The sequence below is a fragment of the Polypterus senegalus genome, chromosome 9, assembly GCF_016835505.1.
Source record: "Polypterus senegalus isolate Bchr_013 chromosome 9, ASM1683550v1, whole genome shotgun sequence".
Classification (NCBI taxonomy): Eukaryota; Metazoa; Chordata; class Cladistia; order Polypteriformes; family Polypteridae; genus Polypterus; species Polypterus senegalus.
Genome location: NC_053162.1, coordinates 71,683,991 through 71,828,169, shown reverse-complemented (window position 1 = coordinate 71,828,169; position 144,179 = coordinate 71,683,991). Strand labels below are relative to the sequence as shown.

The following is a 144,179-nucleotide window of genomic DNA, read 5'->3' as shown; positions in this document are numbered from 1 at the left end:
TACCAGTACATGCTCCCCAACTTGACTTGACTTGACAATCAAGGTATTTCAGTAATGCCCCTTCATTCTTTTTTAATACTTCTTCCCTCGCCTTTTTCTTTATTCTAAAAGCAGCACCACTGTCTTTTGTTCACTTCATCTTGAGACTGAGAGAATAATAAAATGTTAATAACTAAAGGGTTTGTTCCTTTCAGTCAGAATAGGTCTTCAATCTGGACAGGATTCACATTTGTAAAGTATAACTTTGAAACATATGTATTTGTGTCAATTTTTAAATAGTAAATATGGTGTAATTTTGACACAGCGCACATTATCTTACCAACGGCGTATCAAACAAAATTGTTAAAAAAGTCTAGAAAGTAAAGCATATTAAAAAGTGCTGCCCAGGAAGGACCCCTCTAGCCCCAACCCCAACCCCAACCCCAACCCCATTCGCCAGTGCTAGAAAGTAAAGCCACATAGGAGCTGTTAATTTTAAAGCATACAATCGACGACCCATTGGAAATCAAGGCACATACGGACGCCAGATTAAAATGAAAGGATGAGTGCACTCCCAGCAGTTTGTTGTAGTTCCCATGGGGCATCATTTACTTTTGGTTAACAAAGCTTGTTAGGATTTGAATCATGTTAAGAGAGTGTATCGAATCAGCAGCCATAACACACTGCAGAATAGTGTGGACAACACTATGCAGCAATTCCAGGATGTTTTTAGAAATTTTGGTGTTCTTCCTTTTACTTACCAGATTAAGGTACAGCCAGTGGATCACGCTGTAAGGAGAGTTTCGAAACAACTTACAATTCGCTTAAAGCAGCATATAAAATGACTGCGCTAGGAGTTATAAGTAAAGTAGAAGAGCCTATAGAGTGTGAGTTAAAAAAGCAAATGGATATTTACATGTATGTATGAATTTCAAAGACTTAAATGCAAACATAAAAAGAGAACATTACCAGATACCCAGAAGGGAAGAAATAATAAGTGAAAGGGCAGGTGCAAAATGTTTTTTTTACGACACTTGATGCATCTCATGGGTTTTGGCACTTGTAATTGCACGAGGACAGTTCAAAGCTATGTATATTGTAGCGACCTGGGGTCGAGTCTTGAAGTTTTTAAAGCCGATCGCTGCCGTGCACCTTTCCCAAGCTGTCGGCTAGTGGATTACCAGCGTTAAACACGCAGCTGTACCCAGCTCTTTAAGTAACGAGCACTCGTGTCCCATACACCGCACGACTACGAGTGTCTCGACAGCACGCAGCTGTACCCAGCTTCTCAAGTAACGAGCACTCGTGTCCCATTCACCGCACGACTCCGAGTGTCTCGGCATTAATTGCTTAGGTAAAATCTTAGCAATGAATAACAGCTCTGTCCTGTTGTATCTCTTTATTCACATATAGCCAGTAAACAAAACTCGACAGTATTGCACTGCCATGGTCAAGGTCATGCACGAAGACACATTTCACATAACCGGTACTTTTTACAAAATAAATAACCCCGGACGGCGATGACCCAAACCCACCCAACTAATTGAACACAAACACAACAATTATTTACAAGTTAAGACATTAATAAATACAACAGGAAACATTATAAAAAAGCAGTGATCGTGCAACCTTCCCACAATGCATCACTCCGGCAGCGTTGACTGCCGGGTCGCTACAATATCTATACATCTTTTAGTCGGTACTTGTTCTTAAGGTTGCCATTTCGTATTTCATCATCTCCCAAGATATTTTATTGTGCCATGGAGTGCATTATTGAGGTCACTGATGGTGTAAGTTTACGGAGACAGAATTGTATTAATGGGATCAAAACTGGAGCAGCATAATGAAAAGCTTACCAGAGTACCACACAGCATACAAAGGTATGGACTGAAACTGAGTAAGGTGAAATGGTAGTTACTTTGAATATGCCCAGACCCACAAATAAAAAAATAGTACTATGAATACTGAGAATGATTAATTTTGTTGAAAAATTCATATCAAACTTGCTTCTAAAACTGTGTATGTGAGATAACTGTTATGTAATGCAAAAGAGTTTAAATGGACTGATAAGCACGAAAATGAATGGCATAACTATGATTTTGAACTAATGTATACTGCAGGCACATGTATTGTGTTAGCTTATTCACTGTCATGTGCATCATTGCAGCAAAATGAGAGTTCTACAGAAACTGATGCTGAACTTCATGCTAACTTAATACTGGTTAATCTCCTAGTGTCAGACATGAAATCAAAACAGATTATAGCAGAAACAAAAAAAGAAAGTTAAAAAGGCAATTGAACATCTGAATAATGCTGACCTAAATGTTCTTGGCAACAATATTTTGGCATCAAAAATGAACTGAGTATTGTTAATAGATTGTTGTTAAAGCAAAGTAGAATTGTTATTCCTCAGTCTTTAAGGCAAGGTATGCTTAAGAGAAAACATGAAGGTTGTTTAGGGACAGAAAAATGTAAAATAAGGGCCTAAGCTGCAGTTTATTGGCCTGGAATGGATGCTGATATTGCTAAAATGGTTTCTAGCTGTAAGAAAAGCTCCAGGTATCAGAGTGGACAAACAAAAGAACCAATGATCATTGCTGATTTACCTGAGGAGCCTTGGCAGAAAGCTGCAACTGATTTGTTTCATCTACATGGTAAGACATAATTGTTAGCAATAGACTGTCAGATTATCCAGAGATGACATTACTGTCTAATTTATCTGCTACTTGTGTGATCACACACATGAAGTCTGTCTTTGCAAGGCATGGGATACCACAAATAGTATTTAGCAACAATGGACCTTAACTATGAAGAGTTACATCAGACTATGTCTTTCAGCATAGAACTTCAAGTCCTCTGTATGCTCCACAAACAGCAAAGCAGAGAAAGGAGTTCATATTGTTAAGCAGTTAATATATTTTGTAAGGGAAGGTGGATGTGGTGATAAGGTAAATAAGCATGGTGATCCTGCAGAGCGCAGTAAAGTACACATTATGAATAAGCTATATATAAAGGGGAAGCCTTAGCAGTAGCTGTCAATACAGTACTTGCATAGAATAGCAAACTTGAAACTTAAGCCTGTTATGAGATAACAATGTGCTGATTAGTTTTTGAGAAAATTGTGTAAGAGAAAGAGGCACTCTGGAGGAACCCTCAAATACCGTAATTCTGCAATTAATTTTGAATTCTTGTCATCAATTGCTATCATAATGACCTGTTTTATGATTAGAAAGATCAGCATCAGAGTGGTAAATTATTACTGAAATGTTATAGACTAGTTCAGGTAACTTGGTTCCTAGGGTGCAAAGCCTACTGATGTTCACATCCAATGACACTCACTTCAGAATGTTTTATTTTTGTTAACCCCCAAATCAGAAATAGCTTCACTGCTATTCTCCCTGGCATCATTACACATACTAACAAGCAGCTGTCTTTCTGAAGGTAAGCCTGTGTGAGAACAGTGCATAACAGAACTGGACGGCAGATATTATTCAGCAAAGTGTAATTTGTCTTTTGTAACTTTTTTGTAGTTTTTAGTTATGAACTTCCCCAAAATCAATTGTTCTTGTATATAGTCAGTAGCATACCGATCATATGTTATATTATGGGCGCTAATTAATGTTAAACACCCCAGATAGGCTTCTCTGTTAAGCTGCCAGAAGCGTGGTGGATGCTGCAGGGACAAAGGAGAGGAGCTGTTTGCATGATGCCTTGTCCTTTTTTTAACTTCTGGAAAGGGAAAGAAAATAAACTGCTGTTTCGCTTCTAAGTGCCTCTGAGTTAACTACTTTCCAACTTCTTTCCTTTTAATGTGTAATTGTTAGCTGCCTAACTGCAATGTTAGTGCGTCTTTGTTTATATGGCTCATTTTCACTATGAAAACGTATTATATGGCATGATTTTCAATGGTTTTAACATATTAACTAATTTTTGATGCAAACTGTTCACTACATGATATGTACTACATTTGTCATGCTATATGGAAAATGTATGAATAGGGATTTTCAAAGTAATACTTCTGACATAGTGGGCATGGTGAGAAAATGAGAAGTTAGGGATGACTTCTGGATCTGATATTTAGATTTACATAACTTGAAAAGGGCTGAAGGGGAGACTTCATGCTTGCAGTAGAAATTTAACATGTTTTTGATCCTGAGAATAAAGCTCCAAATGATGGCAAAGGCTGAGAACTCTTTCTCTTTTGTAGTTGCTCTCAGAATATTGTGTAACAATCAGTTGCCAAAGGGAACTATACTTTACCAGCTTTAATGCTGTTACTATTAGACAGAGCTGAAAAATAATACCAAAGTGAATAAACATGTCTAAATCTGCATGAATGAAACGGTCAAATTATGTTTATGGAAATTAATAATCAACTGAAGAGTGCTTGGGAAGGACATGGGGTGATTTCAGAAGTAGAAAAATTGTCATTTTTGTAGAATTTTACTCTTTAGAATTGTTAATCTTTATAGTTCCAAATAATTAAACTTTCTTTCTCTCTTGTTTTTAAACCGTTCCAATTTTGAATCAGTATAAACAGAACAAAGAAATGAAAAGTGTTGAGCATTCTGTTCTTTCACTCTTTTATCTATTTTGCGTGTTTCCTATGGCACACTAAAGAACAATGGTGAATGGTGCTTTCATACCCTATCACTCATAAATGCCCTCTCCACCATTTATAGCCTTCAAATAAAGATAAGACATACAAGATAATTTATTTTCTGCATTCTTCTTCATTACAGTAAATAAAACTATTCTGCCCCCCCTCACTGCAGCTGCACATAATAAACTCAATAGTTACTGGATTTTGGTTTTACACAAAGGCATATCAGCAGTGTTTTTATTTGAAGTATCACAGTGTTGGGAAACTAACTCTTTTTTTGTCTCCAATTATATATATATATATATATATATATATATATATATATATATATATATATATATATATATATATATATATATATATATATATAGTCATACGAAAAAGTTTGGGAACCCCTCTCAGCCTGCATAATAATTTACTCTACTTTCAACAAAAAAGATAACAGTGGTATGTCTTTCGTTTCCTAGGAACATCTGAGTACTGGGGTGTTTTCCAAACAATGATTTTTTGTGAAGCAGTATTTAGTTGTATGAAATTAAATGAAAAACTGGCTGTGCAAAAATTTGGATCCCCTTGTAATTTTGCTGATTTGAATGCATGTAACTGCTCAATACTGATTACTTGCAACACCAAATTGGTTGGATTAGCTCATTAAGCCTGGAACAGTATGGAAACTGGCCTGGACACAGACAGGCAGACATCGTTTTGAATCACCCAGCACACGCTTATTTACAATCTCTATTATTTACAGTGCACACACAACCCCAAAACTCACCGAAATTCCAGGCCTCTTCTCCAATGCTCTCTCTCTTCTGACCGCCTCCAGTCCTCTCTGAGCTCTGTCCTCTTCCACCCAACTCCAACCATCGAATGGAGGGAGGCCACTATTTATGTACACCGGATGTGCTCCAGGTGCCTCCCGATTAGCTTCCACCCGCACTCCCAAGTGTGGCAGAATTACCGGCTGCATGCCCAAAAGCACTCCGGGTGTCCCTGGTCTTCTTACAATCTTTCAAGTATCAGTAGGGAACTTTTGCACAAATTTTAGAATGTTAATCTTCATGCAAAAAAATCAGACAAAAGGAAAAAATTTCCAGGTGGTGTGGCACAAAATAGGACTTTATGGATCTTCATACCTCAGCTTGACGTTATTTTGGAGAATCTATAGTCATGTCCAGGAGTATTTGGACAGTGGCACAATTTTCATAATTTTGACTCTGTATACCTCCACAATGAATTTGAAACAAAAACAATCAGGATGTGATTGAAGTGGAGACTTTCAGCCTTAATTGAAGTGGTTTAGCAAATATATTGTATGAGATGTCTAGAAAAGATGGATATTTTTATACATGGTCCCCCTATTTTCAGGGACTCAAAAGAATTTGAACAAACTAGTACAATCATAAATATAACAATCATTTTCAATATTTGGTTGAAAATCCTTTACAGTCAATGACTGCCTGAAGTCTGGAACACATGGCCATCTCCAAGTGTTGGGTTTACACTCTAGTGATACTTTGCCAGGCCTTTACTGCAGTCGACTGCTGTGGTAAACCCTGTATATTTACTTTCATTAAATTTTCTCTTGATTGTGGTCTTTGGTAATGATCATACTACCTCTCAGAGAGTGATCTTGGTTTAGCTAAATGTTGTGCATGGGTTCTTCTTCATCAAGAAAAGAACTCTGCAATCATCCAGCACAGTTGTCTTCCATTATTGTCCAGGCCGTCTGGAGTTTGCTGAGGTCATCAGTGCAGTCCTTCTTTTTAAGAATGTACCAAATGGTTGATTTGACCACTCTTTGGATCTCATATTGAGAATTCACAGCAACAACCTCAGAATGCAAATTCCACACTTGGAATCAATTCCAGACCTTTTACCTGCTAAATAAAGAGGGAACAGCTCATACCTGGCAATGGAACAGCTTCTGAATCAATTGTCCATAAACTTTTGAGCCCCTGAGAATGGGGGGAACTATGCAGAAAAATGGCTGTTGCTCCTAAACTGCTCATATAATTGTTTTGTTAAACCCCTTGAATTAAAGCTGAAAGTCTACACTTCAATCACATAATGATTGATTAAGTTCAAATCCATTGCGGTGGTGTAAAGAGCTTTTGAAAAGTGTACAGAACTTATGAAAATTGTGTCACTTAACAAATACCTTTAGAGACTTTGTGTTTTGACTGTAGTTGAATAGCATGAATGACCTTGTTGGGATGAATATCTTCTTTTCATCACAGTTGTTCTATTGTTCTACTGTTTAAAACCATTTCGGGACAAAAATCTTTGTATATCTCTTGTATAGCCTTGGATTTAAATTCACTCAACTTTTAGCAGCAATCTTTGAAGCAATACCAGATGGGATAAAAAGTGTGACATGGAAAATGTGTTGCAATATCCTATGCTGCACTATTTGCACAAAGGTCGGTTTTGCTCAACTGGAAGAATCCTAGTCCACCTTATCAGTGGGAACGTGATGTTCTATGTTATCTCAAATTGCATTGGATCTATTCATAACTCCAGAATTTGTGAAGAACCCATTAATGTAATCCTAAAGAAGACTTGCTGAGTTTGTGCTCAGCCTTTTTTACTTACTCTTTCATTCTATACAAAGAACCATTTTAGACGGAACTTCCTAGTCATAAATTTCTCTTTTCTGGAGTGGGTTGAATGTTGAGCTTTATTAATTGTTTTTAGAGCTTATGATTGTACTTGCAATGTTTTGTTTATTTATGTTCAGAAATTTCTTTTGTTTGGGAGTGGGTTGAATGTTGAGCTTCATTATTTGCTTTAAGAGCTTATGATTGTATTTGCCATGTTATGTTCATTTATTTTTTCTGAGTTGTGTACTGCTAAAATATTTTGTTTCCAAATAAAAGGAATTTTACAAAATAAAAAGAGAAGCACCTGCCTTACTTGATTCAGTCCAGTGACAGTCATATCCCATCAACAACTGTTTAAGTATTAGGAAGAGCATTGCAGCCCATATCCCATTCTGCAGTAATGATAGAATTCCCTTGATTGAAACATACCCAATGTACACTCCACTTATTTAAATGAATTCCTGAGAATTGGGAATCTCCTGGCAGGAGGTGTGCCAAGGTAACTTTAGAATATGGTGGCCACATAGTTTCAAATTATTACTCCTGACGTCTAGTTATGTGACATTTCTAATGAAAGCTGTGTGAGCTTAGAGATACAAGGAGTCAAAACAATGTTCACAGGTTGGGAGGAACAGATTTCATGCTTAGAAAGTGAACAACCTTATTGCAGTCCATTATTGTTGGCACAGAGATATTCCTCATTCATTAATTCACTTCAGTAATGCATAAAACAATTAATGGAGTCATGAAAGACCAGAACTTGGGTGAAAGTTAGGAACAAACTCCTAACTAGGCACCTAATAATTTAATGTTCTTCATCACTCACATATCTACTCTTACTTTCATTTGGACTAATTTATAGACATTAGTTTGCCAATTCTGCTCACCTATATGATGTGAGATGAAAACTAGTATACCCAAAGAAAAGCAGTGTAGACACGGGGAGAACACAGAAACTCCATTACAGGTAATGCCTGGGCTGGGACTTGAACCCAAATAGCAAACAACTGTGCTATTATGCCACCCATGAAGACAACTAACCTCATCTAATGGGACATTACCTGCATAGCTAGAACCAATCATGGCAGTTACATAACTTTTTATCTAACTTTGTAGTGACTCTGTTCTACTTTTGTGTAGGATATCAAGATTTAAGATTCTTTTTCATCACACACGCAGTTATACTGCTACAAAATGCAGTGAAATAAAAAAGCTAGCCTACTCCAAGATTGTGAAAAATAAAATAAAACACAATAGAATAAATAATAAAATTAAGAAAAAGATAATAAAACTAACAAAAGTAACTAAATTAATTTAAATTAAAGTTAAACTAGTGTCACATACATGTACTTAGGAGGCAGTCGAAGGGTTTGAATCAGGGTTTTGGCATGCCAGACTAGGGGTTGGCTCTGGGAACTAATGCCTCTCCTTCTCTTCCCACAGACCTGCAGAAGAAAATCCCAACTAAACACTTCATTTTCATTTGTTATGAATGATGATAATAGTAAAAAATTTACACAGCAGGTAATGAGGGCAGCAGATGAGCGTCAGATATTCCAGATCAGCAGAGAACTGGTACTGCCCATGTTTGGTTCCTGCAAGTTTCAGAGTGATTTCCAGTTTGAAAATTGAGTAGGGGTAGTACTTAGCTACATTGTTTTTTAGATCTGGTAGCTTTCACAAACAGATTTATGAAAGACCTTTTGTATGTTCCTAGTTTTTGTGTAATTACTCTTTGTAGCTGTCTGTATAAGTCAACTGTTTTCAGTTTATCTAAAACCTTTAAAAATAAGGTTCAACAACAATGAACAAAGCAAACTGTGATCCATACCATTCTTACATCTGCTCAACCTATTTCAGACCTGTGTGTTGCCAGAGACTGGCACTATCAAGAACAAAGAAGGAATAAAGTCTGCATGGGATGACAGTCCTTCCCAGGCCCCACTCATCACACTTACACCTCCAATTTAGAATTACTAATTAACTTTACACATACACACAATTTTGGGATGTGGGAAGGAAACCAGAGTAACTCCACCCAAACACAGGGAGAACAAACAAATTCCATAAAGATGGTGATTACACATTTAATTTAAACCCAGAATACTGGATCCATGAGTCAACAAGCAAACCAGGCAGAGGAAGACAGTGTGGTGTAATGTCCACATTGCACCTTTTCTCATCATGTGACCATGCAGCAAGTCACTTATCTTGCTTGTACTCAGAACTGTAAAAAAATTGTAGAGTTTTAGTGTATTTTTTTTGTGATTAAGTTTTTTCTTAAGTAAAGACAAATTGCCATATAAATTGCCTTGGATAAAGGTATCAGCCAAATATCTAACAAACTTGTTTTACTTAAACAAAAGGTAAGCATGAGAATATTGTTTTGAGTAAACCATTTCAAAGGAATTAACTTCAACCAAATTTTATAATGAATTAATGATATGCAGTCTTTTGTGCATATGCAACAGCAGTTTGGAGTATCCACCCTTTTGGAGTCTCTGAGGGGTTGCTAGAGGGCATACCTTCTGGGGATTCCCTCGTTTTGCTGGGAGACTTCAATGCTCACGTGGGCAATGACAGTGAGACCTGGAAGGGCGTGATTGGGAGGAATGGCCCCGATCTGAACCCGAGCGGTGTTTTGTTATTGGACTTCTGTGCTCGCCATGGATTGTCCATAACGAACACCATGTTCAAGCATAAGGGTGTTCATATGTGCACTTGGCACCAGGACACCCTAGGCCTCAGGTCGATGATCGACTTTGTGGTCGTGTCGTCGGACTTGCGGCCATATGTCTTGGACACTCGGGTGAAGAGAGGGCGGAGCTGTCAACTGATCACCACCTGGTGGTGAGTTGGCTTCGATGGTGGGGAAGATGCCGGTCAGACCTGGTAGGCCCAAAGCGTGTTGTGAGGGTCTGCTGGGAACGGCTGGCAGAGTCCCCTGTCAGAAGTAGCTTCAACTCCCACCTCCGCAGAACTTCAACCACGCCCCGAGGGAGGTGGGGACATTGAGTCCGAATGGGCCATGTTCCGTGCCTCTATTGTTGAGGCGGCTGACCGGAGCTGTGGCCGCAAGGTGGTCGGTGCCTGTCGTGGCGGCAATCCCCAACCCGCTGGTGGACACCGCGTGAGGGATGCCGCCAAGCTGAAGAAGGAGTCCTATAGGACTTTTTGTCCTGTGGGTCTCTGGAGGCAGCTGATAGGTACCGCAGGCCAAGCGAACGCGCTTTGTTGCTGAGGCAAAACTCGGGCATGGGAGGAGTTTGAGAGGCCATGGAGAACCACTTTCGGACGGCTTCGAGGAGATTCTGGTCCACCGTCCGGCGCCTCAGGAGGGGGAAGCAGTGCAGTGTCAACACCGTATATGGTGGGGATGGTGCGCTGCTGACCTCACTCGACGCTAGGGTCGGTGGGAGGAGTACTTCAAGACCTCCTCAATCCCACTAACATGCCTTCCACGAGGAAGCAGAGCCTGGGGACTCTGAGGTGGGCTCTCCCATCTCTGGGACTGAAGTCACCGAGGTGGTCAAAAAACTCCTTGGTGGCAGGGCCCCGGGGTGGATGAGATATGCCCGGAGTTCCTTAAGGCTCTGGATGTTGTAGGACTGTCTTGGTTGACACGTCTCTGCAACATCGCATGGACATCGGGACAGTGCCTCTGGATTGGCAGACCGGGGTGGTGGTCCCCCTCTTTAAAAAGGGGGACCGGAGGGTGTGTTCCAACTATAGAGGGATCACACTCCTCAGCCTCCCTGGAAAAGTCTATTCGGGGGTTCTGGAGAGGAGGGTCCGTCGGATAGTCGAACCTCGGATTCAGGAGGAACAGTGTGGTTTTCCGCCCTGGTCGCGAACAGTGGACCAGCTCTTCACCCTTAGCAGAGTCCTGGAGGGTGCATGGGAGTTTGCCCGACCGATCTACATGTGTTTTGTGGACTTGGAAAAGGCATTCGACCGTGTCCCTCGGGAATCCTGTGGGGGTGCTCGGGAGTATGGGGTACCGGACCCCTGATAAGAGCTGTTCGGTCTCTGTACAACCGTGTCAGAGCTTGGTCCGCATTGCCGCAGTAAGTCGAGCCCGCTTCCAGTGAGAGTTGGACTCCGCCAGGGCTGCCCTTTGTCACGATTCTGTTTATAACTTTTATGGACAGAATTTCTAGGCGCAGCCAGGGTGTTGAAGGGGTCCGGTTTGGTGGACTCAGGATTGGGTCACTGCTTTTTGCAGATGATGTTGTCCTGTTTGCTTCATCAGGCCGTGATCTTCAGCTCTCTGGATCGGTTCGCAGCTGAGTGTGAAGCGGCTGGGATGAGAATCAGCACCTCCAAATCCGAGAGCATGGTCCTCAGCCGGAAAAGGGTGGAGTGCCCTCTCAGGGTTGGGGGAGAGATCCTGCCCCAAGTGGAGGAGTTCAAGTATCTCGGGTCTTGTTCACGAGTGAGGGAAGAATGGAGCGTGAGATCGACAGGTGGATCGGTGCGCGTCCGCAGTGATGCGGGCTCTGCATCGGTCTGTCGTGGTGAAAAAGGAGCTGAGCCGTAAGGCAAAGCTCTCAATTTACCAGTCGATCTACGCTCCTACCCTCACCTATGGTCATGAGCTATGGGTAGTGACCGAAAGAACGAGATCGCGAATACAAGCGGCTGAAATGAGTTTCCTCCGCAGGGTGTCTGGGCTTTCCCTTAAAGATAGGGTGAGAAGCTCAGTCATCCGGGAGGGCTCAGAGTAGAGCCACTGCTCCTCCGCATCGAGAGGAGTCAGATGAGGTGGCTCGGGCATCTGATCAGGATGCCTCCTGGATGCCTCCCTGGTGAGGTGTTCCGGGCACGCCCAACCGGGAGGAGGCCCCGGGGAAGACCCAGGACACGCTGGAGGGACTATGTCTCCCGGCTGGCCTGGGAACGCCTTGGGATTCTCCCGGAAGAGCTAGAAGAAGTGGCCGGGGAGAGGGAAGTCTGGGCCTCTCTGCTTAAGCTGCTGCCCCCGCGACCCGACCTCGGATAAGCGGAAGAGGATGGATGGATGGGTGGATATGCAGTCTTAAAATTTTACCATATAAAACAAAATACAACTGCAGCATTTCAGCAATTTATGTATGAAATTGATTGTTAAAGAAAGAGAAATTCACTTTAAAGTTGCATCAGGCACTTGCTCTTAATGACTATTTGTTTTCTCTGTGCCTTCTCTCATGACTCATCTTTCATATATGTATCTGCACAGATGTATTCAAGCCAATGTATATATTTAAACCAATATATCTGAACTGATATATATACCTGAATCAATTTATATATTTATGAACCAATCTTTTTTCCTGAACGGTCCATTATACTTAGCTGTAGTGTAACTACCAGTGCTTGCACCCAACAGCATATAGTTGCAATGTTTAGCAATGATTTTGAATTGTAATAAAGTTCACTTAAAGAACCCACAGTCTGTTGTAACGAACAGAACATGATACCAGAAGTAGACCTGGAAGATATTTCTAGAATAATGTTTCTAAAATTCGTAGGAGTCAATGAAAGCTGAGGTGAACATGCCAATGCAGAAGTACGAGCAATAGTTAAAGTTCATATCCGTAAGTTGACATTGAGAGTATGAAGCCACCTGAACCTACGAATTGGAGTGGAATTGTGGATAGAGAATGGCGTGTTTTCATACTGTATATGCAAGCAGATGGCTTAGACAGCAAACAAGACCCACAGAAAATGCACCGCTGTTAACAGTCACCGGACCCCAAGCACTTGAGGTATTTAATACATTCATGTTCGGATAAGCAGATGATAAAGAAAAACTTGACAAAGTTATCGAGAAATTCCACGAACACTGTTGGTCAAGAAAGAATTAAACCTATGAGAGGTATGTCTTTCGCACTCATAGCCAGGGTGAGACTTTTGATAATTTCTTAAATTAAAACCTAGTTCATATAATTTTAGGGAATTACAGGACCCCATTTTAAGGGACCACATAGTATATGGTATTTAAAATGAAAAAGTAAAAGAAAGGCTGCTGAGATAGACTGACCTAACAATGGAGGGTGTGATTAATATACAGTATGCCAGGTAAGAGGGGACTGGGCAGTCTAATGGTCTGGAATCCCTACAGATTTTATTTTTTCTCCAGCCGTCTGGAGTTTTTTTTTGTTTTTTCTGTCCACCCTGGCCATTGGACTTTACTGTTATTCTATGTTAATTAATGTTGACTTATTTTATTTTCTTACTGTGTCTTTTATTTTTCTAATCTTCATTATGTAAAGCACTTTGAGCTACTTTTTGTATGAAAATGTGCTATATAAATAAATGTTGTTGTTGATGTAAATGAGATCGCACAGCAGCACGCGAGAACAATCTACGAAAACTCGGAAAGCGGGTGAAGTGCAGGAGTTAGGAGTAGTGGTAGGCACAGTATCTTTGAAAGGAAATGTGAGGAAAAGCGATTCTAATGAAGTAAAGCAATGTGCAAAATGTAATAGACTGACTCATTTTGCTAAGTAATGTTTTACTAAGCACAAGCAAGGAAAAGAGGAATGTATTCAGTCTGTGCAAGATGCTGATCTGAACGATGATTTCTTTGTGGACATGTTAACTCTTGAAATGTCGAGAAGCAGCACGATAGAGTGTAATGTAAGTACAATTAAATAGATACATTTATGGTGCTGGTGGAAATAAATTAACCTTAAGTGGGACATTGGTGCAAAACTTAATTTTATTAGTGAAAAGTATATTGAAGCCTTAAAAGCAGTGGCGTTGCTAGAGTTTTTGTCTCCCAGGGTGGTCTTTGAGTTTGCCGCGCCCCGCCCTTTCAACATGAATATATAAAAATAAAAATGGTAGGTGAGCAAGTGATCACGGATCCTATTGAGTACGACCCTAGCAAGGACCTTACCCGGCACCTGCAGTGTGGTTTTATGCCTAAGAAGTCTACCATCGACCGCATCCTGTCACTGAGGGTTCACAGCCTTTGTCAATTTTTGAAAAGCAATCGACTAAGTTGATTGAGCTGCCCTGTGGGACATCCTGAGGGTTCACGGGATCCCCTCGAGGTTGCTGGATATCATGGCCGGCTTATACACTGGTACTGTGAGTGCTGTGCAGAGTGGAGGCAGAACCTCTGTGTTTTTCCCAGTTGATTCTGGGGTTTGTCAGGGTTGTGTTCTTGCTCCTATTCTGCTCAAAGCTTGTATGGACTGGGTATTGGGCAAGGTCGTGGGGTCCAGCGGCAGTGGGGCATCTGTTGGTGAAGAAAAATTTAATGGATCTTGACTTTGCTGATGATGCTGTGATCTTCGCAGAGTCAATGGAGGCTCTGATCGGGTGCTTGAGAGACTGAGCAAGGAGTCTGAGTGTCTGGGCCTGCGAGTGTTCTGGATAAAACCAAGATCCAGGCCATTAATGACATCTTGGGCACAGCCATCAGCAGTGTGTCTGTCAGTGGAGAGAGTGTCGACCTTGTTGAGAAGTTTACTTACCTTGGCAATGACATTCATGTCTCTGGTGACTCTTCCTGAGAAGTCAGTAGATGGATTGGGAGAGCATGGGGGTCATGAGGTTGCAGGAAAGGGGTTTGTGGTGCTCTCGATATCTATGCAAAAGGACGAAGGTCCAAGTCTTTAGAGTCCTGGTGCTTCCTGTCTTGCTATATGGTTGTGAGACATGGACGTTATCCAGTGATCTGAGACGAAGACTGGACTCCTTTGGTACTGTGTCTCTCCGGAAAATCCTTGGATACCGTTGGTTTGACTTTGTGTCGAATGAGCGGTTGCTCATGGTGTCCCGAATGAGGCACATTACCTGCATGGTGAGGGAGCGTCAGTTATGGCACTATGGCCATGTGGTGCATTTCCCCTAGGGTGATCCGGCTCGTAAGATCCTCATTGTTGGGGACCCGAGTGCCTGGACCAGGCCAAAGGGTCACCCACGTAACACCAGGCTGCGGCAGATAGAGGGTCATTTCCGGAGGGTGGGACTGGACCGCGTGTCTGCCTCGGGGGTTGCCAACCAGGATCCTGAGATGTTTCATCATGTAGTGGGTGCGGCAACGCACTGTACCAGTACATGCTCCCCAACTTGACTTGACTTGACAATCAAGGTATTTCAGTAATGCCCCTTCATTCTTTTTTAATACTTCTTCCCTCGCCTTTTTCTTTATTCTAAAAGCAGCACCACTGTCTTTTGTTCACTTCATCTTGAGACTGAGAGAATAATAAAATGTTAATAACTAAAGGGTTTGTTCCTTTCAGTCAGAATAGGTCTTCAATCTGGACAGGATTCACATTTGTAAAGTATAACTTTGAAACATATGTATTTGTGTCAATTTTTAAATAGTAAATATGGTGTAATTTTGACACAGCGCACATTATCTTACCAACGGCGTATCAAACAAAATTGTTAAAAAAGTCTAGAAAGTAAAGCATATTAAAAAGTGCTGCCCAGGAAGGACCCCTCTAGCCCCAACCCCAACCCCAACCCCAACCCCATTCGCCAGTGCTAGAAAGTAAAGCCACATAGGAGCTGTTAATTTTAAAGCATACAATCGACGACCCATTGGAAATCAAGGCACATACGGACGCCAGATTAAAATGAAAGGATGAGTGCACTCCCAGCAGTTTGTTGTAGTTCCCATGGGGCATCATTTACTTTTGGTTAACAAAGCTTGTTAGGATTTGAATCATGTTAAGAGAGTGTATCGAATCAGCAGCCATAACACACTGCAGAATAGTGTGGACAACACTATGCAGCAATTCCAGGATGTTTTTAGAAATTTTGGTGTTCTTCCTTTTACTTACCAGATTAAGGTACAGCCAGTGGATCACGCTGTAAGGAGAGTTTCGAAACAACTTACAATTCGCTTAAAGCAGCATATAAAATGACTGCGCTAGGAGTTATAAGTAAAGTAGAAGAGCCTATAGAGTGTGAGTTAAAAAAGCAAATGGATATTTACATGTATGTATGAATTTCAAAGACTTAAATGCAAACATAAAAAGAGAACATTACCAGATACCCAGAAGGGAAGAAATAATAAGTGAAAGGGCAGGTGCAAAATGTTTTTTTTACGACACTTGATGCATCTCATGGGTTTTGGCACTTGTAATTGCACGAGGACAGTTCAAAGCTATGTATATTGTAGCGACCTGGGGTCGAGTCTTGAAGTTTTTAAAGCCGATCGCTGCCGTGCACCTTTCCCAAGCTGTCGGCTAGTGGATTACCAGCGTTAAACACGCAGCTGTACCCAGCTCTTTAAGTAACGAGCACTCGTGTCCCATACACCGCACGACTACGAGTGTCTCGACAGCACGCAGCTGTACCCAGCTTCTCAAGTAACGAGCACTCGTGTCCCATTCACGCACGACGAGTGTCTCGGCATTAATTGCTTAGGTAAAATCTTAGCAATGAATAACAGCTCTGTCCTGTTGTATCTCTTTATTCACATATAGCCAGTAAACAAAACTCGACAGTATTGCACTGCCATGGTCAAGGTCATGCACGAAGACACATTTCACATAACCGGTACTTTTTACAAAATAAATAACCCCGGACGGCGATGACCCAAACCCACCCAACTAATTGAACACAAACACAACAATTATTTACAAGTTAAGACATTAATAAATACAACAGGAAACATTATAAAAAAGCAGTGATCGTGCAACCTTCCCACAATGCATCACTCCGGCAGCGTTGACTGCCGGGTCGCTACAATATCTATACATCTTTTAGTCGGTACTTGTTCTTAAGGTTGCCATTTCGTATTTCATCATCTCCCAAGATATTTTATTGTGCCATGGAGTGCATTATTGAGGTCACTGATGGTGTAAGTTTACGGAGACAGAATTGTATTAATGGGATCAAAACTGGAGCAGCATAATGAAAAGCTTACCAGAGTACCACACAGCATACAAAGGTATGGACTGAAACTGAGTAAGGTGAAATGGTAGTTACTTTGAATATGCCCAGACCCACAAATAAAAAAATAGTACTATGAATACTGAGAATGATTAATTTTGTTGAAAAATTCATATCAAACTTGCTTCTAAAACTGTGTATGTGAGATAACTGTTATGTAATGCAAAAGAGTTTAAATGGACTGATAAGCACGAAAATGAATGGCATAACTATGATTTTGAACTAATGTATACTGCAGGCACATGTATTGTGTTAGCTTATTCACTGTCATGTGCATCATTGCAGCAAAATGAGAGTTCTACAGAAACTGATGCTGAACTTCATGCTAACTTAATACTGGTTAATCTCTAGTGTCAGACATGAAATCAAAACAGATTATAGCAGAAACAAAAAAAGAAAGTTAAAAAGGCAATTGAACATCTGAATAATGCTGACCTAAATGTTCTTGGCAACAATATTTTGGCATCAAAAATGAACTGAGTATTGTTAATAGATTGTTGTTAAAGCAAAGTAGAATTGTTATTCCTCAGTCTTTAAGGCAAGGTATGCTTAAGAGAAAACATGAAGGTTGTTTAGGGACAGAAAAATGTAAAATAAGGGCCTAAGCTGCAGTTTATTGGCCTGGAATGGATGCTGATATTGCTAAAATGGTTTCTAGCTGTAAGAAAAGCTCCAGGTATCAGAGTGGACAAACAAAAGAACCAATGATCATTGCTGATTTACCTGAGGAGCCTTGGCAGAAAGCTGCAACTGATTTGTTTCATCTACATGGTAAGACATAATTGTTAGCAATAGACTGTCAGATTATCCAGAGATGACATTACTGTCTAATTTATCTGCTACTTGTGTGATCACACACATGAAGTCTGTCTTTGCAAGGCATGGGATACCACAAATAGTATTTAGCAACAATGGACCTTAACTATGAAGAGTTACATCAGACTATGTCTTTCAGCATAGAACTTCAAGTCCTCTGTATGCTCCGTCAAACAGCAAAGCAGAGAAAGGAGTTCATATTGTTAAGCAGTTAATATATTTTGTAAGGGAAGGTGGATGTGGTGATAAGGTAAATAAGCATGGTGATCCTGTAGAGCGCAGTAAAGTACACATTATGAATAAGCTATATATAAAGGGGAAGCCTTAGCAGTAGCTGTCAATACAGTACTTGCATAGAATAGCAAACTTGAAACTTAAGCCTGTTATGAGATAACAATGTGCTGATTAGTTTTTGAGAAAATTGTGTAAGAGAAAGAGGCACTCTGGAGGAACCCTCAAATACCGTAATTCTGCAATTAATTTTGAATTCTTGTCATCAATTGCTATCATAATGACCTGTTTTATGATTAGAAAGATCAGCATCAGAGTGGTAAATTATTACTGAAATGTTATAGACTAGTTCAGGTAACTTGGTTCCTAGGGTGCAAAGCCTACTGATGTTCACATCCAATGACACTCACTTCAGAATGTTTTATTTTTGTTAACCCCCAAATCAGAAATAGCTTAACTGCTATTCTCCCTGGCATCATTACACATACTAACAAGCAGCTGTCTTTCTGAAGGTAAGCCTGTGTGAGAACAGTGCATAACAGAACTGGACGGCAGATATTATTCAGCAAAGTGTAATTTGTCTTTTGTAACTTTTTTGTAGTTTTTAGTTATGAACTTCCCCAAAATCAATTGTTCTTGTATATAGTCAGTAGCATACCGATCATATGTTATATTATGGGCGCTAATTAATGTTAAACACCCCAGATAGGCTTCTCTGTTAAGCTGCCAGAAGCGTGGTGGATGCTGCAGGGACAAAGGAGAGGAGCTGTTTGCATGATGCCTTGTCCTTTTTTTAACTTCTGGAAAGGGAAAGAAAATAAACTGCTGTTTCGCTTCTAAGTGCCTCTGAGTTAACTACTTTCCAACTTCTTTCCTTTTAATGTGTAATTGTTAGCTGCCTAACTGCAATGTTAGTGCGTCTTTGTTTATATGGCTCATTTTCACTATGAAAACGTATTATATGGCATGATTTTCAATGGTTTTAACATATTAACTAATTTTTGATGCAAACTGTTCACTACATGATATGTACTACATTTGTCATGCTATATGGAAAATGTATGAATAGGGATTTTCAAAGTAATACTTCTGACATAGTGGGCATGGTGAGAAAATGAGAAGTTAGGGATGACTTCTGGATCTGATATTTAGATTTACATAACTTGAAAAGGGCTGAAGGGGAGACTTCATGCTTGCAGTAGAAATTTAACATGTTTTTGATCCTGAGAATAAAGCTCCAAATGATGGCAAAGGCTGAGAACTCTTTCTCTTTTGTAGTTGCTCTCAGAATATTGTGTAACAATCAGTTGCCAAAGGAACTATACTTTACCAGCTTTAATGCTGTTACTATTAGACAGAGCTGAAAAATAATACCAAAGTGAATAAACATGTCTAAATCTGCATGAATGAAACGGTCAAATTATGTTTATGGAAATTAATAATCAACTGAAGAGTGCTTGGGAAGGACATGGGGTGATTTCAGAAGTAGAAAAATTGTCATTTTTGTAGAATTTTACTCTTTAGAATTGTTAATCTTTATAGTTCCAAATAATTAAACTTTCTTTCTCTCTTGTTTTTAAACCGTTCCAATTTTGAATCAGTATAAACAGAACAAAGAAATGAAAAGTGTTGAGCATTCTGTTCTTTCACTCTTTTATCTATTTTGCGTGTTTCCTATGGCACACTAAAGAACAATGGTGAATGGTGCTTTCATACCCTATCACTCATAAATGCCCTCTCCACCATTTATAGCCTTCAAATAAAGATAAGACATACAAGATAATTTATTTTCTGCGCATTCTTCTTCATTACAGTAAATAAAACTATTCTGCCCCCCCTCACTGCAGCTGCACATAATAAACTCAATAGTTACTGGATTTTGGTTTTACACAAAGGCATATCAGCAGTGTTTTTATTTGAAGTATCACAGTGTTGGGAAACTAACTCTTTTTGTCTCCATATATATATATATATATATATATATATATATATATATATATATATATATATATATATATATATATATATATAATATATAAAAAGAAAAGTTTGGGAACCCCTCTCAGCCTGCATAATAATTTACTCTACTTTCAACAAAAAAGATAACAGTGGTATGTCTTTCGTTTCCTAGGAACATCTGAGTACTGGGGTGTTTTCCAAACAATGATTTTTTGTGAAGCAGTATTTAGTTGTATGAAATTAAATGAAAAACTGGCTGTGCAAAAATTTGGATCCCCTTGTAATTTTGCTGATTTGAATGCATGTAACTGCTCAATACTGATTACTTGCAACACCAAATTGGTTGGATTAGCTCATTAAGCCTGGAACAGTATGGAAACTGGCCTGGACACAGACAGGCAGACATCGTTTTGAATCACCCAGCACACGTTTATTTACAATCTCTATTATTTACAGTGCACACACAACCCCAAAACTCACCGAAATTCCAGGCCTCTTCTCCAATGCCTCTCTCTCTTCTGACCGCCTCCAGTCCTCTCTGAGCTCTGTCCTCTTCCACCCAACTCCAACCATCGAATGGAGGGAGGCCGCCTATTTTATGCACACCCGGACGTGCTCCAGGTGCCTCCCGATTAGCTTCCACCCGCACTCCCAAGTGTGGCAGAATTACCGGCTGCATGCCCAAAAGCACTCCGGGTGTCCCTGGTCTTCTTACCCCCAGCACTTCCGGGTGTGGCAGAAGTGCTGAGGGCCAGGGCTCCTCAGGCATTGGGGTGCCCCCTGGCGGTGACCACTGGCCCCTATAGTGTTGAGCTTCTAAGCTCTGTTCCCGTGGTCCCCAAAACCACCAGGGCGGTCGCCCCCTCATGGTCTGGAGGGGGCATAATCCTTCCTCCAGTCCTTCCGGGCATCCTGGCTGGGTGCCACCCCCAGCTGCTTGCCGCAACAGGTGTATCCTCTGAAGAGTGACAGCATTGGATCCTCAAAGCAACTTTCAAAAGATCTGAAAACAAAGATTGTTCAGTGTCATTGTTTAGGCGAAGGCTACAAAAAGCTATCTCAGAGGTTTAAACTGTCAATTTCAACTGTAAGGAATGTAATCAGGAAATGGAAGGCCACAGGCACAGTTTCTATTAAACCCAGGTCTGGCAGGCTAAGAAAAAATCCAGGAGTGGCATATACGCAGGATTGTGAGAATGATTACAGAAAACCCACAGATCATCTCCAAAGACCTGCAAGAACATCTTGCTGCAAATGGTGTATCTGTACATCGTTCTACAATTCAGCGCAATTTGTACATCTATATGGCAAAGTGATGAGAAAGAAGCCCTTTCTGCACTCACGCCACAAACAGAGTCGCTTGTTTTATGCAAATGCTGATTTAGACGAGGCAGATTCATTTTGAAACAAAGTCATTTGGACTGATGAGACAGAAATCGGAAAAAAACAGCTATCTACTGTCAAATTTGGTGGAGGTTCCTTCATGCTGTGGGGCTGTTTGGCTAGTTCATGGACTGGGGCCCTTGTTAAAGTTGAGGGTCGGATGAATTCAACTCAATATCAACAAATTCTTCAGGATAATTTTCAAGCATCAGTCACAAAGTTGAAGTTACGCAGGGGTTGGATATTCCAAAAAGACAATGACCCAAAACACAGTTCAAAATCTACAAAGGCATTCATGCAGAGGGAGAAGTACAATGTTATGGAATGGCCGTCACAGTACCCTAACTTGAATATCATTGAAAATCAATGGGATTATTAACTGAACTAGAGAGATTTTGTATGGAAGAATGGTCAAAAATACCTCCATATATTAAAAGGAAGTTTCTACTTTGAAAGCTCAGCCAATGATAAACAAAAATCCAAAGAATTAAGAGGGGTTCCCAAACTTTTTCATATGACTATATATATACAGTATACTTTAATGCAGTTGGTTATAATGGCAAGGCAGAAAAGCAAATGATCTATTCAGGAATGTCAAATTTAACATCGTGATAGAAAAAGAGCAGCAAGGGCTGATAAAGAACATTGAAAAAAAAAGAACAAAAAAGAGCTACATATAATAAAAATCAAGAATCGCCCAATAAATGGAAAAAGAGAAAAATATCAATATGCGAACAGAAATGTAAAAAGCAACGTTTATAGAATGTAAGTTATAGGATACAGTAATTCATAGTATTGTTTTTGATGAGGTGTTAATTATTTTTTTATGTACTATTTACTACATTTTATTACTCATTGGTATTTAAAATAAGACAGTTGTAGTGAAACACTCAAGTAACTGATTTTCTCTCTATAATAACTAAGGACCAAAACCATTTTCCTCCCACACCCACATACTTTTCTATATACAGTGCTATCTCTTCAAATACAATCACTTTTTCTAACAGAGGAGAGCCCCAACATCCTTCTGGAGGCTCAGCCTCTGGGGGTTGGCGAGTGAAACGAGCAGGGGCAGAGCCCCCTAGTTTTTATATAATAATACAATGATATGACTGTATTATATCTTTATTTACATGATAAGTAAGAAATGCCATTAACAATTCTTGAGTTGATCTGTGGGATTTAATTATGGTAATAATTAATGTTTTTTCCTCCTTCTTTGTTTTTCTCTTTTCCTTTAAGTAGGTAAGTTGATTGACACAGCATGCTGACAAAAGCTGCAGGTGAAAGCTCCTGTCGCACTGTCACACTTTATGCAACTGTTGTTACGATTCTACCTTTGTCCAGAAACGGTTTCATAAGCTTTATGACCTTCGTCCTGGAAAGTCTTTCTCCCATGGGACGACTTAGGACGAATAAGGAGTGACATTGCACATGTACTTTGTCAGCATGCCCGTGTTGATCAAACACATGTAACTCTGCAGTTTGCTTTTGACTTAATGTTGAAGGAAGATAAGTAAATAAATATAGGTAAATAGCATTCGATGTGGCTTTTATGTAAGTAACATATAAATGTTTTTCATATAAAGACCATCACAAAACATAGCAGGCTACTTTCTGCTTGTGCTGATCAAAACATTCACAAAACAAAAGTTGCTGATGAAGAGGTGTGAAGGAATTGAAGGTGGCCCAGGATTACGAGTTTTTTGTAGGCTTCAGGGATTTTAGTGTTAATCTCTTTCACTACCACATACACCTTTAGTGAGTTTTTTTGTGTTTGTCCTTATCAGACATGTTTGACTTTAAATTATATTGTTAGAAAACATTTTCTTCAGCATGGTTAGTTTAATTTGAAGGTGTCATCAGATATTAATTACATTTGTTTCTGTCTGATGGTGTAAGAGTTTCACTTCTGTCGAGTTCAAACACAGCTGGCAGGGTCTGGCTAGCATTTAACTCATTAGCTGGTTTGTGTTTTGGAAGTTTAAGGCCTTTATTTTATTGTTTCTTTTAATTATTTTTCACATTAAAAAAGTCATTTTTTATCTATTTTTGTCTCTTAATTTCTTGTCAGTTAACCAATGGAAGGGCTGAGAGGGCACCATCTTTGGAATGTGGTTAGGGCCTCAGTTAGTCTGGCCCTGCTTGAACATAATTGGGTGCAATGAAGGAACCAACTGTGAATGGGGCACATTTACTTATATTTACTTGCTTTACAAAGTCTTTTATCCAAAGTGACTTACAAAAGAGGTCAACGTAATTGAGTAAACATCAGTCTGGGGGACAATTTGGGAGTGAAAAATGTTACAAAATTGTACAAAGGAAGATCTCAGAACAAAATACATGATCATTACACACCTTTAGTCACAAGAACCTATCAAAATCATTATCAATTAGACAAAAATTCCCCAAGCGAGAGCCTTCAAATGCTTCTTGAACACATTGAGGGAGTCAGAATTTCAAATGTAAGAGGTCAGTTCATCCCACAAGCTAGGAGATGTACTTAAAAAGAGTCAAGATTGAGGTTTGATATTGTGCTTAAGTGACATCATCAAATGCCGCTCATCAGCAGACCTGAGTGGTCTTGTCAGATCTGGGCTACTGCAACTCTATGTTGGCAGGAGTACCAGCTTATGTTACCAAGCTGCTGCAAATGATCCAAAATGCAGCAGCACGTCTGTTGTTCACATCACTACATTGGCTCCCTGGAGCAGAACATATTAAGTTCAGAACCTTGATGCCTGCCTAGTCAATGGGTCAGCACTTACATGCACAGGGGGACTGTGCTTCTTCTCAACCACTCTTGTCTGCTGATGAATTGAGTATGGTGATGCCACATCTGCATGGTATCAAATCTCAGTCTGCACTCTTTTCATGTATAGTTTGTAGCTGGGCCTGTATGGAAGTCTGAGAGTTCTGGAAGCAGTTTTACTTTGGGCTTTAAAAACCCTTATCGCTGTTTGGCCATTGAGCTTGATGTTGGAAGGGTAGTGTTGGGCAAGGACTCAGTTAGCAAGAAGAAGTGAAGGCCCAAGTAGAATAAGAAGTGACTTGTGGAATGAGGAGATGTACTATAGATCTTTACTTTGGATTTATGGACCAGTCATCCTTCATGGTAATCAGGTGTTACTACTTGTGCAGATAGGCCTTAAAGGTTTAGGTCTTCATTGTTATTTTTTGTTACCCCCCATTGCACTTCCATCCCTTGTAACTGCTAGAGGGTCTTGGATTGTTACTTGGGTTTGGGGACAGCTTGAGAGTGCCCCTTATAGTTTACATGCCGTACTACCACACAAAAGAAAACTAGATAATCAAGTCTAACAAGTTGGTACTAAAAGAGAATAGCTTGATCAAATTCACAAAAAATATCCTGAATTGGTTTGATGTCCACTAGAACTCAGGAGCTTTTCATCAGTTTCCAGAGCCTTTTTGCTCAACTGTCACCCAAAAATGCAATGCTGGAGGAAGCAGCTGAGCTTTGACAGGCACACATTCACAAGCACACACTAAGGTAGTTTAGCAATGCCAATTACCACAACAACATGGCCTTAAACTAGCAGGATACTGGAGACCCTGGAAGAAACCCCCAGCTCATCAACATACTGGTTCTGATCCAGATTATATTTAGGGGTATATGGAGATGATAGAGGGCCTAGAGATACAATCTAAAATTCAGTTTACTGTTTTATTCTCTGTCTTATAACACAGACTGTACAACATACTCTGTCTTTAAGTATTTCTTTAAAAGCCATTTTGGGTTAACTGATGACTATTAGTTGTCTTGGTTCACGTAAGTGTGACTCTGTGTGTGTTAATGTGTCATGTGATGGTGTGATGCCCTGAGTGTCCGTGGCCTTGGGACACTTCTGTTTTCTGGGACATGGTTAGTCAGAATTGAGGATGAACTAGGGTGAGTGAGGGCATAACAGTTAATGGTCCAACATGCCTTTAGTAAAACAATCAGTGGCCAAAATCAAAGTGCAGGAAGAAAGAGACTTCAGTTAATAATCCTTAAAAACTGTGTAATAGTGAGGAAGTTAATATCTAATAAACAGATGCAATAAATAGTTAAGACCAAGAATAAAATCAGTCTTGTCCTAACTACCTCTTTCGATACCCGCTGAGACACACCGTCTGGCTCCCTCTTCTTGCCGTTTCTGTCAGTCACTGCAGGACACTCGGAACCAGCTAACGCTTTTGCTCCCTGGAGCACCGTTCCCCACACTCCACTGAAGGGCATCTCAACTGCTTTACCTCCTCTTCATTGCATTAGCTCTCTGCCTCAGTCTCTCTTTCTCTCTACTCTATTAATATAGTTGTTTTTTTTCCATACAAGGTTTCATGTAATAGGAGTATAGAAATGAGTGTAAGTTCATTAATCACAATGAAGCTCTGTCTCTTAATGCATTTTTGTTTATTAGGGAGCTGGAGAGTGGTAATAGGTTTCATGTTGTAAGTACGAATATTGCTGTATCTGTACATGTGATAATATCACTAGTTCTTTCACTACTATAATACTCAGATGAGCTGTGAATCTGTAATGGAAAAAAGTTTAAGAAAAGTAACTAAAAGCAGTCATTGTCCAACCCGCTATATCCTAACACAGGGCCATGGGGGTCTGCTGGAGCCAATCCCAGCCAGCACAGGGTGCAAGGCAGGAACAAATCCCAGGCAGGGCGCCAGCTCATCACAGGACACACACATACTAGGGACAATTTTAGGATCACCATTGCACCTAACCTGCCTGTCTTTGGACTGTGGGAGGAAACCCACGCAGATACGGGGAGAACATGCAAACTCCACACAGGGAAGACCCAGGAAGTGAACCCGGGTCTCCTAACTGCAAGGCAGCAGCGCTACCACTGCGCCACCCTAACTAAAAGCAAGATGAAACAAAAGTTTAGTGTAATTTAAGCAGAAAAAAACTATTACATATAAAATACATTTATTGTACTTACACTTAAAAATGAAACCTAAGAAAAACAAAATCTAAGCAAGTGAAATGTTTTATATCAAGCAATTTAATCTTGTTTTACTTACTATAAGATGTATTGAGTTAATCAAGCAATTTGTATTTTAAGATTATTTAACTTCTTTTAAGAAATCCTGTCAAGTAAATTTGGTTTACCCCATTGGCAGATTCTTTTGGTAACCCTTTAACAAAATGATTTTTCTACCACAAATACAGAAGGGGGCACCAAGCTATTTTTATTTGTGTGAATAAATTAATTTTATTCAAAAGATATAGTTTGCATGAAGTGTGGAGTACAGAGAAGGTCAAAAAATGTTTCCATAATTTTTAAACATTTCAAAGAAACATCTTTCCTGTAAGGGTTAGCCCTGCTGTCTAAGCATCCTGGGTTCAATCCTACACTTGGTCTCTGTCTGTATGAAGTTTGTATGTTCTCCCCATGTTTGTGTGAGTTTTCCTCCCACATACCCAAAGGTGTGCGTGTTAAGAAAGTAGACCTTTCCATGCTGACCTGGAGTGAGTGTGCATGAATGGGTCTTCTGATGAACTTACATTCTGTCCAGCATTGGTTTCTATCTTTAGCTCATTTCTACAGGACCTCCTGCGACCTTGAATTGGATTAAGCTGGCGGTTTGTTTTTCAAAGCCAATGACTGATTGTGCCCTCTGGTGCCCCCAATACCAACCAGGTTTTTCAAAGAAATATCAGACGTGCTAATTGACAATATTCTTGACATAGTTAATTCGTCATTAGATACAGGGGTCTTTCCAGACTGTCTTAAGACTGCTGTAGTTAAACCCCTGCTCAAGAAAAATAATCTTGACCCCTCTGCCTTTGAAAATTTTAGACCCATCTCTAACCTGCCCTTCTTAAGTAAAATTCTAGAGAAGGCAGTCATTTTGCAATTAAATGACCACCTCAATAAACATGCTATTCTTTATAAATTTCAGTCAGGCTTCAGAACAACTCACAGCACAGAAACTGCACTCGTTAAAGTAGTAAATGACTTGCGGGTAAATGCAGACAGAGGCCATTTATCTGTTCTCATCCTCTTAGATCTGAGTGCCGCATTTGACACCATTGATCACAATATTCTTAGGAATCGCCTTAGTCAATGGGTGGGCCTCTCTGGCAGTGTCTTAAATTGGTTTGAATCCTACCTGGCAGGGAGAAAATTCTTTGTGAGTTGTGGTAATCAAATCTCAAAGACACATGATATCCGATATGGTGTTCCACAAGGCTCTATCCTGGGTCCGCTGCTCTTCTCAATCTATGTGCTTCCGTTAGGTCAGATTATCTCAGGTTACAACGTGAGCTACCACAGCTATGCTGATGACACACAGCTGTACTTACCTATAGCACCTGATGACTCCGACTCTCTCGATTCACTAACACAATGTCTTACTGGTAATTCTGAATGGATGAATAGTAATTTTCTCAAACTAAATAAAGAGAAAACTGAAATTTTAGTAATTGGCAATAATAGATTCAATGAGGTTATCAGAAATAAAATTGATGCATTAGAATTAAAAGTTAAGACGGAAGTAAAAAACTTAGGGGTAACCGTTGACTGTAATCTGAATATTCATCAGACCACTAGGACAGCATTTTTTCACTTAAGAAACATAGCAAAAGTTAGACCTCTTATATAATTAAAAGATGCTGAGAAATTAATTCACGCTTTTGTTTTCGGTAGACTAGATTACTGTAACGCACTCCTCTCAGGACTACCCAAAAAAGATATAAATCACTTGCAACGAGTGCAGAATGCAGCTGCTAGAATTCTAACTAGGAAAAGAAAATCCAAACACATTTCTCCAGTTTTGATGTCACTACACTGGTTACCTGTGTCATTCAGAATTGACTTTAAAATTCTGTTTATAGTTTGCAAAGCCTGAAATAATCTCACTCCATCTTATATATCGGAATGCCTGACACCTTATATTCCAAATCGTAACCTTAGATCCTCAAATGAGTGTCTCCTTATAATTCCAAAAGCTAAACTTAAAAGAAGTGGTGAGGCGGCCTTCTGCTGCTATGCACCTAAAATCTGGAATAGCCTGCCAATAGGAATTCGCCAGACAAATACAGTGGAGCACTTTAAAACACTGCTGAAAACACATTACTTTAACATGGCTTTCTCCTAACTACACTTTAAGTTAATCCTGATACTCTGTATGTTCAATTCATCATAATAACTATTCATAGTGGCTCCAAAATCCGTACTGACCCCAACTCTCTCTTCTGTTTCTTTTTCCGGCTTCTTTGTGGTGGCGGCCTGCGCCACCACCACCTACTCAAAGCATCATGATGCTCCAACATTGATGGACTGAAAGCCAGAAGTCTACGTGACCATCATCATCAGGTCCTTCCATGAAAACCCTAAATACAAAGAGGACTGTTTGACTTATGTTAGGTAGATTGCCCAGAGGGGACTGGGCGGTCTCTTGGTCTGGAACCCTACAGATTTTATTTTTTTTCTCCAGCTTTTGGAGTTTTTTTTTATTTTTTCTGTCAACCCTGGCCATTGGACCTTACTTATTCTATGTTAATTAATGTTGATTTATGTTTATTTTTTATTGTGTCTTCTATTTTTCTATTCATTTTGTAAAGCACTTTGAGCTACATTTTTTTGTATGAATATGTGCTATATAAATAAATGTTGATTGATTGATTGATTGGTGACACTTGGACACACTGCACCTGTTTGTCCTGCTGCAAACCAAGTCTTCTCCTGAGTCGTGTTCACTTTTGTTCTTCTTACTGAGTTAGGGTTTTACCATGAATGAGGTACCATTGCGTAATGTCCTATGAAAAAAATAATGATTTTTAATTATGTATTTATGAACAGAAAAAATAAAATATCCCTATCAAAAAGACCAAAGAAATAGATAACAGAAAATTAATATGATTAACAAATTTTCCAAAGGCAAATATATGTATACTGAAAAGGACAAAAGGAAGCTCTAAATACCTGAATTAGAACTTTAGGGCCGAAACAGTATTCTTTATTCTTAATCTAAAGACTAAAACCCCTCAGTTAATACAGTTTAGAGTCAAACTCTATATATTTAACACAAGCATTAAAATAATAACCATAAAACAAGATCAACATTAAATCTATAAAATCTCAAATAATGCATAAAAGGCTAGAGAGGATTGCTGCTGGCAAGGATGAAATAATGCATAATGCCCCCCCCAAAAACTTACTAAGGTTGTTCACTAGCTCTAAGCCTCAGAATGATTTCATAAGCAGTGGCTGAGTGTTTGGTGGTAAAATAAGGCCCTATCCCCTTAGGCTCAATTCTTAAAATGAAAAGGAGAAACAATTAAAATTATATGGAAAGGAAAGAAAACCAAAACTGAAAAAGTAATGTTGCAATGAAGAATCCGGGGAAACATAACAAAAAACTTCTGAAGGAGCTGTTGCCTTTTCTAGTATACTGTAGAGTGCCATATATATATTGGTGGGTCGGGATAATTAAGGATACTCATATTCTTCTTTGAGTTTCTGCACACAAATACACACAACACTACACTCTAAACAAAAGGCATTTTGTGAACATTCTTTCTGCTTCTGGCCAGAACTCTAACTTTATGGCAATAGTTAAATATAAAGAGAGGCACCTGGTGACACCTGGAAAGTGTCTGGTAATCCTGAAAGCATGAAAATTGATTTTTTATTTATCTTAAAAGACAAAAAGGATTTAATTTGGAAAATGTGGACCAAAAGCAATTAAAGATATAGCAAATCAAGAAATTTGCTGCCCCACTCAGCTTTCCTTAAATACGTTTGCCCTTATCTGGAGTAATATTCATTCAGACACAGTCAGCACCCTAGTCAGATTTCAACTAAAGACTTTTGAAGTAGGAAGGCTAACTGCTGTGCACCTCTAATGTGAAACTATAACAATGATAACAATTGAACATTGTGTTGTTTAGCTACAGAATAGCACCTTTTCATTTGGTGGCAAAGATTTATACAGCAGGAGGAAAATGATTTTAACTTATCTCTCTTTATAATGAAATTTCTGGAGTACAACATAAAATAAAAAAAAGATAAAAAAATTGTAATTGGTTAAACTGCCGGCAAGGAAGATGGTGTAAGAAAGGTATTGACACAATGCTATAACACCCAGAGATGGAATTAAGGCTTAAGGTTTTTATGTAGTCAAGATTTCATTAGAAAACTTGGTTTTCTCAGTTGCATCCAAATAAACAAGAACAAAAACACATAGAGACAGCAGTTTAATAATTTAACAAATATTTATCTAATTCAAAAAGGAAGGCACTGTATACTAGTCATAGATAGATAGGTAGATGGATACATAGATATATAGATAATAAGATACTACTTTTCACAAATAGAACATAAAATTGCAGGGCAAAATAGTAAAAAAAAAAAAAAAGGGTGAACGCTTCTGATTTAAAAAATAAAAAGAAATACAGCACTCATTGTTGCACTGAAATTTCAGTCTTGGAATATAATTATTTTTAACCAATTAAAATAACTGGAAAACAAAACAATTACAAAAATTAAGCACAAAAAACAGTAAAGCAATATTGTCTTGTGACTAGTAACACGTTGTCTTATAATCCTTCAGTATCTTGTGTGAAATCTACTTGCAGCCATTTGTAGTTGATGGATGTTGTGACATTTCTACAAATGGGCCTATAAAGTTGGTGACCATTTTCAGACAGTCACATCTTCAGATATTGCACTCCAAGCCATCCCAAAGATACTCTGTGGGGTTAAAGTTCAAAGAGAATCCAAGCTACAGTTGAACCTGTTCACCAGCTTTCATTCTTTAGGCCAAAGTAACTTTGTGTGGCTTTTCTTTGTTTAGCTGTGGGCTCAGGTCATGTAGAAAGTGTAAGCAGGCAACCTCTGACAGGTCACCTTCTTCTAAGGCTAGCAGCATAAGTCTGACCCTCACTGTCCTGACGCTGTGTTAACTGGCAGTTTTAGTGGCAGTAAAAGTGGCAGATTTGAAACAACCCTTTAGGTGGACAAGGCTGATGTATTGGTCCTGCTGTGATGTAGCCACTCAAAGGCAATGAGATCTTGTATCTGTTCTTTCAGCCTACTGAAACCTTGCCTGCAGTTGGGACACAGCTGAGTGGCTTAATCCATAATGTTTGACAACAGTGCCACATGATATGCTTGCTTTCAGCATGTCAGCCCCCTCTTTCTGTTTGTCTCTGGTGAGATAGAAGGAACACCAAAGAACTGACTGAGTTTGGTCTTTGACTGACTGTGACCTAAGCTTTGAATTATTGCCTTTTTAAAGGTGGTCTGATCAGACATTTTCTCACATAGATCTTTTTGATTAAAAGTGCATTTTTTGAACTTTGTGTGTTTTATAACATTTTGTGACTTTTATAACATCCTCATTGTTTAGGATGTTTATTAAATAAGACTTGCAATATATAACTTATGCTTTTTAGTTTTAGGATAATTTAGATAACACATACCTTTTAAGTGAATAAACGGTGTGACCAAGACTATAACTATATTTTGGAGCTCATAAGGAAAAACTAGCATTATTAGTGTAATTGTGATTTTAAATAGCAGTTTAGAAAAATGGTTTGGAGGAAAGCCAATGCAGGCACATGAAAGCTGAACCTAACAGAGCACATACTTTTAAAGAGCACTTTAGTTGCATTAAGAGGAAAGGAATATTTCATTTACAAGGCTATCTATTTCTTGGTTACACTGTAGCAAATCTTCCTGAATGGACATTGATTTAAATTGTTCAGGTTGCATCTTTACTTCTACTTTTGACTTCTAGTGTTTGATTACTGGTTTATTTGCAAATAAAAATAAGTAATGATTAAATTAAAGATTAGTCTCTCACTCAAGCTTGCCTTGTTTATTGGTATCATCTGTCACTAATGAAAAATGTAATTTGTTGTTTGTTGAGTTCTTTCAGAGGTAGTGATTCCAGGAGCTGAATAATATAAGAGGCATGGCAGGAAGTTCTCCAGGCTTTTGTTAGATTATTTGTGCAGTACTTTCAGGGGTAATGATGCTGGAGCCAAAAAATACTTACATCACTCCGGCCCATGCAAGGGTATCGAAGCTGAGGTAACCAGCTTCAGTTCTTACTAATGTGAATGAAGTGTAGTCCTTTTGGGGTAATGATGCAGGTGCTTAAGGATATAGGCATCTCAACAGGAGGCCCCCACTAAGGTTTTGAAGCGGAGGTAGCCAGCCTTCACTTTTGTTGAGATATTGAAGCTAAGACAGCAAGTCTTTGCCATTATTGCTGTCTATTATGAGAATGAGTGATGAGTGTATGATAAAGAGATATGTGTTGTGGGGAGTACATGTAAATCAAGGCAAATAATTTAGCTGTTTCCAGCATTAACTTGTCTTCTAATATAAAAAGACCTTTAGAGGTTAAGTAACCTTTCGGGAACACTTCTACTTGATAAAACATATGGCATTATTATTATTATTATTTGTGTTTTTAGAATGCAAATTACCATTGTCTGATTTATCTTCAGCTTTAGGGACTATGTATTACAGCATATATAAATAATTATTACTTAAATATATGTATACTAGACATTAAGCCCGTTAAAATAATGGGCGCTAGAACAGTAGTACATAAACATTTGTATGAACAGTCTATATTAAATGGCAAGGGACCTTGTATGTGGCTGTAATATATGTCACTGTATTGTGTGCCTTTAATTTTCTCTCTCAGTAATACTGGTTTGTATTTCCGTGAAATGCCTGTAATTTTGTCTGACAGTAATACAGTGGAACCTCGGTTCAAGACCATAATTCGTTCCAAAACTCTGGTTGTAACCCGAGTTGGTCATGAACCGAAGTAATTTTCCCCATAGGATTGTATGTAAATACAATTAATCTGTTCCAGACCGTATGAACTGTATGTAAATATATATTTTTTTCAGTTTTTAAGCACAAATATAGTTAACTATACCATAGAAAGCACAGCGTAATAGTAAACTAAATGTAAAAACAGTGAATAACACTAAGAAAACCTTGAACAACAGAGAAAACTAACACTGCAAGAATTTGCACTATAGCCTTATGACCCACTCGCTAAAAACTCTTTTTTTAATGAGTTTTAACTACAGGGGAAAAAATTTACATTTGAAAAATCTGTAATTTTATAAACAACCAAGAAGAGTAACATAGCAACAATGCACACGTGGCCCTGAGTGTGTGTGTCTCGCCCTGAGTGTGTGTGTCTCTCTTGCGGGCCTGCGTGTGTGTGTCTCTCGCGTGTGTGTCTCTTAAGCGTGCGCCTCTGTGTCTGTGTGTGTGTCTGTCTCTCGCCTGTGTGTGTGTGTGTCTGTCGCGTGTGTGTGTGTGTGTGTGTGTGTGTGCCTCGTGTGTGTGTGTGTCTGACTGACTCAGCAGAGTGTGTGTGTGTCTGTCTCTCTCTCTGCACAGGGAATGCACAGGAAGAGACTGAACACGTGCTGTGTGGCCCCGCGCATGCACTTCACCAGAAGACACACACGGACACTGGACGCACACAAGGGTTTTATTAAAGATGATGACACTAAAGCTTTGATAGGTGTATAAGATAGGAACAACAAAGAGAATATATTAACTAATAATCGTGGAAATAGAAAAACAAGAAGTGTGGACTATCTGTCAGGAAGTGAGTAAATGTAGGACAGCTGGCATGAGCTGACTTTTATGGTACTTAACATAACATCATTCCATCATTCCAGTACTTTATGGAGTGAACCATGGTATGATTTAGGCAGGAAGCTTTTAACCCATAAAGGATTTTATTTTCAGCAGTGAAAGGGGCAGTTTTCTCATAGCTATGCACTTTGGTTAAAAATTACAGTCAATGTTACATCTTCCTTATGTGGTTCAAGTCAAGAAATATAGAAGAATGAATAAAGTGAAGGACATGAATTCTTGGCTGAGGTGTGTCCTGGTCCAAATAGCCCTACTCGCCAATAATCTTAAGGATCTTGTATGCTACTTTCCAGTTTCAACCCCAAATTAAAGCTCCTGTTATGATGAATGTAGGCAGCCATAAAGGCCAACTGATATTAAACACATCGCTGTGGTTTTTGTTTTGAAGCCTTGGAATCATATAACTGGCTTATGAAATATTATTCTTTCATGTACCATTTCTACTTAATATAGTTACAGTATAGTACATTGCTTGTGTCTCCTTTTTATTATACACACTTGCTTTTGTTTTCATTATTACACAGCATCAGAAAATATTTCTTGGGCTTCTCCAGATGATAACATCCTTTGCTTCTAGAGATGTTCTAGCATTAGGGAACAAGGATCCTAGTAAACACTGAATGGTTTAATGTTATCCTAAAGTCATAAAAAAGTGTTACCATACACTGGCATTTATTATGGCATTCAAAATCATTAGACCCTGGACATGCTTGAGCTCCTTGTACTTCTGAATTGCTGCCTTTTGTAAACAACAGACAACAGCCTGACCATGAAGGACGCATCAGTTAACGGAGCTATACATTGCACACAAGTGCAAGTAGGAGGCAGCTAAAGGGTCTGAGTAAGTGTAATATAACATCTGACCAGGGGGCGGCGGAGTGCGCTGACTGTTTTTCTCAGTTCCCTACAGACCTGTCCCAGAAAATCCTGCAAGGTTCTGGCACCTCAGAAGACATCACTTCTGGAGCTGGCCCCTTTGCTGACATCTCTCCCGAAGCCGGCCCCTTTGCTGATGTCACTTTAAAGCCTTGGGCTACTATAGTCAGTTCTGTTTTGGACTCTGTTATATGCACATTGTGCTACTTATTTCAACCCTTTTGCAGCTGGGAAAAACAATATATGGGTGGCTGCCCCGAACCTTTATCATGTCTTGGACTCTTAATTGTCACAACTTATATGAACATTCAACTTGTTGTAATCAAAGCATAAATGAATAGAAGCATAAAATTATTGAATTATTTTTTTCATCATTGTGACTTTGAGGTAGAACTGATATGCAAAACAACACTTTCAAAGTGTGCTTCCCAGAACTGATCCTTATCCATTAACACTCTCTTCTGGATACATAGGGTTAAAGTTGAAATTTACTGAAATACGCAAAAGTCAGAAAATCAGTTTCTCACTAACTCTCCTAACCAATGTTTAGTTTCAATCTACTCCTGTGATCAATGTTGACTTTCAATCTACTTAACTATATTCAGTCCATTGCATTGCTGTTTATTGTAAAGTAGGACTTTTTGTAACAATTTGATATGTAATCAGTAAGGTGGAATATTTTATTTTAAGGTGAGACCTGCAGCCAACATAGTGGACCATGAAAAAACTGGATGAGAATGAAATTAGCAGCCCCCTGTGAAACATCAAAGATTTATATAGCTGAATTTAACAAAGTAATCCATCTTGAGAGGCAGTACTATTCTAAAATTATAAATGATAATGTTGGAAATCCAAGATTTTTACTCTCAACAGTTGATTGTCTTCCAAACTCAGTTCATTCAACAGAATATCTCATGAAAACTTTCTAGCAGAACCTGTAAGGCTTTTGTCATATTTTCTAAACACAAAATAAGGTATATTATTGAAACATAATGGATTTATCCAAAATGTATCCTGTTAAACCTCAGCAAGCAATTTAAATCTTTGCACTCCACAGAATAATTTTTCAACTTAAACCCTATTATGGTCTGGTTAAACCTATTTCTAACCTGCCTTTTACAATTAGAATTCTAAAAAAAAGCAGTTTTACAGCAGTTAAGTGACTGCTTAAATAAACATTTTATTATTTCTTCTCCTGCGATGGGCTGGTGCCCTGCCTGGGGTTTGTTTCCTGCCTTGCGCCCTGTGTTGGCTGGGATTGGCTCCAGCAGACCCCCATGACCCTGTAGTTAGGATATAGCGGGTTGGATAATGGATGGATAATGGATGGATATTTCTTCTCATTTAAATGTCTTGCGTAAATAGCTGGTCCTTGGTTTAATGGCCTTTACAGAATCCTTCAAACAGTGACACTGGTTTCTTATATATTAGCTTTGCCAGCTAAGTTTATGTAACTATACTTACTTTTCATGTCTCCCACTTGAAACCTGTCAAGTTTCTTGATTTTTGGATATTGTTGCTTCCCCCTCCCTTGTTATAGTTAAGGGTAGGAAGAGGTTTATTATATGTAAAATACTGCAATCCTGAAGAATGAGCACTAGTCCTTCTATATAAAAGCGGTCGGAATTGTCCTTCCGTCCCGTGAGTGCTACGCAGGCGCGGAGTTTCACACACCCCCCGTATCATTTTGCAATGCACGATGGGATTTGTAGTTTCGTTTTTTACAGGTAAAAGATGATTTTCTACTCCAGACTGTGCGATATCTTCTTCTTCTTTCTTACTATATAAAAGCAGTCGGGATTGTCCTTCCGTCCCGTGAGTGGAAAGCGTAGCGGTATTCCGCATATCACAGACTTACTACTTGCAGCTTGCGGTACGAAGCGACATGATGTAAGCAGAGTTCTGGTGCTCCCATCGTTCCTTGCTTTTGTGCGATGCGCTGGAAAAATAGACAAAATTATGTCTCTGGAAATAATTAATGTTGATGGAGTACAAATGCCTCACCGCGTAGTAAATATCAGGGGGTTCAAAAGGCGACCTCAATATAGAAAAAAAGTTTACATTTCATCACAAAAATAACAGAAACTACGAGTATTAAAGTAATACTGCTCAAATGCAATATAACCAAATTAATGAGTTTGTATAAAATATCAAATTGATCTAAATATTAAATTGCCTTAAGAAGTGGTCAACTTAAAAGTCAGTCGCCTTAAAAGGCGGGTCAGCCTAGTATTCAATATTTGGTGGACTGGAAGGAGTTTGGTCTAACTAAGCTAACTAATAATTAACCTTAATGCTTGTAAAAAATCTAAACAGTGAGGCATAAATACGAATAACTTAATTATGATTACACCTCTAGATGAACAATGTATTTAAATGATAAAAACAGATTATAGAGTAAATAAAAAATACACACAGAGCAGCGCTAATACGAATAAGTTAATTTCTATCTTGAATACCCGTAATGGTCCTACAATTCAGTTCTGCTCTTCTGAGACATTAAATATGGCTTTATTAAATGTTAAGGCATTTACCAACAAGATGTTTTCCATCAACGATCTTATTAGTGAAAATCGATTTTATTGCATTAAGTGAAACGTGGCTTAGCTCTGATGGTGCAGCTGTTTTAATCGAATCTGCACCTCCGAATTACAGCTTTGCTCATGCGGATTGCCAAGGTAAGAAAGGCGGTGGTTTAGCAAACATTTACTTGAGACAGTTAAAGTGTAAAGATGTTGGCTTTGGCAAATTCAAGTCCTTTGAGTATCTTGCCGTTGTTATTCATGGAGTTTCTAAGGCTCAAGTATTGCCCATTTGTAGACCTCCTAAATACAATGCGTCTTTCTTTGAGGAATTCTCAGACTTGGTGTCAGTTATAATTATGAACGATGGCACGTTCCTAATAGTTGGTGATTTTAACAATCATATTGCTAATCAGTTTGACCTGAAAGTAAAAGAATTCATGAACCTCTTGGACTCTTTTGATTTGAGACAGCACGTTCATCAGCCTACACACAAAGCAGGGCATACGTTGGATTTAGTAATTATTAAAGGACTAAATGTTGATGTGAAGCAGATCTTTGATATTGGTTTATCAGACCACTTTCTCTTACTATTTAATATAGAAATAATTCACGAGAAGAATATCGTTAAAAAATGCTTCTTTGATTCATTAGCATCTTCAAAGTTTACAAGCATTCTTAGCAACCAGACCATTTGCAATGCTTACTACAATAGCGAGGATAATGTAAATAGTAAGGTGGAAAATTTTAATACTAAAGTGAGAGCTGCTGCTGACATAGTCGCACCTGAAAAGACAGTTAAAAAAGCTCCCAGCACTATTATACCAAGGAAGATTTAAAGAGTGTCTTGATCTAAAGAGAACATGCCAGAGAGCTGAGCGTAAATGGAGAAAAACTGAACTGATTATCCACTATGAGATATTGAAGGCTAAAATAACAGAATACAACAACATTGTCTTGAGAGGCAGTGTTATTTTACTAAAATTATAAATAACAATGCTAGTAATCCCAGAGTCTGATTCTCTACAATTGATTGTCTGCTAAACCCAGGTCACTTAATAGAATGCCTCCAAAACTCTTCCAGTGAAACCTGTGAGGCTTTTGCTGTATTTTGTAATCACAAAATTAAAGATATTAGAAATAATATAGTACATCTCCCCAATACTGATCCTCTTAAACTCCGGTACTCGATTTTAAACAAATTAAATTCTTTCACTGGGATAGATTTATATAAAATAATTTCTCAGCTGAGACCCTCCACCTGCATCCTTGCCCCAATACCAACAAGTTTTTTCAAAGAAGTATTTGTGTGCTAATTGATAGTATTCTTGACATAGTAAACTCATCATTAGATACGGGGGTCTTCCCAGACTGTCTTAAGACTGCTGTAGTTAAACCCCAGCTCAAGAAAAATAATCTTGATTCCTCTGCTTTTGAACATTTTAGAACTATTTCTAATCTGCCTTTCTTAAGCAAAATCCTAGAGAAGGCAGTTATTATGCACCTAAATGACCACCTCAATAAACATGTTATTCTTGATAAGTATCAGTCGGGTTTTAGAACAAATCACTGTGCTCGTTAAAGTAGTAAATAATTTGTGGATAAATGCAGACAGATGCCATTTATCTGTTCTCATACTCTTAGATCTGAGTGCTGTATTTGATACCATTGACCACAATATTCTTATAAAATCACCTTAGTTAATGGGTGGGTCTCTCTGGCTGTGTCTTAAATTGGTTTGAGTCCTACCTGGCAAGTAGAAAATTCTTTGTTAGTTGTGGTGATTATACGTCAAAGATACATGTTATTCCACAAGGCTCTATCCTGGGTCTGCTACTCTTTTCGATTTACACGCTTCCGTTAGGTCAGATTATCTCGGGGCATAACGTGGGCTACCATAGCTATGCTGATGACACACAGCTGCATTTATCAATAGTGCCTGATGACCCTGACTCTGTTTATTCACTGACGAAATGTCTTACTTGTGTTTCTGAATGGATGAGTAGTAAATAAGGAGAAAATGTTGTGGTGAAAAATTGCCACCAAGAGGCTTTTTACCTGAAAATGAAGTCTATTAGGACACAGGATAGGCAAACAGAGTTTTAAAGCTTTATTGCAATAAAACAACACAAATAATAACACAGACTCAACCCAATACGGCCAAATTGAGCTGAGCCCAGTACAGTTCAGCAATCGAAGTTTATATAACAAATTCTTATCATTCCAACCTTGCTCAATTAGCTAATTTGATGTTTTCCTCTGACTCGCGTCTACACCTGTCTGGCCAATTTCTTGGGTTCACATGAGAAACATTATTATCTCTTGACTTCCCCTGCAGTTGGGCCTCTGCTATTTCACTGTCTATTGTTCATTTTTAGTTTCTGTTTTTGCCTATTTCTTTCACTGCCCAAGGCCAGTACAGACGTTCATCTTACTTATATGAGCTTTCCTCTCATGACTTCCTCTTTCTCGGACTTGAGCCGGTTTGTCTGATGCCGAAAGCTAAGCTTTAATTAAAAAGAAATATGGCATATGCCTTTATTTAATCATTTGCTCTGCATGCTTGACTTGCCTTAATTTCTGCGCTAAAGTTACATTCTAATATATTCTTTTATATTTATTTATGCTAGTACCTGAATATACTAATTTTACTTTCATGCATTACATCATTTTGACCTTGTTTATAGAAAAAGCCTTTTTCTGACTTTTTGCCGATTCTCCAGTCCAGCTGGTTTCTCACATGTCTACCAAGTCCACCTTGTTCTTAGCTTCCTATCTTGTCCGCACAGGTGTACGGACAGTTTCTATGCATCATTCCTGTCCTTCTTTCCCACACTAGCAATTCTGCCCCGAGCTTTAAAAAAATAATGCAATATGACTGATTTTTTATTTAACTATTTGCTTGACATTCTATTTTATGCTAAATCTAATGTTTCAGAAGCTTTTAATTACTTTTATGGCTATTTATGCTAATATATCATTTTTTTCTCTTCCATAAAAACAGAAATGTTAGTGATTGGCAAAAATGGATATAATAAGAGTATTAGAAATAAACTTGAGCCATTAGGATTAAAAGTCAAGACTGAGGTAAAGAATTTAAGGGAAACTATTGACTATGACCTGAATTTTAAATCACATATTTTTGTATGAAAATGTGCTATATAAATAAATGTTGTTGTTGTGGTCCAGAGGAACAGTCTTGGGTTTCAGCTCTTGGTTGGTGAATCAGGTTCACGCTTGGTTTATTGATTCGGTCGCTCGGTATTTGTCTGTGTTTCTGCCTTCTTGCTTATTCATTTGACTGTTGTCTGGCAAATGTTTTCAGTCTCCCAGCAATCTTTAAACTCACAATAATCCTGTGAGACATTGTCCTTTATCAGTCCTGAGATGACCAGATTTCTCAAAGTGGTTCCTTTCTTGCATGTGATGTCACTGAGATCATTTTAATGAAAAAAGAAAGTTCAGAAAATACACAGATTGACAGGCAGCGTTGATGGGTGTCAGTCAGATTGACTTACTTTTATTTGTACCACAGGCTTACTAAGAATAGTACTGAAGTTAAAGATGGAAGTAACTGATTCCATCCATCAATCCATTATCCAACCCACTATATCCTAACTACAGGGTCACGGGGGTCTGCTGGAGCCAATCCCAGCAAACACAGGGCACAAGGCAGGAAACAAACCCCAGGCTGGGTGCCAGCCCAACTTAGGGCAGGAGTAACTGATTCTCCTTTTTAAAATTCATCCTGATGTTGATGAACTTTTTACACTGTTATCATATATTAAAAAAAAGGGTCACATTTTTATCATTCTGCAAATCAGTTAAAAAGATGAACATTTCAAAATTTAGGAATAAGTATGAACTGCATTACTGTAAATGCAATGTGTACAGTATATGGGTAATTTTGAAGCCTACTTTTCAACTACAGAGAAGGAAAACTATTTAGATCTTATAACTTCTATTCCAAAACATACTTTTTCGTTAGGGCGGCATGGTGGCGCTGCTGCCTCACAGTAAGGACACCTGGGTTCGCTTCCTGGGTCCTCCCTGCATGGAGTTTACATGTTCTCCCCGTGTCTGCGTGGGTTTTCTCTGGGTGCTTTGGTTTCCTCCCACAGTCCAAAGATATGCAGGTTAGGTGCACTGGTGATCCTAAATTGTCCCTAGTGTGTGATTGGTGTGGGTGTGTGTGCCCTGTGGTGGGCTGGCTCTATGCATGGGGTTTGTTCCTGCCTTGCACCCTGTGCTGGCTGGGATTGGCTCCAGCGGACCCCTGTGTTAGGATATAGCAGGTTGGTCAATGACTGACTGACTTTTTAGTTATTAAGCAGTTAGAAATAATTTGTTTTTAAAGTTAAAATTAGCATTTGCCGTTTCCAGAAAATGAATAATAGCACTTCATATAAGAATATGTGTATAACAATGATATTGCATAACTGTATACAGTACAGGGGATTATTACACTTTAACACATATTTTGAAAATATTGAAGAGGGTAGCTGAACAACTTATTATCTGATGCAAAACTGACTTTGTTCAGAGAAACTGATTATTAGTTGAATGGTGCCAGTACTAGTCATAGGAGGTTGACCTAAAGAAAGTAAAAGAAAGAGAGACTGAGTTAGCTGAAGAAAGTATTTCATTACATTTTTAAAAAAATACAGCCTGATTAATGGATAATAGCAGTATTTAATAAATATTCCACAGTGTATAAAGTATTGAAAGGCTCTGACTAATTACGGTGGGATACAATTGTATGTAATGTTTTATTTCTCCACATTAGAAGCATTTTACGTATTAGTAGGATATAGTAAATATTTAGTATAAGTTTACAGCCTTTGGTTTAAAAGTCATCTCATTAAAAAAAGCAAAACAAATTAACTTACTAAAAATGTGCAATTTAAGGGTGAAAACATTGCTTAAATTAACTTGAAACTATTTGATAAAGTATTAGTAGATTAAAAAAAGTTAATTAATGCTTAACCCATGCTACTGTTTTTGAAGATAATTAATTTTTTAATGATTTACCATTATCAGCAGCTGTAATCAGGGCAGTATATTTTTCTCCTTTGATAAAAGGTGAAAATATTCGTATTTTTCTATTAAGAAAAATTGATCCATCTGTTGCATTAACTCTCATCAAGTTTTCAGGATCACATTTCATTTGGTATCTGAAAAGAATAAACGTTGAACCACTATTGAATGCATCCATAATAGTTACCAAGATAGATAGATAGATAGATAGATAGATAGAAAGATAGAAACACATTGATCTGAACACCCAGAATGACTATAAAACATCCATCTATTATCCAACCCACTATATCCTAACTACAGGGTCACAGGAGCCAATCCCAGCGAAACACAGGGCTCAAGGCAGGAAACAAACCCCGGGCAGGGCACCAGCCCATCGCAGGGCACACGCACACACCAGGGACAATTTAGGATCGCCAATGCACCTAACCTGCATGTCTTTGGACTGTGGGAGGAAACCGGAGTACCCGGAGGAAACCCACGCAGACATGGGGAGAACATGCAAACTCCGCGCAGGGAGGACCCAGGAAGCAAACGCAGGTCTCCTAACTGCGAGGCAGCAGCACTACCCACTGCACCACCGTGCTGCCCGACAATAAAACAAAAGCATTAAAAAGAAAGAAAACTTCTGACTTGACTGTCACAGTCACAATGAGGCATTATGCAGGTGTATTGCTGTTGGTGTAAAGGTTGGTTTTAGTCCATGACTAAATTTGTCAATTCCAAATCATCTGAGAAATTGGGCTTGGAATTTAAAAAAAAAAACGCATAGGAATCAGAATTGAAAGTGAAATAAAATTAAATGAGACTGAATTTAAATTAATAATAATATGAGTAATTCCATGTTTTTTTTTTCTCATCGCATATCTGACATTACATGTACTGATATTTTTAATACTGACTATCATGAAATGTTAAGGGCACCTTTCATGTGCTATCTGATGTGTCAATATGTATGTAGGAATAGTTGGTGTAAAGTAAGCTAAACAAAAGATGATTTGAAGTTGACAGTTGGGGGATAAGGACTGCACAGTTTAAATTTAGAAATGAGACACCAGTAGAACTCTATGCCAAAGACATGGATTTGACTAAACTCACACTGTAATGGTAATGGAATTCTTTAATTTAAAAAAAAAAGTTTGGCATGTGTAAATATAAGCTAAGGTATCATACAAACAAGAGGAAATGTAAACTACTTTTCTGTTATACTTTAATACATGATACCTCACACTTAAAAAAAGACAAAATAAGTATTTTTTATTGATTAACCCATGTTTTTATATTCATTCATTTCTCGCAAACTGTATTGCATCAGATATTTATTACACTTTAAAAATTTTCATTAATAATAGCAATGACAATGAAGGTGCATTTCACAAGTGCATTTGAGCCAAAGATTGCTAAGTTTTGAAATTCAAATTGTGCCAATTGCTCCTACTCCGTGCTTAATCATTAGAAGTGACCCTGCCCTTCGAACATCAGCCACACACTCCTCTTGAGATCAAGTTTCTCTTTCCTTCCTGTTCTACCTCTTGTTTTCTGCCCAGGCTCCTTTCTTCCTTTGTGCACATGTGAATGCTTACCTGCCCAGTTACTCATTAGCACTGCTCTGTCATGCTACCACTCACACCCATGCCACTCTGCTTGAATGCTCCATTTATTTTTTTTTAAAATTGCTCATTGCCACAGATCTAAATGCATCTTGTTGTCACAGGACTGTCAACAGCACAACACTTTTCACAGAGCTGCTAGTCAGAAACAAACCAATCTGAGGGAAATTTACAAAGGCATCCTTTATCACCAATAAGAATTTGGTGAACGTATGGTGCTACATATGACTTGAGAAATCAGGTATTGAGAATAGGGCATGGTATACCTTGGGCAAGTTATTTAGGACAGATGCCAGATTATATTGTAAAAATCATTGGTCTCATTGATGCAAAAATATGGCTAAATAAAAACCTGTTTGGAAGTCAGAAAATAGGTCCAATTAAAAATGTGATTGGGCACCTTTGGTACCCTTATCAGTAATTGAGGAGCCATTCTCAAGTACTGGTTTGGATGTTGTAAGCTTATTACAAAAGTGTAATTTAGGGACAAATACATTTTAGTAGTGTGTGATTTCACCACAAAATACCCAGCAGCATATCCCCTTAAGAAAGTGCATACTACTTATAAAACATGAGCACTAATTCAGCTATTTTCAGTGATATGGTTGACCAATGAAATAATCACTGTCGCACATGAAAGTTGTTACAAGTGTATAAGGCATTAGATATACATATCTATACAAACGTATAGGCTGTTACAACAATATGTTGGGCATTGGGGATTAAGAACCACCCCATACCACCTGCAAACTGACAGGCTGCTGGAATGGTTCATTGCCTTTTTGAAGAAAATGTTAAAAAAATGTTTAAGAAAATGGAACTGGACGAGTTACTGACATTTCTTTTGTTTGCATATAAAGAATTGACTCTCATATTAACTGGATTTTCACCTTCTTTAACTCTTACAATATATGGACATGAATTTTCAAGGTCAGTTAAGGTTGACAAAGGAGCTGATGGAAGGACATAAGGAGTCTGATCAAATTAATGCTGTCATTTATGAGGATTAAAGAGGATCCTTTGAGTAAAACAAAAAGGTACAATTGTTGTTACCCACATTAGAGAACAGTTTATTATTTAAATGGTAGGGACCCAATGAAGTAGTGGGATACAGAGGTCATTTCTCTTATTAAATTGTAATGTCAGGTTGTTCTATATAGCAAGGACAGATATTTCATACCAGTATGTTAAGAAAAAGTCATAATAGACCTGACACAGTCCTGTGGTTATTATTTTGTAGAGTCCTGGATAAGGAGGAGGAATGGAAGCAAAACCTATTAGCTGGCATGGAAGAGGAGTTGTTGTTGGAAAAAGTCTTTTAAGAACCCTTTAGCATAATGGACTCTTAGGCTCACAAAGGATGTTCTGTTTTAAATAATCAAGCATTGCTTTGAGAGATATTACGCGTAAAGTTATCCTTGAATGGGAGGCATAAGTTTACCAATATAAGTAAGATGCTTTATATAGGCATTTGTCTATCTGCTGTAGAGTATGCAGGCACTTCTGTGGGAAGCAGCCTTCAACCCTGAGTCTTAACAACAGTAGCATATTCCATTGTTCTAATTAAGTTCATCCAATAAAAATGATATGTCTATAGTCCACTGCTGTACTGATGCAGATTTAGACAGAAATTTTTTGTCCCCAAGGGAAATATGGCTTTTATAGAAGCTCTTTTATTAAATAAAAACATGAACAGGCAAATTAAATGAATAAATATACACACACACTTTGGTCTGAACACACACCAGAATGACTATAAAGTAAGAAAATTCAAAAGAAAGACAAGTTCTGATTCAGCTGTCACAGTCACAGTGAGGCATTTTGCAGGTGTAATGCTTTTGGTTTAAAGGAGCCCCCATTGCATTTCTTGGCACATTTCCAGTGAATAAGTTGTTTGCTGAAAGTACTAAGCGTTAGTGTGTCAGAGGGAGGATGTGCAGAAGTCAGAAAATAGGTCCAATTAAAAATGTGATTGGGCACCTTTGGTACCCTTATCAGTAATTGAGGAGCCATTCTCAAGTACTGGTTTGGATGTTGTAAGCTTATTACAAAAGTGTAATTTAGGGACAAATACATTTTAGTAGTGTGTGATTTCACCACAAAATACCCAGCAGCATATCCCCTTAAGAAAGTGCATACTACTTATAAAACATGAGCACTAATTCAGCTATTTTCAGTGATATGGTTGACCAATGAAATAATCACTGTCGCACATGAAAGTTGTTACAAGTGTATAAGGCATTAGATATACATATCTATACAAACGTATAGGCTGTTACAACAATATGTTGGGCATTGGGGATTAAGAACCACCCCATACCACCTGCAAACTGACAGGCTGCTGGAATGGTTCATTGCCTTTTTGAAGAAAATGTTAAAAAAATGTTTAAGAAAATGGAACTGGACGAGTTACTGACATTTCTTTTGTTTGCATATAAAGAATTGACTCTCATTTTAACTGGATTTTCACCTTCTTTAACTCTTACAATATATGGACATGGATTTTCAAGGTCAGTTAAGGTTGACAAAGGAGCTGATGGAAGGACATAAGGAGTCTGATCAAATTAATGCTGTCATTTATGAGGATTAAAGAGGATCCTTTGATTAAAACAAAAAGGTACAATTGTTGTTACCCACATTAGAGAACAGTTTATTATTTAAATGGTAGGGACCCAATGAAGTAGTGGGATACAGAGGTCATTTCTCTTATTAAATTGTAATGTCAGGTTGTTCTATATAGCAAGGACAGATATTTCATACCAGTATGTTAAGAAAAAGTCATAATAGACCTGACACAGTCCTGTGGTTATTATTTTGTAGAGTCCTGGATAAGGAGGAGGAATGGAAGCAAAACCTATCAGCTGGCATGGAAGAGGAGTTGTTGTTGGAAAAAGTCTTTTAAGAACCCTTTAGCATAATGGACTCTTAGGCTCACAAAGGATGTTCTGTTTTAAATAATCAAGCATTGCTTTGAGAGATATTACGCGCTTAAAGTTATCCTTGAATGGGAGGCATAAGTTTACCAATATAAGTAAGATGCTTTATATAGGCATTTGTCTATCTGCTGTAGAGTATGCAGGCACTTCTGTGGGAAGCAGCCTTCAACCCTGAGTCTTAACAACAGTAGCATATTCCATTGTTCTAATTAAGTTCATCCAATAAAAATGATATGTCTATAGTCCACTGCTGTACTGATGCAGATTTAGACAGAAATTTTTTTGTCCCCCAAGGGGAAATATGGCTTTTTATAGAAGCTCTTTTATTAAATAAAAACATGAACAGGCAAATTAAATGAATAAATATACACACACACTTTGGTCTGAACACACACCAGAATGACTATAAAGTAAGAAAATTCAAAAGAAAGACAAGTTCTGATTCAGCTGTCACAGTCACAGTGAGGCATTTTGCAGGTGTAATGCTTTTGGTTTAAAGGAGCCCCCATTGCATTTCTTGGCACATTTCCAGTGAATAAGTTGTTTGCTGAAAGTACTAAGCGTTAGTGTGTCAGAGGGAGGATGTGCAGCATTGTTCATAATGACACTCACTTTTGTTTTAATTCTCTCCCTTGCTACAACCTCCAGGGTGTCCAGTGTGTCTCCTAAAACTGGGCTTTCCTTTTTAATTAGCTTGTTGATTTAGTGGGCCTCTATTCAGGTGACCAGCCCAGCACACGATAGCATAAAAGATCACACTGGCCATCACAGAGTTATAGAAGATGTGAAGGGTGTCAGTTCTCACATTAAAGGAAGTTAGTCTTCTAAGGAAAAAGTGCATGTGCTGCCCTTTCTTAATGTGTTCTGAGAGTAGTCCAACCAGTCATTCTTGCCCCATTACAGCCCCAAGTACTTGTAGGAGTGGACCACCTCTACGTCCACTCCTTGATTATTGATCAGAAATAGAGGCTCTTTGGTGCCTCAAAAGTCAATAACCAGTGCCTTGGTCGGAGGCGTGACCACTTGAGGGCTGGGGTGGGCACTAACCCCCCACCCCAGAGACAAGCCGTGCCCACCCTGCGAAATGTTCTGTCTGTTCAATGAAACGTCTGAAGAAGAATAACATTTGATTTTCAAAACTGAGTGGCTTTCCAATTAGGCAGGCACCGTGCTGCTCACAGTTTACTTCGCTGCACATTTTGCAGCACGTTTCTTTAATTAAAATAGCGTATACGTTCCATTCTTTTATTTTCTGGTTGGTAACACCAAAGGCTATGCATAGGTGGCTTATTAAAAAGCAGAAATCTTCTACCTCTTTCCCTCTGCAAGCTGCTGGCTCCACGGTTGAGCCCAGCACCGCTGCTTACCAACACGGAGCACAGCGCACCCAAGTCGGGAACTGAAACTCCAAAAGATGTAGATAAGCCTACACAGTCCTCCAGCTCTGCGCCCATGTCGGGTACTCCAAACCTCTGCCTTCAACAAAATATACAGTCTGGCCTGCCTGACTTAAATATGGATAGCCCATCCCAGCCTATTTTAATTAATTATCCCAAGGTGGCATTCGGAAAGACACTCAGATGTTTTAGTGCAAGCTGGTATCAGTCTCGACCATGGCTTTAATATCCTGTTGTCCGTGATGCCAGCTTTTGCTTTGCCTGCCGCAAATTTAGTGTTTCCAATTCAGACTGCGAGGACATATTCACCAAACACGGCTACACTAATTGGAAAAAAGCTCAAGAAAAAAACGGTGGCGGCTTCCACAAACACGCGTCTAGTATCCCGCACGTCAGAGCCATGTCTGCATAGCCAGAGTATCGGAGCCGGAAAGAGACGGGTGAAAGCATAGTTCAACTACTGGGTTCAGCCCAGATAGAAAAGAATGGATATTATGTGAAAAGCATTGGGGAGGCCGTTCAGTTCCTTGCAGTCAATGAACTGGCTGTGCGTGGTCACAATCACGAAGGTGGGGAGGTGGGACTTTCCCTTAAGTTCTTTGATTACACAATCAAAAAAGATGCCAAACTTGCAGAAATTGTAAAATACATCCCAGACAACGCAAAATACACATCCAATGTAATTCAAAATGAAATAATTGAGACTCTTGCCAAAATGGTGGTAAAAGATATCAGGACCAAATATGAAAAAGCTGACTCTCCTGGACTTTGCATTAAAAGTGATGGTACCAGGGATCGCTGTGACTTTGAGAATTTGTCTGTAGTGATTAGATTTGTCCAGAACTCCATCCCTGAAGAACACCTGATGGCTTAATTGAACTGAATCAGCTTGATGCTGAATATATTTGTAACCAAATTCTGTCACATCTCTCTGAGCTAGGTTACAGCCTAGACAATTTAGTGTGTCAGTGTTATGATGGTGCTTCTGTCATGTCTGGGGCAAGGCGTGGTGTCCAGGCTTTGTTACAAAACAAAGTTGGTAAGTACATTCCATATGTACACTGCTACCACCACCAGCTCCATTTAGCAGTGATAGATGCAATGGCATCAGAACCTCTGGCTAAGAAGTTCTTTGACTGGTCAAATTCATTGAACACATTTTGTCACAGACATTATGTTTCACACACATACAATACACCCACACTGAAAAGACTTCTAGAAATACGATGGATCAGTCATTATGATGTCACAAAGTCCATTGTCAACATTGAGGAAGCTATAAGGGGGATTCTCTCTGAGGTAGCAGAGGCTGACACTGCCCCTTTAGACATTTGCATAGAGGCATGTGGTCTTTTGACCCATTTAAAAAAGCAGAATTTCTTCAATACAGGAAAATTCCTCCTTTATGTGCTTGGTGTGCTGAAACCAGCCAATGCAATTCTACAGGCACATGCAGTTGATTTGTGCACGGCTGGGGAGGTGGTGACAGCTTCACTTGGCACACTGAAGGAGAGGAGATGCAACTCATTCTGGGAGGAGCATTTCTCTCAGTGTGAAAGTAGGCCTACCAATTCGCTCAAAAGGAAACAGAAAAATAATTCACAGCTTGATGATAGTATTGTCATGTCTACGCTTGGGCATGATGACTCAGATGAACAAATTGCTCCTAATTAGATTTTTATAAGGGCTATGTTCAGCATTCTTGATAGAGCTATTGTGGAAATGGAGACAGGAATCTGTCAGAGAAGTGTTGAATTATTGAGGGCCACATCGTTTCTCCTGCCAAAATCAGAATTATTTCTTGATCATTCTCTCCTGAAACCATTTCAGGCACTTGCAGGCACAGAGCAAAACAGCATGAGCTTGCAAAATGAAACTGCTGTGACAAAAGCAATGTTGATCAACAAACTGCCAGCTGATGCTAATCTCTCTGAAGCGTGCAAATGCATTCAGCAGTACAAAGAGGCCTTCCCTATGTTGCATTCGCTACATGTTACAACACTCATCATTGGTGAGTCTTCAGCTGCATGCAAAAGTTCTTTCACTACTTTGAACCGCATTCTCACTCCACTCCGCCGAACAATGCTGCATTCAAGGAAGAGAAATTTAGTCATTCTGGCACATGAGAAGAACATCACAGAAAATCTAGACATGAATGAATTAATTTCAGAATTTGCCAAGAGTAACCGCAGACTGGTCCTGTATATAATATCCAGGTTAAACACTGGAAACTGATATCCTATAGCCTCCCTAATGACTACAATGAGCCACGTTTCTGTTCTTGCTCTCATATGTTGTATGCATTTGACTTTATTGATATTTACCTTGTAGATGTAATTCTATATTTGTTCACAAAGAATATTAATACAAGTTCCATTGCCTCTGTTAATTTTATTGAACAATAGGTTATGATTTATGCCACAATTTTTGTTTTTATATGTTATATAAAACTATGTTGTTATTATTATTTGCCCCCCTACAAAAATGGGGATGGATGGATATTTTTTGCCCCCCAAAACAAGCCAAATGCCCACCCACACATGATGTTCTGGTCACACCTCTGGAGGTGTCCAGAAGGCCAGCAGGGAATTATGGACGTTGGAGTTTTCCTTTACAGCCCTGCTGGATACCATGGTGGCTGATAGAAGGTGCTACAGGGAGAAGCAATGACTATTTTCCTTATGCTCCGGAAGTACGTCCGAGTCACAAGGACAAGGGGAATGACGTGCTTCCGGGGTGAAGAAAAGGACTTGTACCTGACCCGGAAGTGATAAAGAATCACATGGACTGGGGATTGGGAACACTTCCAGATCAGGGAATATAAAAGGACTCTGGGAACTCCAGATGACGAGCTGTGCTGGGTGGAAGGGTGGCAACGCATCTGGGAGTCGGAGGATTGTTTAGTATTATCGTTTTGTGAATATTTATGAGTATAGAGGAGGAGAGGGTGCTTTGTGCACTGTGGCAAATTAATAAAGTCATCATTTGGACTTTTATCTGGTGTCTGGAGTCGTGGACAGGGGTTCAAGGGAGCGATACTGTCCCCTATCTGTCGCAATATACACTAATTATTCAGTCATAAATGGAAATGCATTTAATATTTACTGTTGACAGAAGTCCACTGGCAGGCAATGGTCAAAATTGACAAATAGCTACTCATACTAACTAAATACATTCCATAACTTTGGTTCAGGGGCAGCATGGTGGCACAGTGGTAGCGCTGCTGCCTTGCAGTAAGGAGACCTGGGTTTGCTTCCCTGGTCCTCCCTGTGTGGAGTTTGTATGTTCTTCCCATGTGTCCGTGGTTTTCCTCCGGGTGCTCTGATTTCCTCCCACAGTCCAAAGACATGCAGGTTAGGTGCATTGGCGATCCTAAATTGTCCCTAGTGTGTGCATGGTGTATGGGTATGCGTGTGTGTGCCCTGCCCAGGGATTTCTTCCTGCCTTGCACCATGTGTTGGCTGTGACTGGCTCCAGCAGACCCCCGTGACCCTGTGATAGGATATAGAGGGTTGGATAATGGATGGATGGAACTTTGGTTCAACGGAAAAAAAAGATCATTGTGTCATTCAGTCAGTTTGTATCATGTGCTGATAGTACAAGAATCCTTTGAAAAGTATGTATTAAAGTTTTTATACTTGTTTTGATATAAAGTTTGAAGGAAGAATAACTATTGCAGGCAACTATTTCTATATTAAAATCAATATATTCTGATTAAATTGCAATACAGCTTAAATGAAAGGTAAATGTAACAGGGCAACATGATAGCACATCAGTTATTATTGTTGGCTTATAGATCAGCATCATTGGTTTGAATGCAGCACTTGGTTGCTATTTTTGTGGTGTTGCATGTTCTCCGTGTCTGTATTGATTTTCTACATGCATGCAATACCTAAACGTGTGGGTTAGATTCATGTTAGGTTTGTTTATGAAAAAATGGCACTGTATTCATGTGAATAGTCCCTGTCCAGGAGTGGTTTCTGTTTTGTGTCCAGTGATGCTGAGATAGGGTAAGTTCCCCTCTCTCACAAACATAATCAGGATTAAACATTTGAGAATGTTATAGTTGTGTTCTAGTTTGATAGGCTACAAAATCATCTTGATAAAATGCTGTTGTGTGTACAGCATTTTTCTTATTTAACATTTAATTGTACAGACTCACTAAGTTTGAGATAAATAAGAAAATTAACTTTTGTTTCTTTTATTGTTTTGTTCATAAGGCCATGGCACGTACTGTATGTTATCAAAAAGTAGTTCTGAAAGTAAGAGAATTTTGAGATTACATCTACAAAATATTTATATTTTACATTATGAATATAAAATACAATTAACAGTTCACTTAAAATAGCAGAGTCTTGTCCTAGGTCATACTAGATCAGTCTCAATTCCCAACATTCAAACACCTGTGAAGCAGAATAAACTAGCATTGCTATGGCTATGGGAAGGTTTGCAATTGGTTGTAAGTTTATTAGCTGACAACTTTACATGTTCTGCATTGGCGTGCTACAGTACAGTAGGTGTCTTCCTGTGTGTTGTATCTCCAAATGGCACTTCACAACAGTGAAGAAGATTTAATCAAAATGTAATAAGCTGATTAGCAACTCAATAAAAAGGAGGAAGAAAATCACTTAAGTAACCACATTAACTTTCACACATCTGTAAATGAAGTATTCAATCAACACACAGACATAGTAAAATAACACCATTACTTACGTTACAGTCTGCTGCTTCTCTATATCTGGGTCTGTTGCCAAATAATTGGCTACTAAACTGTTTACAGGAAGATGTTCATTAACAGGAACTGTCAGCATTGGTGGATTAAAGATTGGAGCCTCATTAACATCCTCTACTGTGACTGTAAGAGTAGCTGTGGAAGTTGGTAAGGGAGTGGAAAATGGCATCTTGTTTTCAACTGTGATGAGAAGTATATATTGACGGTTGGCTTCAAAATCAAGACCCTTTAGAAAGATGGGGGTGAAATAAAAATTAAAAACTGCTCTAAATCTGGTTGGTTTGCAGTAGAGCACAGAGTCTCAGAAAGCAAAATAAATTGTCAATATTTGCATGTAATAGGTAATGGTAAATGCCTAATAAAAGCAGAAAGATATATAGCTTCTAGAGCAGGTGGAAATGAAGAGAGACTCATTTGAGAAAATTTGCCTCCAGAAATTCATAAGCTTCTTAAAAGGAAAAGATTTGATAGATTTGTGAGCAGCTCACTCCACAGTTACTCCATTTACTAAATAAAACATAACTGTAGGACATTTGGGGGGAAAACTATGGCAAAAAACTTTACTATTAAATATGAAAGGACATCATTTAGCCCATCAGACCTCTGTGGTTAGCTAATAGCAAAGTTGTTCCTTGTCTTAAATACTCTTCCTTCATTTCCACTGGTGATTTGCCATTTAGTTGAAAAAATGATGAAGATTTGAATTTAGTCCCCACATAGGCTACACTCTACTAGGCTAAACTGATTTGTTCTTTTGGAGTCTGGTTAACACTGGATCATGAATTACAATAAAGAAAGAATAATAATAAAAACTGACACTGAATGCAGCACTATTACAAGTTAGGACTTTGTTCTACTAAATAATTCAGGGTATCTGTACTTAAAATGAAATTAATACCACAACCTGATGTGAAATTTATTTTCTTTGAGTAAAAGTAAAATTTATGCTCCTTGTGTTATGTATTTGACGTTTTGTTGTAGTAGTAGTAGCCACTAATATATACATGAGACCTCCTCTGGCATAAAAAAAATTGCATTATCAAAAATGGGCCTTTAGGGTTCTAAAAACTGATATGTTAATTTAGAACAGAACTGAATAAAATGGTAGGCAAATAAACTAATAGTGAAATCATTTGACTGTTATTTAAAAACACATAAAGGATGTTTATTAAAAATATTAACAAAGTGCCAATTTATTAATGAACCCATTAAGCCCCAGTTATGTTGAAGGATTTTTAAAATGTATTGTCAGAAATGCATTCACTAACTTCCTCTGTAAAGAATGCACCTATGTAGTAAGACGCAGGTAGTCTTTTAAACTGCCAGGATATAAAAAAAACGGAATCTCCAGTACAGTACATTATTTTTAATAATTTTCAGCCTTTGAGTAGTGTGGTCCCTGGCCGGGGCTGGAGCCCGGCCGGGACGCCCAGGAGGACCAGAGGAGGGCTTGTGCTTCCTCCAGACCGCAAGGGGGCGATCACCCTGGTTGTATTGGGGGCCACGGGTAGAGGGCTTGGAAGCCCAACCCTGTAGGGGCCCGTGCCTGAGGGATCCTGGAGCCCAGCACTTCCGCCACACCAGGAAGTGCTGGGGGGAAGAGAACAGGGGACACCCGGACGGCTTCTGGGTGCGCAGCCGGCACTTCCGCCACACTGGGGTGTGGCTACGACTGATTGCCGGGAAGCAGCTGGAGCCCATCCGGGTTCCCATTTAAGGGGCCGCCTCCCTCCAGTCGTGTGGATGTCGGGTGGAAGAGGACAGAGCTGGAGAGAGGACAGGAGGCGACCAAGAGAGAGAGGAACAGTGACTTAGAGGCCTGGACTTTGGGGAATCGGTGCTGGAGGCACTGGGGTGTGAGTGCACAAAAAACTTGTAAATACTGTAAATAAACGGTGTGTGGTGGAACTATGTTGTCCGTCTGCCTGTGTCCGGGTCCCAGTTCACAGTAGTTACATTTACATAGTGGTAATACTGCTGCCTCAACTGGTGTTTAAATGCAATCCTGTCTCAGTCTCAGTGGCATTTACACAGGTTTATGTTAGTTTTCTGGCAAATCCAAAAAATGTAGAGTTTAGGTGTTTAGTGTCTAAATTAGCCTGGTATGTTTGAGGCTCTGACTTCACTGTAGTTGTGTAGTGAAATAAGGTTAATTAAAAAAATTAATGATTGTGTCCATTATACACTTTGGCATAAAATAGGCCTGTATGGCATTACGCATTTTTTATAATCATTTTCAAGTTAATAGCTAATTTCAGCCTTGATGAGAGTAATTGTTTTGCAGATGATTCAAAACAAGTACATTTATAATTCTCTTTAGTCCTCATCAAAAAAAATCTGGTTTTCATTTTAAGATTACTTAAGTGCTAAATCATTGTTCATGTGTATCAGAAGATGCAAGATGGTATTTTACAGTTTCTAAATGAGTATATTTAAACAGTATAATTTTTTTTCACATTTTGTATTGTTAACATATTGTAGATGAGCACTAAACAAAGCATGTAACCATTAAAAATACTAATTAATTAAGTAATTGACAAGATAGTATGAATTCATTATTCTACGTACCTTAATAGTTTTAACAATTCCATCATTACTATCTGGATCTGTAATAATGCCAAAGTTGCCTCCATCATTCCCTTTAACAATCCGGTATTTGGCATTCCAAGCTGGTGTGTGAGGCTCATCTTTATCAGTCACTATCAGCCTCACAACCTCAAAGTCCACAGCATTTTCTGGAACATTTTGACTATACTGCCAAAGTCAACAGAAGCATTACTAAAATTCCACCCTCAACATATACCATTACAGGTAATGTATGACATTATAATACAGTGCTTGAAAGAATTCCAAACATGGATATTAAGGCTGTAAAGTAGAATGTCTTCCATTTATGCTGAAGTCTAACATTAAAGAATATGGATTACATTGAAATGGCAAATGATTAAAATGATCTATGATATGATCAGCTAAATGATAGATGTAATTAAGCAAATCCAAAGAATAATTCATAAAAAATATACAAAATGAGGAAGTATGCATATTGTTAGTTTCTAAACTCCCATTCCCATTTTGACAAAGTAAACACACTTACAGTTGTTGGATTAAACTGTGGAGCATTGTGATTTTGGTCCACAAGAATGATGGAAGCAGTAGCAGTATTTGTGAGTCCAAATCCATTCAGATCTGCAACTTGGAGTATTAGTGTATATTCACTAACTTTCTGAAATTGGCAAACAAAAAAAATTCAAGCAATGTTAATCACCATTTTAATAATATGGATCAATGTACACGACTCAGTCCAGTACTACTTGGAACACCACAAAAATTCACATAATATAAAAGGAATTAATCCATTCACAAAAAACAGGAAAAGGTGCTGTATCAATATATTAATAAATTCACAGTTAAAATATCAAAAGGCACAAAGGGCAAATTACCACAATTAAGTCATACAGAATCTGAATTAAACTATCATAAAACACATCCTGTTTTTATCTTTATTGACATACATGCATTTTTAAAATACATGAATCTTCAGTTGGGTTTAACTTTGTTTGGTTTCAATAATTCTGTGGCTTAACAGCTAGCTGCCTATTTAAATGGGCCAGGAATGATTAATGTGAGAACCAGCACTTTCAGAGCCTAAAAGAGGATATTGCCAATTATTTGTTATTGTGCTGCAAAAAGTACTGATGATGACAACCAGATGAGGACATTCTTTTCTTTACCAATGACACTCACTGAAGCATAAGTGGTGAACTGAACACTTGTAGAAGTGATTCCATTAATTTGTTAAACTTGAGAATGAACTATGCAATATAAGGACATTAGCAATATTATTTTGATCCAGAAATCTAAAAACAAGCAAAGCAATCCATTATAAGCGATGGTTCAACTTCAAGCAGGGAAATGAGCAGCACGTGTTACTTTTCATTCTTCCACACATTACATTGCTGTTTTGTCTCCTGACTTACTTGAATGAAACAAAGGTAGCAGAGATTGCCACGAGGGGGCAACCACCCTGGACTAGGAGAGGACCACGGGAGAGGAACAAGGACATTCCAACCCATTGTGACCCGTGGCCAACACCAGGGGGCGCCTTAAACCTCAGGGAACCCGGGGAACAATTACTTCCGCCACACCTGGCAAGATGGCGGAGGAACCTGCCAGGGAAGCCTGGAGTGCTTCCGGTGCAAAGGGCAGCACTTCCGCCACACCAGGAAGTACTGCTGGAAGGATGACATCAGCCACCTGGAGCACATCTGGGCAGGAATAAAAGGGGCTGCCTTCCTACAATCAAGGAGCTTGAGTCGGGAGTGGGAGCAGGACAAAGTTCCCAGGAGGAGAGGAAAGATGGCCAAGGACTGAGAGAGAGAGAAGCCCTTATAGTGGTGATTACTGCTGAATGCATTGTGTGTGGTGTTCGGGACTGTGAACCTGTGTTTATTAATGACTAGCAAAATGCCCACTCTTCGCAGCGGAGGAGTAGTGTGTTAAAGAAGTAATGAAAAAGAAAAGGAAACATTTTGAAAATAATGTAACATGATTGTCAATGTAATTGTTTTGTCACTGTTATGAGTGTTGCTGTCATATTTAAATATATATATATATATACATACACACACACACATATAAACATATATATACATATACATATATACATATACATACATATATATATATACACATACATCCACATATATACATATATATATATACATATCTACATATATACACACATACATATACACGCACACACACACATATATATATATATATATATATACTAGCAGAATACCAGCTTACTTGGAGAAGTAGTGTGTTAAAGAAGTTATGAAAAAGAAAAGCAAACATTTTAAAAATAACGTAAGATGATTGTTAATGTAATTGTTTTGTCATTGATATGAGTGTTGTTGTCATATCTATCTATTTATATATATATATATATATATATATATATATATATATATAGCAAAATAGCTGCGATTGGCAGCGAGAAGTAAAAAGAAAAGGAAACATTTTAATAATAACGTAACATGATTGACAATGTAATTGTTTTGTAATTGTCATGAGTGTTGCTGGCATATATATATATATATATATATATATATATATATATACAGTATATATATACACACACACACAGACACATATATAAACATATATATACATATAAACATATATATATATATATACTGCTCAAAAGAATTAAAGGAACACTTTTTAATCAGAGTATAGCATAAAGTCAGTGAAACTTATGGGATATTAATCTGGTCAGTTAAGTAGCAGAGGGGGTTGTTAATCAGTTTCAGCTGCTGTGGTGTTAATGAAATTAACAACAGATGCACTAGAGGGGCAACAATGAGATGACCTCCAAAATAAGAATGGTTTAACAGGTGGAGGCCACTGACATTTTTCCCTCCTCATCTTTTCTGACTGTTTCTTCACTAGTTTTGCATTTGGCTACAGTCAGTGTCACTACTGGTAGCACGAGGCGATACCTGGACCCTACAGAGGTTGCACAGGTAGTCCAACTTCTCCAGGATGGCACGTATTGCCAGAAGGTTTGCTGTGTCTCCCTGCACAGTCTCAAGGGCATGGAGGAGATTCTAGGAGACAAGCAGTTACTCTAGGAGAGCTGGAGAGGGCCATAGAAGGTCCATAACCCATCAGCAGGACCAGTATCTGCTCCTTTGGGCAAGGAGGAACAGGATGAGCACTGCCAGAGCCCTACAAAATGACCTCCAGCAGGCCACTGGTGTGAATGTCTCTGACCAAACAACCAGAAAGACTTCATGAGGGTGACCCAAGGGCCCCATGTCCTCTAATGGGCCCTGAGCTCACTGCCCAGCAGCATGCAGCTCAATTGGCATTCGCCATAGAATACCAGAATTGGCAGGTCCAGCACTGGCGTCCTGTGCTTTTCACAGATGAGAGCAGGTTCACCCTGAGTATATGTGAAAGACACGAAAGGGTCAGGAGAAGCCGTGGAGAATATTATGCTGCCTGTAACATCGTTTAGCATGACTGGTTTGGTGGTGGGTCAGTGATGATCTTGGAGGCATATCCATGGAGCGACTCACAGACCTCTACAGGCTAGACAACGGCATCTTGACTGCCATTAGGTATCAGGATGAAATCCTTGGACCCATTGTCAGACCCTACGCTGGTGCAGTAGGTCCTGGTTTCCTCCTAATGCACGACAATGCCCGGCCTCATGTGGCAAGAGTATGCAGGCAGTACCTGGAGGATGAAGGAATTGAAACAATTGAATGGCCTTCACGATCCCCTGACTTAAACCCAATAGAACATCTGTGGGACATTATGTTTCGGTCCATTAGGCGCCAGGTTGCTCCTCAGACTGTACAACAGCTCAGGGATGCCCTGATACAGATCTGGGAGGAAATGCCACAAGACACCATCCGTCGTCTCATTAGGAGCATGCCCCGACGTTGTCAAGCATGCATACAAGCTCGTGGGGGCCACACAAGATACTGAAAAGCATTTTGAGTAGCAGAAATTAATTTTTTGAAAAAATGGACTAGCCTGCCACATCTTCATTTCACTCTGATTTTAGGGTGTCTACACAATTGAGCCCTCTGTAGGCAGAAAACTTTTATTTCCATTAAAAGACTTGGCATCCTTTTGTTCCTAAGACATTGCCCTGTCGTTATTTGTATAGATATCCAACTTCATATCGAGATCTGATGTATCTAATGTGTTTCTTTAAATTGTTCCTTTAATTTTTGTGAGCAGTGTATATATATATATATATATATATACACACACATCTATACACATATATATACAAATCTACATATATATATCTACATATATATATTAGGGGTGGGACTCGATTAAAAAAATTAATCCAATTAATTAGAGGCTGTGTAAGAATTAATCTTGATTAATCGTATGTAATCGCTACGTAAATTTGCCCCAAATCGCAAATGTTTTTTTTTAATTTAAAACGGTTTTAGTGGGCGACAGAATCAAATAATAGACATGGACATGAATATTGTAAACTGAAGCTGTTTTAATTTCTGAAAAAAAAGCTTTTAAACTGCATTTGAATTCAAAACAGAAACAAAAATATCATCCCTGGTTAAAATTGGGCAGACTTAAAAATAAAGTGGTAGTTTAAGTACTTTAAGTACATTTTCAGAATAGTATTGTCTTTAAATAATAATAACCAAAATTTCACCATAAAGTGCAGTTTTCTTCTTAAAAAAATAAGTCAGAAACATAAAAGGTAATTTGACCAGCTTACTCTTTAAACTCTGAGTAACATTAGCCAAAATTATTTTGTACATTAGGCTAAAACAGTGTGATCATTGAACATTTTGTAATTAGATGTATTTAGAATTACTAACGGTCACAGAAGTCCAATGATCCCCAGTAAGAGCCACAAAGTCCGCTTTCTGTAATGCATCTAATTTTGCTTGCTTTTCAGTGTGCACAAAACCATGCTTTTATCAAGGCTTACTCGGGTAGTCGAAATGATCAGTCGTAGGAGCGCTTTATTCCGACTCTAACATTTTTGTAGCTGTGATGTGTGCATCAGTGTAATGGATGTACCAGGAAATCATGCATTGACAAAAGTTCCGTTTGCTTGGAATTGAAAGTGTGATTAAATGCGTTATTTTTTAACGCATTATGGAGTACATGCATCGAAGCTTCTCAACTGTGCTTGTGCTAAGAAAGGGAAAATTTTAAAAATAACGTAACATGATTCTGCGTTAACCTAATATTTTTTCATACGTCCCAAACCAAGGAGATGGGAAGGTAAAATGAATCGGGTAGCGCGCGTACATAGTCAGTACATCCCCTCTCGGGAATCGAACCTCGAATGTCGGCGTTAGAAGCGAAGACTCTACAATTGCGCCACCGCTTGTCTATGCTAAAGTATGTATTGTAGATCGGGCTATAGATATACATTTATATATATATACCCGTGTATCGCAGTGGAGAAGTAGAAGTTATGAAAAAGAAAAGGGAACATTTTAAAAATAACGTAACATGATTGTCAATATACAGTAATTGTTTTGTGAGTGTTATTGAATGTTGCTGTCATCAAGGATTTGATTATCATTATTTCTTTCAATCAGGCTCGTATTTGTACGATGTGTTCAAGTTACATTCCGTGTTTGTCAATCGTTGTAAAGATAAGAGGTTTCATTCATCGATTAGTTCCTTACTGCATCAATAAACAGCTCGTCTTCCTTTTTATCTGTGATGTGACAAACTGCATGCACGGGTTTTTTTTTTTTTTTACGCTGTCTTCCTTTAGCGGGACATTGACTTTTTCCACCGTGTGCTTTGTTTCCACAGTAGCTGCATTTATGAATATGCTTATCAGGCGCTTCATATTTTTGCTGCCTTTTCAATTGTGTAATTCGGTTTTGTTCAGCTCTTTGGAACTGTTGCTTTTATCTGTGCACTGCATCAGTTCACGTGAGCCACTCGGTGTACTTGCATCGAAGGTTCCCAGCTGTGCTGGTGCCATCTCGTGCTATGTCCATAGCTTTATTTAATGTTACCTTAGTCCTGGCACTTAAAACTTTCTCTGGCAGTTTCGCTGAGTTTGTGTCAAACACCACCCTGACCATCTCATCTTCCTCTCCATAAGCACAGTCCTTCACCCGTGAATATTTACCCGTGGCAGTTTGCTATTGGATTGCCGCTGACGGATGGCCTTATATGGGCAGGCACTAAATTACAAGCGCCAGCGCAGCCTGTCTATGAACTTAATTTAAAGTGTAGGTTTACATCGCTTTGTTTCAAGTAGCAGAACTCGCTTCTTATTGTTTAGCTGCCTTCTCAATTATATAATGCATGTTTTCTTGAGCGCTTTTTGAGGTCTTCCTGGTTTTCTATGTACTGCGTGATTACGTGGGAGGCGTGATGATGTCACACGAAACTCCGCCCCACGGCGTTGAAGCTCATCTCCATTACAGTAAATGGAGAAAACTGCTTCCAGTTATGACCATTACGCGTAGAATTTCGATATAAAACCTGTCCAACTTTTGTAAGGAAGCTGTAAGGAATGAACCTGCCAAATTTCAGCCTTCCACCCACACGGGAAGTTGGAGAATTAGTGATGAGTCAGTGAGTGAGTGAGTGAGTGAGTGAGTGAGTGAGTGAGTGAGTGAGTGAGGGCTTTGCCTTTTATTAGTATATATATATATATATATATATATATATATATATATATATATATATATATATATATATATATATATACCCTAAGGTGCCACAATCCATCGAGAAAGAAAAATGAAATACATTATTTGTACAAAATCTTAATTTATCTATCCATTCCTAAATAATTAAATGGGCAGGCTATTTCGTATCAGTGCAATACGCTGCTTGTTAAAATGGATGACTTCCGCTCTTACATGCACTTAGTGCTGTGTGGGTATTATGAACTATCGTATCTGTTCAAGTTCTATTTAAATTTTAAATATAAGTAATTTTTATTTAGTCGATAGAAATATCTTTGGTAGGAATGTATGATAAATTTAGTCATCATTGCATAAATTTTTCTTCACCATAGAAATTTAAAGACTAAATTCAACTTACATTCCTACCAAAGAAATTTCTGTCGACTAAATAGAACCTACTTATATCCAAATAGAACTTGAAAAGATATTTTTTCGAATCTGATCGCACATTTTAGATCGACTTGACGTGCACTACATCGAGCCTGCGTGCTATTGTGCTCTCGCCTGCCTGCCTCAATAAGTCACCGTCGCTTCGCTCTTACTTTTTTACCGTTCATTTAATCATGGCTAGTTGTGAAAAAATTAGGAAATGGAAGGAGGATTACACTGAGTATGGCTTTACCAAAATAATTATTGATGGCGAATAAAGTATCCATTATTCATAAAGCTTCAATTGGTGATCTGTTTTTCTGCGTTAACCTTATATTTTTTCATACTTCTCAAACCAAGGGGGTGAGAAATCAGCCTCGTCTGTCACAGGGGCTACAAGGGTAACATGAATTGGGAAGCGCTGATATATAGTACAGACCAAAAGTTTGGACACACCTCCTCATTCAATGTGTTTTCTTTATTTTCATGACCATTTACATTGGTAGATTCTCACTGAAGGCATCAAAACTATGAATGAACACATGTGGAGTTATGTACTTAACAAAAAAAGGTGAAATAACTGAAAACATGTTTTATATTCTAGTTTCTTCAAAATAGCCACCCTTTGCCTTTGATTACTGCTTTGCACACTCTTGGCATTCTCTCGATGAGCTTCAACAGGTAGTCACCTGAAATGGTTTTCACTTCACAAGTGTGCCTTATCATGGTCATTTAGTGGAATTTCTTGCTTTATCAATGGGGTTGGGACCAGCAGTTGTGTTGTGCAGAAGTCAGGTTAGTTGGACGATCATTTATTTTTCAACAGGACAATGACACCAAACACACCTCCAGGCTGTGTAAGGGCTATTTGACCAAGAAGGAAAGTGATGGAGTGCTGTAAATGGTCATGAAAAGAAAGAAAACACATTGAATGAGGAGGTGTGTGCAAACCTTTGGCCTGTACTGTATATGTGTGTGTGTGTGTGTATATATATATATATATATATATATATATATATATATATATATATATATATATATATATATATATATATATATATATATATATATGTGTATGTGTGTGTGTGTGTGTGTATATATATATATATATTAAAATTGTTTTACTTGTCAAATAATGCAAAGAGTACGTGACACGTGTTTCGCCCTAATTCTGGGCTCATCAGGCATACACACTCACTGCACCCCCTCTCGGGAACTGAGCCTCAGACGTCAGCGCTAGACAGACAGACAGTATATATATAGCAAAATACCTGCGCTTCGCAGTGGAGAAGTAGTGTGTTAAAGACGTTATGAAAAAGAAAAGGGAATATTTTAAAAATAACGTAACATGATTGTCAATGTAATTGTTTTGTGACTGTTATGAGTGTTGCTGTCATCAAGGATTTGATTATCATTATTTCTTTCAATCAGGTTCGTATTTGGAGGATGTGTTGTGTTCAAGTTACATACCGTGTTTGTCAATCGTTGTAAAGATAACAGGTTTCATTCATCGATTCCTTTTTTACTGCATCAATAAACAGCTTGTCTTCCTCTTTATGTGAGACATCGCACACTGCATGCACAGGTTTTTTTTACACTGTCTTCCTTTAGCTGGACATTGACTTTTTCCACCGTGTGCTTTGTTTCCGCAGTAGCTGCACTTATGAATATGCATGTATGCGTCACGCGCTTCATATTCTTTTGCTGCCTTCTCAATTGTGCAATGCATTTTTGTTCAGCGCTCTTTGGAGCTGTTTCTTTTTGTCTGCATACTTCGTTCACAGTCAGTTCACGTGAGCCGCTCGGAGTACATGCATCGAAGGTTCTCAGCTGTGCTTATGCTATCTCGTGTGATGTCCACGGCTTTGTTTAATGTTAGCTAAGACCCGGTACTTAAAAGTTTCTCTTGCAGTTTCGCTGAGTTTGTGCCAAACACCACCCTGACCATCTTATCTTCGTCTGCATAAGCACAGTCCTTCATCTGCGAATATTTAGCGGCAGAGTGTTTCTATTGGATTGCCACTGACGGACGGCCTTATATGGGCAGGCACTCGATTACGTGGGAGGCATGACAATGAGGGACGCAACTCCGCCTCACACGGCGACCGAGCTGCAGGCTATGGCCGGTATATATGTACATAAGTAGGTTCCGGTTATGACTGTTATGGGTAGAATTTCGAAATGAAACCTGCCTAACCTTTGTAAGTAAGCTGTAAGGAATTAGCCTGCCAAATTTCAGCCTTCTACCTACACGGGAAGTTGGAGAATTAGTGATGAGTCAGTGAGTGAGTGAGTGAGTCAGTCAGTCAGTCATTCAGTCAGTCAGAAAGTCAGTCAGTCAGTCAGTCAGTCAGTCAGTGAGGGCTTTGCTTTTTATTAGTATAGGCTAGCAGAATACCCGCGCTTCGCAGCGGAGAAGTAGTGTGTTAAAGAAGTTATGAAACAGAAAAGGAAAAATTTTAAAAATAACGTAACATGATTGTTAATGTAATTGTTTTGTCATTGATCTGAGTGTTGTTCTCATATCTATATCTATATCTATCTATCTATATATATATATATATATATATATATATATATATATATATATATATATAGCAAAATACCCAGCTTAGCAGAGAAGTAAAAGAAAAGGAAACATTTTAATAATAATGTAACATGATTGACAATGTAATTGTTTTGTCATTGTCATGAGTGTTGCTGCATATATATATATATATATATATATATATATATATATATATATACATACATGTGTACATATATACACACACACACATATACTATGGGGTGCCAAACAGGCAAATACATTGATTTTATGAATATACTAGCAAAATACCAGCAACATGGAGAAGTAGTGTGTTAAAGAAGCAATGAAAAGAAAAGGAAACATTTTGAAAAAACTTAACATGATTGTCAATGTAATTGCTTTGTCACTGTTGTGAGTGATGAGTGTTGATGTCATATATATATATATATATATATATATATATTTACACACACACATAAACATATATATATATACACATATATATACATACACACACACATATATAAACATATATATACATATACATACATATCTACATATATACACACACAGCTATTTCGTATCAGTGCAATACGCTGCTTGTTAAAACGGATAACTTCCGCTCTTACGTGCAAGTCTGCGTGGATATTATGAACTATCGTATCTGTTCAAGTTCTATTTAAATTTTAAATAGAAGGAATTTTTATTTAGTCGACAGAAATATCTTTGGTAGGAATGGTAAAAACAGACAGGAATATTATTCCTGAATAAATCAACTCAAACCTTAAACAACTTATAATATTTTGCTCTCCATAAAAATATATCCTGTCTAAATTATACAAGTTAGAAATAAAGTAAACGTTAAAAGAACAAACATTCACATTTCTTTACTCTTATGTAATTTTATATAAAAAATAAACTTAGATTTTAAATATCCCAAAAGATTTTGCTCTCCATAAAAATATATCCTGTCAAAATTATACAAATTCAAATATGAACATGCTGCATAACAAAACCTAGAAATATAAATAAAATGTGTTCCTTTCAGCAATAACAAATCAAATCATTCAGTTGTCTTTGCTCATATGTCATTTTAGAGCTGGACGCCTGGCATCTTTTTGGCAACAAGTTCGTTTTGTTTGGTGTGAGGTTCTGTGTTGTGGAGATTCTCAGGATGGATTGCAGGTGCTCATCAGTGAGGCGACTCCTGTGTGCTGTTTTGTTAGTCTTTATCACTGAGAAGAGCTTCTCACACAGATATGTGCTACCAAACATGCACAAGGTTCGAGCCGCATGTAGGCGGACTTTTTGTTCTTCAAAGTCACCAAAGCGCCGTGCAAACTCAGTGCGCTCAGTTTATCAGCAAAGTGCGTATTTGGGAACACCGTAGTGACGACTTGGTTCAACATTACTTGGCAACAGGGAAAGTGGGGCAAATTGCACTGGTGCATTTGTGTCTCCCATAAAAGCAGCTTCACTTGAAATCACTTTGTGATTGTGCACGGGTAAAACGTCCGCTGAAGTGTCAGATTCTTATTTAATTCTTCTGCTTTCTGTATCTTCTGCATTGCATTCAGGTTACCCTAATGTTTTGTCTCATAGTGCCGTCTTAGATTAAATTCTGTAATTACAGCCACATTAGCTCCACAAATGAGACACACGGGTTCAGTAAACATATACTCAGCCTCCCATCGGTTTTAAAGGCTCTATTTTCAGAATCAACTTTTCTCTTCAGCATCGTGTGAGCTAGCCGCAATAACTTGCAGCATCATAAGCTAGACTTGATTAGCGGTAAGTGTTCGGCAAGGCAGCTGAAGCGCTGCATTATGGGATCTGTAGTTTATTGTGTTACCAGCGCTTCATATACCGGGCCATTAATAACAATAATACAGTATATAAAATGATCTCGCGGGCGGATATAATTACGCCGGGCGGATGTGGCCCATGCCCTTGAGTTTGACACATATGGACTAAATAGAACTTGAAAAGATATATTTTTTAAATGTGATCGCGCAATTCAGATAGAGTTGGCGCACTACAGCCTGCATGCCTCAATAAGTCATCCTTCCCTCGCTCTTACTTTTTTACCGTTCATCTAATGAATACACTGAGTATGGCTTTACCAAAACAATCATTGATGGCGAATAAAGTATCCATTATTCGAGTATGTAGATCGGGATATATATATACATATATATATACCCGTGTATCAGCGGAGAAGTAGTGTGTTAAAAAGCTAGAAAAGAAAAGGGAACATTTTAAAAATAACGTAACATGACTGTCAATATACAGTATTTGTTTTGTGAGTGTTACTGAGTGTTGCTGTCATCAAGGATTTGATTATCATTATTTCTTTCAATCAGGTTCGTATTTGTAGGATGTGTTGTGTTCAAGTTACATTCCGTGTTTGTCAATCGTTGTAAAGATGACAGGTTTCATTCATCGATTCGTTTCTTACTGCATCAATAAACAGCTCGTCTTCTTCTTTATCTGAGACCTGACACACTGCATGCACGGGTTTTTACACTGTCTTCCTTTAGCGGGACATTGACTTTTTCCACGTGTGCTTTGTTTCGCAGTAGCTGGATTTATGAATATGCTTGTATGTATCAGGCGCTTCATATTTTTGCTGCCTTTTCAATTGTGTAATTGGTTTTGTTCAGCTCTTTGGAACTGTTGCTTTTATCTGTGCACTCGTCAGTTCCGTGAGCGCTCGGTGTACATGCATCGAAGGTTCCCAGCTGTGCTGGTGCCATCTCGTGCTATGTCCATGGCTGTATTTAATGTTACCTTAGTTCTGGCACTTAAAACTTTCTCTCGCAGTTTCGCTGAGTTTGTACCAAACACCACCCTGACCATCTCATCTTCCTCTGCATAAGCACAGTCCTTAACCCGTGAATATTTAGTGGGAGTTTGCTATTGGATTGCGCTGACGGACGGCCTTATATGGGCAGGCACTAAATTACAAGCGCCAGCGCAGCCTGTCTATGAACTTAATTTAAAGTGTAGGTTTACATCGTGCTTTGTTTCAGTAGCAGAACTCATGAATATGGTTGTATATGTCACTTTCGCTTCGCTTCTTATTGTTTAGCTGCCTTCTCAATTATATAATGCATGTTTTCTTCAGCCCTTTTTGGAGGTCTTCCTGGTTTTCTATGTACTGCGTGATTACGTGAAGGCGTGATGATGTCACACGAAACTCCGCCCCCACGGTGTTCAAGCTCATCTCCATTACAGTAAATGTTGAAAAACAGCTTCCAGTTATGACCATTACGCGTAGAATTTCGATATAAAACCTGCCCAACTTTTGTAAGGAAGCTGTAAGGAATGAACCTGCCAAATTTCAGCCTTCCACCCACACGGGAAGTTGGAGAATTAGTGATGAGTCAGTGAGTGAGTGAGTGAGTCAGTGAGTGAGTGAGTGAGTGAGTGAGGGCTTTGCCTTTTATTAGTATAGATAAAGTCGCCGTCAGAATATATAAAGTCAAAACTTGAATATATAAAGTCATTCCCGGATGTATAAAGTCAAAACTTGAATATATAAAGTCAGCGTTGGTATACATAAAGTCAGAACTTTTTTCTGAATATATAAAGTCAAAACTTGAATATATAAAGTAATTCCCAAATATATAAAGTCAAAACTTGAATATATAAAGTAAGCATCGGTATATATAAAGTCAAACTTATTTATGAATATATAAAGTCAAAAGTTGAATATATAAAGTCAGCGTCTGAATTTATAAAGTCATTCCTGATTATATAAAGTCAACATCGGAGTATATAAACTCAGTCCTGAATATATAAAGTGAAAGTCAAAATCTATTGATTGAAACGACTCTGAACTGAACTAAGTTGACAAAAACGTATTCAGAAAAATAAATTAAAAAAACACTGTTCGGTTAATGTTTTGAAAATGATGCATGTGCCCTGCCCAGGATTGGTTCCTGCCTTGCGCCCAGTGTTGGCTGGGATTTGGGAATGACTTTATATATTCAAGTTTTGACTTTATATATTCTAGCGCTGACTTTATATATTCAAGTTTTGACTTTATTTATTCGGGAATGACTTTATATATAAAAGTTTTGACTTTATATAGTTAAATTTAGTCATCATTGCATAAGTTTTTCTTTACCATAGAAATTTAAAGACTAAATCCAACTTCCATTCCTAACAAACATATTTCTGGCGACTAAATAGAACCTACATATATCCCAATTCGAGCTATTGAGCTGTCGCCTGCCTGCCTGAATAAGTCACCCTCGCTTCGCTCTTACTTTTACTCATTTAATCATGGCTAGTGGCGGAAAAATTATAAAATGGAAGGAGGATTACACTGAGTATGGCTTTACCAAAACAATTATTGATGGTGAATCGATTATTTATAAAGCTTCAATTGGTGATCTGTTTTTCTGTGTTAACCTCATATTTTTTCATACTTCTTCTCAAACCAAGGGGGTGTGAGGGTAAAATGAATCGGGAGGCACTGATCAATGTAATCGGTGTACCAGGAAATCATGCATTGACAGAAGTTCCCCTTTGTTTGTAATGCAAAGTGTGATTAAATGCGTGATTTTTTAACGCGTTATGGAGTACATGCATTAAAGCTTCTCCGCTGTGCTTGTGCTAAGAAAAGGAAACATTTTAAAGATAACGTAACACGATTGTCAATGTAATATTTTGTAAGTAGTGCCTGGAGGATTTAGTGTGGAGAAACTGTAGAGACAGCATGTGTATTAATTTGTGGATTTTTCTGTGATTATTTGGTGGCAGCGTCACAAAGTCACTTCCGTAACACTGCTTTAGCTGCGGAGCTCAGCTCAGAGCGAAATGAGGTGAATGGGAGGGGAGATGATGACGTGACTCTCCCACCCGCCTTAACTGTCAATCCCCCACAAACACAGTCTCTCGGAATTTGCATAAGCACAGCCCTTCACCTGCAATTTTAACTTAGTTACAAAGTGATCAAAACTCTCGTTTATATCCTGCGTCCTCTCATTAAACTTGTATCCCGCATTACCGTGGGCATGACAAACGCCAGCGGCAGCCTGTCTATGAACTTAATTTAAACTTTAGGTTTACACCGTGCTTTGTTTTCGAAAGTAGCAGCACTCATGAATATAATTGTATATGTCACTCGCTCGCTTCTTATTGTTTTGCTGCCTTCTCAATTATATAATGCATGTTTTCTTCAGCGCTTTTTGGAGCTCTTCCTGGTTTTCTACGTACTGCGTTGACAGTCAGTACACGTGATTACGTGGGAGGCGTGATGATGTCACACGAAACTCCGTCCCCCACGGCTTTCGAGCTCAACTCCATTACAGTAAATGGAGAAAAATAGCTTCCAGTTATGACTATTACGCGTAGAATTTCAAAATGAAACCTGCCCAACTTTTGTGAGGAAGCTGTAAGGAATGAGCCTGCCAAATTTCAGCCTTCTACCTACACGGGAACTTGGAGAATTAGTGATGAGTCAGTGAGTGAGTGAGTGAGTGAGTCAGTCAGTCAGTCAGTGAGGCATTTGCCTTTTATTAGTATAGATTAATAAACGTGTGCGTTTTATAACAATGTGGTTTCCACAACTGGTGGTGTCTCACAAGTCTCTATATATATCTATACTAATAAAAGGCAAAGCCCTCACTCACTCACTCACTCACTCACTGACTCATCACTAATTCTCCAACTTCCCGTGTGGGTGGAAGGCTGAAATTTGGCAGGTTCATTCCTTACAGCTTCCTTACAAAAGTTGGGCAGGTTTTATATCGAAATTCTACGCGTAATGGTCATAACTGGAAGCAGTTTTTCCATTTACTGTAATGGAGATGAGCTTCAACGCCGGGGCGGAGTTTCGTGTGACATCATCACGCCTCCCACGTAATCACGCAGTACATAGAAAACCAGGAAGACCTCAAAAAAGCGCTTAAGAAAACATGCATTATATAATTGAGAAGGCAGCGAAACAATAAGAAGCGAAGCGAGTGACATATACAACTATACAACCATATTCATGAGTTCTGCTATTTCGGAAACAAAGCACGATGTAAACCTGCACTTGAAATTAAGTTCATAGACAGGCTGCCGGCGCTTGTAATTTAGTGCCTGCCCATATAAGGCCGTCCGTCAGCGGCAATCCAATAGCAAACTGCCACGGGTAAATATTCACGGGTGAAGGACTGTGCTTATGGAGAGGAAGATGAGATGGTCAGGGTGGTGTTTGACACAAACTCAGCGAAACTGCGAGAGAAAGTTTTAAGTGCCAGGACTAAGGTAACATTAAATACAGCCATGGACATAGCACGAGATGGCACCAGCACAGCTGGGAACCTTCGATGCATGTACACCGAGTGGCTCACGTGAACTGGCGCGAGTGCACAGATAAAAGCAACAGTTCCAAAGAGCGCTGAACAAAAACCGAATTACACAATTGAAAAGGCAGCAAAAAATATGAAGCGTCTGATACATACAAGCATATTCATAAATCCAGCTACTGCGGAAACAAAGCACACGTTGGAAAAAGTCAATGTCCCTAAAGGAAGACAGTGTAAAAAACCCGTGCATGCAGTGTGTCAGGTCTCAGATAAAGAAGAAGACGAGCTGTTTATTGATGCAGTAAGAAGCGAATCGATGAATGAAACCTGTCATCTTTACAGCGATTGACAAACACGGAATGTAACTTGAACACAACACATCCTACAAATACGAACCTGATTGAAAGAAATAATGATAATCAAATCCTTGATGACAGCAACACTCAGTAACACTCACAAAACAAATACTGTATATTGACAGTCATGTTACGTTATTTTTAAAATGTTCCCTTTTCTTTTCTAGCTTTTTAACACACTACTTCTCCTGCGATACGCGGGTATATATATATGTATATATATATATCCCGATCTACATACTCGAATAATGGATACTTTATTCGCCATCAATGATTGTTTTGGTAAAGCCATACTCAGTGTATTCATTAGATGAGCGGTAAAAAGTAAGAGCGAGGGAGGATGACTTATTGAGGCATGCAGGCTGTAGTGCGTCAACTCTATCTGAATTGCGCGATCACATTTGAAAAAATATATCTTTTCAAGTTCTATTTAGTCCATATGTGTCAAACTCAAGGGCAGCGGGCCACATCCGCCCGGCATGTAATTATATCCGCCCCGAGATCATTTTATATACTGTATTATTGTTATTAAAGCCGGGTATATGAAGCGCTGGTAACACAATAAACTACAGATCCCATAATGCAGCGCTTCAGCTGCCTTGCCAACACGCGTTAATCAAGTCTACCTTATGATGCTGCAAGTTATTGCGAAGCTAGCTCACACGATGCTGAAGAGAAAAGTTGATTCTGAAAATAGAGCCTTTAAAACCGATGGGAGGCTGAGTATATGTTTACTGAACCCGTGTGTCTCATTTGTGGAGCTAATGTGGCTGTAATTACAGAATTTAATCTAAGGCGGCACTATGAGACAAAACATCAGGGTAACCTGAATGCAATGCAGAAGATACAGAAAGCAGATAATTAAATAAGAATCTGACACTTCAGCGGACGTTTTAACCGTGCACAATCACAAAGTGATTTCAAGTGAAGCTGCTTTTATGGGAGACACAAATGCACCAGTGCACTTGCCCCACTTTCCCTGTTGCCAAGTAATGTTAAACCAAGTCGTCACTACGGTGTTCCCAAATCGCACTTTGCTGATAAACTGGCGCACTGAGTTTGCACGGCGCTTTGGTGACTTTGAAGAACAAAAAGTCCGTCTACATGCGGCTCGAACCTTGTGCATGTTTGGTAGCACATATCTGTGTGAGAAGCTCTTCTCAGTGATAAAGACTAACAAAACAGCACACAGGAGTCGCCTCACTGATGAGCACCTGCAATCCATCCTGAGAATCTCCACAACACAGAACCTCACACCAAACAGAAACGAACTTGTTGCCAAAAAAAGATGCCAGGCGTCCAGCTCTAAAATGACATATGAGCAAAGACAACTGAATGATTTGATTTGTTAATGCTGAAAGGAACACATTTTATTTATATTTCCAGGTTTTGTTATGCAGCATGTTCATATTTGAATTTGTATAATTTTGACAGGATATATTTTTATGGAGAGCAAAATCTTTTGGGATATTTAAAATCTAAGTTTATTTTTTATATAAAATTACATAAGAGTAAAGAAATTTGAATGTTTGTTCTTTTAATGTTTACTTTATTTCTAACTTGTATAATTTAGACAGGATATATTTTTATGGAGAGCAAAATATTATAAGTTGTTTAAGGTTTGAGTTGATTTATTCAGGAATAATATTCCTGTCTGTTTTTACCATTCCTACCAAAGATATTTCTGTCGACTAAATAAAAATTCCTTCTATTTAAAATTTAAATAGAACTTGAACAAATACGATAGTTCATAATATCCACGCAGACTTGCATGTAAGGCGGGAGTTATCCGTTTTAACAAGCAGCGTATTGCACTGATACTGAAATAGCTGTGTGTGTATATATGTAGATATGTATGTATATGTATATATATTTTTATATATGTGTGTGTGTATGTATATATATATATGTATTTGTGTGTATATATGTGTGTATGTATATGTATGTGTATATATGTAGATATATATATGTATGTATATATGTGTATATGTATAGATATGTATATGTTTATGTGTGTGTGTATAAATATATATATCTATATATCTATATATATATCTATATGTTTATATATATATATATATATATATATATATATATATATATATATATATATATGACAACAACACTCATCACTCACAACAGTGACAAAACAATTACATTGACAATCATGTCACGTTATTTTCAAAATGTTTCCTTTTCTTTTTCATTGCTTCTTTAACACACTACTTCTTCGCTGCGAAGCGCGGGTATTTTGCTAGTATATATATATATTTTACCGCTGGTTCAGGATTGGAGATCATATACAATACTTCTGACTGAAGGATATTACTAGCATTCTGTTTTGTTTTATAAATAGCGGGTTGCTATTTAATTATGTTTTCATAACTAAGTGAGGAGTAATAACTTGGTAAGGAAAACATTACAAAAGATAATGCTAAAGCCAAATAGCAGAAATGACCAGATTTTCTAGCAGGCTTTTGCTGTAATATTTTTCCATTGAGTTTTCGCAAAAATGTGTTTATGCAGCTCTGTGCTCCAAATCCGAAAAACCAAAGTCAGGAGCATTTGAGAGATTGTTAAACCAAACATCTTTACTCTTACTGTTTACAGGTGTCAAAGAAACAAACACTTAATTATTTTCCTATCTAAAAATGTTGGTATGTCTTTAAGAACACTGAAGGAGCGAAACCCATTTTTGGAGATGTTGTGGGTGGTTTTTACAACTAAATCCACACTAGCAGACAAGTCCAGCAAGTACAACACTGCCTCAGGCAAAACATGTCCCACGTCAGTAAAAGGAGAGTTTGGTTAGAAGCCTATTCTTCCATAGTGAGTAGCACTGCAGCTTCAAAGATCCTGCTTCCTGGTCATTTCGCAAGCTACATCTGCACATTGTCCCTTTGTTTGCATGCGTTTCCCCGACAACCCTCTCTTTACTCCCAAAGACAAACAGGTTAGGTAAAAAGGCAATTCCAAACTCTTCTTGTGCAAGGGCAATGTGTGGATGTGGGTGTAGGTGTGAGAAGACAGCCGTGTAATGGACCATGCACACAGCACTACCAGGGGGAGCTCAAGCCCCTGTGGCATTGAATTAAATTGGTTTGAGAGTGGTGTGTTTAATTTTTTTCCCATATGATGTAGGAACATTTCTGTTTGTTTTATATAGAGTTAAAACAATCATATAATTAGATTTTTTATTATTTAATGAAAATGTATTTATATAGCCGGTTCTCCATTGTAGTAAAATCAGGTTACTTACTCTTAAAATCTAAAGCACTTTATATACATGTTTAGTCCATCTGCTTTCTAAACCTGCTTTTTGCAGTAGTTGCTCTGTCAGAATGCTTGGGTCATTGTCTGGATCAAACACAACATTCACCAGTTCATTTTCTACTGAAGAGGTACACATTTAATCCAGTGTACAATATGCCCGAGTCATTCTTCAATCAAAAGATGCTAAAATGCACAACAATGACAGGAGCACCATACTTGACAGTGAGAGATGATAGGACTGATGGATGTGTGCAGTTTTAGATTTTTTAGAAACTCAGGAAAATTTCAGCTTGTTTCTTGATATCACAAAAACCCTTATCACTTATCTACAGTACTTTGAGGCAACACTTGACAAATGTCAACTTTATAGCCATGAGATAGATTTGACTCCCAAGCATTTTTCATTCCAGGCCCACTACCTTCCACATTCTAGTAAGGGCCCTTTTTGTTGAAAATATTGATCCATAGTTGTCTTTAGACAAAGTCTGCAACCCTTTCATAATACAAAATGTAAAGGAAAGGGATAGTTCAGCCTTAAGTCTGGAGGAATATTCAAGGTGGTTCAAGCGATTCATGTGTTTATTCATAATTAGCTCACTGGCTTTTTCAGAAATCTTGTCTTCATTATGAGGTTCTTTTCTCTTCCAAAAATTCTGCAAAACCGTAACAATAACCACTCTATGAACCTATAGAACTACAAGAATGTCACCTATTTCCTTTTGTAAAGATTTTAAATAGTCATATCCACTAAATGTTTCATATTAGGAGAATACATCAGTTGATTGTTACTTGTTAAGGAAATATTCTCTCTCGCAGCATACTTAGGTCTATAATTAAAAACGTGATGAATATTTTAATCAGACTTCTTTTATACTACTGAATGATTAATATATTCCTTTTGATTTGTCAGAGTGTTAAAATTACTTGTAGAAACTTAAACTGAATCAATCTCGGTCTGAAAAATGTGTTTAAGTCAAATATGTTGTGACTAGACATGTATTAAGAACTTACAAAAAAGAAAAAACACAGTACCCGTTACAAAAAGGGCTAGATTATATTTAAAGATCTTGGATTTCAAAGGTGTTCATAGATTTAATTAAACTTACCTCTCTATCCAGTCCAGCTGAGATGACACTAATGGTCCCAGTATCTTGATTAATGGTAAACATTTGTGGATTGGGCACACGTGGGGTCTGGCTCATAATTGCAAACTTAAACATACCATTGTCTGTAGTAGGATCATCTTTATCAATAGCAGTTACAGTCATAACCGATGTACCTATGAAAAGAAAGGTAACCTTTCTTCATATTTACAAACATTTTACCCAAGTTAAAAACTGTACTTGGAGAGTGAAGTAGGAAATAAAAGCAAATGACCATGTGTAGATGTAAAGAAATAGTTTTGAGACTTACCACCACACAGTAAAATTGCTCTGCAAGGCTTAACATTTAGTTTTTATTTACTACAACACTTTCATACAAGATCAAAAATCTAATTCACCCTTAATGTTAAAGTGAATTATTCTTCATAGAAACTTAGTTAAAATTACCAAAAGACCATTGTTCATTTAAACAATATCTATTAAATACCTTTAATTTTATATAGTTGACAATATCAAAATTATAATCAAACTGGATACCTGGCTGTGATCCTTCGCCTAGATATCCTGTAAAGGTGTTGCTGATAAATTCAGGTTTGTTGTCATTTTGATCCAGCACAATTACAGTAATTTCCATAGGATCTTCTTCTATATTCCCTCTTATTGAAACAGCATGTACAGTAAGCTATAAAAAATAGAATCAGGAACTGAGCTTCATGACAATCCATACAGTATATATGAATAGTATGAAGCTAGCTGGAAACTCACCAAATATTCAGACTGCTTCTCTCGGTCTAGGGGTTCAGTTACTAGTAACCAGCCACTGGTTTTATCCATTTTGAATAGTCCTGTTGGGGGTAAATCAGCACCTGGTCCAGTCATGCTATAATGTATAATGAATTCCTTTGACTTGCTAGATTTGATCTAAGACAAATATATTCAAATATTTAGTGCAACAGAAGACTTGACAAGGTCTTTCTTGTTGTGGTTTTAAGGGACAAAACTATTAAATGTAACAGAAAAACTCCATTAGAGGAATTATTTACTGTGTTAAGAAATATGAATTTACCAACCTGCACCACTTGTTTGGGAAACACTCCCCTTTGATTTTCAGGAATATTAATCGGGGGAATCACCCACTCTCTCTTGTGTCTTTTAATGCCAGATGAAGAACGAGGAAACATTAGAACATCCCTAGAACTGCTCTAAAGGGTTAAAGGGTGAGAAAGCATACATTTCTATGTTGTAAATGTGATGTGAATTTGTTTTGAAATTGTCATTGAATTCTAATAATTAAATTTAACTTTAACATGAATAGTATACATGCAAAGTAATTTTATAAGAATTTGTCACATGAATATTTGTAAGATTTACATTTGCAATTGTCTTTAACACAAATATTTCACTTCCTGCACAACATATAAAGTTATTTGGGCAAGGAAGTGTATTCTACTGTTAAGTTTCTGTAAATATCAGCAGTTATGAACTAATACTTATGTGTAATGTTGTTGGTTTGTTTATTAACTATGCCTAAAGTCCAGTTTACACAGCCTTGGGATTTCCATTTTAACTCCACTCGCATGTTTTGCTCTCTCTAAACAAATGAATTAAAAACTTTACCTTTCCATTTTGTAATCTTTCATGTGGTCTTGTTTTAACTGTTCCATCCATCTCCTCTTTGATCTCACTCTGGGTATTAGAGATATTGAAATCCACTGAAAATGGAAAAGAAATTTGATTTTCTTCATTACTTACCAATGTGCCTCTTTTTTAGATTGATTCCCAAAATCTACTCTGCCTACTGAGGAAGAAATGACTGTGTTTACATTGTAACTTGGGCACCAGTGTAAAGCTATTGTTTTTTTCTCCCAGCATTTTTTTTTACTTTTCAAAAGAATGGAATAGCATTCCTTGTAACTGAATGGATTAATTTTAAAAGGAGTCTATTTTCTTCTTTGGCTTCGAGTTAGCAAACATTTAAATTTCTGTAATTCACATTTTAACACATACTATTCATACCATCATTTATTATAAAACATTAGTTGTGCAACTTACATAATTTTAAATATAAGTAACAACCCAGATAAATATTAGACACCCAAATTAGACTAGAAAAAGAATTAACAGAGCACTACTACTGCTGATTTTACATGATTTTGGAATTTGCTTTTCCCTGACATCTGTTGCATCAAAGTCTATGTCCACTCCTTGAACCTTCTCTATTGCAAAAATAATTTAAAAAGTATATACTAGTATTGTAAGAACTTTGTGCTGCATGTTTGTTCTCTCCTAGACCCATAAAACTACAAACTTGTGCTTCCCAGCTCAATGCTATTCAAAAAGTGATGGCATGGCACACAGCTTTTATAGCGTCTAAGGGAAAGGTAGCAACTTCCTGGGTACAATAACACATCTTAAGAAATAAATAAAAATCTAAAACTATGCATTTAATCAATCACACTTGATAGTTCTGCATTTGGACAATTACTTTGGTGTAGTAGAAGTCAAAGTAGTAAAAAAGCCAGTAACACTCACATTGCATTTCGGAGCTGTATTTTCAACAGTGCTGCACAATAACATTGAACAAAATTTAAAGTTTTAAATAACATCCGGGCATAAAACTTCCTTTACCCTATGAAGAATGTGTATTGTATAACTTTAAAAGAGTGTAAGTGCATTTGTGTGTATATGGCACAGAATATTACCAGTAATCAGCTGCTTTCTGTTCAGGACAGTGTCATGTACCAGTACTTTGAGGACATCTTAAAGGCTCCCAGAAAGGTTGTAATACCACTTTAAATTAGAGAGGGGCCCTGTTGGTAACCACTTCTGTCACCCACAGTTTGGAGGCTTTCTTACCAGAGGACTATTGACCCTCTTCAGCCACCAACCTGAAGCCATGCCACTTCTGGGACGAGGATATTTAACCAAAAACTTCACCGAAAATTAGTGTTCAGTTTGGACCCAGTAATTGAGATGTCAAGAGCTCTTTAACACACCTAATTATTCTTTTCATGTTTAGCACCTTGGACCTTTTGCCAGTTCTCCAGATTAATGGGGATACCATCTGGTACCCCAACTTTCCTTTTGCTTAACGCTTCTTTTGTTTCATATATACAACACTCGCACCTTAAGGCAAACAATATTTTTACAGTCACTTTTCTCATTCCTTTCACTTTGGAAATGGTGAAGGGCCATTTTAGGAAAAGTTTATATTCAGAGATTGTAAGATTACTGAACATGCCCAAATAGTGTATGAAATATTGTAATGTATAGAAATACTGTTTGTGTGTGTGTGTGTGTGTGTGTGTGTGTGTAGGGTGACTGATTCATTCACTCATTCACTCACTCATCAATAAAAACACTATTTGCCATTTAGCTAAAAAGCTGAGATTTAGCAGGAATATACACATAGGCCAGTAGGTATCCACTAAGAAAGTACATTTTGATTAATCAGTATTTAAGGGCAACACCCCCATCACCCCACAACAGAAAAACAATATATCCCAAAATCTCAAAAATGTCTTGACAGATATGAGTGAAATTTGGTAATGTTATAGAAAAAAGAAAATTAGTTAACACATGATTTCTTTTTAATATGTTACAACATTTTTTTGCCTGTTTATTAATATTATACTAACTGACAAAGGGCTTTATGGAAGCGAAAGCCAGAGTTGAGTGGCTATGAGCATTGGTATTGCTTGTTTAAAGCAAAAAAGCAGGGAGAGATGTCGCTACCCAATCTGCACATGAAGTAGAGGTGGAAGTGGTGTCTTTAAACTTAACAGGTGCCCCACAAGCTCCTTTATTGTAATATACACGCTCATCAATGGGCTTTGAAGGGAGACCCCAGCCATCCAAAATCATTTACATGTGCATCTGCTTTTTAGAAGGTGGATGCCCTACCCACTCCACCATGCTCCAAAATTCTTTATATATTGTGACCAATTGCACTGCACTTTCATTATCAGGTTGGATTAGCCACAGAAAAAACACATTTTCACTTTATGTGTAAATCTATATTCTCCTATGTCCCTTGTATTTAGTACCCTAAGAGGAGGGCCATCCCAATATCACCACACCTGAGCCCTCACTCTAGCTGTTCTGACTTTGAAGTGAAAATCAGAAATATTTTATGTGGAAGGACTGGGAGAGGATAAAAGGTCAAAAAAACATAGCAAAGGGCAAAACCAGAGATTAAATAAAGAAACAAAAAACATCAGAAATGCTAAGTCAAAGTACAGCTCCAAAATGGCACAAAAGAAAGCACATCATTTTCAGATAAATTCAGTCTCAAAATAGATCTGCAAGATGAGACCTATATGTAGTGACGATGATGATGATGTCATCACACTGGCCCAGTGCATTGTGGGATGTGTTGCAGTGGTAAAGAGTAACATGAAATACCTTCAAAATGGTGGTGTTCACTGGAAAAACATAATTGGGTTGAAAATAATTTTTAAAAATGTAAGTTTTAAATAAGGTCTCCAAACAAAAAACAGATATCAGAAATAGATTCTCTAGGTTAGAAAACCCTGGAAAAACCTTGAAAATGTAAATATAAATATAAATTGCAACAGAGCCCCACATCCAGGAGCATGGATATTAGCAGAGTGGACCCAAGAATAATCCTTTGCATCATAACCCTTGCTGTATGGTGCATGGAAGTATTGTAACCCACTCTATATGTGTTTTGTAAATTTGGAAAAAGCATATGACCGGGTACCTTGGAATGTATTGTAGGAGGTGCTGCAGGAATATAAGGTGACAAAGTCGCTTTTACATGCTATTCATTTTCTACATGAATGCAGTGGGAGCTTTAGATGAATACTTGCTGATCTTGGTCACTGTTGGTGTTGGACTTTGTCAAGGCTGTGTCTTGTCAATATCCCTGTTTGTGGATTGTCATGGATAGGATATCAAGGCGTAGGCAAGGTTGTGAGGGTGTCCAGTTGGAGTGGCTCTATGTAGTATTGTTCATTTATGCATATGATGATGTCCTTTTTGCCTCATCTGACTGTGGCTTTTAGCACACACTCAAGCAATTCACTGCAGAGTGTGAAGCAAAAAATGATGAAGTTCAGAACCTCCAAGTCTGAGTTCATGGTTCTCTCTCAGAGAACCATAAATTGTTCATTCCAGTTAAAGAGGAGACAACTGCCTTTAGTGGAGGAGTTCAAGTATCTAGAGATCTTGTTAAGGAGTGACAGAAAAACGATGTGTGAGATCAACAAACGAATTGGAGCAGCGGCAAATGTACTGTGGGCACTTTGCCTGTCCATGGTAACAAAGCAGGACCTGATTCTAAAGACAAAACTGGTCGATTTACATCCCTGTCCTCACCTACAGTATGGTCATGAACTCTGTAATGAACTGAAAGGATGAGATCGGTAGCAGAAAAGAGGTTCCTTCACAGTGTGGTTGGGATGACACTCCATAGTAAGGTGAGAAGCTCAGTAATCTGGGATCGTCTCAGATTGGAGTCACTGCTCCAGATTGAAAGGAACCAGTTGAGGTTTTTATGGCATAAAATAGGGAATTTCACCCCAGGTGACTTCTCCTGGAACTGCTCCAGGTATGTCCCACTGGGCGAGAGACCCTGTAGCACACCCAGAACACACTGGAGGGATTATATCTCTTGGCTGGCTTAGAAACATCTAGGAATTACCCAGGAAGAACTGGAATCTGTAGCCGGGTACCTGAACGTCTGGGCTGACCTGCTTAAACTGATGCAGCCACAACCCTCACCAGGAAAACTATTTGATAAGTTCTGGTTTTGACTGTTTTGCTTGCTTCCCAATTATGAGTTTAAATTTCTCATTTCTCTCGGTCATTGATTATTTGCATATTGAGTGTATAAGATTCTGTTGTGTCTGACTACTCTTTTTATTCTCTTTTTTAAAAAACCTCTGCAATTGGCTTTCTTAAAATCTTGTAGACTGTTTTCTGTTTTATTTTCCAGAGGAAAACATTCAAACAACACCAATTGGGCATACCCTTAACTCACAGCATTGTCTGTTGGCCTGTCTCTGAACCACAGCAGGCTAACATTTCAAAACTACTGCAGGTTTTTTACTTAAACACTGAACTTTCTTATTTTTAGTATGAAGTTTACTATAAAAGCACTATATTTGCAAGAAATTAAAAGCTATTTATCTAATATATTGAAATCATACCTTCCTTCAAAAACTTAGCTCTTTGTGGATTGTCTCTTTCCTCTGGAACAGTGTTCTCAATCACCTGTGAAAGTGCCTTTACAAAAAATAAAAAATATATGCAAAAAAAAATGAAGAAGTGAAACAAGATACTGTTGTTATTAATTCAAAAATTATACATGCTATTAAATGCAAAATCCATGAAAATTAACAATGTGGAGTTTGATATTTTGCTACACATCTGCTTTGTGCATATACTGTATGAAAACCTTACCAATACACTTTATCTTAACATTTCACTAAATAATGCACAAACTCATCACAAATGGAAGTAAAATCAAAAATGGAAATTTGTGCTTTGGAAATTTTCTTTTGAAAATGATATAGAATTTAAATGGAAAATCAACTTCAGAAAGAAAAGCTGTTTTAACACATATTAATTTGTACATTAGAACAGGCCATTCAGCCCAACAGAGCTCACCAGTCTTATCCACTTAATTCTTCAAAGTAACATTAAGTCAGGTTTTGAAGGTTACTAAAGTTCTACTGTCTACCACACTGTTTGGCAACTCCACTTGTCTGTGGTTCTCTGTATGAAAGAAAACGTCCTAATGTCTGCGCAAAATTTGCCCGTAACAAATTTCCAACTTTTTCCCCATGTTCATGTTGAACTCATTTTAAAGTAACCAACTTGATCCACTGGACGAATTCCTTTCATAATTTTAATTACTTCAATCATGTCTCTTCATTATCTTCTTTTATTAAATTGAAAATGTTTAGCCCTTGTTCTCCCCGTGTCTGCGTGGGTTTCCTCCGGGTGCTCCGGTTTCCTCCCACAATCCAAAGACATGCAGGTTAGGTGGATTGGCGATTCTAAATTGGCCCTAGTGTGTGCTTGGTGTGTGGGTGTGTTTGTGTGTGTCCTGCGGTGGGTTGGCACCCTGCCCAGGATTGGTTCCTGCCTTGTGCCCTGTGTTGGCTGGGATTGGCTCCAGCAGACCCCCGTGACCCTGTATTCGGATTCAGCGGGTTAGAAAATGGATGGATGGATGGATGTTTAGCCCTTTTAAACTTTCTTCATAACTCATCCCTGATAGTCCTGGAATCCACCAAGTCAGTCTTCTGTGATTTTTTTTCCAGCACTGATGTCTTTTTTGTAGGCTGGTGACCATAGGGCTTCCAAATGAGGCCTTATTAGGGCATTATAAAGCTTGAGCATAACCTTCTTGGACTCGTACCCTACACTTCGTACTATATAGCCTAACATTCTGTTAGCCTTCTTAATGACTTCTGAACTCTGACAGTTGATGGTGTCGAGTCCACTACAACTCCTAAATCCTTCTCATAAGATGTACTTTTGATTTTCAGACCTCCCATTGTGTATTCAAAATCAATTCAATTAAAGTAGACCAACAACAACAAAAAAGACACACAAATTGAAATTTGAATACAAAGTAGTTCAGTATAATTCTTTCATAGACATACTATTTTTTTGCAAGAGCAATAACAAATAGTATTGTTTTCCAATAATAATCAGCACAGCTCAAAATTGTTGATTTTTATTTTAACGCTACATTGCATATGAAGCAAACACTTATGAAAATTTTAATTTACATAAATTTTGATGGGTGCAGGTGTTAATTTGGCATTTTTAATAATCTATTAATGTTTGTCATTATGGCATAGTTTTGTCATAGTCAGGGCAAACATTTATTAATCAGGTGAAGTAAGCAGAAATAGCATATCTGGAGAATTAACTAGAGCTAAAAAAATTTTTAAATGGAGACATTTTCTCTGACAGATATGGATTTAGGTACTGTATTTTTCATATAAAACTAGTATGATATACACATCAGATCTCAATGGGAAAAAAAATCCTGCTGGATATCTATACTGATAAGGACTGGGTAATGTGTTAGTAATGAAAGGATGCCACATCATTTGATGGAAATGAAGATTATCAACCTGCAGAGGGCTGAATTCAAAGACACCCTGAAAAATGTGACAAATGATGTGGCAGGCTAGTCTACTTTGCCTAAATTTCATTGCAGCAACTCCAAATTGTGCTCAGTAGTTTGTATGGCCCCCACGTGCTTGTATGCATGCCTGACAACAATGAAACAACAATGTTCTGGGCGATCTCCTCCTAGATTGGCACTAGGGCATCACTGAGCTCCTGGACAGTCTGAGGTGCAACCTGGCGGCATCAGATGGACTGAAGCATAATGTCCCAGAGATGTTCTATTGGATTTAGGCCAGGTGAGCGCGGGGGCCAGTCAATGGTATCAATTACTTCACCCTCCAGGAACTGCCTGCATACTCTTGCCACATGAAGCTGGGCATTGTCCTACACCAGGAGAAACCCAGGACCCACTAAACCAGCATAGACTCTGACAATGGGTCATGCTGAACGATATTACAGGCAGCATAATGTTCTCCACGGCTTCTCCAGACCCTATCACATCTGTCACATGTGCTCTGGGTGACCTGCTCTCATCTGTGAAAATCACAGGGCGCCAGTGGTGGACCTGTCAATTCTGGTATTCTATGGCAAATGTCAATCGAGCTCCACAGTGTCAGGCAGTGAGCACAGGGCCCACTAGAAGACGCTGAGCCCTCACGGCCACCCCTCTGTTTCTGAAAAAAAATCATACAAGTATTTTAATGTCTTTTTTATCATGCAGCCTTGAATATTTTCAAAAATGCATTTTTAAAATAGAGTTACGCAATGTAATATGTTTTTTCACGGAAAACATATAAACCTTTTTAGGGGACCCACTCTTCATAAAAATAGTTAATGAAAAAGAGAAATGCTGGTATTTAGTTAAATCTAGCTATGTCAATGCAGTGATTTTCTTGTTGATTATACTAGGTTTTAAGAATTTTGAGATATCTGTGATTCAATAAATGCTGCAAGCCTTATTAAATACATTTTTCATACTGTGATGAAATAAAATTAATAGGCACAAGAGGAAAAGATTATTACAAATTTTCCTCAAGGATGTAATTCTAGAAAAAAATTAAACCAAAAGTGCTGAAAGCCCTGGATAGTTTCAAGAGTATATTTGTGGTTGTTTGGTGTTGTATGAAAGGTGGAGGCAATAGCACTGAATATGTTGACTGAGGTGGTAATTTCTTGTTTATAAAGGCAGCCTTCTAATTGCTAAATAGTAAATAATGAGCTGCTTAAACAAAACTTCATCCAACACTAGCAGTTTGGATTTTTGCCTGGCATTACCAAAGTAGACCAACCTTTTGTCCTTGCTTGGGTATTTGGCTATTACCTATCGGTAAAACAAAAATTTACCAATATGGGGGGAAGCCTGTCTAGATTTAGTATTTTAACAAGGATAAAATTTATGGGAGAGAGGTACTTGTATCATAAGGATGAAATGACCATAATATAGTACATTTCAGTGTTTTGGCACATATATAAATACTAAAACTGTTGATGCAGCAAATTCTAAAAGGGATATCCTGCGATAACATTTAAGTGAGGAGACAGTAGAGGAGCTATGGATCAGGTTTAAATGTATTGTACATAAAACTCAAGATAACATCCTGATATTTAGAAGCAGAAAGAAGTTAAACAAAATTCTACCGCGGGTAAATAAGGAGAAAAAAAAATAACGCTGCAAAAGAAAAAAAAATCTGTATACTGTAATGTACTCAAGCCAGAAAACTCTAGTGCTAATCATAGGGTGTATGCCAGCACGAAAGCAATAGGTAAAAGGGATATTAGGAAAGCCAAAAAGCAGTCAGGGGAAATATTGCAGAAAAGGCAAAAGATAACCCAACAACATTCTTTCAGTATTTTAGTAGTAAAAAAAGTGGTTAAGGAGAAGGTGAAGTATATCAGGAATGCTAAGGATAAATTAAAATACAGGCAGCAGGACTAAGTAGGACTTTACTTAGAATCCTTTGTGAATATGTAAATTATCCATCCATCCATCCATCCTCTTCCGTTTATCCGAGATTGAGTCGCTGGGGCAGTAGCTTGAGCAGAGATGTCCAGACTTCCCTTTTCCCAGCCACTTATTCTAACTCTTCCGGGGGAATCCTGAGGTGTTCCCAGGCCAGCCGGGAGACATAGTCCCTCCAGTGTGTCCTGGGTCTTCACTGGGGCCCCTCCCAGATGACTGAGCTTTTCACCCTATCTTTAAGGGAAAACTCAGACACCCTGCAGAGGAAACTTATTTCAGCCGCTTGTATTCACAATCTCGTTCTTTCGGTCACTACCCATAGCTAATGAACATAGGTGAGGGTAGGAACATAGATCGACTGGTAAATCGAGAGCTTTGCCTTATGGCTCAGCTCCTTTTTCACCATGACAGACCGATGCAGAGCCCGCATCACTGTGTATGCCGCACCGATTCACCTCGACGATCTCACGCTCCATTCTTCCCTCATTCATGAACAAGACCCCGAGATACTTGAACTCCTCCACTTGGGACAGGATCTTGCTCCCAACCCTGAGAGGGCACTCCACCCTTTTCTGGCTGAGGACCATGGTCTCGGATTTGGAGGTGCTGATTCTCATCCCAGCCGCTTTACACTCAGCTGTGAACCGATCCAGAGAAAGCTGAAGATCATGGCCTGTTGAAGCAAACAGGACAACATCATCTGCAAAAAGCAGTGACCCAATCCTGAGTCCACCAAACCGGGCCCCCTCAATGCCCTGGCTGCGCCTAGAAATTCTGTCCACAAAAGTTATGAACAGAATCGGTGACAAAGGGCAGCCCTGGCGGAGTCCAACTCTCACTGGAAATGGGTTCGACTTACTGCCCGCAATGCGGACCAAGCTCTGACACCGGTTGTACAGGGAGCAAACAGCCCTTATTAGGGGATCTGGTACCCCATACTCTTGGAGTCCCCCCGACAGGATTCCCTGAGGGACACGGTAAAATGCCTTTTCCAAGTCCACAAAATGCATGTAAACTGGTTGGGCAGACTCTACATATTTGGTCAAGGCCACATTCTCCATGAATGTTCCTGAGGCCCTACATGTACCGATGAAGATCTTATGGATGCTAATAACGCCGCTCTTAACTGGATACTGCAGTGGCATGATAAGATATGATGATGCTGGCTAAGGACCTCTTTCAAACCCCTAAAGAGAAGGTGTGATGACTTTGTCACTTTTGGCTTCCAGTCCTTTATGGTCTAGACTGTATTGGGATTTCTCTCATCTTGGATTGTTCAATGAAGGTACTTCCTGAGGGACACTCTCAAACCCGAAAGAGAGGGTGTTTGGAATCTTTTTAGTTAAAACAGGTTTGTTTTTTGGGTCTATGGCTTCTGGTTGAGTATAATTTCCACTCCCTGCTGTTTAAGTTAGGGTTGAAAGTGGGTAGGATGGCCATTCCTGAGTGTTTGTGATCTGCCAAAATGAGTTCAGAGATGCAGAAGGAAAACTTGGAATCAAGATGGTGTTTTCGTCAGAACAAGGGGGAAACAAGAATCGTAAATGAGAGTTCAGAAACAAAAGTCTTAAACCAAAAAATTACCAAAAAACAATCACAAATATTGCAATAACCCAGCCACAGGGAATGCACAAACCAGTGTGTTTCTTCGTGCCGGTCCCAAGCCCGGATAAATGGGAAGGGTTACATCAGGAAGGGCAGGACCGGGTGTAAACTTGACAGACAACATGCAGACAACAATATAGATTTCCATACTGGATCAGTCGAGTACTGGGTTAACAACGACCACCACCAGTACTGTTAGCCAACAGGGTGCTGGCAGAAATTGGGCTACTGTTGGCTGAAGAAGGAGAAGAAGAGGGGGGAGACATGTCTGGAGGCAGGAGAAGAGGAGGAAGGCAAAGAGAATGGAACTGATTGTAGGAACTTTGAATGTTGGCAGTATGACTGGTAAGGGGAGAGAGTTAGCAGATATGATGGAGAGAAGGAAGGTTGATATATTGTGTGTGCAAGAAACTAAATGGAAAGGAAGTAAGGCCAGGTGGATCGGAGGTGGATTCAAATTGTTCTATCATGGTGTGGATGGGAGGAGAAATGGGGTAGGAGTTATTCTGAAGGAACACTATGTCAAGAGTGTTTTGGAAATGAAAAGAGTGTCAGACAGAGTGATGATTATGAAGCTGGAAATTGGAGGTGATGATGAATACTATTAGTTTATATGCCCCACAAGTTGTGTTTGCGATTGATAAAAAAGATGACTTCTGGAGTGAGTTGGATGAAGTGATAAACAGTGTACCTAAGGGACAGAAAGTGGTGATTGGAGCAGATTCCAATGGACATGTTGGTGAAGGGAACAGAGGAGACATGGAGATGATGGGTAGGTATGGTGTCAAGGAGAGGAATGAAGAAGGTCAGATTATAGTTGATTGTGTGAAACGGATGGGCATGGCTGTGGTGAATACGTATTTTAATAAGAGGGAGGAACTTAGGGTGACATAAGAGTGGAGGAAGATGCACACGGGTAGAATATATCCTATGCAGAAGAGTCAATGTGTAGGAGATTAAAGACTGCAAAGTGGTAGCAGGGGAAATTTTAGTTAGACGGCATAGGATGGTGGTCTGTAGGATGATGCTGGAGATCAAGAAAAGGAAGAGAGTGAGGGCAGAGCCAAGGATCAAATGGTGAAAGTTGAAAAAGGAGGACTGCAAGGTTGAGTTTAGAGAGGAGGTAAGACAGGCACTGGGTGGCAGTGAAGAGTTACCAAACAGCTGGGCAACTACAGCAGAAGTAGTAAGGGTGACAGCAATAAGGGTGCTAGGCATAACATCTGGACTGAGGAAGGCGGAAAAGAAAACCTGGTGGTGGAATTGTGAAGTACAGGAGAATATACAGAGGAAAATGATGGTAAAGAAGAAGTGGAATAGTCAGAGAGTCAGAAAATAGACAAGAGTACAAGGAGATAAGGTGTAAGGTGAATAGAGAGGTGGTGAAGGCTAAAGAAAAGACATGTAATGAGTTGCATGAGAAGTTAAAGACTAAGGAGGGAGAAAAGGACCTTTACCGATTGGCTATACAGAGACAGTCCGAGCTGGGAAAGATGTGCAGCAGGTTAAGGTGATAAAGTATAAACATGGAAATGTACTCTCAAGCAAAGAGGGTGTGTTGAGAAGATGGAAAGAGTACTTTGAGAGGCTGATGAATGAAGAGAATGAGAGAGAGAAGGTTGAATGATGTGGAGATAGTGAATCATGAAGTGCAAAGGATTAGCAAGGAGGAAGTAAAGACAGCTCTGAAGAGAATGAAGAATGGAAAGGCCAGATGGCATACCTGTGGAAGCATGGAGGTGTTTAGGAGAGATGACAGTGGAGTTTTTTAACCAGATTGTTTAATGGAATCTTGGAAAGTGAGAGGATGCCTAAGGATTGGAGAAGTGTACTGGTGCAGTTTTTTGAGAATAAAGGGGATGTGTAGGACTGTAGTAACTACAGGGGGATAAAATTGATGAGCTATAAAGCAATGAAGTTATGGGAAAGCTCAGTGGAAGCTAGGTTAAGAAGTGAGGTGATGATTAGTGAGCAGCAATATGGATTCATACCAAGAAAGAGCACCAGAGATGCAATGTTTCCTCTGAGGGTGTTGATGGAGAAGTTTAGAGAAGGCCAGAAGGAGTTGCATTGTGTCTTTGTGGACCTGGAAAAAGCATATGACAGGGTGCTCAGAGAGGAGTTGTGGTATTGTATGAAGAAATCAGGAGTGGCACAGAAGTACGTAAGAGTTGGACAGGATATGTATGAGAGAAATGTGACAGTGGTGAGGTCTGCAGTAGGAAGGACAGAGGCATTCAACATGGAGGTGGGATTACATCAAGAATCGATTCTGAGTCCTTTCTTATTTGCAATGGTGATGGACAGGTTGACAAATAAGATTAGACATGAGTCCCCTTGGACTATGATGTTTGCTGATGACGTGATCTGTAGCGAGAGTAGAGAGGAGGTTGAGGAGACCTTGGAGAGTTGGACATATGCTCTAGAGAGGAGAGGAATGAAGGTAAGTAGGAACAAGACAGAATACATGTGTGTAAATAAGTGGGAGGTTAGTGGATCCTGGATTTACTGACAGAAAGACCTAACATTATCATTAAGTCTGTGGGTGACACACTGGTGGTGGGTCTCATCAGCAATGGGTGGAATCATCCTAGAAAATGAGGGTAAGACTTAGTGGACTGGTGCAAGTGCTATAATCTGTCTCTTAATCTGGACAAGACAAAATAAATGATTGTTGATTTCAGGAAGGCTGATGCTATTCTCATCCAAATGCACATCGAAGGCTCTATGGTTGAATTGGTGAAGAGCACCAAATTCCTTGGTGTGCATCTGGCAGCTGACCTTACTTGTTCAATTAACACCATCTCCATAGCCAAGATGGCACAGCAGTGTCTCCACTACCTTCAGTAGCTGAGGAAGGCAAGCCTTTCTTTCCCATTCTCATCACATTCTACAGGGACACCATTGAGAGTGTACTGACCAGCGCCAGTATTGTATGGTTTGGGAACTTGAGTGTCTTTAACCATAAGGTCTTACAATGGATACGGCAAACACAACAGAAAAGATTATTGGGACCTCTGCCTCCTCTATTAAAGACATCTTTATAATGTGTTGCATCTTCAAAGTCTACAGAAGCATGACCACTCCCACATTTCCCACAATCCCTTTATCCATCTTTCATTTGCTAGAAGGTACTTAGAATCCAAACTGGTTCTGCCAGATTGTGTAGCAGTCTGTGTTGCCCTCCTGCCCCCAGATTTGCTCTAAGAAGGTAATTTATATGCAGTGCATTCTTTACACTTGTTACTGCTGTTGTTTTTATTATTAGTTTTTATTATGTATTTATAACCAATTAAATTTTTACTATCTATTCACATTTTATTTATTTATTGTGGTCCTGGGGAACATTATTTCGTGCCACTGTATGCTACAGCACTGTGTATGGATGGTATGACAATAAAGCCACTTGACTTGAATTGAAAGAGGAATAAGACCATCCAAGCTTTATCAGGTGCAAAGCCACTGTCTGTCATGGTATGGTGGTGTGTTAGTGCCCATGACATGGGAAACTTGCACATCTGTGAGGGCGCTATTAATGCCGAAAGGTTTTAACAAATTTTGGAGGAACATATACTGCTATTCAGAAGCTGTCTTTGACAGGGATTTCAAGGAGGGCAAGTACAAACCACATTCTGCCCAGCTTTCAACTCTGCTTGCCATCCTGACCTGTGTGGTGCACTATAAAGTGTTACATGTGATGGCAAAAGCCCTGTAAACTTGTGCAGTTGAAGACCTGCATAATAGATGAATGATGAAAAATCCTACTTGCTCTATTTAACCAACTTGTGACTTTAGTGACCAAGGGCTCAGAAAGTGTTATTAATTGAAATGTGATGTTGCACAGCAACAAACACTTGACTGTTCCAACTTTTTTGAAGTATTTTACAGTCATCAGATTTGACGTGAGTATATATTTCTAAAAATAATTAATTTTACAAGGTAAAATATCAAATAATAAGTTTTTGTAGTGTTTTCAATATAGTACAATGTGAATATAATTTACAAGTTGCTCATTTATGTTTTCATTATCATTTTCCATACTGTCCCATTTTTTGTGGAATGTGGGGGTATATATACTGTATGTTGTCACACATGTATGAATAGGAGTTAGCCCACAAGCTCGAAAGATGGTAATTCCATGCCAGACCAAGGGATGGCAGTGTATCCTAAACCTTTCTCTCATTCTCCTGCACACCACCCAAGGGAAATCCCACCTGGGTCTGTCAGCATCACTTCCAGCTCCTGCCCCAGTGCCTCACTTCTTCTGACCCATCTGACCATTAAGGCAAGTCAGTCTGTAAAGACCCTTTTTTTGATTGTTCCTTTATGTATTTGTTCCAAGTATACGGGGTGGCTACTCCAGACCTTTTTCTGCCTCTTTGTTTTCTTTTACTATATATATACTAGCTGATTACCCAATGGCTTCGCTCACTGAGTGCAAGGGAAAAAAATAAAATGTAGTATTTAAATTATTAAACAGTAAAACATTAACATTTAAGAAGTAAAGATACATTGAGCACTACTGGAGTGCTTTCGGGTAAAGTACATTTTAAAGGCACTATAACACAAAAGGTAAGTAGTACTAAGAGCAGCTTAAATATATCTGGATCATCTCTCGGTAGCAGATTCTTTGTAAAAGGCGCTACATGACCACTGTGGTATTGAAATAACATTTTCTATGTGATCCTCCAAATTTCTGCCTGACAACGTTGCACTACGTGTCTGTGATTAAAGAGAAAAAATATTCTGAGAAATGTGGACGCTGCCCTTCTGTGCTTAACGGGCAGTAGGTCCAAACAATTCCCAAGTCCAATATTTTACATGAAGAGGTTAGTACATCTTCTTAGATGTAAACCCTCCATGTTCTTAAAAGAATTAATCACAAAAGCAACCTTGAATGTTGCGGGGTTTTAGTGACCTGAACTCACCTTAAGGGACAGTAAGTAGTCGTGCAGCACAATTTACAAAGAGAGTCTTGCTTCGATGACGCTGATTACACTCATTCGCAAAGATTTCCACTCTCCCAGGAGCTGATGGGGCACTTGAAGTATCACAAACAGTGCGAGAAGAGAGGACGCTGCCCAAAACAACGAAGCTCTAGACCCAGGCAGTGCAGCTAGACATTCCACACCTCCCAGTGTTCACTTTATTCTCACGACCCCTCGCCATTGAAGGTGGTCTTGTCTTCACATTGTTTACAGCTCGCCGCAGTTAAAAAGTAGAAAGACACAAAGATGTTTTCCTCATCTCTACTATTATCAAGTACTGCCAATTAAAAAAATGTTATAATGTGGCAGTTTCCACGACAGTTACGTGGACAAATACATAAAACTTCTCTGTTAGAACGTGCCTGGTGGTGGACAGTTCAGCGCTGGAGTCCAGAGAGGAGGGCTGGGAGAGGGCAACACGGGGCACACTTCTATGGGATAGATCGGCGTGTTTGTATTTACTTCTTTTCAATATCAGTAAAGTAACTCACACAAATAATAGACGATAAAAAAATGGTGTCCGAAAACAAAGTGATTAGTTCCTGTATTATAATATGTTCTGTGGTTATATGTAATTTCTGTTTCACGTGGTCATACGTAATTCCTATTTCAAATGCGAAAAGAATTTTATATATATAGATTGTGATAGAGGGCTGCACAGTCGGGATGCCTGGGACGTGGCGGACCGGGAGAGCACCAATACCTCCCCTGGGACACAAGAGGGCAGCCTCCCTGGGGTGCAGGGGAACCACAAGATCGGAGCTGGGTTAAGTAGTTCTCTCGATCACTAGCTAAGCGGATGTAAGATTCGCCTCAAGGCTGGCACGTGAGTGAGGAGTGCCCTGCCCCCCTCCCCCCAGCCCGCTGCATCTCTCTCAGAATCACAAAATTAAATAGGTACCACAAGCAATCCTTGAAACTTAACACGATGAGAGAGGTCGAAAAAAATCAACTGGAATGTTCAAGCAAATTATAGAAAAAACTCAGTCTGAATCCTTTAAGTAGCCCTTTCGTGAGAAGACGAGAGACAGACATTATATATATACTATATATATATATATATATACTAATAAAAGGCAAAGCCCTCACTGACTGACTGACTGACTCACTGACTCATCACTAAAACTCCAAGTTCCCGTGTGGGTAGAAGGCTGAAATTTGGCAGGCTCATTCCTTACAGCTTACTTACAAAAGTTGGGCAGGTTTCATTTCGAAATTCTACGCGTAATGGTCATAACTAGAACCTATTTTTCTCCATATACTGTAATGGACTTTAGCTCGATGACCGTGGGGGAGGGAGCTGCGTGTCACATCATCACGCCTCCCACACAATCACGTGAACTGACTGTGAACGCAGTAAGTAGAAAAGAAGGAAGAGCTCCCAAAGAGCGCTGAAGAAAAAAGCATACAAGCTTATTCATAAGTGCAGCTACTGCGGGAACAAAGCACGGTGTAAACCGTAAGTTTAAATTAAGTTTATGGACACACTCCCGCTGCCGTTTCTCATGCCTTCGTCAAATACTTTATTCGCCAGATAAGTTTAATGAGAAGACACGAGGTATAAACAAGACTTTAGATCACTTTGTAACGGAGTTAAAATTGCTGTAGCGAGAAACTTTTAAGTGCCGAGTCTTAGCTAATATTAAATAAAGCCTTGGACATCGCAACATCACACAAGAGAGCAGCTCACATGAACTAACTGAACGCAGTACGAGTTATCACTTCCATGCATCAAACCTGTTCAAAAAATGCATTACACAATTGACAAGGTAGGCAAAGAATATGCGACGAGCTGAGCTCCACAGCTAACGCGGTCTTGCGGAAGCAACTTTGTCATGCTGCCACCAAATACTCACAGAAAAATCCACAAGTTAATACACACGCTGTCTCCACACTCAATGTATTCCTCGCATCCCCTTTATACCCTCTGATCTCCCATTTCAATTCAGATGCCTACAATTTCCAGTAAGACTCTGCTTCGCGATGACAAGTAATAAGTCTCAGGGACAGACCCTACAAAGGTTGCCATTGATTTGAGGCAACATTGCTTTTCTCCTGGACAACTATACGTTGCATTCTCAAAAGTAAGCTCAGTGCACAGCTTGGTCATATTACAACCGGAGTGCTGAACTGACATCGTGGTATACAAAGAGATCCTTAACAGATAGGTATTGGTATATTTGTATGTAAGATGTATCAGAGATATAAATGAAAATTGAATCTTCAACACACTTGTGCATATCCTCATCCTCTTGAGCAGGAATTAAGAAACAAGAAATGGTGTTTGCTAGGAATTGGGTGTACAGAAAACACAGTAATGTGCACATTGGTATGTTTAAGTGTGTCTTAATTTGATAAATATTCATCATATTGTTGTAAAAATACACAGTGCTGCTCCAAAGTCATGTGAATGAGAGGTGTAAATCAAATTCAATTTATTGGTGTGCGATAGATTTCATGCGTTATATAGCTGCAGAAAAAAGCACAAGTAAACACAAGCGTGACTAAGACTTTAGGGATCAGTATTCCTTGCTAACCAATCCATGAGAAACTTAAACCCTGCAAAGAAATCTTTTTATTGAGTTTCACTTTTAGACAATGTATAATCACCTATGAAAATAATTTTAGCAGCAGTTTTGCAACCCTTGATTGTTTCACTTATTATCAGCATTAACTATTCTAGTCTCAGCTACTGTTAAGTTTTGAAAGTAGACACTAGATTTTCTATGGTTCATTTAGTACATCTAAGAGGAACCTGAACAATGATTCAAACTGGGGGCCTCAACCCCTATATCCTCACCCCACACACTTCCTGTCCTTGTGATTATATCTTTCAGAACATGGTCAAATCTATTTTTTGATTTTTAACAACCTTCCAGTCCAGTAGGTGGCAAAATTTTGCAATTTCAACAGAGACAGCTTTGGAGATGCACATAGCTTGGTAGAATACAACAAAGCCCTTTATGGGAGTTTTTTTTTATTGTCGTGAAGCAATGTATGTTGTGCATGTTACAGGCTAAGGGTAAGATCCCCACAGGACTTAAAGTGCACTTACTTACTCACAAATAGAAGACGTCTTTCTGGGCAAAAAAAGAAAGGTTGAAAAGCACTGAAAATCACAGCACGCATGCAAATCCAATTCTGCATAATGCAAGAGAGCAACCCATAGCATTAAGTTTGTAAAGAAAGCAGCTTCAACTCAGTTGAATGCAAAAAAATGAAGAAGCCCAAGTTAACATGTTAATTGAAACTGTCGTGTCTACAAAGCTCTGTGACTTTCTATGGTTCCAAAACCTCAACCTCAAATTTAACAAGCCATGTGCAGCACCAATATATTATGGTGGGACTGTAAGAAGGAAATTTGTGCAATCTGCAAACAAATATTTCTCTCCTTTTTATTTTTGTCGTACAGTAATAGACTTACTTTAGCCATTTGTTCCATGCTTTAATCCAGTTAAATTTGGATTGATAATTTGCATGTGAAAGTGCAGTTTTCTCAACATAAATTATCAAAAAATAAAACTGTCTCTTAAGTTGTACATGTTGAACATCTACTTTACTTTTGCTTCTTTTTAATTGGACAGACCTGTTGTTTCAAGTAACATTAAAGAAATAATATTTCCAAACCACTTAAGTCTAGAGTTCTGTCAGAGATTCAAGCTGAAATTAATTTATATATAAATAAAACAAAAATGTCATTTTAAAATAACAACTAAACTAAAAATATATTAGAAAGGCTAAGTAAATTGAAACTGAACTGCCTGGTCAGATGACAATATAATAGTAAAACAATTATAAAAAGGCTAAACAATAGTAATTTGTATGCGTAGATATATTAAAAAGCATTTTAGCTATTGTCTGTTATTAACACAAACTCCAGTTGATTATTAAGATTAAAAGAGTAATATTTTCAAATATATAATGAATGACATGACTTTTTTTAAAAGGAAGCTTATTATTTGTTTAATTTCAGTTTCCCTGATTTCAAAATTAACTAGTTATACTTAAATAATCACAAATTAAATACTTTTCAGTACATTTCGGGCTTCTGTCCACACACTTGAAATAAAGCAGGAAGAATGAAAATTTATATTAAAAAAAAAACTTACCTGAATGAGCAGAAATCCTATTATTAGCTGTGTAGTCATGTTAGTGAATATAGCTCTAACCAAAAAATAAAGAAACACCTTATTTCTTATTTAGTTCTATTTTCTCTAATAGAAATTATTTAAAATGAAGAACTGGTGCTATGGGATTTTTGTATGCAGACATAGGACACAGTAGTTATGATTTAATCAATAACGAAAAGTGTATATATACCAGTATGCAAAAATTGTGGTTTCCCGTTCCTGTTTTGCAAAATGACTTGTATATAAATAAGTGTACAAAGCAACTGTATGATCAGGGTGTCAAGAACCTCTATTTCGATTGACAAAAAAAAGAAAACTAAATTTTTAATAATTATCATAATAGCCATTGACATGTCTATTATGGACCAGACAAAGGCTATGTTATTTTTTGGAAGATAATTCTTTTTTAGAACATTAAAACAATCTAGACAAGAACAGGCCATTCAGCTAATCAAAGTTCACCAGTCCTATCCACTTAATTCTTCTAAAAAAACATCAAGCCTAGTTTTGAAAGTCACAAAAGTCTTTTTGTCTGCCATGCTACTTGGTAACTTATTCTAAGTGTCTATGGTTCTCTGTGTAAAGAAAAACATCCTAATGTTTGAAGTTTACCCTTAACATGTTTCCAGCTGTGTCCCCGTGTTCTTGATGAACTCATTTTAAAATAACAGGCTCAATCCACTGTACTAATTTCCTTAATAATTTTAAATACTTCAGTCACAACTCCTCTTAATCTTCTTTTGTTTAAACTGAAAAGGCTCAGCTCTTTTAATCTTTCCTCATAATTCATCCCCTGTAGCCATGGAATCAGCCTAGTCACTCTTCTCTAGACCTTTTATAGCTCTGCTATAATGAATAATAATAAACAGAACAAAACATAGTGGTAATAAAACCTATTAGGGAGCACTCTATTTTTTTCAGAATATATCAAGTAATAACGTTACCTTGAAAACCCCTCAATAGCAGTAGACATTTTAAAACTTCAAGTCTACTGTATAGCCAGGAGGCTTCACAGTCCTACTACTAGTCTTTATGGGCACAGTCTGGTCCTTTGACCAGCACAGTTCCTCAGTGAGGATAACAGTTTTGCTCTGCCTGATCTAAACAACCTTCTTCATCACTTGACAAGGTACCTGGATACACTGGGTGAGATAAAAGAAGGTTGGTTGGTGTCTGCTTTCAACCTGTTTTGGACTAAGTTAAAACCTTACACATTGCCAATCATAATGCGCCACCTGTCAGAATCCACTTGATTGGCAATACAAACATATCAACCATCCATAAGTTGTGCACTGGCTTTTTTTGTTTTTGGCATTTCAGTGACTTCAGTCAGAATAGACAATGAAGTGAACAGAAAATCTCATTTAATTGCACAATTCAATAATGTTTCAGTCACATTCTCATGTCCGTCCTGTTATATTGCTAAAATAAAGACAACACAATGGTAAGTTTGCATGCAACAACACTTGACATACTTCAGAAAAGTGTGCACTTTACTAACAGATATAAAAACTGCACAAAACATGGCACTGTCTCAAGGCTGTGCAGAAATAGCATGTCTATCCATCCATCTACCCATTTTCTAAACTCGGTTGTTAAATCCTTTAAGAGAACAGGGATTTCTGCATGATGGTCTCTGTAATGTAGGCTCCAATTCAGCACACAACTCCAGGAGATGGCTCTAGAACAACCTAATTTGGCTTATAAGTCATCAGCATGAAACATGAACCAAAGAACATCAACAATATTTAAATGACAGAAGAAAATAAACACCTTATATAAAGAGTTTTGAAAATGTACCCATAGTGCAACATTTGGGTGTGAAATAGTTAACCAAATTTGAAAGTTGGAGCATTTTCTTGCTTTATCAATGAGACATTTATTATATTCTTTTTTTCAAAAATGTTTTTAATGGGATCCATCTGTGCGTGATTTGCTCAGTGAGAGATTTGCTCAGACTGTCACACAGCTGTTTGTACAAAGAGACATAAGTCACAGCCCCATGCCCTACTGTTTCAGACGCTGTAGTGCTGACTACTGACAACATGTTTTGCTGACAGCATTTTTTGAGCATATAAAAAAGGAAAATACTGAATACAAATATACAAGTCGAAATAGCCCCTCACAAGCTAAATTTGAAACAGTAAACTAACCTGTAATTGAAACTTTACAGAGTATTTCTCTGTTTAAGGACTGGCGATGTGCAAGTGAGAGTTGCTTATGGTAGGACAGATTACAATATTCATTGACCCATCCAACCCTCACAGTATTAGCAATTCACCCACACACCACATGTTTTTGAACTGTGCAGGGAAACTGTAGCAATCCTATGAAAATGTCCATAGAAACTCCATGCAGGTAACACCTGGGACGTGGTCAGCAAACTCCTTACAGTAAGACGGCAGTGCTATCACTTTATTTATTGATTATTAACATATTGCAACAGTGCTGGACAAGTTACATCAGCCAGGGATGAGTTACCAAAACAATGCGCTGGCATTACATCATCAATAGCAGGAGCACCTATAAAAATGGCAACTCTGCACAGTGCACATGCTTTTTCTATCTAGTGAGGCAAAAGGCCAACAGTTCTTTTAAGGATAGTGAGCCACCTCAAAGAGTCATGTAAAGAGCAGAAAATCCACCCATTGTGGCACTTAGCTCCAACACTACAATATTTACATTAACTGTAGCTTTCAATAAAAATTGGGTAGAAGATACTCTTTACTTGAGTGCATCCTTTGCCGGCCCTATAGCCACTCGTTAAACTCCACATGTAAACGCCATATGTAAGTAATACCTCAAGTTGACATTTACTGAAGTTTCATTTCTGCTTTCTCCCATTGTTTGAGAAAATAGAGAACATGTCCAAATTATTTGGTGATTAGTTTAAGCAATACATGGTTGCTGACGTATGCACAATTTTATATATCTGATTTTTTTTTTCTATGCATACAGTATGTTGTTTTTGCCTTTCAAGGGTTAGCAACATATTAGTATGGCATTTCTCCAATAGGCAACAGGACAAAATCTTTGTTCAGGCACTGTGCCCGCTGTTTATGCAGTCTGGTAAAGTAAATCATACAAGCTGTCAAACATGGTAAAACAGTCCTCTAATACAAGAACATAATGATTGCCTTTCATTGAGACTGGAAGCTCAGCGGCCACCACCTCAAGGGGATGAGTTCACTGTTTTTTCCAAATAGGAGATAAATGTGCTGACATGGGATATTAGCATGTCTAGCAAGCTTTACAATACTCACACCAGCTTCTAATGCCCTTAAACAGAGAGGGCCAGTAACAGGTTTGTCTTTTTCATTCCCAGACAACCTCAGATGAGAACTAGGCTAAGTCTGAGCCACTGTGTATTTGTGGCAATGTGTTTGGTATGAGAGAAGAAGGAACAACAATTTAAGTGAGTCACTACCCAGTGAAAGAAGAAGTGACTTGGTTACACAACAGTTCCTTTCTGTTCAAAGTTTTCCGAAACATTTGAGGGATTCCTCTTAGTCTTCCACATGGAGAGCTTCTTGTCACCTTCACCCACTTTAGCACAGTTTTAGTATCTGGGTTAGCCTGCTGCAGGGCCCTAATGTCAGAGACATCGGAGCACAGCATAAATATAGGGAGCAGGTTCTTGGGGTCACAGTTAAGAGTCTCAACAGTTATTCACTCTTACACCATGTCAGATGAAGAGCAGTCGGCACTTGTGCCTATTGGTGTTATTTCTATGGTTTTATTCCCTACTATGGTTGCTTTGGCACCTGCTTCAGTGTCATTCGGGCCTCTGGGACACTGTGTCAGCAGTAGTGTAGTGTTTGTGTTCGCTGACCCAAATGAGAGGATCTAGTTCCACAATCCATCTCCCTTACCTTCTCTTACCTTCTAGTAGGCTCAGTATTAATGACCACATGTGTCAGAAGCCCAGAATGGGATGGTAGTCTGTGATGATGGTGAATAAAGTCCAACATAATACTGAATTTCATAAAGTAGCTACACCACTGACTACAAACTTGATAAACATGGACCAACATCTCTATGTGGGGCTCAGTGCCTAGCTGGCATATACCACTGCATGTTCCAGTCCCTCTTTTTTCTTGTGCCAGCATTGCACCTGCTGCCAAATTAGAGGCACACTGAATAGCACACTAAAATCAGGCAAAGCTACAACAGAGGCTAAGTAAATGGAGCAACACAAATAAAGACTACTTCCTGTGATAAAAGTGATTTTCTCTCTATTCTTCTCTTGCCAAACAAAGCAGAGCCCGCTAGTGCATCCAGTATGTCATCCACTGGGGTAAAATTTGCAATATTTGCTTTTTTTACTAACACTACTGGTGCAGTCTGAGGTCTGTAGAAGGTCTGCTCCTTGCTTTTCAGTTTCTGCTTTTTTCATGAGAGGCACAATATGCATACTGCCCACTATGAGTGTTGTCCCCTGATCTTATGTGATGTATCACTTACGTGCATTTGACATTGTCCAGAGCTGTTTAGGGCTACAAGAGATGAGGAAAGATGAAAAGAGCTGAGGCTCTTCAGCATTTTAAGCAAAAGAAGATTTAAAGGAGACATGATTGACTTTACTTTTGCCGACTACTCTTCCTGGAGCATAGGCCATCGAAAAGGGATCTCCAGACATCTCTGTCTTGGGCTGTCCTCTCCAACTGGTTCCAATTGAATCCCATTTTCTTGATGTCTGCCTCAAGGTCACAATGCCTGGTGTTTTTTTGCTGTCCTGTTTTCCTTTTACCTTGAGGGTTCCACTTTAGTGCTTGCCTGGTGATGTTGGTTACAGGTTTGCAGAGAATATGTTCAATCTAGCACCATCTTCTCTTCCTTATCTCATCTTGTGCACAAAGCTGATTTGTTTTCTTCCTGAGGTCGTCAGTGCTGATGATGTCAGGCCAGCATATCTGGAGGATCTTTCTTAGGTATTCATTGATGAAAACTTGCAGTTTCTTGAATATTATCCCAGCTGTTCTCCAAATCTCTGCTCCATAAAGTAGGACTGTCATAATGATGTTGAATAGCCCGAGTCTGGTGTGTACTGATAGTTCCTTGGCGCTCCAGATGTTCTTTAGTTGCAGAAATGCAAGTTCAGCCTTGTTTATCCTAGCCTTCACATCATTGTCCATTCCGCCTTGTTTGTTCATAGCACTACCAAGACAGGTAAAGGTCTCCACCTCCTCTAATGCCTCCCCCTTCAATGTATTAGGGTTAAAGCTGTTTGTGTTCACTTTGAGGATTTCGCTATTTCCTTTGTGTATGTTGAGCCCATTTTGAGCAGAGGTGGCTGCCGTACTTGTCTTTTCCTGCATCTGCTGCTGTGTGTGGGACAGTAGGGCTAAGTCATCAGGATAGTCAACATCATCCAGCTATGCCCAAGGTGTCCACTGGATCATGTTCCTTTTCTGCACTCTGCCTGTATTCATAATCCAATCATTTGCAAGCAGGAAGAAAAAAAGTGACACCAGACAGCCTTGACTGACACCTGTCTTCATTTTAAATGTCTCTGTCACTTGCCCTTGATGAACTACTTTGGATGTCAGTCCCTCGTATGAGTTCCTGATGATGTTGATAAACTTGACTGGTACACCATAATGCCATTTGTGTTTCCAGAGGGTGTCCCTATCCCTATTCACACTATCGAACTCCGCCATTTCTGGTCCCAAGCCCGGATGCAAGAGGAGGGTTGGTCATGGAGCCAGCTGCAGAAACACCAACAAGTAGAAATGTCAACATGAGTGAAGTGTTTAAAATTATTAAACTTGTTAAGGATAAATTTTGCACTAACATTATGAAGTTTTTCTTTATACAGAGAACCATAGACACATGGAATAAGCTACCAAGTAGTGTGGTAGACAGGAGGACTTTAGGAACCTTCAAAACTCAAATTATTTTAGAAGAATTAACAGGATAGGACTTGCAAGTTTTTTTGGGCTGCATAGCCTGTTCTCATATAGATTGTTATAATGTTCTAATGCACTTTTTAAAGGATTGTTCTAATGGTCTAATGTACTTTTTAGAGGTGTTAAAGATGCCCTTGTATTTAACCAGCAGTATTCACAGTGCAACTTCTTGTCTTACTGAGATGAGGGAATCATCTGGATACACAGGGCCTTGCAGGAGGAAGAGTCACTGGAATCTCACCCACCATGGATAATAATAACTCACATAATAACTCACCCAAGCGCATTTCGTGTCTTAAGGTAATGTCATTTATGGTAGCATTTAAAATATACTAGTAGGCACTAGTCAGTTAATTTTTCACTGCAGTGACAGTGTCGTCCACAACTGGACAGGATTAGACAGCTGTGAAGAGCCACGACAGGCATACAAAAACTAGCACTAATTAGAAAATTACTTGATCTTGAGTCCATTAATATTGGAACTTCTGCTCCCTCAATTACTCCATTTACATACAACACAGACATTTCCCAGTCTACCTTACTATCATTGTTAGCATCCTTTGCTGTTTAATTACTCTCCTTAGTGTTAATGCCACAGCTGGTGTTTGGGCTGTAACATTAGATAAACTTCTTTTCCAGTCCAGATGCACGTCTCCTTCTCACATGGTGAAATGAAACACACCCCTTGTTTACATGGCTCCTCTTCATAGCTCTTTCGTTGCCCAAGGATTAAGATATGCCACACTGGTAACCATATTGAGTAAAATCTGGCATGGTCTCCGGATTGCCTCAATGACTGCTAGTTCCCCTTCGGTGACCACAGTCTCCTTTTGGAGAAATGTTTATTTTGCTTCCATTTTTGTGCCCTCAATCGGAGGCATGACCACGGGGGGGCTGGGGTGGGCACTGCCCCCCAGAGACAAGCCGTGCCCACCCTGCGAAATGTTCTGTCTGTTCAATGAAAAGTCTGAAGAAGAATAACATTTGATTTACAAAACTGAGTTGCTTTCCAATTAGGCAGGCACCGTGCTGCTCACAGTTTACTTCGCCACACATTTTGCAGCACGTTTTGAATCTGTTGACCGCATTATTTAATTAAAACAGCATATACGTTTCATTCTTCTTTTATTTTCTGGTTGGTAACACCAAAGGCTATGCATAGGTGGCTTATTAAAAAGCAGAAATCTTCAACCTCTGTCCCTCCGCAAGCTGCTGGCTCCACGGTTGAGCCCAGCACCGCTGCTTACCAACACGGAGCACAGCGCACCCAAGTCGGGAACTGAAACTCCAAAAGATGTACATAAGCCTACACAATCCTCCAGCTCTGCACCCGTGTCGGATACTCCAAACCTCTGCCTTCAACAAAATATACAGTCTGGCCTGCCTGACTTAAATATGGATAGCCCATCCCAGCCTATTTTAATTAATTATCCTAAGCGCGCATTCGGAAAGACACTCAGATGTTTTAGTGCAAGCTGCAGTCTTGACCATGGCTTTAATATCCTGTTGTCCGTGATGCCAGCTTTTGCTTTGCCTGCCGCAAATTTAGTGTTTCCAATTCGGACCGCGAGGACATATTCACCAAACACGACTACACTAATTGGAAAAAAGCTAAAGAAAAAGACGGTGGCGGCTTCCACAAACACGCGTCTAATATCCCGTACGTCAGAGCCATGTCTGCAAGAGTATCGGCGCCGGCCAGAGACGGGTGAAAGCATAGTTCAACTACTGGGTTCAGTCCAGATAGAAAAGAATGAATATTATGTGAAAAGCATTCGGGAGTCCGTTCAGTTCCTTGCAGTCAATGAACTGGCTGTGCGTGGTCACAATCACGAAGGTGGGGAGGAGGGACTTTTCCTTAAGTTCTTTGATTACACAATCAAAAAAGATGCCAAACTTGCAGAAATTGTAAAATACATCCCAGACAACGCAAAATACACATCCAATGTAATTCAAAATGAAATAATTGAGACTCTTGCCAAAATGGTGGTAAAAGATATCAGGACCAAATATGAAAAAGCTGACTCTCCTGGACTTTGCATTAAAAGTGATGGTACCAGGGATCGCTGTGACATTGAGAATTTGTCTGTAGTGATTAGATTTGTCCAGAACTCCATCCCTGAAGAACACCTGATTGGCTTAATTGAACTGAATCAGCTTGATGCTGAATATATTTGTAACCAAATTCTGTCACATCTCTCTGAGCTAGGTTACAGCCTAGACAATTTAGTGTGTCAGTGTTTTGATGGTGCTTCTGTCATGTCTGGGGCAAGGCATGGTGTCCAGGCTTTGTTACAAAACAAAGTTGGTAAGTACATTCCATATGTACACTGCTACCACCACCAGCTCCATTTAGCAGTGATACATGCAATGGAATCAGAACCTCTGGCTAAGAAGTTCTTTGACTGGTCAAATTCATTGAACACATTTTGTCACAGACATTATGTTTCACACACATACAATACACCCACACTGAAAAGACTTCTAGAAATACGATGGACCAGTCATTATGATGTCACAAAGTCCATTGTCAACAATGAGGAAGCTATAAGGGGGCTTCTCTCAGAGGTAGCAGAGGCTGACACTGCCCCTTTTGACATTTGCATAGAGGCATGTGGTCTTTTGACCCAATTAAAAAAGCAGAATTTCTTCAATACAGGAAAATTCCTCCTTCATGTGCTTGGTGTGCTGAAACCAGCCAATGCAATTCTACAGGCACATGCAGTGGATTTGTGCACTGCTGGGGAGGTGGTGACAGCTTCACTGGCACACTGAAGGAGATGAGATGCAACTCATTCTGGGAGGAGCGTTTCTCTCAGTGTGAAAGTAGGCCTACCAATTCACTCAAAAGGAAACGGAAAGTTAATTCACAGATTGATGATAGTATTGTCGTGTCTACGCTTGGGCATGGTGACTGATGAACAAATTGCTCCTAATCAGATTTTCTGTTCAGCATTCTTGATAGAGCTATTGTGGAAATGGAGACAGGAATCTGTCAGAGAAGTGTTGAATTATTGAGGGCCACATCGCTTCTCCTGCCAAAATCAGAATTATTTCTTGATCATTCTCTCCTGAAACCACTTCAGGCACTTGCAGGCACAGAGCAAAACAGCATGAGCTTGCAAAATGAAACTGCTGTGGCAAAAGCAATGTTGATCAATAAACTGCCAGCTGATGCTAATCTCTCTGAAGCGTGCAAATGCATTCAGCAGTACAAAGAGGCCTTCCCTATGTTGCATTCGCTACATGTCACAGCACTCATCATTGGTGTGTCTTCAGCTGCATGCAAAGTTCTTTCACTACTTTGAACCGCATTCTCACTCCACTTTGCCGAACAATGCTGCATTCAAGAAAGAGAAATTTAGTCATTCTGGCACAAGAGAAGAACATCACAGAAAATCTAGACATGAATGAATTCATTTCAGAATTTGGCAGGAGTGCCCACAGACTGGTCCTGTATATAATATCCAGGTTAAACACTGGAAACTGATATCCTATAGCCTCCCTAATGACTACAATGAGCCACGTTTCTGTTCTTGCTCTCATATGTTGTATACATTTGACTTTATTGATATTTACTTTGTAGATGTAATTCTATATTTGTTCACAAAGAATATTAATACAAGTTCCATTGCCTCTGTTAATTTTATTGAACAGTAGGTTATGATTTATGCCACAATTTTTGATTTTATTTGTTATATAAAACTATGTTGTTATTATTATTTGACCCCCACTACAAAAATGGGGATGGATGGATATTTTTTGCCCCAAGACAAGCCAAATGCCCACCCACACATGATGTTCTGGTCACACCTCTGCCTCAAGTACTGAGTTTTGATTTATAGATTGTAATATTAAAAGGTGCAACCTCATTGGCACCACAATACCATATTTTTCAAATCTAATCCACAATTGAATCTAATCTGCATTCAGTATTTGTCAGTTTCTTAAATGAAAAAAGTTAGTTCACAATTCTAATCTGCAGCTTTCCTTCAACCGCACCTTGCCAGTTTCAAAAGTCAAACTCGCAGCTCCTTCAGAACTAGTGCGGAGAGCATTATTGTCAGAAATTTCAAGGTGTTTCAAAAGCAATGTTTTGGATGGATCCAAAGATGACATTCAGTGGGTGAATGATGGTGAAGATATAGATAATAGTGACTGGAATGAGAGCACGGACAAGGATTCAGTTATGAGTGATGACGGCTAGTCTGATGAATAATAAAGAGTGATGGTTTTCCCTTTTCTTTCATTTTTAATTCCTTTCCTTTCAGAGGAAAAACCTACGCCAAGAGGTGTAATAGTTAATATCACAAATGTATTTTTCTTACAGCACATACAGCTTTCGACTACAAATCTAATTCGCAAATGATTCTAATCCACATCTGATTTTTTAGACCTCTGGAAATGTAAGAAGGGTGCACATTAGATTCGAAAATATGTGGTACTTTTTAGACTGTACTTGAAATTATTCACCCATCCACACCAATGTATGGAGGAGGTGGCAAAAAATGTGGAGAACTTGCTCAGGCACCAGAATTGCATCTTCCTCATGCCCAGAGTGCACTCTACAGCAGTGCTTCTACTTTGGTGTCTGGTGCAGGGGTGAAGCTACTGTGGGCGCTAGGTTTTGCACCCATTCAGAAGCCGCCTTCCAACGTTTCTTTTTGATGTATGTTAACAGTCAATTCTCAATTATTTTAGCCTGCATAGGTATGCTTGCAATGGCATGAAAACCAAGTTTAGAGTCATGACAGCAGTTGTAATATTGATACCTTTATTTAAGACAACATACATTTGAGATATAATTGGTTACATATTTTTTGTTTTTTCAGTTGGAGCACAGGCAGGTGAAGTGACTTGCTCGTGGTCACAGTGTCAGTAGCAGGATTTCAATCCATAACCTTGGGGTTTGCTGCGTGCATGGCACAATAGTAGTCTGGTCACTGCATGCACAGCAGCGCCACTGAGGTCACGTGCATCATTGACATTCTGCAGGAATCCACCAGTGGCATAAAAGCTGCCAGAAGCTGCAAAGTGAGACTAAACAGTGTGCTGATCTTTACCATTTGTCCTGCACCAGACCAAAGAGGGTTGCCCAGGCAACCTAAATTTCTCTTTTAATTGTTGATTAATGAGATGGTCCAAGGCAGTGGTTCCCAAACTCACTCTTGTGGTCCTGGTGTGACTGAATGTGTTTGTTCTAACCAACTTCTATTTTTATTTGAAATTCTAGCCTAATTAAGTGACCTGTTACTTCCTAGAAATTATAAAACTAAATCTGGTAATTTTTTATTAAAATGTTCTAGGAAGTTATATGAGGATAATGTAGTTTTTTTTTTTTTTTTACTTTTTAACAGTATTTCATCCTGATTTTCTCTCTGCAGTTCCAGGTGTTCTGGTCATTTGATCCATTATTTACTAATTAGTGTGTCTGACGATAGAGTAGATGCAGCCTTTCATCATTCAGTGTTGTTGGCCTGGACATGTGCTCTACTTGCTTTTAATTGTCATTATTGGGATACAATGAAGGGAGCAAATTACACAGAAAAAGGGCAAAATAATAAGAAACAAAAAAAGTTAAAAAAAAAATAGAAGTATTTCTAAATGTCTTATAAATGTAAAAATCATAATGCTGTGCTTTTCTAAATGCAGAATTAAACAAGAGAAAAAAAGCTGAACTAATTAAATTAGATTAATTGTTATCATTTATTATCAGTGATTGTGAAACTGTTTAGATCAAAAACCTGCAGCCACAGTGAGTCCCCAGGACCATGTTTGGGAACTACTGGTCCAAGGTGTCCTCCTACAAAAGACTTTTACACCTGCTTCTTTGACAGCCATGTCTTAAATGGCGTCTCTGGTTAAACTCCACTAAGCTGCCATTGTTTTTGATGGTACTAAGAAACGATTCACCTTTCCACTTTAAAATGGATGTGATGGATGACACAGTCAGTTTGATTAATTAACTCATTAGGTATTCAAACTACAAAGAGCCATTTTTGTGCCAATTTATAACCTGCATTACAAACTTATATTTACTGTATATGGCAACACTGACCTATTAGTGTGTTTTAGAGCGACTTCAGCCTCTATATGGAAGAATTGCAAACAAAGTCAAAATAAAGAATGATACTGTGAGTTGGTTCATACTTTAATTTATGAATAAGAGTAATACTTACAAAAGCTTTTGGGAAACACTAGCTAATTAATGAACGATCTTAAGTACATGATAACAAAGCAGATAGCATTACAAACCTTTCAGAAAATGCACCCGAAATTATTTAGTAGACTCTTCTCTCTTTAACATTGCCATACGTGGAGATCACTACAACTATTGAGTATTTTGCTGATGATACTGAGTCCTTGCTTGTATCATAGTATTTAGTGCTTTTATTAGATGACAAAATGAGCCCAATTCTCTTAAATTACTTCAATTTCCACTTCTTGTAATGAGGATTTACAACTAACTTAAGGAGTTTCTTAAAGTGTTCCTTCCAACTCTTCACAATACATTTATTTGAGATCAGTATTTTGCACCCTTACTTAAAATATCATTGGCATTTGCTGAACAAACAAATATAGTTTTAGAATTTTTTGAAGTCACTTTAAAGTCCCCATCTATTGTTTCATTAAAATCTTACAACAAATTGGTATTTTCATCTTCCATTGCTCCTTTTATTGCTCTCAGAGCCTCAGAATCAAATATGGAGAGCTTCCTTGCAACACTTAACAGAATCATTACTTTTTGGTGGGTTCATCACCAGCTATTTAGGAACTCCAGCTTTGGCTTCAGGGTACTTTACTTCTGGGAAACTCAGCTCAGATAATCCCTGAGGACTATCTCTCTAGCAGTAAAACTTTATTTTGTCCCTCATCATAAGTGCTTTGAATAGAGAAGTAACAGTATGGAAAGTGTGTGTTTTAAAGTATTGATCAGGTAAGGATTTTCAACTCTCATGTTAATAGTTACACATTTAGAACACACAGATATTGAAAATAAGAAAACCCCCTCAGATTTGTGCTGTTTGCTGAAATAGTTTCTGAAAATACTGTGAGTTAAAATAAGCAGAATGTGTTTGTAGTTGAGCAATCTTTAGCATTGGTTTAGTTTCCCTGTTTTAGTTAGGAATTTGATGATTCAGCTCCAGGCTTCTGCAATCTCCAAGTTCATTAAAATCAACAATAGCAAATAATCTCCATTAATTTTAAATATATTCAAAAGCAAATATAAATAAAACAGCAATGAAAACTTTAATGTACACATAAAATATTGAAACACAGTATAAAAAACTAAATCAAATATAGTGTATATACAGTGGGTATAGAAAAGAATCACCCCCTTCGAAATATTCCCATTTTTTTGCTTTATGGCCTTAAATGAAAACACATAAACCAATATTTTTTCCAGCTTTACTTACTCAATGTAATCTATAACATCCAAGTGAAAGGTATCACAGCTACAGTTCAGAATAATTTAAAAAAATGAAAAACAAGAAATACTGAGTTTAATAAAGGATACCTTCCTCCTAAACTCAATCAGGTGTAAATAACCACCATTTCGATTGCAGACCATGGCTACTGGATTCCACCTGTGATCAATTGTAATCAGTGTGATTAGTGAAGCATAAAACAGACTCAGGATTGGGTCACTGCTTTTTGCAGATGATGTTGTCCTGTTTGCTTCATCAGGCTGTGATCTTCAGCTCTCTCTGGATCGGTTGACAGCTGAGTATGAAGCAGTTGGGATGGGAATCAGCACCTTCAAATCTGAGACCATGGTCCTCAGCCAGAAAAGGGTGGAGTGCCCTCTCAGGGTTGAGAGCGAGATCCTGCCCCAAGTGGAGGAGTTCAAGTATCTCGGGGTTCACAAGTGAGGGAAGAATGGAACGTGAGATCGACAGGCGTATCGGTGTGACGTCCGCAGTGATGTGGGCTCTGCATCAATCTGTCATGGTGAAAAAGGAGCTGAGCCATAAGGCAAAGCGCTCAATTTACCAGTCGGTCTATGTTCTTACCCTCACCTATGGTAATGAGCTATGGGTAGTGACCGAAAGAACGAGGTCGCGAATACAAGCGGCTGAAATGAGTTTCCTCCGCAGGGTGTCTGGGCTCTCCCTTAAAGATAGGGTGAGAAGCTCAGTCATCCGGGAGGGTCTCAGAGTAGAGCCACTGCTCCTCCGCATCAAGAAGAATCAGATGAGGTGGCTCGGGCATCTGATCAGGATGCCTCCTGGACGCCATCTTGGTGAGGTGTTCCGGGCACATTCAACCGGGAGGAGGCCCTGGGGAAGACCCAGAACACGCTGGAGGGACTATGTCTCCCAGCTGGCCTGGGAGAGCCTCGGGATTCCCCCGGAAGAGTTAGAAGAAGTGGCCGGAGAGAGGAGAGGGAAGTCTGGTATTCTCTGTTCAAGTTGCTGCCCCCGCGACCCGATGTGGGATAAGCGGAAGAGGATGGATGGAAAACAACTGTTCCTGGAGTATTCATTCCCTTGCTTGGTAGTGCAACTGACAGCAAACAACTGACTATGGGTGGCAAGCCACTTTCAAAAGATCTCAGGGATAGAGTTGTGGACCGACATAAGACAGGAGATGGATGCAAAAAAAATCTCAAAGGCTTTATCAATCCCAAGGAGCACAGTAAAGTCCATAATAAAGAACTGGCAAGTGTTTGGTATCACTAGAACCCTCTCTGGATCCAACCATCCCTCCAAACTGGAAGGAAGAGCAAGGAGGAAACTGGTAAGAGAGGCTACCAAGAAGCCAATAGCTACTTTGAAGGAGTTACAGGATTTTATGGCAAAGAGTGGTCATCGTGTGCATGTGACAACAATTTCACAAGCGTTCCACAATTGTGGCTTGTTCAGGAGGGTCACAAGGAAAAAGCCACTTCTCAAGAAAGCCCACATTAAGACTCATTTGAATTTTGCCAGTATGCACCGTGAAGATTTTGATGGCAAGTGGAAAAAGGTCTTATGGTCAGATGAGACCAAAATCGAACTATTTAGCCTCAATATCAAACGGTGCACCTGGCAGAAATCCAATTCAGCTCACCATCCACAACACACCATACCTACAGTAAAGCATGGAGGTCGCAGCATCCTGTTGTGGGGGTGTTTCTCTGCCACAGGACCTCGTTAGGATAGAAGGAAAAATGGATGGGGCAAAATACAGTTAAATTCTTGAGCAAGACCTGCTACCTTCTGCCAGAAAGTTGAAGATGGGCAGAATGTTCACTTTTTAACACGACAACGGCCTGAAGCACACAGCAAAATTGACCACGCAGTGGCTGAAGGAGAAGAAAGCAAATGTCCTCGTATGGCCCAGTCAGAGCCCAGACCTAAATCCCATTGAAAATTTGTGGAAAGATTTGAAGATAGCAGTCCACCAACACTCACCATCCAATTTGACCAAACTTGAAGAAGTGTGGGGCAAATATTGCTCAATCTAGATGTGCAAAGCTAATAGAGAAGTATCCCAACAGACTCAAAGCTGTAATTAAAGTAAAAGGTGGTTCAACAAAATATTGACATTGGGGGGTGATCTCTTATTAATCTCTGTATGTCTTGCTTTTGATTTTTTAACAATTTTTTTAGCTGTGATATCTTTCACTTGGATGTTATAGGTTGCATTGAGTAAGTAAACCTGGGACGAAATATTTTTAGCGTGTGTTTTCATTTAAGGCTGTAAAGCAAAAAAAAAACGGGAATATTTCAAAGGGGGTGATACATATATTTTGAACTTAAATATTGCATTAAGTTTAACAAGCTAAAACATTTCCATTGACTATACTTCTCAATAATATTTTTTACAGATAGACATTCCTCTTGGGGTGTTTTCTTCCAATCTCTTCAGTTTTTATCCAGATAATTTTTGTTGCCTTATTGAAATAATTACTTTAAAGATTGAAGAACTTGACTTGTTGGACAGTTCTCAAGTTCAAAGAAGAGCATTTTATTAAGGAGTGAGATGAAACCTGGTGTTTCTACTTGCAAACATATTGAATTCTTTTTAATTTCAAGTAATCCCAAGTGAGTGTTTCCTTTAACTCTGTAATATGTACCCAGAACTCACAAAGTAGGGGAGCCCCCCTCAATTTTATCAAACCCAGGCCTACTGCCACAGAGATCACGTGTGCTTATTTGGGCCCCCTTAAACAATGCTTTAAAAGGCACTTTTAATTCACTAAAACCTTCAGGAATGCTGATGTCTAACGATTTAAAGACATGGAGGTCAAACTAGGGGTCAAGCAATGACAATGATGGGTATATTTTGTGAGATCTTTGTTAGGATTTGATTAAATTATAGTCTTTTGTCTTCATTTCAGAATTATATCTAGCATTAAGCCTATAAATATGTAACCATTTTGAAAACGCGTGATCAAAACAACAGAGGCCACTGAGTGAACCACCATTCAAGGTATCCTAAAACCAGCATTTTAATAAATGCTCTTGGACATTTAATATAATAGTTAGTTGTTGGGCATTCTTCAATTGAGTTTTAATCCCTCAAAGATTCATCCAGCAGCATCCTGTCATTGGAATGGCTAATTACTTGTGGTTTCTTCAGTTTAACAGCAGCTTTCTTCAGCTGATCTTGTTTGCAGAATAGCCCTCTGAGTCATTGACGAGATGTTTCATCTTGTGAAGGTGTCTAATAGGATCTGATCTTAATAAAGTCACATACACCTTAATACATATTTTACTACTTGTTTTACTTATGGGAAAAAGATTACTCATTTAGTCAATCAGTCTTTACTTTGACAATAACATAACAGTTTCAAATGCACTTAACCTTTTCATGTTCATGTGGGCCTGGAACCTATTTTGACATTATCTGCCTTAACTCCAGATGGGTCTTGTAACCAAGGTGAAGTGACATGCTCAGAGCTTTTAAGGGAAAGCCATTTGGAATATCGCTAAACAGAGTCAAAAGATTGAAACTGAGAAGTCTCAAAAGTTAAAGTAACAAAACTGACTTCCTAATCAGAACTGACTCTAGCATTTTTGCTGTCCTAGGCAAAACTGTACCAGGGACCTGCTACCCTGTTTACTCTGGGTGGAATCATCACTGCCAGACTTCTACGTAGAAACCTGGAGATATGAGAGACAAGCCAATATGTATTGTATGGAAACAAAACAGTAGATTGATTGTGACTTTGGTAAATGCTGAGGGGTGGGGCATTTGATTATTTAAAGCAACATCTGTTTATAAGACAGTCTCAGAAAGATATACACATGAGGGGTGCCATTTCAGAAAACACATACGAACAGGGCTATGTTAGCAGGATTTATTTATTTGCCTTTGCATTTAACATTTCTCTAAAAGAAAACATACACATAGTTAAATTACTTCTTAAAGAATGACATGTCCTGTAGTATTTGGTTTATACTGTCAGACTAGCAAGTAGTTTATGATGACAGTGACAATGTAGTTATAATCTTACAAAGACCACTACATAAACATATACTTTCATTTAGGTTACCAGAATAAATTAACAGGTTTAATATTATAACAAAATGCAAAGAAATTAAAGATTAATGATTATCTTTAAACCTTTACCTATGATTCTTTTTTATGGTATCCTCACTAATGTATGCAAATAATGCAATAGAAGTATCTAATGAATGTTTAACTTCATAAAGTTTTTCCAGTGAGAGATAGACAATGGAGAAATTGTTTAGCATGCCAAGAGCAGCAAATGTTATGGGTGAAAGAGAACAATGAAAGATAATGTTTACCAAATTTGAATACACATTTTATTTCAAACCAATTTGGGAGATAATTATAGTTTTGAATTAAATCATCCTTTACCAATTGTTTGTATATTGTTTGATTATAATCAATGTTGTAGACTATGTTTCTACCCCACCTCCAAGCTGGTACCCATGAAAGAAAAACTAAAATTAAGAAACTGCACTTGAAGAAAATTAAGAAACAAGAATGGGGCCTCTGAAAAGCTGAGTGTAGTGCATCCTGGGATTTGGAAGACCACTTGTAATGGACTCATGTAGATCATCAGAGAATAAGATCAAACATCGCTTGCATATACAAATAATAAAAAACAGAATAATCAGGTTAATAGAAATCAGAGAGTTGTATTGAGTTCAAGAATTTGTAGGTCTTATTGTTTAAAAAAGCACCACCCACCCCTAAAATGGTAGAACTGACCCTGGTCCTAAAGGAACTAAATGCCCTTTGCTGAACTAAATTAGAATCTCATAAAAACTCACCACCAATTTTATGTAATTATTCAGAACTCTTGATATCATGAGATGCAGGCGAGCCTCTTAAATATTGTTTATGTGGTAACATCACAAGTCATATCAACAGCCAATCACATGACTAGCATTGTAGTGAAGAAATAAATGCAACCAGCTGTGAAAGAATGCACAAAATGTAAATGTCATTAAAAATAATGGGAGACAAAATGTCAATGATTTAAACAAAATTGTTTAATTAATAAAAAAGAAAAGTAATTAATATTTGGTAAATGGATATACCAAATGTATACCCAAATATACAGAGTATTCATGACAATGAGGTGCCAATCTGTTGCAACACTTCTAGCACACAGCCAGCTATGGCCAATTTGGAGTCCCCGTTACTCTAACATATATGTCACTGGGAGCAAAATTGTAATAAAACCCAAAACAAATAGGTCAGATTGAAATGTAAGATGCAGAATTCATAAGGCTGTCATCCTAACCACCATGCCACCAAGTTTGTAATACTGTACTGAGTAGACAAACTCTTAACCAACAGCACACTTTCTCTAATTGGCAAACCACTAAACATTTGTTTTGTTCACATCTGGTAATGTTGACTGTAAAACTATTAAAATATATAATGAAATTAAATGTATTGTTTTATAGACCTATTAAAAGCTGTAATGAATGGTACTGACCTTGACTGATCAATTGATTCTGAGGTGTTGACTAGCCTGCTTATAAGAAACATATGTTGCTTGATTCTCAAATTTGCTGTTTTTAGAATCATAGATATACTTTAGTTAAGGGGGCCATTTTGGGGGAAGAATATAAAGAAGTCGGAGCTTTGAGCTTCTCCTTAAGCTGTAGTCTACATCATCAGTACAGCCTGGGAACTGATCACTGATAACTGCACAGACTAGCAAAAAGCGTCTACTAAATCAATTTAAAAATGCAGACTGGGGCTTTTGCCTTCCTCATTTTCTGCCTGGTGAGTCTATATTTATTTTGTCTAAGTATGTGTAATTTAGAAATGCTGTAGTAAAGATTCTGTTGCCTAATACCCTGTATAATTTCTTGCATTTCTGTATATTAAATCTCGAAGGCTGTGATTGCTAATCATTTTTTGAATGACTTTCATTTAAAAAACTACTAAAATTGTATTACTTATTTTATTGAACACTATATTATTCCTTAAATTTCTTTAGCTATTTCCCTTTTCTGTCCATTATTATATGCCTACATGCATGCATACTGTGGTGGACCATGCCTTGCCAGGATGCCCCTTTGTTATATGTTTGGGGGAGCAGCCATGGTCTGTGCAATACCCAAGAACGATAGATGGCTGTCCCCCTCTGTTGGAATGATGCCTCGGTTTCCTGCAGGGCTCCATGGAAATTGGAGTTGGGTGCAGCCCTGTTGGGTCCTGCAGGTGCTGCCAGGGGGTGCTGCAGCTGGGACTCCTGAGCCCGTATGGCCAGCGTATTCACCACAGCCAGAAGTGCAGCCAGAACTCAGCAATCAACCATCTGGAGCACTTCCGGGTGGATTATAAAAGGGACCAGCAACCACCACTCAATGGTCAGAGTCAGGAGGAGGAGGAGGACGAAGCTTGACGGAGGAGTGGGGGTGCAAGAGAGGACAGTGTGTGTTGATGTTTTGCTGTACTGGGGACTGTGTTGTGCCTGTGGGGGTCACAGGGAAGACGTGCCCCACAGGTGAAGAAAAATAAATCTTTGTTTTATTTTTACGCGTGCCTCCCTGTCTCTTTGTGCCAGGTCAGACACCCATATAGTGCCTTTTTTACAATACATATACAGTATATATATATTCTTAGATCTGAGTCGCAATCTGATTACTTGGGTGGTTACCTACCAGGTAATGCTTGAGGTTGGTTGGCCAGTCAGCAAACATCCATCACGTCCTCTCATTTGCGAGAAGCAGATCATAGATATGTGACACAGTATCTGCCAAATAAAACAAAGAGTACACAACATGTGATTCGCTGTTATTGGGGCTCATCAGGTGTATGCACTTTTGCATCCCCTTATGTTGCTTGAACCTTGCAACCACAAGTGTTACCTGGTAGGTAACAACCCAAGTAATTAGATTGAGACTCAGACCTAATAATGTAATACTCCGATCTTCACCCTGTCAAATAAGTGAACCAGCTGCCATGGTGCAACGCCAGAGGCTTCGCCTCAGGTGCTGATGTCCGAGGTTCAATCCCCATAAAGGCACACAAAGTTTCGTATATGTCCGAGCCCCAGTAAAGGTGAAACGTGTTGTGTACTCTTTGTATTATTTGGCAGGTAGGTAGATACTCTGTCACATATATACAATACAGTACAATATATATAAACATGTCTGCAGTATGCATTGATAAACAACCTTAATCCAAATAAGAGCTAAAGAGAGCCCAGCCATTGGGTTCAATGCAGGAAAAATAACCTGGACCATTCTGTCTATTACTAAGCCCTCTTAATTCAGGCCAGGGTCTCAGGAAATTGATCCAACCCTAACAGCATGAGCTGCATTTTGTCATGTGTACCAAACTGTAATGAAATGCCAGTCCCCCCTTATTTAATGCTAACAAATGAGAAATGAGGTGAAGAGAAGCTTTGAGATTCATGACTTCTTTAAGAGTTGAAAAAGAAAAGTTGAGAAATGTTTAGTGATATAATGGTGGAAGCTGCTGCCATACATACAGTATGTCTATGCATATATGAATATTGTGTTTGAAGAAGCCCATCTTGACAGACCTCCACATCCATAAAGACATTAAGAATAAGAAAATATTTCTTTACTAACAAAATAAACAAACACAATTTGGAATAAAATACATTTTATTATGAAACATGGTCATGGGGCAACAATCTTAGCAGTAAGGCCCACACATTCCTTTCCTGAGCCGAACTTGCCAGCTCATAATGTTGGATTCCAAGGCATTCTCAGGCCATTTAGAAAATGTATAAAACCTCAACAGGAAGGCATCCATATGAGATTCCCGAATCACCCCAACTGGCTCCTCACAATACAGAGTTTCAGCAGTTCTACTCCGAACCTCTCTTAGATATCTATGCTTCTCACCCTATCCGTAAGAAAGAACCCAGATACCCTGCAGAGAAAGTTAATTTTGTCTGCTTGCGCCTGCAATGTCATTGTTTTGGTCATTACCCAAAGTTCATAGGTCAGGATAGGGGCGTAGATCAACTGGTAAATTGAGAGCTTCACATTCTGTCTCAGTTCCTTCTTCACCATTGTGGTTCAGTATAGCAAGCACATAACTGTACTCGCCACCCCTATCAGTCTGTCGATTTCACCATCTTCTTTCTCCTCACTCATGAACAAGACCTCAAGGTACTTAAACTCTTCTATACGAAGCAGTAACTCACCTCCCATTCACAGATGAGACAGCCTCAGATTTGGAGGTGCTAATCCTTATCCCTGCTGCTTCACATTCTGTTTGCAAACCATCCCAATGCATGCTGGAGTTTGCAATCCAATTAAGCCAATGGGACCACATCATCTGAAAAAAGCAGTGATGCAATTCTAACTTCACCGATCTTGACACCCTCCTCTCACCAACTTTGCTTTGATATCCTGTCTATGAAAACCGCAAGACTGTCTCTTGGTGCCATTTACATGTAGTCTCCCAGTACATTAGCGGCATCCCGTAGGGGGAAAACGTTCCATCAGTACACCTCTACAGCACATTGGGAATTGTAGTCGTGATGGACAGCCTTGTTAGGGTTGGTGGGTGATGCCAGAGGGTGCTGTGGGGGAGAGGACTCACAAATTTTAAGGAGATTCCGCCTGACCTGGAAGTGCTTCCAGGATGTAATCATGTAGCATCTCAAGTACTCCTGGGTCTGGCATAAAAGAAGCCACTCAACCTCATCCAAGGGAGCTGAAGTCAGGAGGTGGAGGACAAGGCATGCCTGGAGAAGGAGAGAGGAGAATTAATATATGAATTGTGTATGTGAGTACTTTTGGAGGAAAGGACCTAAAATAAGGTATTCCTGAATAGTAAAAATGTACTTTATTTTGAACCCTTGGCTATGTATGTGCACTGTGCCTATAGTTTGGGGCTCAGTGGCACCCACTACCTGTTACAAATTTTATATATACAGTAGTATATATTGTATTCTATGTATGCATTTGTGTGTATGTGTGTCTTTTGTTGGGAATCGTGTAACTGTCAATATTACATTTCACTATGTACGTACATGTATGCCAATAAACTTGAACTCTTTTACTAAACATCTTCTTTCTCCCATCCATCCATCCATCCATTATCCAACCCACTATATCCTAACTACAGGGTCACGGGGGTCTGCTGGAGCCAATCCCAGCCAACACAGGGCACAAGGCTTCTCCCTTCCTACTTCTTTTATTTTTTTTCTCACGACCCTGTAGAGAACGGTATATAAAAGCTTGCATTAACCTAACTCGTGCATACAGCAATTACAATACTTTATAATAAATGAGAGAATTACAATGGTAGTAATAGTACGCTCTTAAAAATACTGGCTCTTTAATGGCATTTTATGGTTTATTACTGGGTTGCATGGTTCCTCATGGAGACATTGCTTGATAAAGCACCATTTCATTCTGGGAAAGGATCATTGCATATGAAGTTGGTTCTTTGTGCTTTGGAAAACTTTATAATATGTAGATAAAAACCTGAACCCTTTAATGTATGGTAGACTACCTAGCAGGAAACTAACAGATTAAGAAAGCCTGAACTTACTGTACATATGCAGCAAGGTTTCGTTTAAAATCATGACCCATTGGTATTTCACAAATCTATTACCATCTATTCATGGTTATTTTGTGTATAGAGTCCGTTGCAGATCCAAATTAAAAAAGTGTTTTTTTTTTAAACCTTCATGCAAATTGGTCTTTTGGGAACTAAAAATGGTTCTCCTATAGCATCATTCTGAAGAACCACTGAATGGCACCTTTATTTTTAACAATGTAGTAGTAATAGTATATGTGTGAATGTGCAATGCAATGGGCTGGCACCCTAATCAAGACTAGATTACAGGCTCAGGCTCTCATTATGAACAACGATAAAGGTTAAATTAATCAATGGATAAATACATAAAGTAGACAGATTCCAAATAATATTTTCAGTATATAGGGCCAGTCATATTAAACACATAGTAAGCATATAGTATAGCATATTGACATTATATCATACACATCATAGACATCAACCTGTAGACTGAATTCACACTTTTCTGTTAGAGTTGATGCATATAATTTGTTTCAAACAATACTGTTTTGAAGAATGTTTGCTTTGTTAAAGAATGAGTGTAACAAGAGTCATTTCAGTCATAATTAGGAAGACCTCCAGTTCTGCAAAACAGATGAAGAGAAGGGCACATGAGGCTAACCATCTTCTGCTGATTTCAATTAAGTGTGCATCAGCACTTAAGACCCACAGCCCAAAACTCTGCTTTAACCTCAGTCCGTGACACAGCAAAAGAGTTTAACTGGCTGGATGAGATAACACTTGAACAAATAGTTTAAAGCCTATTTTTGCAATAGTAACACTGCTAAAGTTTATGTTGCCTAATCTCCTCATAGGATTAACAAGCTGTTAGGTGTCCGTATGGAGTTTGGGAGTCTCCAGAAGCCAAAACAAAGCCATGTCCTCACTTAACTGAGGATCCATGTATGTTAAGCAAATACAACTTTGTTGCTTTCAGTTATTTCCCTTCAACATTCTAATGAGAAAGACCTATAATCTTGAGCCACCACTGCCTGAAGGCATATCTGATTAGTCCTTATCTCCTCACTAAAAAACAATTCTTTATGGTATTGCAAATATAAAAGCACAACACATATTTACCCCACTCACACAAGTATTTATTCAACAATATTAAGTACTTTGAAATCTCAGATTCACTTGGTTCTGTTTTGTTTTGGATATCATGTTTTTTAACTACAGAGTTCATAGTTAATATACTTTACCAAACTTCAAATGAATACAACTCCTCAAAATAAATCACTGATTCTGTAAAGCACAGCCAGTTTGTTTGATCCTCTTTATTGAACCCTGACTTATTTAACACGTTTTTATGCTTACTTTATTAGCTTAAATGGCAGTCAAGAAAATAACCATGTACCTCGTATATATTGTAGCTGAAAAAAAGAATGAGATTGGAAACAGCAACCCAAAAACAAAAGTAAGTTTACTTATGTAGCTTGCACGGGCACTTCAACAGCTTACAAAGACCTAAAGAATTAATGCCATCGTCTTTTTAAATGACATTACCTGCGAGTCTTTCTTTCTTTCTTTCTTTCTTTCTTTCTTTACCCCAGTAAGAAAAAGGCATGAGACATAAAGGGGCTTTGGAAACTAACTGAGGAATCCAGTTTTTCCCTTCCACACTCTGTTTTTACAAAAAGAGCCACAGTCTACCCAGCTACCCATAACGGTTACAGTTGTTTTACAGTATTTTTATAGCAGAATTATAATGTTTAAGGCCATGGCAAATGTAATGTTTATAATCACATTTCCTTTAGCAACTATGACTTGTTACTTTATTGTACATGGGTGTATTTTTGATAATAGACAGTTTTGAGATTATTGATTGATTGCTTCTGTCTTTTTGAAAGATTGTTCCCCAGGTGGTTTATTAAATTATGGATTTTTCCAATGTTCATTTTTTTTCCCTGTGCTTAAAACTCATTTTCGTTATAGCGCGAACTCTTGCAGTATTAGTTTTCCCTGTTGTTCAAGGTTTTCTCAGTGTTATTCAATGTTTTTACATTTAGTTTACTATTACGCTGTGCATTCTATAGTATAATTAACTATATTTGTGCTTAAAAATCTTTAAAAATATATATTTACATACAGTTCGTACGGTCTGGAACGGATTAATTGTATTTACATACAATGCTATGGGGGAAATTACTTCAGTTTACGACCAAATCGGGTTATGACCAGAGGTTTGGAACGAGTTTTGGTTACACCGTGGTTCCACTGTATGTTGTATATTTCCTTGGCCCAAGGGTTTCTTGTCAAAAGGTTAAAATAAATCAGAGATCCAAGATAACCCTATTGAAACAGCAACATTTGTTATTAAGTGTATAGGTTTGTCTTGCATTCTAATTCTTAAAGCTGTATCAAGCTATTGTTAGTTTCAAAGCAAAATGCAGCCAATAATTTTGTTTATAACTAAATTAAATAAATAAACCTTATACATAGAACACAGTGCTTGATAATACTTAACACTAATTGATATCATTAAATGTTACTTCTGTGTTTTATTCAATTTTAATATTTAATATTTTTAATTTGCCTTTTGCAAGCTTTATTTAAAAATGTACTCTTTAAGACATATTCAGACTATTCCAGACTGCAAATGTCAAAAAAACATATTATTTATTTCAAAAGCTTTCTTTTCAGGCTGGTTTTATCACCTATCAATGTTTTTTATACATCATTGCAGTTTTTAAATTGTAATAACTCCTTTATAACTCCACTTTTTCATGTGATTATTTACTTCACAATTAACTTTATTTATTTAATTATTTTGGTACAAATGTCATTACAATCAAGACTACTAGTCAGGTTAATATTCTAAACTTTAATATTTAATGTTCTTCCTGAATCAGGAGGAACACAAACCCGACTTTTAGTGCCAGATAAGGTTATAACAATAACAGGCTAATGTTAATTAGCATAATACTAGCAGATGTTAAATAATGTTTTCTCCAACTCTTTGCAGCCCCGTGGAAATGGCTAAATAGATGACAGTTTTAGTGTGCTGTGAGCTTGGGGTGATCCCTTGTTGATCTGGTCTTTTTTATTTATTTTTTATGTTGTTTAATTTCCTCTGTGACTTAGTGTTTGTAAATTTAGTTTTTACTCTCTTATATTTGTGATACTTGCTTGGTATGGGCGAGTAAATGTTTCATTTTGGAATAATAATGTCTAGATTAACTCTGCCCCTTGACCATGATCACTGCACAAACCCTGGTCCTTTGACTCATATTCAAGAAGACTGCAGACACTTCTTGACTCTTGGAATTACAGTTTAAACTTACATCCCCTTCACCCTGAATGCTATTAAAACAAAAGGGTTGACTTTTCACAAGCAGAGGGGAAAAGCAGTTTTCAATGATAGTTGCCATATGTAACCTGGACTACCTAAAAGAAAGAATAACCCACACAGTTTTAGTAAATTTTAAGCATTGTGCTAACACATATAATAGATGTTATGTAACTATTCACTAAAACATTTTCCTTCCTGATTTACCTAATGTGTCCAAAACAAGCCTAATCATCAGCCCTGTAGTGTATAGGCTCATATAACTCAATATAATCATTCTTATTTTTCATGGGTTCATAACTGATGTAAAATGGAATGCAATTACCAAGCATTAACATAATTTCTAAAAAATTGTATTATACAAAGCATCCTAAGTACCAAAGTGGTTATAGCATGTTGAAGAAATTGCTGTTTTAAATTAAAGCCTGAACAAGTTAACTGTTTTCTACTCAACATATAAAATGTTTAGTAAATAAAGAGCGACTAAATACAATTTAAAACAAAAATGGAATACCGATGGACACAAAGAGGAAGGCCCAAATGCAATGGTGAGATGGATCCAAAGCTGACATATTGGTTGAATTGGTAAATTCAGAGCAGAGCTTTTAAAAGTGAGTATTCTGGATTTATGCACAACATGATTAAGTTACTACTTACTACTGTCACAGAAACATTTTCAAAGGACTGCTGAAACTAACAAATTTAGGGATAACAGTTAAAAACCTAAAGATAATAATGAGTGGAGTGTAGGCAAAATGTTTTGATTCACCAAAAAAATAAGGTTTACTGAACAATGCACAAGATGGAAAAAGGAGGTAGCAGATTTTTAAAAAGAAAGTGAAATCCTGATCCTCGATAGAACCTGACTAGTACCGTGTTAATATACTGGATATTCTTTGCCTGGTGAAGTAGCTTAAAACATACCACAGTAACACACGCACTCAAACCTCTAATGAAGAAGCATTGTTGCACCCTTAAAAAACTCAGCGATAAAAAAAATTAGCGTTAAAAAGAAAAAAACACTTTTAAATCAGAAAGGAGAGTTTCTCGGAGCCCTATTAAGCATGGCCATTCCTTTCATTACTAGTTTAATAGGTTCGAGAGTATAGATATGAATACACACGCAAGATGTACCTAGTAGCCTACCTCGACAACAAATGGCTCAATTGCAACAGAAAGCCCTGGCTCCCAGCGACCTTTTAAACGCTACGGAAAGTGAACTGGATGAACAAATGAAATTCATACTTGAACGTGGTGACTTGAGTGCCGATGCAAAAGTAAAACTTTATATGACCATCTTGCAAAGATACCTTGCCTTTGTGAAAAAAGTAGATAAAGAAACAGGTACCACAGAAAAATGCCTGTATAGATTCAAACTTTTTAAAATCTAAAGACGTAAATAAAAACAGACAGCCTGGTCTCAGATTCCCTGTGTATTAAGATATAATCTCATAAATACAGGAACATACTATAATAATCATTTACCCAATTATTCAACAATACACTTGATACTTCTAAAAATCACCGGGACTTTAGGGTTACTAGTCTGTATTAAAACAATTACATTTCATTTAGCGAAATGAATGGAAACACAGTTGCAGTATTTCTATTAAGCACTCGCATTGATATAAGCTCCTGGACCCTGTTCAGGGTTCAGTCAATCTGTCTCCAACCGGCTGTCCAAAAGAGAGTTTATAAAACAAAAATGTTTTATTATCTCAGACTTTTAAAAACAGGCGGACCCTGCAGAGAATCCCCTGCTACTGCGAGAGTCCGATTCTAACAAGTACGCATTTCACAAGCGGTCCTTTCTGTAAGTAGTTCAGAATACTAACATCTTGTTATGTCAGAGCTAATGCATACCTGGCCTGCATTTTTAAACCACTCCTGAATAATCTCAGAGGAGAGACCCTGGCTGAATTTGGTATTAGCGGCAAGCTGTATAATGGACCGGTCTGAACGATTATTTATATAGACAGAAAAGAACTTGGCTTTTTTGAAATGTGGACTGTGATTCATTTAGTAAACGTGTGCCCTTTGGTCCCAATTTTAAAAGGACAACCGTGTAATGGGTCGGAGTCCAGGCCAAAGGCTTAGATCTAGGCACCTGTACACCGAAAAGACAGGATTTTTTTTAAAAGCCGCCTTTGTAATAAGGAGATCGCTTTAAGCAAATGTGTGGCCTTTGTCCCATTTTAAGACCGTTTTACATTGACAACAGGAAGATATGAACTGATGTTAAAGGCCCGTATGTGTGAACCTCTTTCTTGTGTTAGCAAAATGCTTGATCAGGTCGCACAGCTGTGACCACTGAAGTAGGGGGTCTAAGCTTCTGGCCCCCACGTCCGGAGCTATGACCACACATGTTTTTGAAGGAGCTGAAAAATGACCGCAGTAATCGTGGAGTGGCGAAGAGTTTTTAAAACGGCTATTTCTACCACCACAATGACCGAGTTGTTAAGGCGTTGAATTTAAGATCCAAGGGGCAAATCTGCATGGGTCCAAATCCCACTTCTGGTAGATGGTTAGTCAAACGTGATCCATTCACTCTGGGTGTGTCTGTATACAATTCTCACATTTAGAAAGTTAAACGAATTGCTTCCGCAATGTGGATCCTTAGCTCACCTGAAAATACATGTACTTCATTATTTAACATGGAAGGAATTTGATAGAAAAGGGCATGTTTTAGGTAGACTTTGTATACAAAATTATAATTACAATTTATAAAGCAAAGGATAGATTTTTGATACGTATCAAACACGTTTTAAAAGAGGACTGCTGTATATCTCTGTTTAACTTTTAAAGGGCTTATATCGAACTACGTATTTATCTCATGCTTTACATGCTACACCTAACAGCTTTTGCCTTCAAAACTTTAAAAGCACAAAACTTGCTTTCTTCGCAAAGAATTCCTCAACAGCTTGGGGGCAGTAAATTTAATACTAAGATGAGAGCTGCTGTTGACATAATTCTACCTGAAAAGACAGTTAAAAAATCTTCTAGCATTGTTATACCTTGGCAGACCCAAAGAGTGTCTGATTTAAAGAGAACATGCAGTAGAGCTGAGCGTAAATGGAGAAAAACTAAACTAACCATCCACTATGAGATATTGAAGGTTAAAATAACAGAATACAATAACACAGTCCGTCTTGAGAGGTGCTTCTATTTCTCTAAGATTATAAATAACAATGCTAGTAATCCCAGAATCCTATTCTCTACAATTGATCGTCTGCTAAACCCAGAAAACACAAAGGAATGCATCCAAGATACTTCCAGTGAAATCTGTGAGGCTATTACTATATTTTTCAATCAAAAAATTAATGATATTAAAAATAATATAGTATATCTCCACAACACTGTGGATCCTCCTAAGCCCCAGTTCTCAGTTATAAACAAATTAAATTATTTTACTAGGATAGATTTACCTGATTTACATAGAATAATTTCTCAACTGAGACCCTCCACCTGCGTCCTTGACCTAATACCAACAAGTTTTTTTAAAGAAGTATCGGGGGTGCTAATTGATAGCATTCTTGACATAGTAAACTCGTCATTAGATATGGGAGTCTTCCCAAACTTTCTTAAGACTGCTGTAGTTAAACCCCTACTCAAGAAAAATAATCTTGACCCCTCTGCTTTTGTAAATTTTAGACCCATTTCTAACCTGCATTTCTTAAGTAAAATTCTAGAGAAGGCAGTCATTATGCAGTTAAATGACCACCTCAATAAAAATGGTGTCCTTAATAAATTTCAGTCAGGTTTTAGAATAAATCACAGTACAGAAACTGCACTCGTTAAAGTAGTAAATGACTTGAGGGTAAATGCAGACAGAGGCCATTTATCTGTTCTCATCCTCTTAGATCTGAGTGCCGCATTTGACACCATTGATCACAACATTCTTAGAAATCGCCTTAGTCAATGGGTGGGCATCTCTGATAGTGTCTTAAATTGGCTTGAATCCTACCTGGCAGGTAGAAAATTCTTTGTTAGCTGTGGTAATTACAACTCAAAGACACATGACATCCTATATGGTGTTCCACAAGACTCTATCCCTGGTCCACTGCTTTTTTCGATTTACATGCTTCCATTAGGTCTGATTATCTCGTGGCATAAAAGTGAGTTACCACAGCTATGCTCATGACATACAACTGTATTTATCAATAGCACCTGATAACCCTGTTGTTTCACTAACACAATGTCTTACTTGGTGTTTCTGAATGGATGAATAGTAATTTTCTCAAGCTAAAGAGAAAACAGAAATTTTAGTGATTGGCAATAATGGATATAATGAGGTTATCTATACTAATAAAAGGCAAAGCCCTCACTCACTCACTCAATCACTCACTCACTCACTCACTGACTCATCACTAATTCTCCAACTTCCCGTGTGGGTGGAAGGCTGAAATTTGGCAGGTTCATTCCTTACAGCTTCCTTACAAAAGTTGGGCAGGTTTTATATCGAAATTCTACGCGTAATGGTCATAACTGGAAGCAGTTTTTCTCCATTTACTGTAATGGAGATGAGCTTCAACGCCGTGGGGGCGGAGTTTCGTGTGACATCATCACGCCTCCCACGTAATCACGCAGTACATAGAAAACCAGGAAGACCTCAAAAAAGCGCTTAAGAAAACATGCATTATATAATTGAGAAGGCAGAGAAACAATAAGAAGCGAGCGAGTGACATATACAACCATATTCATGAGTTCTGCTACTTCGGAAACAAAGCACGCATGTAAACCTACACTTTAAATTAAGTTCATAGACAGGCTGCGCTGGCGCTTGTACTTTAGTGCCTGCCCATATAAGGCCGTCCGTCAGCGGCAATCCAATAGCAAACTGCCACGGGTAAATATTCACGGGTGAAGGACTGTGTTTATGCAGAGGAAGATGAGATGGTCAGGGTGGTGTTTGACACAAACTCAGCGAAACTGCGAGAGAAAGTTTTAAGTGCCAGGACTAAGGTATCATTAAATACAGCCATGGACATAGCACGAGATGGCACCAGCACAGCTGGGAACCTTCGATGCATGTACACCAAGTGGCTCACGTGAACTGATGCAGTGCACAGATAAAAAGCAACAGTTCCAAAGCGCGCTGAACAAAAACAATTACACAATTGAAAAGGCAGCAAAAATATGAAGCGTCTCATACATACAAGCATATTCATAAATCCAACTACTGTGGAAACAAAGCACACGTTGGAAAAAGTCAATGTCCCGCTAAAGGAAGACAGTGTAAAAACCCGTGCATGCAGTGTGTCAGGTCTCAGATAAAGAAGAAGACGAGCTGTTTATTGATGCAGTAAGAAACGAATCGATGAATGAAACCTGTCATCTTTATAACGATTGACAAACACGGAATGTAACTTGAACACAACACATCCTACAAATACGAACCTGATTGAAAGAAATAATGATAATCAAATCCTTGATGACAGCAACACTCAGTAACACTCACAAAACAAATACTGTATATTGACAGTCATGTTACGTTATTTTTAAAATGTTTCCCTTTTCTTTTTCATAGCTTCTTTAACACACTACGCTCCGCTGCGATACGCTGGTATATATATATGTATATATATATCCCGATCTACATACTCGAATAATGGATACTTTATTCGCCATCAATGATTGTTTTGGTAAAGCCATACTCAGTGTATTCATTAGATGAACGGTAAAAAGTAAGAGCGAGGGGAGGATGACTTATTGAGGCATGCAGGCTGTAGTGCGCCAACTCTATCTGAATTGCGCGATCACATTTGAAAAATATATCTTTTCAAGTTCTATTTAGTCCATATGTGTCAAACTCAAGGGCGGGCCACATCCGGCCCGGCGTGTAATTATATCCGCCCGCAGATCATTTTACCCGTGCACAATCACAAAGTGATTTCAAGTGAAGCTGCTTTTATGGGAGACACAAATGCACCAGTACACCTTGCCCCACTTTCCCTGTTGCCAAGTAATGTTAAACCAAGTCGTCACTACGGTGTTCCCAAATACGCACTTTGCTGATAAACTGAGCGCACTGAGTTTGCACGGCGCTTTGGTGACTTTGAAGAACAAAAAAAGTCCGTCTACATGCGGCTCGAACCTTGTGCATGTTTGGTAGCACATATCTGTGTGAGAAGCTCTTCTCAGTGATAAAGACTAACAAAACAGCACACAGGAGTCGCCTCACTGATGAGCACCGTCAATCCATCCTGAGAATCTCCACAACACAGAACCTCGAACCAAACAGAAACGAACTTGTTGCCAAAAAAAGATGCCAGGCGTCCAGCTCTAAAATGACATATGAGCAAAGACAACTGAATGATTTGATTTGTTATTGCTAAAAGGAACACATTTTATTTATATTTCTAGGTTTTGTTATGCAGCATGTTCATATTTGAATTTGTATAATTTTGACAGGATATATTTTTATGGAGAGCAAAATCTTTTGGGATATTTAAAATCTAAGTTTATTTTTATATAAAATTACATAAGAGTAAAGAAATTTGAATGTTTGTTCTTTTAACGTTTACTTTATTTCTAACTTGTATAATTTAGACAGGATATTTTTTATGGAGAGCAAAATATTATAAGTTGTTTAAGGTTTGAGTTGATTTATTCACAAATAATATTCCTGTCTGTTTTACCATTCCTACCAAAGATATTTCTGTCGACTAAATAAAAATTCCTTCTATTTAAAATTTAAATAGAACTTGAACAAATACGATAGTTCATAATATCCACGCAGACTTGCACGTAAGAGCGGAGTTATCCGTTTTAACAAGCAGCGTATTGCACTGATACTGAAATAGCTGTGTGTGTATATATGTAGATATGTATGTAAATGTATATATGTTTATATATGTGTGTGTGTATGTATATATATATATATATATGTATTTGTGTGTATATATGTAGATATATATATGTATGTATATATATATATATATATATATATATATATATATGACAGCAACACTCATCACTCACAACAGTGACAAAACAATTACATTGACAATCATGTTACGTTATTTTCAAAATATTTCCTTTTCTTTTACATTGCTTCTTTAACACACTACTTCTCCGCTGCGAAGCGCGGGTATTTTGCTAGAAGTCTATAAAATTAAATCTAAGCTGGTATGAATAAGGCTGAATTTATTACACAGTTTCATACAGTGTTTATTTGTAGATATTTTCATAATTAGAAAATCAATGAAGGTATTGAAGGTCAACGAGGAACTCAATGTTAGGCAATAGTGTCTAGGGTAAGGTGCACAGCAGGCTCCAATATGAAATATAAAAGCCTGCACTGTCAGCATCAGTGTATGGACACGTGTTACTTACACTTGGTTACCTTTTTCTGAAACACAAAAGCCAACAGATCAATAAGATTTAGCGTTTTGTGTATGTCTTGTAAGTTTTTCAACTACTGCAAGTAGTATTTTTTTTGTTTGTTTGGTTGTTTGTTTAAACATATTAATTATAAAGTTATTAATGCTTACTATTAAATGAATTATTTCTCAGAAATATTGACATGGCATTTCAAAAAACAAAATTTTAAGCAAACATTAATAATAATGTGCAATTATACTGTCATTAGTAAAGGCACTTTCACTTGTGTATTTGTGTACATTTGAAATCTGCCAAACAAAATCACTGTTGTAGAAAGCTTTTTTTTTCAATTTCATATTAATATTCTTATATGATAAATTTAAAATATTATTATGTTATACAGAAATCATCTAAATATTACCTAATAGTCCAGGTTGCAGATGGCCATCATTGATGTTGTGAGTAAGGATGAAAAGGTACAGTTTTTAAATGTCCTGCAATTCTTTATGTAAGTGTTTAACAATAGTTGATATGTTGGTAAACATTACAGTAATTTCCTGTCTTTTATACCTATGCATGAATTGGTTTAAAAGTACCTGCAGAAGACATTAGAATATTTGAACAATTGCAACTAGAACAGGCCATTTAGCCCAATGAGCTTGCTCATCCTGTTTGCTTGAGGAAAAACTTTCTAATTTTTGTGTGAAATCAACCCTTAAATAACTTTCCAACCATATCCCCATTTTCTTGTGTATTTTATCTAATAATGTAAAAGCTAGGATCCACTATACTAATTTTAAACATTTTGATTGTGTCACCTCTTAAACTTGATTTGCTTACCTGTAAATAAACTCTACAACTCATATCTATGACTCCTAGAATCAGCCTAGTTGCTCTCCTCTGGACTTTTACTAGAGCTCTCTTTTTATAACATGGAAATTAATATTATGCACAGTACTCCAGATGTTAAGCTGAATGGCCTTTTCTCATCCCAATTTTTCTAATGTTCTTCTAAGGTCTCACCAGAGAGTTATACAGTATAGCTTCAGCATAACCTCCCCGACTTTTAATCCACACGTTGTGCTATATCACGTATCACATAATATCCCATTAGCCTTATTGATCACATCTGTACACTGTTCACTCTTACTCCTACAGTAGGTTCTTCTCATAAGGTGTACTTTCAAGTTTCAGACCTTCCATTGTGTATTCAGTTTTAACATTTGAACTTCCTGTGTGTACTACCTTAAATTTTATTTACAAACCTGTGTCCAAAAAAGTTAGGATGCTGTGTAAAATGTAAATAAAAACAGAATATGATGGTTTGCAAGTCATTTAAACACATGTTTGATTGAAAATAAAACAAAGATAGCATTACAAATGTTGAAAATGAGAAACATTATTGTTTTATAGAAAGAATTCTGTCATTTTGAAATTGATGTCAGCAAAACATTTCAAAAAAGTTGGGCCAGGGTATATTCACCACTGTGTTACCACTTCTTGTGGCAGTAATGAAATGTTGAGATGGATGTGTGGAGTTGCGAAAAAGGACAGAATAAGAAATCAGACAATCAGAAGTACAACAAAAGTAGGAGAAGTATCAAAGAAAGAATGTGAAAGTAGACTGAAGTAGGATGGACATGTGATGATGAGTTGAGACAATGAATATGTGGGTAAAAGAGTGATGGGAATGGAAGTACAGGGGAAATGAAAGCAGGTGAGACCAAAGTGGAGGTGAATTGATAAATTAAACAAAGATATGAAGGAAAAGAGTCTGACAGGTAAGGATGTGGAGGACCAAGATGTTTGGAGAGAAGGTTGATCAGTCGCATTACCCACACATAGTAATGGGAAAAGATTAAGAGTAAGAAAAAGTCAAGTAATGGTTCATTGAGGACTTACACAGCCCTGTAAGATACCACTAAGGAACCATTCTTTTTATGAGTGTACCTGTGACAATATACTGAACAGAATGGCTTCATAAATGGATGAATAGGTGGGTAATACGCTGATGATTACACTTACAGGTAATCTAACTTAGACACCATTTGAATATCCGACTACGCCACCCAGTTTTATTAAGAGACTGGGAACTCCTGAAATTTACCAATAATAGAACACAGGTATCTTTAAATTGTGAAGTGAGTAAACACACAATGAAAGACACAACAGTAATTTCAGGCTAAAGCAACAGTAACTTCTATTACACTCGCCAATAATAAGTACATGAAAAAGATAAATAAACATAAACAAAATCTATCAATATCAACAATAAATTTCCTTTTTTAAAAGGAAAACACACAGTCCACACTCTAAAGGTCCGTCAAAAACAGAATTGGAGGATACAACCTTTAGTGGTGCAGAGTCCAGTTTGCGCACTGTTACCCCAACAATTAATCGTCCAACTGTCCACCGATGTACTCTGTTCACTGGACACTCGTTTCCCAACAGAAGTTTTGTCAAATTGTGGAATCCCTGTCAGTGTCTTCTCGTCATTCTTTTCTCCACTCTGGGCTCCTTGTGTTGCTGTGACCTAGGCATACCTCACTTTTCGTCTGCCAGCTTTGTTCGGTCCTTTCATGCAGCTTCCCTCACTCGCTGGACTCACAACCGTCTTCTTGTGGAGCTTTCTCTTCCTCCCTCGGGGTAAGTGTTGCCGTCCGTGTCCCTCACATCACACCAGCCACATACCCCAGTCTGACAGTGAGCCCCTGTGCTTTCTGCGAGTCTTGGCAGCATTATCAGTGGACTGTTTTCTCCTGCCTTCTCCTGTCCAGAAGTTTAAATCTCCTTCAGTTCCTGCCATTATCAGTTCTGGACAATCAGATTAAACAATGGCACATCTACATTTCCTGGGTTTAACAATTAATGAAAACATAAGTTAACAAAATGTATTGTTACCAATCACGAATAAGTACAGATATGCTGATTAGAAACCAATAGCGTCAGACATGTAATATCCAAATCAGGTAAATACACACATCCTCCAAAGAAGGAGCAGGCCTATTATCACAACTTTGTATTGTTTATATACTCAACCAGCCAGACTTCAAAGTGGTGAATCCTTTGCCAGACAGCAATCCTGTACAACCCTGACACAATCACTAACTGGATTATCCAGGAAATTGAAAAACAAGGTCCCCTTCTGACATTTCTGTTATATTATGGATATATCAGTGCATTAGAAAGGTATGAACCTACTGTAGATGTTACAAATGATGCATTGATTAATCATAGAAATATTATGCTAAGACACTGGGAAAATGCACCTAAAGTTTGGTTTAAAGTTTACTGTCATGTGTACAGAGTGCAGAGGAACTACTTATGTGTCTAATCAACATGCAAAATGTCACCATTGTCTGGTTAAGGATGACACAGAACAAGAAAATGAAGCTGTACATCTTACATTTGTCTAAATCATGATCTCACATACATCTTATGAAGTGAGTAGTAGCTTATTGTTATGCTTAGAAGCAGAAGGAAAAATCTCTGCTGGGTCCACATTGTGTACACACAACCTGCACCTCAGACAACTGATCTTAATTACTGTCTGATCTTTAGATATGGCCAAGTGGACTTCCTTTGTTAGTTTTAGTCACAATTACAGATTTAGCTAGTTTTGAGTGAGCAAGCTGAATTTTCTGCATAAGTTTGCTATTAGGGTTCAACAGAGCCAGAGTGTATTTTAGGAAAGTCTTCATTTGATCTTGGATTATTCACATTGGACAGGGGCAACACTGTTGCTTTCACCTTTTTACCAGCTGGATTCTAATAAAAATTATCACACAATCTGGACCTATCACTGCCTTAAGACATATCTAATTTGTCATTATCTCCTCACTAAGAACAATTCTTCAATGGATTTAATAGATGCAAGTATAATAAATAATAAATATATACTCCAATCACATAAAATAAAGTTTCATTTACTAATATAAAGTCTTCTGTATCTCAAATTAACCTGTTTATTTTTATTTAGATGTGCCATATTCAAACAGAGTCCACAGATAATGTGCCATACAAACAGCCACTAATTACAGTCTCACAAACTATTATCGAATGATTAACACTGCAGAGACTTAGTCAAGTTATCTTCATTAAACCCTACCTACTTTAGCCAATTTTTACATTTACTACACTTTTTCAAATGATGGTAAGGCAAATAAATGTGTATATATTTGTATGGCTGCATTATGTTGTTCAGTGTCATGGGGAATATAAACCTTGCAGTTATTTTTCTGTATTACTGTAAATGATTGTTGTGCATATTGAATAATTCCGAGCTCACTGATTGCTTTCTTTTTCTGAAAAATTGATTTTCCAATGTCTTCCTAAAATGGAAGTGAAAGACACCAAGGTGATCCCAACGATCAACATCCCTAAAAATCGGAGAGGTGCTTTTCCCAAGCAACTGGCTCAGGTTTATAGTATATGTAGTGTATGTTGCAAAAATGTCATTAAAGGTTTGCAATCAGTGGCTTTTTTCTCAGATCGAGTGGATTTTCATCAACGATTTTTATTTTTTTGATGTATGAATTGATGCCTCAATCTATTTGTCTTAGATCAAATCCAGCAAGTCGAAGGAATCCATTGTACACTATACCATAACTGGACCAGGTGCTGATTTGCCCCTCGCAGGACTATTCGAAATGGATAAAACCAGTGCTTGGTTACTAGTGACTGAACCTCTGGACTGAGAAAAGCAGTCTGAATATGTGGTTTTCATCTTCTGTCTCTTTATTTGTTTGCATGCAGAGCTTGATAAAATACATTACGCACCCATATATATATGTATATTAAGTAAGTTTTTTTTGACAGCTTACAGTACATGCAGTTTCAAATAATGGAGACAGTGCATCCGGAAAGTATTAACAGCACCTCACTTTTTCCACATTTTGTTATGTTACAGCCTTATTCCAAAATTTATTAAATTCATTTTTTCCTCAGAATTCTACACACAACAGCCCATAATGACAACGTGAAAAAAGTTTACTTGAGATTTTTGCAAATTTATTAAAAATAAACAAATTGAGAAAGCACATGTACTTAAGTATTCAGAGCCTTTGCCATGAAGCTCAAAATTGAGCTCAGGTGCATCCTGTTTCCCCTGATCATCCTTGAGATGTTTCTGCAGCTTAATTGGAGTCCACCTGTGGTAAATTCAGTTGATTGGACATGATTTGGAAAGGCACACACCTGTCTGTATAAGGTCCCACAGTTGACAGTTCATGTCAGGGCACAAACCAAGCAAGAAGTCAAAGGAGTTGTCTGTAGACCTCCGAGACAGGATTGTCTCAAGGTACAAATCTGGGGAAGGGTACAGAAAATTTTCTGCTGCTTTGAAGGTCCCAATGAGCACAGTGGCCTCCAACATCCGTAAGTGGAAGAAGTTCAAAACCACCAAGACTTTTCCTAGAGCTGGCCGGCCATCTAAACTGAGCGATCGGGGGAGAAGGGCCTTAATCAGGGAGGAGACCAAGAACCCAATGGTCACACTGTCAGAGCTCCAGAGGTCCTCTGTGGATAAAGGAGAACCTTCCAGAAGGACAACCATCTCTGCAGCAATCTACCAATCAGGCCTGTATGGTAGAGTGGCCAGACAGAAGCCACTCCTTAGTAAAAGGCATATGGCAGCCTGCCTGGAGTTTGACAAAAGGCACCTGAAGGACTCTCAGACCATAAGAAACAAAATTCTCTGGTCTGATGAGGCAAAGATTGAACTCTTTAGTGTGAATGCCAGGCGTCACATTTGGAGGAAACCAGGCACCACTCATCACCAGGCTGATACCATCCCTACAGTGAAGCATGGTGGTGGCAGCATCATGCTGTGGGGATGTTTTCCAGCGGCAGGAACTGGGAGACTTGTCAGGATAAAGGGAAAGATGACTGCAGCAATGTACAGAGACATCCTGGATGAAAACCTGCTCCAGAGCTCTCTTGACCTGAGACTGCGGCGATGGTTCATCTTTCAGTAGGGCAACGACCCTAAGAACACAGCCAAGATATCAAAGGAGTGGCTTCAGGACAACTCTGTGAATGCCCTTGAGTGGCCCAGCCAGAGCCCAGACTTCAATCCGATTGAACATCTCTGGAGAGATCTTCAAATAGCTGTGTACCGGCGCTTCCCATCCAACCTGATGGAGCTTGAGAGGTGCTGCAAAGAGGAATGGGCGAAACTGGCCAAGGATAGGTGTGCCAAGCTTGTGGCATCATATTCAAAAAGACTTGAGGCTGTAATTGCTGCCACAGGTGCATCGACAAAGTATTGAGCAAAGGCTGTGAATACTTATGTACATGTGATTTCTCAGTTTTTTTTATTTTTAATAAATTTGCAAAAACCTCAAGTAAACCTTTTTCACGTTGTCATTATAAGGTGTTGTGTGTAGAATTCTGAGGAAAAAAATGAATTTAATCCATTTTGGAATAAGGCTGTAACATAACAAAATGTGGGAAAAGTGATGCGCTGTGAATACTTTCCGGATGCACTGTAGCAGAAGATCCTGTGCCCATAACTATAACTGTAATTGATCAAAATGACAACAAACCTGAGTTTATCAGCAAAACCTTTGTAGGAAAAGTGAGAGAAGGATCAACACCAGGTGCCCATTTATTACCATTTTATGTGAGCCACATATACAGGACTGTGAACTTATTGTAAGCTTTATTTACTCTTGTTTTTGAAGTCCTTTAGACCCACTGACATCATATTTTTAATGGAAGAGTCCAAGAAAAAAAAAAGAACTGAACTGAAATTGAAAAGCTATATGTAATGTACTGATTTCATTATTTCCCATTTTTCATTCGCAGGTGTTACATTTATGACTGTAACTGCCATAGATAAAGATGATCCAAATACCGACCATGCTAAGATTAAATATTCAATTTTAAGTCAAACTCCACCTATTCCAAATTCACATATGTTTGCCATCAGCCCAGATACTGGATCCATTAGTGTGATGTCACCAGGTCTGGATCAAGAGGTAAACATTTACAGTATATCACACTCAATTATATTAGGCCTGTTTCTAACTTGCCTTAAAAAACTTTCCAGAGGATTAATATTTCACAGGTTTTATAATCTGCTAAAAGTGACTTGTTTTTGACATACATGGGGATGGATGAATTGCATACTATACATTTTCTTTAAACATACTCATAATCACAAAAAATCTGAAATCAATGAAGAAATTGCTAATAGGCAGTACTGTCCAGAGTAAGAGTAAGGCATACAGCAGCAATCAGAATGGAAAATATAAGTCCGCATTTCCAATGTCAGTATGTGAAACTTTTGAACTCACAGTACAAGTAATCTAATTGTTATTCAAAAAGTCTACAGGTATCTAAGATTTACCATTTCACTACATCTCTCATGAATAAAAGTTTCAATTTCTCTGAAGTGTTCAAGCTTTTGGGGACATATCCTTGGTCTTAACTGTTTAAATTTGGAACATTTTAAATAATGATCTAATATTTTGAACTTAAATATTTAAAATGTTTAAATAAATTAAATGTAACGTAAAAAAATTTTAAGCATACATTCAAAATGACAAGCAATTGTTATAGTTGTACTGTTTTAATTAATTCACATTCGCATTTGTATCTATGTAAATGAAAATCTTCCAAAAAAACTGTAAAAAAGCATTTTTATATCACATGCTTACTCTTGGCTAATAAGGTTTCAGATATTTTTGTATTTTACAGAAAGCAGCTAAATATAAATTAACAGTCGAGGCTGCTGATATAAATGGAGAAGGACTACATACACTTACGACTGCCATTATTGATGTGAGTAAGGACTACAAGGTACACTGTGTAATATTGGTGGCTAATGCTGAAGGTCCAAGAGCTACCTAATGACGTGCACATTAAATTCCTCATGAAGTGCCATCCACTGAAAGGGTGCATGGTCCGTCATAGTACTTCAGCAAGTTAATAACCCACTTTATCATCAAGATTTCTCTTTCCACCACTGCATATTAGGTGTCCAGATCCAATAGTTTCTGGCTCAGGAATATGATAAGGTGTTCAAGACGAAAGGTGCCTTGGCTCAGCACCGCCTGTCAGACAAAAGGCAAAGTAAAATCATGAGTTATTAGCACAGGTGTTTTAAGTCATGGAATGCGGCTTCTGTATTAACATCCCATACCACCGTGTTAGAGGCCCACTTCTTTGTGTGATAAGTCAAGGACGCTGTCCTCTCAGAAAAACAAGGCACAAACTACTGGTAGTACCCCTCTAAACCTAAGAAGACTTGGTCCTGCTACTTGGTTTTCGGATAGAGCAATTTCATGATGGCATCAACTATAGAACATTGTAGTCAGACCGTACCCCTGCCCACTAAGTGGCCTAAATACTTAGCCTCCAAAGTAACCCAAAATAACCTGTCTTGAGATTGATCCCACGGACCTGCTTCACATGTTCCTCCCATGTGCTGGAATAAATAACAATGTCATCTAGATAGGTGGCATTATACAAATTGTTGGAGCGGAGCACTCTATCCACCAGACACTGGAAAGTCGCTGCTGGTGCCCCATGCACTCCAAATGGGAGAGCACGATACTGTTGCTAGGGGTGCTAAACATGGCCTTCTCCTTAGCAAATTCCATTAAAGGAATTTGCCATTACCCTTTCGTCATGTCAAGTGTGGTCAAATATTAAGCCTTTCCAAGCCATTCAAGGAATTTATCCACTTATGGCATCGGGTAATCATTGAATTGATTAAGTCAGTGGAAGTTGTTGCAAAAGTTTCAACTTCAGTCAGGCTTTGGGACCAAGATAATGGGACTAGACCAGGGACTAAAACATTCCTCTGTTACACCAAGATATAGCATTTTCTTGATCTCAAGCTTCACTTCTGCTCTTTTTGCCTCCAGAAGGCAATACTGGTATTTTTGGGCAATAACCCAAGTTTTAGTGATGATGTCATTTTAGAATGTTGTTCCAGATCACTCATTCACCACATCTGGGGCAGACAAGATGGCTGCTTCAAGCTCTTGTCATTGCTTGGGTGTCAAATTTTTGCTAAAATTAAGTCTTGTGTTCTGAGCAAATAATGAACAAGGTTATCTGGAGTAGGGATCAGGCTCCCTGTCCTTTCACAGTTTCAACAAATTGACATGGTTGGCTGACGATTCAGTAGTTTAACCAGATAATCGACCAGCCCCTTCCTTTACTTAATTTCATATGACCCTTGCCAATGTGCCAGAAATTTACAGTGGGAAATGGGAATAAGGACCATGGTTTGAATTCCTGAAGAAATGTACCACAGTCATAATAGTGAGACTTTTCCATATTCTCTTTTAGAATTAGGACTGTAGCATAGTCAACTATCACCAGAATTCATTTATGACCACGCGCAGGGGGTTCAAGGGGTCCTGCAATGTCAATTCCTAGGTGCTTAAACAGTATGTTGATGAGCGGGATATGAACAAGAGGGTCCTTCCAATAAATATGACATAATTGACATTCTGGTTAGGAAGCCCAAAAAGTAGGGGCCTCCTCATTAATTTCTGGCCAATCAATCCGTTCTAACATCTTCTCTGCTCCCAGATGGGCACCTAGGAAATGGGTGTGTGCTAGCTTGCAAATGTGCTGCTGCTGGCTAAACTAAAGTAATACCTCATGCAAGAGGGCACTACAACTAATTTATTTTTATTTATATATTATATTTTATTATTATTTGTTATATATTCTCTGTGTATGACTCTGCAGGGAGAAGGAGCTCAGTTTCATTTTAATTTTTTCAAATGTCTGGCTGAATGCACAATTTAATCCTTTTTCCCTTGCTTTTGCATTTTTAGATAATATCAAATTCTGAAAATATTTATATCACTACAGACATTGCACCAAATGATGAAACTGTTGATATCACTAAAGCTGCTCCTGCCACCAATCTGAAATTTGAACTGTTTCGTAAAGACAAAACTCCATCTCATATTACAGTCTGGAAAGTGTTAAGTGGAGAGTAAGTAAGAGTGAATTAATTAATATATAATTTTTCCAATGAAGTGTAAAAATATATGTGAAAACTACTTTATATATTGGGAGACCACACTTGGAGACATCTTACAAGCTGAAGTAAATTTTAATATATTTTATACATATTTTAAAAAGTGTCTTTAATAAGTAAAATTAAAAATGAGTCATCCTATGGAGTGTCTTGAACTGTACACCAATTAAAATATGCATTTACCTGTCATGTGAATTTCTATCTTTTGTTGTATTAAAATACAAAACCTATATGTATTATTTGGGGTTTTTCTTTCAAGGCTGTATGGCTGCAAAGTGGTTAGTTCAGTTGTCTTGTGGCTCTGGGAGACTGAGTTTAGTCTTGGCTCTGTCATTTTTTGTTTAGTATTTACACATTCTTCCCATTTGGCTTTTGTTTTGTCCTGAGACTCTGACTTTCCTCTCATATCCCATTGTTTTTTTAATATAATAGACTGTGGTCCTATCCAAATTTGGTTCCTGTCTCCACCATTGTTACAGGCAGAGGCTCTGGTTACTTGGAATGCTGAAAATTGATTAAAATGATTTAGTTAATAGACACATTTTTTCCCCTGATCAACACAAAATTTTATGAAGTTAATTCAAAAGAAGTCTTCATATTATTATAAACTAGCTATACATTAATATACATATCATATTATTTATTCTATAAGAATTCATTCCATTTGGCTTGAGACATCTTGTGTAATTAGTTACAAATTTCAACAAGAAAATGACAACATATGTGTAAACTTGTCAAGTGTATATTTGTACAAATGTTAGAATGTTATTCTTCCCACATAGAACCCTAGACACATGGAATAAATTACTAAGTAACTGAATATTAGCCATATTGGCATGTGTGTTGTGTTTATTTTAGATTTATTTTAACCCAGCCACAGGGGATGCACAAACCAGTTTCTTAGTGCTGGTCCCAAGCATGGATAAATGGGGGAGGGGTTACGTCACAAAGGACATCCATTTTGCCAAATCAATATGCGCACAACAATACAAATTTCCATACCGGATCGGTCGAGCCCTATGTTAACAATGACCGCCACCAGTACTGTTAGCCAACAGGGTGCTGGTGGAAATTGGGCTACTGTTGGCCAAAGAAGGAGAAGAAGAGAGGGGAGACGTGTACGGAGGCAGGAGGAGAGGAGGAAGGTAAAGAGAGTGGAACTGAGGGTAGGAACTTTGAATGTTGGCAATATGACTGGTAAGGGGAGAGAGTTAGCAGATATGATGGAGAGAAGGAAGGTTGATATATTGTGCATGCAAGAGACTAAATGGAAGGGGAGTAAGGCCAAGTGGATCGGAGGTGGATTCAAATTGTTCTATCATGGTGTGGATGGGAGGAGAAATGGGGTAGGGGTTATTCTGAAGGAACAGTATTGTCAAGAGTGTTTTGGAGGTGAAAAGAGTGTCAGACAGAGTAATGATTATGAAGCTAGAAATTGGAGGTGTGATGATGAATGTTAGTGCATATGTCCTGCAAGTTGGGTGTGTGACGGATGAGACAGAAGATTTTTGGAGTGAGTTGGATGAAGTGATGAACAGTGTACACAAGGGACAGAAAGTGTTGATTAGAGCGGATTTCTATGGACATGTTGGTGAAGGGAACAGAGGAGACGAGATGATGGGTAGGTATGGTGTCAAGAAGAGGAATGAAGAAGGTCAGATGATAGTGGAATTTGCCAAAAGGATGGACATGGCTGTGGTGAATATGTATTTTAAGAAGAGGGAGGAACATAGGGTTACGTACAAGAGTGGAGGAAGATGCACACAGGTAGATTACATCCTATGCAGAAGAGATAATCTGAAGGAGATTGAAGACTGGAGAGGACAAGAGTGAGGGTAGAGCCTAGGATCAAATGGTGGAAGTTGAAAGAGCAGGACTGCAAGGTTATGTTTAGGGAGAAGGTGAGACAGGCACTGGTTGGTAGGGAAGAGTTACCAGACAATTGGGAAACTACAGCAGATGTAGTAAAGGTGACAGCAAGAAAGGTGCTTGGTGTGACGTCTGGACAGAGGAAGGAGGAAAAGGAAACCTGGTACTGGAATGGGGAAGTAAGGGAGTATACAGAGGAAGAGGATGGCAAAGAAGAAGTGGGATACTCAGAGAGATGCAGAAAGTAGACAAGAGTAAAAGGAGATAGGGTGCAAGGTGATGAAAGAGGTGGTGAAGGCTAAAGAAAATGTGTATGATGAGGGAGAAAGGGACCTGTACATATTGGCTAGACAGAGGGACTGAGCCAGGAAGGATGTGCATCAGGTTAGGGTGATAAAAGATAAAGATGGAAACGTATTCGCAAGCGAGGAGAGTGTGTGAGCAGATGGAAAGAGTACTTTGAGAGGCTGATGAATGAAGAGAACGACAGAGAGAAGGTTGGTTGATGTGGAGATAGTAAATCAGGAAGTGCAACGGATTAGCAAGGAGGAAGAAAGGACAACTATGGAGAGGATGAAAAATGGAAAGGCTGTTGGTCCAGATGACATACCTGTGGAAGCATGGAGGTGTTTAGTAGAGATGGCAGTGGAGTTTTTAACCAGATTGTTTAATTGAATCTTGGAAAGTGAGAGGATGCCTGAGAAGTGGAGAAGTGTACCGGTGCCAAAATTTAAGAATAAGGGGGATGTGTATGACTGTAGTAACTACAGGAGGATAAAATTGATGAGCCACAGCATGAAGTTATGTGAAAGAGTAGTGGAAGCTAGGTTAAAAATTGAGGTGATGATTATGAGCAGCAGTATGGTTTCATACTAAGAAAGAGCACCACAGATACAATGTTTGCTCTGAGAATGTTGATGGAGAAGTATAGTGAAGGCCAGAAGGAGTTGCATTCCGTCTTTGTGGACCTGGAGAAAGCATATGACAGGGTGCCTCAAGAGGAGTTGTGGTATTATATGAGGAAGTTGGGAGTGGCAGAGAAGTACGTAAGAGTTGTACAGGATATGTACGAGGGAAGTGTGACAGTGGTGAGGTCTGCAGTAGGGGTGACGGATGCATTCAAGGTGGAGGTGGGATTACATCATGGATCAGCTCTGAGCCCTTTCTTATTTGCAATGGTGATGGACAGGTTGACAGATGAGATTAGGCAGGAATCCCTGCTGACTATGATGTTTGCTGATGACATTGTGATCTGTAGCGATAGTAGGGAGCAGGTTGAGGAGACCCTGGAGAGGTGGAGATATTCTTTAGAGAGGAGAAGAATGAAGGTCAATGGGAACAAGATAGAATACATGTGTGTAAATGAGAGGGAGGTCAGTGGAATGGTGAGGATGCTAGGAGTAGAGTTGGCGAAGGTGGATGAGGTAAAATACTTGGGATCAACTGTACACAGTAATAAGGATTGTAGAAGAGAGATGAAGAAGAGAGTGCAGGCAGGGTGAAATGGGTTGAGAAGAGTGTCAGGAGTAATTTGTGACAGTCGGGTATCAGCAAGAGTGAAAGGGAAGGTCTACAGGACGG

General features: G+C 38.4%; 2 protein-coding genes across 2 annotated transcripts in view; one reads left to right on the top strand and one right to left on the bottom strand.

Annotated features, from left to right (window-relative positions):
• Positions 1-41,806: 41,806 nt before the first annotated feature.
• Positions 41,807-97,351, bottom strand: LOC120535417 (cadherin-4-like). Its single transcript, XM_039763250.1, has 12 exons — positions 97,190-97,351; positions 82,586-82,661; positions 78,030-78,124; positions 77,483-77,614; positions 77,178-77,333; positions 76,950-77,094; positions 76,416-76,588; positions 56,344-56,472; positions 55,818-56,003; positions 53,231-53,475; positions 42,569-42,711; positions 41,807-42,131 (listed from the first exon to the last, which is right to left on the bottom strand). Exons 1-12 carry the CDS (start codon positions 97,226-97,228, stop codon positions 42,052-42,054), a joined length of 1,599 nt encoding a protein of 532 aa, XP_039619184.1. The 5' UTR covers positions 97,229-97,351; the 3' UTR covers positions 41,807-42,051.
• A 40,325-nt stretch (positions 97,352-137,676) lies between these two features.
• The window catches only part of LOC120534869 (B-cadherin-like), a 24,371-nt gene continuing 17,868 nt past the window's right edge, over positions 137,677-144,179 (top strand). Inside the window, exons 1-3 of the mRNA XM_039762384.1 lie at positions 137,677-137,700; positions 138,422-138,523; positions 140,521-140,684. Coding sequence (XP_039618318.1) covers positions 137,677-137,700; positions 138,422-138,523; positions 140,521-140,684 — 290 coding nt within the window. The remainder of the gene's footprint in view (positions 137,701-138,421; positions 138,524-140,520; positions 140,685-144,179) is intronic.

Coding starts and splice junctions, on each gene's coding strand:
- LOC120535417 (XM_039763250.1), bottom strand. CDS start 97,228: ATGACTACACAGCTAATAATAGGATTTCTGCTCATTCAG. Junction 76,589..76,949: donor AGGCGAAGGATCACAGCCAG/GTATCCAGTTTG, acceptor TTCTTTTCATAG/GTACATCGGTTATGACTGTA. Junction 56,004..56,343: donor CACAGTTTAATCCAACAACT/GTAAGTGTGTTT, acceptor TGACTTTGGCAG/TATAGTCAAAATGTTCCAGA.